At 40.1% G+C, this 111,631-nt stretch overlaps 1 protein-coding gene across 1 annotated transcript; it reads left to right on the top strand.

The window, feature by feature from the left end:
* The first annotated feature begins 7,303 nt into the window (after window positions 1–7,303).
* Window positions 7,304–103,480, top strand: SCN2A (sodium voltage-gated channel alpha subunit 2). Its single transcript, XM_059727326.1, has 27 exons — window positions 7,304–7,454; window positions 9,033–9,351; window positions 12,339–12,457; window positions 15,374–15,463; window positions 17,792–17,920; window positions 18,417–18,508; window positions 19,633–19,905; window positions 30,367–30,430; window positions 33,434–33,575; window positions 34,116–34,322; window positions 36,107–36,397; window positions 42,778–43,125; window positions 45,339–45,471; window positions 50,901–51,139; window positions 52,793–52,966; window positions 56,158–56,514; window positions 59,135–59,614; window positions 72,532–72,652; window positions 73,615–73,769; window positions 76,309–76,482; window positions 79,261–79,383; window positions 89,960–90,241; window positions 91,720–91,773; window positions 93,866–94,003; window positions 95,068–95,172; window positions 96,590–96,860; window positions 100,171–103,480. Exons 2-27 carry the CDS (start codon window positions 9,085–9,087, stop codon window positions 101,361–101,363), a joined length of 6,021 nt encoding a protein of 2,006 aa, XP_059583309.1. The 5' UTR covers window positions 7,304–7,454; window positions 9,033–9,084; the 3' UTR covers window positions 101,364–103,480.
* The last annotated feature ends 8,151 nt before the right edge of the window (window positions 103,481–111,631 follow it).

The following is a 111,631-nucleotide window of genomic DNA, read 5'->3' as shown; positions in this document are numbered from 1 at the left end:
TCCCCATTTATGTAAGATGCTAGGATAGTGCTATTTGGATGTCATGGAAGGGGGTTATATATGAACTATCTAACAAAAAGGAGGCTATGATTCATAGATTCATAGGTGTTAGGAACTGGAAGGGACCTTACAAGATCATTGGGTCCAGCACCCCTGCACTTGGGCAGGAAAGACTGCTGGGGTCAGATGACCCCAGCAAGGTGGGCATCAAAATGCTTTTTGAAGATCGCCAGCATAGGTGACTGTACCACCACTGAGGGAGTCTTTTCCAGACCCTTGGCATTCACATTGTAAAGACGTTTTTCCTTGTGTCCAATCTGAAGTAATTTAAGTCTTCTCTTCTCCAGGCTGAACAGTCCCATATCTTTCAGCCTCTCCTCGTATGACCTGCTCTCCAGAACTCCAACCCTGGACATGGCCCTCCTTTGGACTCTCTCAAGCTTCTCCACATCCTTCTTGAAGTGTGGCACCCAGAACTGGATGCAGTACTCCAGCTGTGGTCTCACCAAGGCTGAGTAGAGCGAGAGGATGACATCCTTAGTCTTGCTTGAGATGCATTGGTAGATGCATGCCAGTGTTTGATTTGCTCTGCTAGCTGCAGCATCGAATTGGTGGCTCATGTTCATTCTGTGGTTTCTCACAACCCTCAGGTGTCTTTCAGTTGTGGTGCTGGCAAGCGTAGCACTGCCGAGCCTGTAAGTACGTTGCGGATTATTTCTCCCCAAATAGAGCACTTTACATTTTTCCATGTTAAACATCATTAGGTTATGATGCAATCCTGTCCAAGTCAGCCTGGATCACCAGCCTGTCCTTGAGCATGACCACACTCTCCCATAATTTGGTGTCATCCACAAACTTTGCCAGTATGCTTTTAATACCCGAATCCAAATCATAGATGAACATATTGAAAAGCACTGGTCTGAGTACTGAACCCTGAGGGACGCTACTGGTCACCTTCCACCATGTTGACTCAGTTCCATCTATTAATACTCTCTGGGACCTACCTCAGAGTCAGTTACCTAGTCACCGGACCGTAAAGTAGTCGAGGCCACATTTTCCCAATTTTACTATGAGGACATCACTGGAGATGAAGTTGAAGGTTTTTTTGAAGTCCAAGTATATGACATCACCTCATTTCCTGTATCCAGGTGGTGAGTTACCTGATTGAGGAAGGAAATGAGGTTGGTTAGGCATGACCTGCCCGCAATTAAGCCATGTTGGCTGTCCTTTAAAATACTGCCTTCTGTTAGCCTATCAATAATGGATTTTTGATAATTTTTTCCAGGATTTTACCAAGGATTGAGGTCAAATTGATTGGCCTGTAATTCTCTGGGTCCTCCTTTCTCTCTTTCTTGAAGATAGGCACTGCATTGGCCCTTTTCCAGTCTTCTGGGACCTCTCTCAAGTGCCATGAGTCCTCAAATAGCTTTGCCATAGGTTGTGCAATGATATCGGCCAGTTCTTTTAGCACTCTTGGATGTAGTTCATCTGGTCCTTCTGACTTGTAGATATTCAGCCTCTCAAGGTATTTCCCCACAAGATCTTCGCCAACTATGGCAGGGTGATCACCCCTACCTTGATCATCTTGTATTCTGTCAAGCAGGCTAACACCCTTGGACTGGTGAAATACTGACACAAAGTATTCATTTAGGAGTTCAGTTTTCTCCTGAGTGTCGGTTATCAGCTGTCCCATTTCCTTCATTAGAGGCCCTAAGCTTCCCTTATTTTTTTTTCTAACTTCCTACATATCTAAAGAAGGACTTTTTGTTGTCCTTGATTCTGGTTGCCAATTTCTATTCAGTTTTTGCCTTTGCTTTCCTAATCTGCTCCCTACAGGTGTGGGCTATTGCTAATTACTCCTCTTTGGTGGTAATTTCTGACTGCCATCACTTATAAGATTCTGTTTTCAATATCAGGGGATCCATAACTTCCCTATTGAGCCAAGGGACTCTCCCAGCCCTTTTGCTGCCCTTCTTATGAAAAGGAATGCACTTCCTTTGTGCTCCTAGGATTGCTGCCTGATGGACTGACCTTTCCCTTTGGATCATGGTCCCTCAGGGCCTCATCAACCAATCTTCTCTCTGATGATCTCTACTCTGTGTTTACTACTGACTTTTAATTAAAGATAAATAGAATTCTTGGTAGCTAATTTGTTATGTAAGTGAAGGTGCCAGATGTGCAGAGTAAAGAATGTTTTCAGACACTGCTGCCTATAAATTACATTAAGTGTACTGCTGTTATATTATCTGATTTGATCCATTTATTTGACTTGCTCTGTCTTTCCACAAGTAGTTCAGTTGTTAATCTCATATAGATAGTAAATCGGTCCCTTAGTCTTCATTATTTGCTTAAGTGCATTGTTTTATGCACTTTTTTTTTCCAACTCCAATACTGAAATCGTCATTTTGTAGATGTAGAAAGCTTCGTAACAGACATTTATCTTTGCTAAATCAGGACACATCTTTAGTGATATAGTAAGAAGTCCCTGGAATATTTTTTGCATTGGGAAGTGAGAGGAGAAAATTATTTTAAAAGGACCAGAACATTCCCTTAAGAAGCAATTTCATACTAGAATATTCCACCTAATTTCAAGCTGACTGTTCTTGATGGAAGACATCATTCAAGCATAGATGTCAGAGAGTGATCCTTTATAGGTCACTTCATCCAGGAGAGCAGCTTAAGACACTGTCCTGCCATTGGTCACCCTACAGTTCGGGTGCTATAAAAGAAACTGTAAACCATCTTTACCTTCCCCATTATGGGCTCTGCACTGTTCATGACAATAAGACGTGAGGATCTGGCCTTGTGTTTTTTTCAAGTAGTTATTAGGTGTGAGCTTATGTTAATTTCCAATTTGAATACTTTTATAGTGTTTTGCTGTTTTGAGAGAATGAATCTTAAGAAGTATTTCATAGGGTGGCTAGATTTTTTTGTAAAGGACAACCTCTGTAAAAGTAGTGGGGTTGTAGTGGGTTGTCCCTCCTTTAGCCCAACCCAATAACCAGCTTTCTCATAATAGCCAGTTAGCTCTTAGTTCCAGTTTCTAGTCTTTTTATTTTACAAGCAGAAAGCTTGTTCTCACAGCAAGCAACAATATAAGCAAAAGTACAAATAAAAGTAAAACCTCTGATCTTTCCTCAGACCAAGAGAGAGGAAGGCAACCTGGGCACTGTACTTTCCCCTCAGCATACCAGCCACCTACGTCTCCCCTCCCTTGGAGCTTTTAACTTCCTGTAGGCCAGCCAATCATCCCTGTGGCCCTGTGCCATCCATTAACCCACTGCAGCTGGGCTTCAGTCCCCGAGGCATGCACCCTGTTACAGGGCTGAATTACTTCTTCCCCTTACTCATTACTCAGAGATTATTTTGCAGAAATAATCTGTTTTTGCCTTAGAACAACATGGCTACAACCTATATCCCCGAAGCATGGAAGATATCATAATTAGATTTTTTTAAATGAAAACTTCACTAAGCAAACACCCCTGCTCCAGCCCTTTGTTCGAGGCAAATTTGCTTACTTGCAGAGCAGCTTCTCCACAACTGAACTTCCCTACCCAGGACAACCATTCCATCAACCAATTCTCTTGTGCAGTATGAAACAACTTAACAAGAAAGAAGCAAAATTCAACACTCTGCTTGCCATCAGATACATTTGAGGTAAATAGACTGCTCCAACTTTTATTTAAGCCTAATTTGCATAAAATAAACTTTCCCATCCAGGAGAACTTATACCATCCTCCAGTTCTCCTGTTCAATGTGAAGTTTTGCTTCCACCTGGGAGAAATTTTACAATCTTTGCATTCTCCTTTGCCTGAGGAAGGGCACGTGAGCCCAAAAGCTTGCAAATAAAAAGTTTATTTTACAACTATCTAGTTGGTCTAATAAAAGGTATTGCCTCTACCACAAGAGTTCTGACTGCTTTTGCCTTAAGACCAACATGCCTATAACCTATAACCCTTTGTCACTGCACTCCAGATCTCTGTCTCCAATATGCTTGATAGCATGAGGAGAAAAGCACCCTCCTCAAAATTCAGCCCTGTTTATGTACTTTTAGCACAGGATGAACATTTTGACAAAAGAAATATGATGTTTTGGCAAAGCAGACCATGGGGCAAAGTGAGGCTTTTTCAGGTGTTAGTGCACACACACTCTTCAGGAAGTATGGATACCACCCATGAGACAGATATTAATGAAAAAAATGTCATTGGATTTTCCTTTAGTATGCTAATAGTAGCTCTTAATATACCATTTTATATTCTCCATTAACATTTTATTTGGTTTTAGATATTCTTGAGTCAATGTATTTTAAGCTTTTCTGCTTATTTGATGGAAGTCTAAATTTGACTGTTGCTGGTCTTATTTACACTATTATTAATTAAAGACTCAATGTATTTTTTTAAGTGACTGCTGGCTTTTCTCTGGAGAGAGATTTTGCAGTGGTTATCTAGATCTTTTTTGGCTAAAACTTTAGTATACTAAAACTCAAACATCTCACCTTTTATGTAACATTTGTAAATTAAATACCAGTATTGCATCATGCACTATTCCACGTAATAGGCACATAAGTGGACTTTGATGACTAAGTATGATTCTAACTCACCCTGCACAGGTCCCTGAACAATTATTAATACAAAAGGTAGGTGACTCCTCCTACTCTTCTCTGCTTTTTTGTCACTTGGTCATAAGAAAAATATGATGGTGTATTAATTGATTTTCAGGTATTTGAACAGGGTGGCATAGAGTCATACTTAGGTACTTAAGTCCATTTAGACAGCCAATATATGGAATGGTATCTGACCGACAATGTCCACATTTTTAATACCTGCTAGTTGATCCTGAAAACTAACATCAGAGAGTTCTGTTGACTGCTGAGGACCCCTCACTGTTTTTTCTATCATCTACAGGATTGAAGCCTTGTATTGTCTCCCTTCTAATAGTGTAACTGTATTTTTCTCATCTTTTTGCTTCTCTCTGTGTCCCGTTGGTTGTCCCTCACTATTTTCTTCTCCCGTGTGTGTCTCAGTTCTTTTGTCTTCATTGTTTATATACCTCTTATTTCTACACATCTAAGCTGTATTGTTCTCAAGGGTACAGACTGGCCTTACAGATGGAGAATAGCATCCCTGCTTCATTTTGTAGTGCCTTTTATCTTTAGTGAAACTACATTACAGTAATAATGGAATCAGACTTCTTATCCATATTGCATGGATTAGTTAAGCTTTTCAGATATTTGGTTTGGTTTAGTTAAGATTGTATATGCATGTATGCAGGTATAGACACGTATATATGCATAATCCTTATTAAACTAGACTCTGAAGTGTATGTCTCATGACTGAAAGTATTTAAATACTTATTTAAATGCTTCTTTTAAATATTTTAATGTGATACCTTTGAACTGAGCATATTAACTGCATTTATGGATAGTTACCACTAGTAAATATTTGCATTTCTTAAAGTATTAGTTTAAAAAATAATTAAAGGAAGATTGTTAAAAATAGCCAAGGGAGCCATGTATTTAGTTGGTGAAACTGAAAACAAACTAATTTGCTGCTGAAGGATACCCAGTTGTCCTAGGTTTTGGGTGTCATCCCTCTCTCACCAGTTCACATCAAGCTTGTGTAGTACTGCTCCTGCCTACGCTGCTTCTGGGCATTGACACACTGGACGAGTACAGTGACTTTACCCTTTGGAACTAATACTTGGAAGTTATAACTTTTTCATAGTGCATGACCTACAGTAATGGCTTTGCCCTACTGTACTGGTTCCCCCTGGGATTCTGGACTATACATTAACGCAATGAAAAATCACATCTATTTTTCTTCCTTTTCTCCTCTTATTCCTTCTCTTCAGGGCAGCTCTTCCTACGGCTTTGGGCAACCTTTTTTCCCCAGCTACTATTAGTAGTGACTCCTGATAGGGCCTCTGTAACTTCACCCTCTCAGAGTGGATACCTTCCTGACTCCGGGCCCATGGCTCAGAAGGTTTCCCCGTGACAGGCTGAGCAGTCTCTCTCCTAAGGAGAGTTGGGTGACATTTTTAAAATAAAAAATTTTTCAATAAAAAATGCAGATTGGATTACATTGAGATATCTTGGCTATTTGTGTCAGTGTTGAATATTGCTTGGAACTGAAGCTTTTTGTTCAGCTTTGGATGCCAAAACATTTCATTTGATCCCAAATTATTTTATTTTTACTTTTTAGTCTCTGTAAATTTTGAGAGAACACTTCATGAATTTGATCAAACTGACTTTTAAAACTTTTTTCAGAATTGCCAGTAAACCTTATAATCTATTATCCACTCATCTCTTTCCTGACTCACCCCTGCCAGCATCACAGGAATAGTTTTTTCTCTCAATTCACTCACTCCTCCCTTCTCCATCCCAGCCTTAGGCCATGTGTTCTTTGGTGTCTTCTTCATGGGCCAAGAAAAAGAAGATGCTGCTGGGTGAAGGACAGACATAACAGTCTGGATAAAGGAGGAGATATGTCGGTGAAGTAATTAATGAACGAATGACTGAAAGAGAATGCGTAAGGGAAAGAGTGGGAGTAGGAAGGGAGTGATAGGACATATGGGGGGTTGGGAAAGAGAGACAGAGAGAGATGAGGAGACATTAGTGATCAAAGTGTTGGGGGGAAAAAACAAACAGATAAGAACAGAAAACCCAAAGAAAGCTGGATAAAATAAAGAAGAGAGCATTTGAAGCAGAGTCCAAAGTCTCAGTGAGTGGCCTGCCACAGAACTAGGAGTTTAAGGGGCCTACTCTGTGTTTTGTGTGCCTGCAAACCTTGGATGCAATTCCCATCACAAGTTCAGTGCAGCTCTGAGCATTCATACCTGCCACACTCTCCTTTGCTGTACCTCATGTCTAGATTTTGCTGCTGCTTGGAAAGAACCAAATAAAATGAATCTGATTAGATTATACTAGAAAATAATACATCCTGTACTTTGAATCAATTCAACAACAGCCTCAGTTGCAACCTCTATTTTTCTAATCCTCTCTTCTGTTCAGTATTATTTTCACAGTTGCAACACCTGTTGTTGTGACACCAACAACTGGTTTGGAGATTTTTGGAGAGTCTTGAGGACATCAGAATCCCCATAAAATCCTGAATTTTAGGCCAAAATCCTGGAGTTAGGCTGGTACTTGAGCATGCAGCAATTCTTGTTAAAATCTGGATTCAGTTTATTATGGGAATATAATATGATTGCATGTATATGCCATCTAGTGGTGGTCATAATTACAGCAGCTAGTAGTCTTTTACACAGGAAATGCCACTTTTTACTTCAATAACCAGGATCCTTTAGCAGGAAGTTAGGTGTGGTCTGTTGAAGGAGAATTTAAAAAAAAAGAAAAAAAAAAAGGAAAAAAAAGAAAAGAAAAAGGCATGATGGAATTTTAGCTGCAATCTTCATGGTGTCTTTCCAAATCCACATAGGTGTGAGATTCTACATGGGTAATGCATGTTTAATTGTTACCTATAGTATTTAGATGGGATTCTATATTTTTTTCTGTCATTGGCAATAAAATTCATGAAGGTTTTGCAGTAGGATCACTTTCATATTCCTTCTTCTGCTACCAAATTGTGTATGTTCCAGCAGCAGGTTTTCTACAGAACATCCGTGCTGCAGGTGCATTTGCCTGTAATTGGTATGCTTCACAGATGTATCTGCATGAGCTAGTGGATATGTTTGCAGTCATGAGTGTACATGTGTGAGTGCGCCCGCATGTGGGTAGGGGGAGATGGTTAGCTATATGATGAAGAGCAAAGGAATGAAGGAGAAGACTTAGTATTACCTTATACTCTGAAGGCTCTATAACTATGAAGCCACTGCAGCTGTTCTGGAGTCAGACAAGGCTTTGAATATTTAAGGGAAAGTTTTATATATATATATATATATATATATATATATATATATATATATATAAAATTAAAGAATGCATTCAGGTTGTTTCGTATAATTTGAAGTTGCTAATTACTCCTATGGAATATTAATTAGCATAGAAGCTGTTGATTCGCTTTATTTTTATAATGCAGCGTGCTTATTTAGATAAAGAGTCCTGAGAAAAGTATTGAATAACATGGCAGTGATTACGTGAAGGATTTTAAGTATCTCTGCACTGGAAAATATTTTCTATTAGCGATTTTTGGCAGAAGCATAAGGTAGAATTGAAAGAAGATGGTACTGCTTTTGGTACTGAAGGTGGTGCAAACTATATACAGTTTCAATGGTAACAGATAATAATAACCCATCTAAAGATATAGCATTTAGTGATTTAGATCAATTTTGGTTATTACAGAAATGTTTTCAGTGCACAACATGTTGCCAGGCAGGGAATCTGAGTACAGGTGCCTCAGCCTGTTTCCGTGCTTCCTGAGCTGGCAGCTCTGCAAAGGCAGCATACTTGTCCCTGAACAGAAGGAGCACATCACATCACTATCAAGCAATCCTTTTGGCTGATGTTTTTAAGTGGCAGTGATGGGCTCCAGAAGGAGCCATTTCTGGGTGTCATCTCCAGAAGAAGGGTTGATTTGAGATAAGGTTTTTCAGGTGATAGTGTATTGGTTGGTTGTGATAAATGCCCCCACTCCTTGACACTTCACTGTAAACACGATTTAATTGTGAATTTATTTCAGTAAATGTGCTGTAAAACATCCACCATATCATTCATTTAAATGATCACAAAATTCCACTGGGAAAAGAAAAGGAAATGGGGATCCTTTGTATTTAAAATTGCCAATCTATTACTTCTTAGCAAGAAATTTATTCAAAACTATTTTTTCTAGAATTGCTGCTTTTCCAGATATATACAAGAGACCAGATGAAAAGGAAAAGGGTCTATCTTGGGAGTGGGAGACTGGCTGGGAGGGAAATGCATGAATGAATCAGCTTCATAGCATACTGCTCGTCAGTAATAATAATAATAATTTAAGAAGTTACTCTGCAAAAAATTCTATAAAATTATATCCCTTTAAATTGCTTGAGCAGTGCATTGTTCTAATATTTTTGTGCGTTTTTTTTTAATATTTTAGCAGTTTTTTATGTGAGAGGCTAAACAGAAATTAAGAGGTGCAGGATGAAAAGATGGCACAATCAGTGCTGGTACCACCAGGACCTGACAGCTTCCATTATTTCACAAGAGAGTCACTTGCAGCTATTGAACAACGTATTGCAGAAGAAAAAGCTAAGAAGTCCAAAGAAGAACGCAAAGATGATGATGATGAAAATGGACCAAAGCCAAATAGTGACTTGGAGGCAGGGAAGACACTGCCATTTATTTATGGTGACATACCTCCAGAAATGGTGTCCGAGCCCTTGGAGGACCTGGACCCATACTACATCAATAAAAAAGTGAGTAATTATTAAGTATGCATTGAGGATGTTACTGTTCAAATTTAAGTATTAAAATACGACAGATCCTTTAAAGGGCTCCCTCTCTCCATTACTTTGGACACAATCTTGCAAACACTTATTCTCTGGTTATAGCACTCCAACTGTTGACTCCCCATAGTGAGCACAGCATCTAGTAATAAGTGTTATAGGTGCATGCAGAACCAAGGCCCAGGTTTTGAAGAATGCTCCAGTAGCTTTAATACCATATACTCAGAGATTTACTCTAATTGTAGTTTCAGTATATTACACATGGGAGAATGGCTGAATAATTAGCATACAAGTTATTTTTAGAGTGTTGTTATTTTATTAATCACTCCATTATAAATGTGAAAGGAGCAAATCTTCAATTAGGAATGTCAGCCTTTTCATTTTGAAAACCATTTAGGGGCTGGCTTGATGGGTCTTTTGCTCATTTTCTTCAGTGTCATATAGAAAACAAGGGTTTTACTACTAAGCATTCTCTCATTGCCTGGGTTGTAAGGAGCAGGAAGTGCCTTCTTCCCTCACCCTACGCTCTATTGAGATAGTGTCTCTCTGCTTATTTGTTTTAATCCTATGATGCACCACAGGGGGACAAATGGAATAATAGATAAGTTCTAGGACTGTGGGGAGATGGCCCCACGGTTTTCTCTGGTGTTCTGTATTTCTGACTGAGTGCTGTACCGTTTGCAACAGGGGGGAAACTTCCAACAATTCAGAAGAAACTCCTTTAGCTCAAATGTATGGAATTTTCTATCATCATGTTTTTTTCTTATACAGGGAAAAATGTAGCCCCTACGATTTAGCTAGTTCTCTTTGAAAACATACAGAAAACTAAAAGCAGAACCTCCAAACCAACTATTGTTAGGAGTCATACATGAACTGAGAGACTCAGTAAGCGTAGGAGTTTCTGCCCTGTCATCAGTCATTTTCTCCTCTAAGACAACAAGAATATCTAGGTATATACCATGGTGAGCTGCTGACACACAGCAGATGCATTTTAAAAAATAAATAAAAAAACCCCAAAAGCCTTGACCTTATAATGCTGCTTAGTGCAGCATTCTGAAAGTTCACATGCTGTGATGGGTAAATGGGGATCTATATTTGAAAATGAAAGTATTTGATTAAGGAGTATATACTGCTTATCTTACTGAACTGACTAGTTCTGCTGAAGCTCAATAATGCTAACCATATAGGACCCAGTCTTGTCATCAAAATAATTATGTCTTAGAAATCAGAACAGTAATGGCTATGATTAACATTAAATTTATATAACCTCCTTTTGATTAATAACTCAGTTTTAAAATCATCTGTCTTAGTGAGTGACAATACAGTTGTCAGAGACCATATCATATTTTTGATGTATGGTAGTTTCTAGTACAAAATTAAAAGCTTTACATATGAAGAACTTTATCAAAATTTTTTCTTGCATTTCCTCTGAATCTCCAGAGTTTGTATATTTAGGTCAGGTTTTATTTTCATTGCATAAATATATCTCGGTGGGACAGGATCACAGAAAAGATTGCTTCAAGAGGGATTTGGTTTGAATAAGGGCAGTAGAAAATGAGTGAGGAACTCAGATTTGGGGGGCAGAAATCAAGGATAAAATGATGAGGTACCTAGAGAAACAAGGAGGAATATGAAGTCATATGCAAATTAAGACATTGCAGGTTCACTAAGGACAAAGTAAATTTAAAAAAAAAAATCATGAAGGGGTAAATATACAGCTCCCGGAGTCAGCAGGGAGCTGAGGGCAAGGCTTGGTGAAGGCAGTAAAAGCTGTGGCAGGTGAATTCTGGTGTAGGCATGGTTTGTGCTTCCAGGGTTTCAGCTACAGTGTTTCCTACACCTGTTCACAAAGCATAGCCTCCCCTCTGATCCTAACTGATGCAGAATGTGGCCACTGGCAATGCGCATGGTTCGCTTGGCTTGTATCCCCTTTGGGATCTCTAATGCTGCCAGCAGTGCTAGCTAGCTGGTCTCTCTTACAGCATAAGCTTTTACATTCTCCTGTTTCCTGCATCCTCTCTCCCACCTCTGAGCTTACCTGAGTAGAAGCACTGTAAGCTTGGCCGCAAGCCCATGTAGAATATAAATCTTTTAAAGACTTAGCTGTGCACAGCATATTGAGTAAAGGCTGAGCCTTCTTGGATAATTTGGATTTAAGAAAAGATTTAATTCAAATCCATTCCCTTTACAAATGCCATTTAGTATGTGTGTGTATGTATATGTATATGTAGCTGTATGTGAAAATATGCAACCAGTATAGATAAGTTGTGCTATACTGTACGTGAATTTGTAGACAGAGGGCAGAAATTGAAATATAATTTTTAGTGAATTGTGTGGTACTTAGCACAGATCATGCAAAATCATATCATATGAAAAATAGATAAATTTGCAGGCATAAAAGCCTCCCAATGCAGCCATTTTTAAAGGATTTTGCTATGTTCAAGGAAAAGATGGATCAGCTCCATTAGTGTTATATCCATAATTTGGGTGTTGAGCAACTATGTTTTCCTTTATTTTAATGGGAGACAGGCTTTGCAAACCACCTTTTAAAGTCAAACTATCAGTACTCCCCAGCAGCAGTATCTAGCATGGAGAATGCTGAGGTTCAAATGATTCTCGCAATTAAAATTATGTTCAGCAGGTGTGTTATATGCTATACTAAGTGACTAAAGAGTCAATATTACGCTTCATTAAAACTTTGTCCTAAGCCAACATAGATTATTTGTATTTTCTGTATAAAGTTGTTGAAAGGGTTTTGGAGAATACACTTGTGAAAGTTCAGTTGGCAGCTATGCCACGCATGAGGGGAACGAGGGAAAAGGTCAGTCAGTCTGTGAGGCTGTCAGTTAGTGTAGAATATGGCCAACTGTAATCAATGATAAAGTGCAATCAATGCAGGACTTAAGAATCCCAACTGTACATATGCTAAATGATGTTTTTCATTTTGTATTTTCTAGACTTTTATAGTATTGAATAAAGGGAAGGCAATCTTCCGATTCAGTGCCACCTCTGCCGTGTACATGTTAACTCCTTTCAATCCCCTTAGAAAAATAGCTATTAAGATTTTGGTACATTCATATCCTTTTCAAGTGGTTGGTTAAAATATTAGTGAATGAAATGCTGCTCTTTTGTTTCAGTATTTAAATCAGTAGCTGTTTGCATGTCCCAGGCTGGGTATGATACACAATGCTCTGTCCATCTTCTTGGTACTACTTTCCTCTGTTTCTCTCCCATCTCCTTCTCTCGTTTCTGCTCCTGTTTTAGAGCTTAGAAATGAATCATAACATGATGATATTAGAAACAAAGTAGCCTCTCCTATTTCTACCTGTTTCCTTTTTCTTTCCCTCCTTTTTTTCTCTCTCCTTTTCTCTTCCTCCTTCTCTCATGCTGTATCATTTCCATCTTTTCTCACCCTTTCCCTTTTTCCTATAACTTCTTTATATGCTACAGGTATGTTGTTTTAATTTCCACAAATTTCTTCAACAGCGTTTGTATTAAAACAATCTAAACTTTGATTTCAGATTTTCTCTTGCATGAATATTTACAGAAAATCTGATTACTATGTTTTCTCTCATTCTCTGATTCCAATCACAGCTGCAGAAGGGCAAATTAATAGGTTTCCTTGAATTCCTTAGTTTCATTTCAGATTGTGAGTCCACCATGTATTTTTATCAGTCTGTTTTTTCTGCTGGCCATAATAATTTTCCACACTTTTATTCTGGAAGTACACTTTAGTCACCAAGAATGCCTGTACACGAGTGTGGAGGCTGCTCCAATGCGCTATAATTACAGTGTGGTGGAGCAGAATCAATTAATTGAATCTGCTGTAGCATGCTCCAGCAAAATCCTGCATCTCAGAATCACTGTGCTTCAAACGAGGGGGGGGGGGCATCGAACAAGCTTTGGTTCAAGCACCCCTGCCACCATTTTAAAGTGTGGGGATGCTGATGCATGAGCTGTATCTCATGTATGGTGTATATTGTGGGAAAGACATATGTTGTTTATTTCTCCATTTATCTTTGGTGCTAAATAGGGCTGTGCAAAACTTCAGTTGCTGAGTCAGTTGGGTGGAGATTTGGTCCATTTTAGTGGCCAAATCTCTGAATCTGAATCAAATTAGGAGACCCTTTAATCGCTCTGAATCGAACTGGAACCCTCCAAATCGATTCAAAGGGATTTGAAAAGATTTGACAATTTGGACAGAGACACAGCTTTAAATGTTTTTTCTACATATCTCAAGGTACCAGGCGGCTCGTGAATGCTGAGATGGTGGGGTGGATAGAGCGTCTCACGGAGGGGGGTGGTCCACAGTGCACTTGGCAGCAGACCCAGAAGTGGATCACAAAGCACTTTCGGTCCACTTCCTCTTGGTCCCCTGGCTCGGCGACTGGTGCCTCCGTGGTCTGGAGGGGCACCCGGGGTCCCCCCATGGCCAATTGCCAAGCCAGGAGGGTGTGACGGGGGGGCCCATTGCGTGCTTGCGGTGGACCTTGAAGTGGACTGGAAGTACTTCCGGTCCACTTCTGTGTTTGCTGCTGAGCATGTGAGGAAGCCCCCTGCGCTCTTGTGTGACACTCCATCCGCCCCACCATCACAGCATTCACAAGCTCCACCTGGTACCTTGAGGTATGTAGAAAAAAACACATAAAGCTAGGTCTATGACTGAATTGCTGATTCTCTGAATCAGCATCAACTTTTCAGATTCAGATTCAGCCGAATGAAATCAGGACTGTGATCCGAATCAATGAATCAAATCACTGTCCCCAAGTCGGGTTGAATCCAAATCCGAATTGAATGTGGCCCGGTTTATATACTGCTAGTGCTAAGGCACTTCTAAAAAGCAACAATACAGTGGGAACCCACAGTATTGAGGAGGTATTTTTATAGAAGCCAATCATGACCCAATATGCAATGTGCTAATGTACAACATTCTCAAAAAAGATCATTTTGGATTTATAGAAATCCTCCTCCAGGTTGGTGCCCTTCCCATTCTGCTGTTTGCAAGTATAAATTTATGAAGTATTGTAGCAAATAGTATTCTGGGGAAAAAACATAATTACTTCAATTGAGCAAGATGATTTTGAAGAGGCACAATATGCTTTTTGTGCCTTCATGCCATGATATTTGTGAAGCCAGGGATAGTTAATGTTATAAAAATTAATCTCTTGACAATAAAAGACTGCACAGAAAACTCCAGGACCAGAGCCACATGGTATTTCCCACCTCTTCGGCTTCTATTCCTATGTAGGAGCACCATCTGTACTTACATTTTGAGTCAGAGAGGCATCAAGTTAAAGTAGCTCTCAAAAATTCTTTGTAAAATAAAACTCTCTGCATTTCCTTGGTTATACTGCCATCATGTGGCCATTATGTGCATCATGTATCTGTCTTGTATTTTTATCTTAAATGTTTTCATGACTTACGTAAATTTTGACTCCAGGTCATGAATGGTGCAAATCAAGAACAGCATCATCAAAGTGAACAGATATTGAAGTTATTCTGGAGTTTACTATGGATTAGTATTATGCAAGCAAAATTTGGGTCCCAAATGGATAACATTGTAACCAGTAACAGATGTAGCACAAGCAAGAGCAATTCAAGTTTCTCTTTCAATCAGAAGCATAATAGTGTTATGAAGAACATAACTTTTATCTGATTTGTGTCCAGATATGTAGATATGAAAGACTGGAGATTGTATTACAGTGGAGGCACCCCCTTTTTAAGTCACTCATTTTTTATTTAATAGAAAAGAAAATCTGTGATCATTTTTAAAAGAGTAGGGCATTCTTTATATCTTTCAGAGCTTTTGATTTTCAATGCTGTATTGTTCTCATTTGACTAAAGAGCAACAATTGAGGTCTTTACCTTGAGCATGAACAGAACAATGAAGAGATTAATAATGCTTCATACTGAAAGTTTGCCAAACTGTAATGTCAATTTAATATTATTGTAATCTGATTTGCTGATGTTAAGTTCCTTGACTATAACCTACATTATTCAGCATGCTTATTATGTGCACTATTTTGACCAACTGTGTATTTATGACCATGAGTAACCCTCCGGATTGGACAAAGAATGTAGAGTAAGTTAAATGCATTTTGTTTAAATATATTGAAAAATATGACATGAATTTTAGATCAGTGGCTTTATATTGCTCAAGCTGACATACTGATAGCAGGTAATCTGTGATATTGCTGCTGGTTTACTTTGCCTAATGTGACTAACCTGACTTTAAAACATCATTTTATTCCTTACTTCCATTTTCTATATTTTCACTTTATTTGAAACAATCACTGGTATGTGTAAAAAGGAATACATCAGCCTTTTCTACAAGTACTTCCCATTGAGTTCAGTAGAAGTTCTATGCTTGTAATTAAGATATAAAATAGTCCCTTTCCTCCCCATCAAGTATTCTCAAAGTTCATCCCTCTCCTCCTTCTCCCACCTCCAATGTGTGGTATATGTCATATCAATAATTAGACTGCCTTTAGGACTCTTATGTCTCCTGTTTACCATTGTATGGGCCTTACTTACCCTTAATCCAATAATATTCATGCAGTAATTAAGATATTTACTTATATGAAAATAATACATTTTTAGTTCAAGTATTTTATGGAATTGGTATTATTGGAGGAAATATGTGAGAGAGAAGGATTTTTGTGGGTGGTAACTTTTATTGGGCCAACTGTATAACTGGGGAGCTTTTACATACATACCAAGTACCCTTCCTCAGGTCTGGGAATGAAGCAGATAGGACAAAGTCCCGTGTGAAACTCTATATGTAAATAGGAGTTTTATACAGACCTTTGTTCTATCTGATATTCAGCACAAACTGTCTTTTTTTTTAAGTGAGGCTTGATACCCCAGAGGTTGTCTATATCCCTCCCAACTATACAGTTGGTCTAATTAAAGATGTCATCAACAAAAATCTTTGCCTGTGATGAACTTGTAATTATTTTCCTGCTATTTAACAGCTGAGGAGAAAAAGCAAGAAAAGGATTGAGTGCAATGTGAATAGCCACTAGCCAGCTCTCCACAATACAGCCATGTGGATGTTTGTAGTCTATAAGTCACAGATTGGGACATGCTACTTTCCCTCTGATTTTTTAATAATGTTATCTTGATTGTTTTTCTCTGCCATTACAATACATCCTATTTTGGACAATATCCAGCTATCTTTGATGTTAAAATCATAGAGGGAAATCCAGTTACTATTAAATTCAATAGCAAATCTCCCATTGAGATATTTTAGCATATTACAGCTAGAGGTCAGTGTGGCTGCAGAATTTGGCTCAGCTTTCATCCCTGCTGGCTCCCTGGAAGACCAGTGCTATTGAGGGTTCTTCCAAATGATTTGGAGTTACCAATGTGGAACAGTAGGTCCCTTTGTTCATTAGAAAAAGCATTTTGTAATATAAAAACAAGTAACTACATGGATTTTCATCAAGTTTTCCAAAATGCTTCTTTGTGGGCAGAAAACAAAAGGCTTCATCATCTTAGATGCTGCGTAGAGCTATGTGGATAATTGATTGTTTTGGTTCAGTGGCCAAACTGGAAAAATATAGGTAAAAATAAGTGTTTCAGATTTATTCAAAACAGAAATCCATTTTGAGTCAAAGTTTTATTCAAAATAAAACATCCTAGCCTTTTCAGATGTGCTTTATCCTTTTTTTAATAATCAGGTTAAATTTTAAGATATCATAATTTGAAAAATAAATGTCAGTATTTTATTTTTAAAAATGCCAAACTGAAACATTATCTCTTTTAATTTCTTCTCCTGCTTATTTTGGCACCATGACCTGCTAAATTTGACCTGAATTTGCAAATAGTTTATATCAACCTGAATTTTAAGTTTGATGAATAAATTATTCATTGGAAAAATATACCCAATTCTCAGCACTCATAAATTTAAGAAAAGTCAGTGAGGGTAGTCAGCCTATTGAAAGATCAGTTCACAAAACACAGACATTTCATGCTAAAAAAGATTTAAAAAACAAAACCAAAACAGAAATGTGATAATTTGAAACGCATTTTTGCAAGCTTAATTAAATAATTTGTTAACATATAAATATCATAACACAGATTCAGATTGGATTTGATTTGGTATGACTGAACCAATGGCAGTTTTACAACTGATTCAGTGGGTTTAGCAGCTGTACCTTAGTTATCCATATGTAATATAGTCTATAGTATTATGTATATACACTATATTTTATACATACATTTTGATGCTTTTTTCTCAAAAAAATATTCTGCAGATACTTAAAGTTAGTCATATCCCCCATTCAATTCTTAGATCATTTCTAAAGAAGAAAATGATGCAAACAGGAACTAGAAAAACTATCTTGTGTAGAAATATTATGTGAATAGTATTTGTTTCTATTAATCTTTGTTTGACTATTTTCCTCAGATACACGTTCACTGGAATTTATACCTTTGAATCGCTTATAAAAATTCTTGCAAGGGGATTCTGTTTAGAAAATTTTACTTTTCTCCGTGACCCATGGAATTGGCTGGATTTCACTGTTATTACATTTGCGTAAGTTTTTTTGCAAATTTTAGTATTTATGAGGGTATGAAATTAGTAGCTACAAACTGCATCCTGTTTTGGCAAGTAGAACTTTTGGAGCATGGATTTTCTGTTGTTTCAATATGCTTAACTTCCTTTACACATTTTAGTATTGCAAATTACACACATGCTTCAAAAGTCATAATGGTACATCAGCCCATTTGGACTGCAATTATCATTGGCCTACACTGTTAAGAAATGCTAATTTCATATCCTGTCTTCTTTCTGTTTACCAGAATGGAAGTGATCCCTTTGACTTCATGCCACAAACTTACCAAATTAGGTGTTCAAAACTAAAATCAGTGTGGTTTACTTCAGTGACATTTAAATTTAATTTCATGGTCAGGAAAGCATATTAATAATACAAGGCAAAATGCAGTGAAAGGTGAAGAGGTCTTGATGAAAGACCCAAGTAAGTAAAATAAAATCTGCCTCAATTCTGAATAATTGTGATTTAATTCTACAGGTATGTAACAGAATTTGTAAACCTAGGCAATGTTTCAGCTCTTCGAACTTTCAGAGTATTGAGAGCTTTGAAAACTATTTCTGTAATCCCAGGTAAGAAGTAAATGGTGTAAGGTGTTAGGCCCCTTGTATCTCCAACTGTTATTTGTGTGCTGTCATTGTGTTTGTGTGTGAACTCCCCTATTACAGATATCTAACAGAGTTTGTGGACCTGGGCAATGTCTCAGCGTTGAGAACATTCAGAGTTCTCCGAGCATTGAAAACAATATCAGTCATTCCAGGTGAGAGCTAGGTTAAACACTGAGGCTGATTTTAATTACACAGAGGCTGTAATCACATCCTTAAAGCATAAGCCTTGTTGCTGGCTGTTCACTGTAAACAAAGTAAAAAAGCAAGAATCAAGACCTTCAATTTTCTTTACATTTGATTTTTGTTTTTTTAGTATTAGCTTTATTTTTTTTACAAAATCAGCCTTTGAGTTTAACAAATACTTGCATGAGACATTTGCCGTAAACAGCCTATGTGATTTGCATCTAATTACATCAAGCATTATTTACACGTTTTTTAAAAAGTTACTCTTAAGGCTTTTGTTTTGATGCAAATTTTGTCATTTGTTGCAGGCACTTGGGATAGAAAGTTGCAGTCTGTTTTTTAAACTATATCTAATGAAATAATACCAGACAAGATAGCATGGGCCATGCATGGGAGATTTTTTTAAAGATGTCTGTCTTCTCCAAACCAAACGATTAACTGTACTTTAGTAAAAGATTTGTTGCCATATTATTAAACTTTACATGTATAATATGAACTTTTTATTTGATTTACTACTACAGAATGTTTTAAAGCCAGATAATATATTAAAAGGTTTGGGCAAGAGGCATCAGCAAAAAAAAACCAACAAAAAAAACAAGGAACTTTTTCTATGTAGATCTAAGATGTAGCATGAATAATAAATTCACTTTTTTGGCATAAACAATGTGTTTGGAAATATGTATTCTTTATTTCCACACACAGTCTCAAATTAACATAATTTTACAGCTTTTCATTCATCTTCACAAGCAATCAGGCTTTTCACATAATTTACTGTATCACAAACATTAGTATCATTTAGTTGTCATTCTGCATGAAAATCTTATCTTGTCAGGAAAAACCACATGGTACTTTATATGTTGAGTACCTGTTTAATATCATAATAAAAAAATCCTTTCTACTTGCAGGCTTGAAGACTATTGTGGGAGCCCTAATTCAGTCTGTGAAGAAGCTCTCGGATGTAATGATCCTGACTGTGTTTTGTCTGAGTGTGTTTGCACTAATAGGGCTACAGCTATTCATGGGCAACTTGAGGCATAAATGCTTGCAGTGGCCTCCAGACAACTCAACTTTTGAAATAAATGTTATTTCCTACTTTAACAGCACAATAGGTGAAAACGGTTCATTTGTTAATGCAACAGTGAGCACGTTTAACTGGGATGAGTACATTGAAGATACAAGTAAGAATTAATTATATTTACTCCATTTTTTGCCTGAAAGATACAATAGCATGGTCTTGTCTTTTGATTATGATTAAAGTTCTTTAATCAGACCTAGAGATGTAACCCCCCCCCCCTAAAATATTCGATAATTCAGATGCAACCAAACATCTACAAAAATATCAGGTAGCTTTGTGTACAGGGCACAGTGGCAGAGCAGTGAAAGTGTCCCCCCTACCTCTCAAGGTATTTATGCTCTGTTTTAGTCTGCCCTGGGCTCTTGCCAAAAGATGTTCCCCCTTGTCTTTCAGGCTGGGTTTTACCAGACTACCCCATGAGCTGTTAGGCTTGGATGAAGCTTCTTTCCTTTTTCTGCGGGCATGTCTACATGAGACCTTTACTGCAGAGCTGCCTAATTAGCTCTACAGTTAAACATTGCCATCTACACATACGACACTATCAGGATGGAGGGAACTGATTAACTCCTCTGCAGCAGAGTTCTTTACTCCTCAGTAATGCATGTGTAGATGCTGATGGGGCTGGTTCAGGCACGAGGGTGCTTTAGTGCATGGGGTGCCTGCTGGTTATCCCCTCAGTGGAGAACCATTGTGCTCCAGCACGCCCCTTCACAGCACATTGTACCAGGTCAGAGCAGCCGTGGGTTGGCAGGCTGACCCCTCCAGGCCTCCTGTCAGCTAGGGCTTCTCTGACCCAGCTCAACATGCTGTGGTCTCAGGCACACATTTAAACATGGCTCCCAGGAGTAATAAACTCCAGTGCAATGTGCTCCAGAGTGTATTACTTTGCCTGAATAGCACATGTAGATGTGTCCTGTACATAATATTGGAATTTCTCATAAAAAATCATCATCACCTCATGTCAAAATTTCCCTTTACAAATTTGTTCGAGGTAATTCTAGGGGGAGTGCTTGTAACCCCTCCTGGTACATGTTAATGTGGAGAAATAAGGAAATGTTTGTCTATTACACAAGTATTCATTTGTTACTGATTTGTAAATAAACAGAAGGCCTAACACATCAATGTCCTTAGTACTTTATCATTTGTAGAATGACTTACAGTGAAAATGATGTGACGTATTTTCCTTTATCAAGCCACTGGTCAAGGCCATTAACTGTTATGTTAAAAAGCTAAAGAAAAAAAATCAGTGTAGAACAACTCTGAAAATATTTGTCCCTTATTGCTGTTAGGAGCAGTACTCCTTTGGTCCTCATCAGTTTGTTTACTGTCAAGGTAGTAGCTCATTTTCATAATGTTATGTTAGATTTTACATTATGTTTAATGGTTTAATTTACTTAGTAATTAGATCTTACCTTAGGTATTTTACAGCCTCCATCAGTAAAATAACTGAGGCCCAGACTGAGAGGTATATTTTGGTACCTAACTCCCATAAGGTGCCTGTCTGCCACTGATTTTCGCTGGAAGTTAGACATCTAGGCAGGTGTGTAAGTGTCTTTGTGGAACTGGAACTGAGTGCTTCAAAGCCTTTTAATATATTTGTCTCCTGAACCGCAGTGTACCACAGAATAACCATGGAATAATAAACTCTTAGAGATATGGGTCTTGAAAGGACCTCAATAAACCATTTAGTCCAATCCCTTCTACTGAAGCAGCAGCATCCCTGGCAGAAATTTGTCCAATATCTTCTTAAAAAGCTCCAGTAAAGGAAAGTCTTGGAATCCTGATGTATGCTGCTCTCGTGTTTGTCCACCCTTTGAATTAGCAAGGTTTTCCTAATATCCAAGCTAACTATTCTTTGCTGCAAATTAAGCTGAATGCTTCTCCTAGCTGTAGTAGTCACGGAGAATAATTCATTATCATCCACTTCGCAGGATCCACTTTATAAACACTTAAAGATTTATCATGTTCCTCCCCTCCCTTGCTTAGTCTTCCTTTTTTTAACATTACCCAAACTCAATTCTTTTAATGTTTCCTTACGGGTCATGTTTTTTGAACTTCCATTTTGATTGCTTTTCTCTGGAGTCTTTCCAAGCATGGTGGCCTAAATTGGCATGGTACTCCAGCTGAGGTCTCACCAGTGCCAAGTAGAGCAGGAAAATTACTTCATATCTCTTACATACAGTATTTCTAGTGTGACATTTTCTTTTTTTTGGCAAGAGTGTCACCCCAGCATTCTTTATGCAGTATTGCTGACTAACTAGTTATCCTCCATTTATAATTGTGCCTCTGATTCGTCCTTCCTCAGGTTATTACTTTCAGTTTTCCTGTATTGAATTTTGTCTTGTTGATCTATACATATCTCTTCAATTTTTCAACATTATTTTGAATTCTGATATTGCTCTCTCCAGAATGTTCATAATCTTTCCCAGTGTAGTGTCATCTGCACATTTTGTAAATATGCTCTGCTTCATCTTCCAAGTCATTTGTGAAAATATTGAATAGAAGCAAGCCCAATACATTCCCACTTGAGATTCTATCCCATTTCGACATGGGTTTGAGCACTACTTCCTGAGAATGGTTTTTCAACCAGTTGTACATCCTGCTGATAGGAAATATGGCCTAAGGTATAATTATTAAGTTCCCTCATAAAAATGCCATGTTGGAGTATATCAAGATGGATCACATTACTCTTTCCTTTTGTTCCACTCGGTCAGTAACCCTGGCAAAGAAAGAATATTTATTTGGTGTGCTCTGTTTGTAAAAAACCTGTTAGCTGTTTTTTAATCACCTTATTATCTTCTAGGTTCTTACGTAGTGGTTGTTCACTAATTTGTTCCAGAGTGTACTCAAGGATCACAGTTAGGCTTACTGATCTACAGTTCCCTAAGTCCCGCTTTATCCCTTTTTTATCCCCATTTAATAGGTGAGGAACTCATCTACACTGAAATCAATAGGAGCTGGGAACCTACTGTTGGCTACAAATGTCCAACTCAGGATCCTTAAAATTCTAGTTTTTTAGGCGGATTGAAATCCTGTAATCATAAACCTTGGGGCTGGTCCCCCCCCCACACACACAGTAGCAGGCTACAGAGTCAGGTATACCTATCCTACAAGTGCTGGAGTCTGTCATTGAGGCTTCTTTCAGCGTGGTGTTATCTTCCAGAGGGGGGTCGCCGGCTGGTCCTTCTGGCTGGACAGGTCCGGTGGAGTTGGAGGTCAAGAGGGCGCCCCTGAGGGTCACTTTTCACGGCCTTTTATCTGTCCCTGGCAGACTTTGGTGACTCCCCAGTTTTCAGGTTTGCCCAATCCAGGGGTCATTGACCCTCGTGGGACTTCCCCCCCACTCGATGGCTACTGGACAGCATCTGTCAGCCCCAGGGTTCGTCTGCATATACGTGCAGGTTTGGGAGTCCGTTGATGAATTTAGAATAGGGCTCTGGGAGCGGTTGATCTGGAGATATTCAGCCCGAAAGTTGGTCTCTGGCATTGATTAACTCAGGCTAGGGCTTCTAGCCCTTGATCAGTGATGTTTAGAGATTTCCTGGTTGTTACATTGTCTTCTATTGAGTTCTTCCGTTGGCTGATCTGCAGCTTCCCAGGTGTTAATTGCTGTCTGCTGCTACTGTGTTACACATTGTTACACATTCAATCACTGATTCACTCGCTCTTTCAGGGGCTAGCCTGATACAAGGAAGGGCAGTTTGATTCCTACCCTTGTTAACATTGTTACTTACAATGAATGTATAACTTACTAAAACACATTCAGTTGAAAGTTGAAAGGTGAGGAGTATAAAATATAAGCTACAAATGCCATGGCACACAAATAGATAAAAATACCAAACTACAAGGGGAGATACAAAATGCACACATACAAATTTTAAAACACAATTCCTTATCTTAAAGTGAAAGAGAGAAGGAGGAAGAAAAGGTCGAAAAAGAGAAACATATCCAAAGAGGGGAGAGCAAATGCAGGCAAGAGAAAAAGGGGGCTTTCTGCTACACTACATGCTTTTGAAAGTATCACTAGGTTCCTATCTGTACATCTCAGTGGCTGTGTCTACATGAGTGGCAGACTGTGCAGTTATAACTGAGTACTAAATGACTGCGCAGTAACCAGCATTACTTCACAGTAGCATCTGCATACGGTTTTTTTTCACACACTACTTCACAGTAGTCATGAGACACTGTGCAGCAGCTCATTATTACTATGCGGTAGCGTTGCCTCATGCAGGTTAGTGCCTGCCAATGTGGGCTACCGTTTGTTCTTACTGCACAGTAACATCTCATGTAGACATTCCCAGTATGTATTAAAATTTGGCCCTGATTAACTTGTGTGAGGTCCCAGAGAAAATTTCCTTTGGAGCATGGAAGTGAATACAGGTCTTCAGAATCCTGAATTTGGCTAGGACCCATATCACTGTAGCCCATTCCTGTCTAAATATAGCTATTAGATGGTCTCTTACAGTGGATCGTAGGAACAGACATTCTGGTTATAGTCCCTCTTTTATACTGGGCCAGATTTTCTGCTGTGTTCAGCTTATGCTGGTTGTAGCAGTCTAGAAACACAGTCAAGGGCTGGCTGCAATTCCTTGATTCTCTGCTCAGCCCTGGCCCCTGGGTGACCAATCACATGCCAACTGGCAGTGGTCCCCAAGGGACCATCTGTTTTCTGGTGATAGCTAGAGCACATCTCACTCTAGCCACTTCCCCTACCTGCCTTGACACGCCATCTGTAGCAAGAGTTGTGCCAGTTCTACATTTGGTGGAGATTCCCCATTGCAGGAAGACTTTTGAACAAGAAAGTTAAGGTAAATAGTTCCACTTAAGGAAAAGACAGGAAACTGATCGGGGATAAGAATACACCTTTATTTTTTAAGATTGATCGTTAGCTAATCCTCATCCATAAAGAGCATGCCTGCAGTGCCTCTGACTATGCTAGGGAGTGCTGCCATGAAAATGTAAATGAAAGTGTACTTTCTTGACCACTCATGCCAAATTCTGAAAAAATGTAGTTGCTAGCACAATGACACTTGGAACATGCCCAGTAAGCATGCCTGAGCCTGAGAGAAGCATTGAGCACATCCTCAGTTCATACCACAAAGTGCCTATATTGCATTTTTTTGGCTGGTGAGGTGGGATCTTTTTTTTTTTTTTTTAACAACAGCACTCCTAGCATGTTCAGTAGTATTATTATGGTATTAAGCCAGAAGCTAAGCACTTCTGCAGTCATTCATCCAACATATGTTTACTGTCATTGGCATTTTAAGATGAGGCATACCCCCCTTATTCCACTATGTTGCTTAAGAGATGTTCTTCCCCTGCTGGCTGGTGAGAAACTAAACTGCCGCCTCCAGCTCTGACAGTGGGGCATTAAATGGCTACCCTCATTAGCACCTGTCCTGCCACATACATAGCCCCTTGTGTGGGCATGAGGCCTTCCAGGCTTCAGACAGAGTGGTGCAGGGGTTTCTATGAAACTACACCTCAAACTGTTGAAAGCAAAACTGTCAGTTGTGTGTGTTAAGGGGTGAAGGTTGTAGATGTGTTGGTCTAAGGACATAGCCCAGACAAGGTTCTTAGGGTCAATCTGATATCCTTTATTAGACCAACTGAATAGTTGAGAAATTCTTCTTTGTATGCTTTCGGGTTTAAAAACCCTTCATCAGGCTGAGGAAGCATCTGCAGTTGGTGTGTGTGCTCTTTCTGGATGGAAGGAATAGTAAAGAAGCCAGAGGTTGGCATGCAATGCAGGCAAGAAAGCCAGTCAGTGAAAATGTAAATTGAGGTGTCAGGGGGTGAGAGACAGGCTGGGGGGGAGGGGGTGGAAGGCATTGGCGATGTGTAGGGGGTGCTTGGTGGTGCACCCCCTGCAAAAAGTGCCATGACACTGACAGCAGTGCCTGTGGGTGATCACTGCTCACTGCCTGCCCCCTCGCTGCTGATACCACCAGCAGCATCTGTGGGCAGTCTCCGATTGCCACTTGTCACCACTGACTCTGCTGGCAGTGTCTGTGGGTGGTCACCAACCACTGGTTGGTGCTTGCCACCCCACACCCCTGCCGCGGGAGCTCCTCACTCACTGCCACCACACCCCCGCTGCCAACACCACCAGCACCACCTGCGGGTGGTCTCTGTGCCCCCCAGCCTTTGGGGGCACGTGGCATTCATGGTGGAAGGGGAATGTAGCAGGTAAAAGTGGGGAGGTACCTGCTACTTGGGGAGTCAGATGTCAGGCAGGTTGTAATGTGTCATAAATCCAATGTCTACATTGAGTCCATGAGTTTCTGTATCTAAGAGGTTGATGAAGTGAAGTTTATAGGCCTGTCTGTGAAAACTGGTTTGTAAATTCAAACAAGCACCGAACCTCAATAACCTCATCACCAGAAGCCAACTTCCTACAGCCCAAAACACACCCAATGGATCCAGACCATGCCATGACAAGAAATGCAAAACCTGTTAACATATCTCCAGTATCCCCACAGACTGCGCACCAGAATCTATTACAGACAAGAATACCCAACTACCTGTTGGGGCACATTTCTCACAAGAAAACCACTCTGTCTCCAGTCTCTCATTCCTGATCCTCAAAGGGAATTTACAAACCACTTTTCACAGACAGGCATATGAACTTCACTTCGTCTACCTCCTAGATACAGAAATGCATGGACTCAATATAGACATTGGATTTAGACTGTTCCAGGGTGGCCTGCCTCTGCTTCTTGCGGGTAGGGGCTTTGGAGCTAGAGGGGGGCTTCTTTTTGGGCATGCTTCTACTGGTGCCAGGATGAGGAGGAGCAAGGGGGTGGTGCCTCCTGAGATGCATCAGCATCCCCATGGTGCTGAAGTGTTTCCCCTCTTTGCCTCAGCTGGTCTTGCATTGGTAATGCAGGCAGATAGGATAAGTGGGATCATCTGCCACCTCAAAATGATCCCACACCATACTACCCCTCACTTCTTGGGTGCGAGTGTGGATCCTGCCTGATCCCCCTTCTTAGCAGGCAGAGGCACAAGAACAAGAGGAGCTGACTCAGCTGAGCCACTTGCTTCTACAACCTCAATGTCAAGCTCCTCCAAACTGCCTTCCGGGGAAGGAGATCTGGCTCTAGGGGAACATGGAGCAAGTGGAGCACAAACTCAGATTCTACCTTGGTCCCCAGAATTTCTTTTGCTAGGGCACTCAGGTCCCTTGCTCCCACATCCAGCTCCTCCTCTGGCACTGAAAGGCTCAGCCTGGGAACTGAAATGGGGGTGGAGGAGACTGTCATGCTGGTGCTGCTTGTCATGCTGGTGGTGCTGGGGGTTATTATTATGGCTGGTGTTATTGGAGCCAGTGCAGATGCAGGCACTGGTGCCACCTCCTTGCTGCCACTAGCACCAGAAGCCTTATGCCTGCTAGTGCTAGGAAAGAGGGTGCATCTAAGTTTGGGGGAGGGGGAACTCACAGCTCTCCCTATGCCTCCTCTGGGTCTTCCACCAGAAGACCTGGCACCTGCCTTTTCAGCACACTTCACATTTCATGTGCTGGAAAAAAATGTGTGTCTGTGTGAGTGTGTATGTAATGTATGTGTAGTGCTTTCCTGCAGTGCACAGAGATGAGACACTGCCAGGCAAAGCACTGCTTTCATTTTGTTTGGAGGGGTGGGGAAATAAGAAGAGCAAATAACAGGATTTTGGGGGAAGAAAGAATTGCAAGGGATAACAATAGGGAGGATAGATAAGGGTAAATAGGAAAGGATTGGCTACAACTTGGTAGGAAGGCACTACCAAGCTGCAAGCTTACAGGTGTGACTCTTTGCTGATGCTCTTGCTGCTACACAGACAGCTACAAAATGGCAGAGAGCAGTTCACAAACAGCTTTTTATGGTGCTTCTCTGTTCCTCCCCCAGAGCACTGGGATTGGAAAGGACCTCAGGGACAGATCGCTGTCAGTGGCCAGCTACAGATATCAATATTGGATCAGTCCTTCCCCCTGTCTCCCCGTCCCTCTTCTTTGTTTTTCCCTACAAGCCCACTTCTGAAACAGTCTGAACATCCTAAACATTTATGAAACATTTATGAAATGTTTCGGATGGATCTGTTCCATTTCGGAGCTGTTTCAGAGCCTTGCATTTCATTTCAGATTTGGTGTTTCAGCCGCCGAAATGTCCAAATCCAAAACTAAATGAAACAGCTGCTTAAATTTTGCACAGCCGTAGTGTCTACCCCTTGTGGCCAAAGCAGATGATTTCTTGGCATATCCTTATTCTGCAAAATGCAGATTCTGCGAGACAAAAGTGTCCAGTTTCTATTTCTCTGACATGAAGCACACAGGCAATGAAACTTTATACCTAAATGTCTACAAAGAACAGATACCTTGTTTTTCTTTACACATCTAGGTAATCACCCTTCTCCTTATACCTGGCAGCCCTAGGATAATATTGAAACTCTGCTGACTTCAAATAATGCATATCAATCTCCTTTGCTTCCATTAGAAATTTCAACATATATTTCTCCACCTTGATGAGAATTTCCTCTTAATCTAGACTAATCAATCCTTACTCATATTAACAAGCACTTATGTACCTAGTAATCCCATTGGTGACAAGGGCTAAGTACAGATAGTCAAAAAGCCTAAGGCTGAATCAATTCAATCTTTGCAGGTTTGTCTAAGATGCACAAGTAGAACCAAAAAGCAAGTGAACAAACATTCACTTTTGATTCTGGAAATGCGGCTACATGCCTGCAGTGTCCCAGGCCAGAAGCTGGGAGGTGCTAGAGCACACCTCCCTGCTCTGCTGGAGGAGACAGCTTGGGCCAAAGCTAACCTACCCACCTCATGGTGTGGGGGGGAGTGTGGGGGAGGTGCAAAGCATCCTAGGATGCTGGGGGACTATGAGTTAACTTGTATCTGGAGGGGATCTGGGAGAGAAGTTCAATAAAACAATTTAACCTAAATCAGTGAAGTCTGATACTACATCCATCCCAATTTATCTTAAACCAGTTCAGCCATTTTGAAAACAGTTTATGTGCACTGAACTTCTGGGCTAGGGACAGAAATTACACATACACTGGTATAAGTGATCAGAAACCAGTTCAAATCTGTAACACAACAGAAGTTCAGTGTACACAAACTGCTTTCAAAATAGCCTAAACCAGTTTAAGATAAACCTGGATGGATGTAGTATCAGATTTAATTGATTTAGGTAAAATCAATTTCTTGAACTTCTGTCCCAGATCCCCTCCAGATTTAAGTTGATTCAAAGTCCCCCAGAATCCCAGGATGCTTTGCACCTCCCTTGCAAGGTGGGATGGGTGAGCTAGCCTTGGCCCAAGCTGTCTGCTCCAGTTGAGCAGGGAGGTGTATTCTAGCACCCTCTGGCTTCTGACCTAAGCCACTACAGGCATGTGGCTGCATTTCTGGAAGCAAAAGTGAATATCTGTTTCCTTGCTTATGGGTGCAATCTACACAGCTTAGATTAACCTGTGATGATTGAATCGATTCACCCTCAGGATTTTTGGCTGTCTGTAGCCTTGTTGTGTTATCTGGTTTCCAATTATTTATACCAGTTCATATGTAATTTTTGCCCCTAGTGAAGAAGACCATTTGTACAAGTAAGTGCTTATCAGTATGAATAAAGGTTACACAACAAGCCGTTTGATAGTGGGTCATTTCACTAGTATGCATTTTAAAGGACTGAACACATTTTTAATTAAAAATAATCTGGAAATGTTATAGATGAGATGGCCACCATGCAGTTGTTACTGATCAGTCATTTAGTACTTGCATAACCAAGGACTAAATGACTGCACAGTAACCGATGCTACTACACAGTAGCGTCCCGGCACAATTGTCTAGTGATGCTTATTGTGTAGTAGCTCATTACTACTGTGCAGTAGTGTCACATCATGGTTTGTGCCCGGCAATGCTACACTGCAGTAGTAACGAGCTGCTGCACAGTAAGGATCTCATGTGTTAGTTATCCAGTATCAAAATTTTGTTAAATGCATTAAAATTTAGCCCAGTAATTCTGTCCTACACACATACACACATAGGAGTCTGATATTGGAGTTTTCATGTTGCTAAGATTCCCTTACCTTTATTTTGCTGTGGTATTTGAAGAAAATAGGTTGCTATGAAATATTTTAAATAAATAACATGAAATGCCATCAATGGAAATGTATGAAGACATTTCTTTATTGATTCAGCTTTCTTGTTTTTTCTCAGTGTTTATTTCATTATTTTCAAAATTGACAGATTTGGTAATCCTATTATCTCTTGATCATTTGTGTGACTTAATGAGGTTCTAATGTACTACTGCTTTTTTGTTTCTCTAAAGGAAAACTAGCTTTTAGACCTAATAGGAAATCTTTTGCTTGTAGTATATACATTCCTTTCCTTATTTCTAATTATTTTTTCCACGGTAATTATATTTGTGATTTTTGTTTTGTGGTTACATTTGTTTTCTTTAAAATACAAAAGGTTTTACTACTCTGTATATTTCATTTAGATTTAAATAATTTTTTTCTTTAAGGACACTTTTTCAGTGCATTCAGATAACTCTTTTCACTTTCTCTTCTTAAACAGGTCATTTTTACTTTTTGGAAGGGCAAAATGATGCTCTGCTGTGCGGCAATGGCTCAGATGCAGGGTAAGACAGTAAATTCTAATGGACCATTTTCCATCATAAAAATTGTTATATATAAATCTTCAACATAGAACAGCTCAAGTTCTTGAGTTGTTCTTGATATTTCAGTATCTAGCATATGTGCGGGCCGGGAGCGATCCGGGGCCCTTTTTTCACACCACGGGCTGTGGCCAGCAGCCCAGACACGCTGGGTCGGAGAAAGCAAGCGACACGCTAGAATTAGGCACAGACACTTAGTGGTTGATTTAAGATTGTTTACTTACACCGTAGATGGTCACGGTGCAGGCTCGAAAGTTTCCCAGGTAAAGCTCTGCTTAAATCCCTGTTTGAGGACTCAGACAAAACTCTCACTCTCACGGAGTTGTTGAGGCTCCGTGGATCCTTGTTTGCATGCAGGGAAGAGGGATACGTCAAGGATTGCGCTCGGCGACGGGGAGAAGAATCGATAGGTGATCAGTCTATCGATCAGCAGCCTCAGGTCAAATCTCCGTAGAGGCACTCTGCAGCGTGCTCAAAGTTCTCCGACTTGGGCAGAAACCACCCAAGCCTCTTATACGGCTAGCAAGCCAATCGCTAGCCGCCACGTGGGAATAATTTAAAAACAACCAATAATGGGGCTCAAATTTAAATACAAATGGTGGGAAATCCTTGCAACGTGCATTTCTATGCTGCAGAAGAAATGCACCCTGCAAAGAAAGTTTAAACAGTGGGAAAATAATTCAGCGGTGCCAAAGCACACACAAACAAAAATCACACCCTTGGGTTGTGACAGTATACTGTGTTGTTTCAAATCCCCATGGTTTGGAGTACGGAGGTCTTTTATCTGAATATTTAATGTATGAATATCAACATTCATTTGAATTTTCAGCGGTATTAGCTAAATATGTTATGCTTATTTATCAAGCTAAAGATTAGGGGGGTGTGAAATGGGTCATATTTGATTCAGATTTGGATTCAGTCCAAATTGGGGACAGTGATTCGATTTGTTGATGTGGATCACTGTCCCTGATTCGATTCGGCCAAATCCACATCTGAAGATTCAATGCTGATTCAGAGAATCAGCGATCAACCATAGACACAGCTTTAAATGTTTTTTCTACATACCTCAAGGTACCAGGCGTGGCTTGTGAATGCTGTGATACTGGATGGGATGAAGCTTCCCACAGGAGTGCGGGGGGGGGGATAGGGGGGGCTGCATGCTCAGCAGTGAACCCAGAAGTAGACCGGAAGTACTTCTGCCATTGGCTGCAGAAGTACTTCTGGTCCACTTCCAGGTCTGCCAGGAAGGTTGCTGGGGGGCTTTCCCCATGCCCCCCCCCGCTAAGCAATCAGCCACAGGGGGACACTGGGTGCCCCCCCAGACTCAGGGAGCACCAGTTGCCAAGCTGGGGGGCATGGGGGCGCCTCCCCGGCACGATCCCTGGTGGACCCAGAAGTGGACCGGAAGTGCTTCTGGTCCACTTCCGGGTCTGCTGCTGAGCACACTTAGGAGCCTCCCTGCACTCCTGTGGGATGCTCCATCTGCCTCACCATCTCAGCATTGACAAGCCACCTGGTAACGAGGTATGTAGAAAAAAGATTTAAAGCTGTGTCTATGTCCGAATCGACGAATCTTTCCAAATCTCTCTGAATTGATTCAAAGCGTCTGATTCAATTTGGAGAGGTTAAAGGGTCTCCTGATTTGATTCAGATTCGGAGATTCACCCACTGAATCGGGCCAAATCGCCACACTCTGGCACCCATGCCAGAGGTTGCCTACCCCGGGGATAGATTGTGTGCGGGCCGGGCCCTGAGCCCGCCCTCGTCGCCATGCACGGCGGTGATTCTGATCCCATTCTGGCTGCCGTGGGCAAGCCAGGGGTGAACCGGGGTCGTACCGGACCTGTCTCTGGTGCACGCGGGCTGTGGCCGTCAGCCCGGACAAGCGGGGTGGGAGAAACCGCGGGATGATCTTGTGCACACGAGTTAGAATTAGTCACGGAGGCGTAACAGTTGATTGAAAAGATTGTTTACTTACACCCAAAGATGGTATCGGTGTAGGCTGGATGAGTTTCCAGGCACAGCTCCTGCTTGAACCCTCATTGGAGGACTCTGACAAAACGATTGCTCCCACGGAGTTTGCTAGTCTCCGCGGATCTGGTTAAGTTGGGTTCGAAAAGCTTCCCCGGAGTTTGCTAGGCTCCGCGGTTCCGATAAGTTTCCCCCGGAGTTTGCTAGGCTCCTCAGGGTCTGAAATTATAGGGAAGAGATACGTCTAGGATTGCGCTCGGCAATGGGGAGAGGCGAGAAGCGAAAGCTCCGTAGGCTCGGTTCTATTGCCTCTCTCTGCCTGCCTAGGGGAGGCACGCCGGATCCGCGAGGGTCCACAGCGCTTGGAGATCTTCACACAGAACATCTCTCTCTCCTCCCTCCTCCAGCTTGGGCAGAAACTACCCAAGCCTTATGTATGGCTAGCAAGCCAATTGCTAGCTGCCACGTGTGCCTAAATTAGGAGTTGGCCAATAACATGGCGTGGTCCCTAATACAAATGGCGGGAACTTCTTTGCAGCGAGCATCACTATGACGCAAAAGAAATGCACACTGCAAAGAAGCTGTAATTTGGCGGGAAATCCCCCGTTGCACCAGAGTTCTCTCTAGCAGCGGAGAGCTCTACCATGCAAAGAAAGCGACAAAAATGGCGGGAAATAATTTAGCGGTGCCGAAGCGCACACACAAACAAAAAATCACAACTTTGGGTTGTGACAGATTGTAATTCATTTTATTATTTAGGTATTGAAATGCTGTTAAGTAAAGAAGGAAAATTTGAAAGTAAATAAACTGTATCATTATCTTAATCTATCAGCAGTCCTTCTTGAGTTGTTTTAAAGAGAAAAAATTTAGTTGATGTCATTATGTTTAAATGACCAAGTATTGGCAACCTTGACTCCTGAACTTTTTTATGACCTGCTAGCAATATATATTTATTTTAGGTAGCTGTTAAAAATAACATTTCTTCTTCTTTTGTAGTCAATGTCCAGAAGGATATATATGTGTGAAAGCTGGTAGAAACCCCAATTATGGCTATACAAGCTTCGATACATTCAGCTGGGCATTCTTATCACTGTTTCGACTGATGACTCAGGACTTTTGGGAGAATCTGTATCAGCTGGTGAGGTCCTATTCAAATAAATGTCATCAGCATCTCTACTACATAGACATAACACTTACACAGTGATTTCATCCATATCTCCCTAAGAACTTTGGAACAGGGGCCATCTTTTTGTTTCTTTTTGTACACTGCTTAGAACAATGGGGCTGTTGGCCATGACTGATGTTCCTCAAGGCTACAGAAATATTAATTTTTAATAATAATAAAATAAATCTGCTTCATAAAGATGGGCAAAAATTATTTTCTCCACTGTGCAGAGAAATAAATGAGCCCAGATTTGTGCACTTCATGACTCACACAGAGTAAGAATATACCAGAGTCAGGTCAGATGCCCAATCTCATATCCTATACATTTGACATGCTGCCTCCTCAAGGGTCAAATCCTGTCATTAACCTAACATGGATATGGATGATCCTAAGTGTGAAAGGGACAGGAGCTCTTACTGGAGTAGTTATTTTGATTTTTTTTTCAAAAGTGCTATAGAAATAGGTAATATAGAGTATCATTAAAAAGCTGCTAATGTCATTTTCCCCCCTTAGACATTACGAGCTGCTGGCAAAACATACATGATATTTTTTGTGCTGGTAATTTTCTTGGGCTCTTTCTACCTGATTAACCTAATCCTGGCTGTTGTTGCCATGGCCTATGAAGAACAGAACCAAGCAACCATGGAAGAAGCAGAACAGAAAGAGGCAGAATTTCAACAGATGCTTGAACAGCTGAAAAAGCAACAGGAAGAAGCTCAGGTAGTTTTGTAATGGAAAATTGCTCCTGTAATACAGGACTGTGTCCTGTTGTTATATAGCTGCATGTGAGAATAAGCCCGCCTTTCACAGTAGTAATTTACTCCCTTTGAACAAACACTCCCTTAGCTCAATGGTGAGCAATGGAGGAATCTTGTCCCCTCCTCCACCCCTTATACTACAGGCTCCACTGAAGCTGTTGATTAGTGACACATCTATTAAAGAATGACTCAGGTAGAGAGATGGAAACTGATGGTTCTGCTACATGAATGACATACAAATAAATGATTTCTCATTATTTACCCGTATGCAACTCAGAACAGGTATTTTGCTGTGAAAATGGGAACATTTGGCTCTCTTCCCCCCTTCATCTTTTCACCCATGCCATCTCCCAGTTGGGGCAGAAAACTAGATTAGAGTCCAAGACCTAAAAGAAATGTAATAACAAGTTAACTTATGGACAGTACTCCCCTCTGGCACAATGTTGTATCATGTTTGTTTCGTACATTGAAGCATCTTTCCCCCTTTTTTTTTTAAGTCCCTCTGGCTCTTTAGTGGGCTAGTTGATTGTCTGACACTGTTCACCTGGCCAGATGTTACCTAAAACTGAAGTTAAACTCTGTCTTCTAAGTATGTGGCCTGCTAAAGACAAAGCTGAACTATGCCTTTAAGTAACCATTGGTGATGACTGCACTCTATAAAAACCTAATGTTTTATCAAATGCTCCACAAACAGTTGAAAAGCACCAGGGTTGCTATGGAAAGCTATGGAAAGGTTAACTCAATCCTTGTAAGGCCCCGTATTGTGGTGATGATACCATCAGGTATTATACTAGTTCCCAAATGGGTTGGAGACTATCCAGAATTGCATATAGACCCTAACAAAACCTAATTTTGGAAATATTATTTCCTGTTACTAAGAATACCAATAAAAAGATTACTTTCTTGTTGCTTCAACAAGGGCAATTTTCTCTTGAACTGCCCTTCCAATTTTCTCTTGAAACCACCCTATTCCCTATCCATGTCCAGTTAAGGGATAGCATATCAGATTTTGTTTTGTATTATAATGTACTAAAGAGCTCTGATGGCAAAGTGATTAAGACTTCTTCCTGTTGCTCTATAGGCCTGACTTTAAACCTTACCCCAGACTTGTATCAAAGGGAGCCCCTGTCAAGCCCAATTAGAAATAGGAACCTGATCAGCTTCCCTGGAGTCAGAGGTAGCTGGATGTGAACACTAGTCGTAGCATTCCTTTATGTGCCATTGGCCAAAGAAACTGGACCAGTGGCCTTTCTGTGGCTCAGGTGAACCGTAAGTGACTATGGGCTGCTGGTAAATTACTGTTCTTGGCACTTTGTCTGAATGATACTTTCTTCAATTTGTTAGACCAATGGTTCTCAACCTTCTTAGCCTCCAGGCAATGATCTATAACTTTTGTGAACTGAGCAGCACCCTATTTAAAAAACGAATGTATTCATTAACAGTGCTTATCTCCTTACAAAGGGCTGGGGTAGTGGGAGGGAAGCAATGGGGGCAGAGGAACAATAAGGGAAGGACAAGCCTGGACTGGCACTTAACCCTCACACCTGTTTATGTCCTCACACCTCAAAGCAATTTTCAAAAGATCCTCAACACCCTGGTTAAGAATCACTACGCTAGACTCAGTGAGGCGGGATCAGTACTTTCTTTTTGAATCCACTACCAATAAAAAAGCAACTTGAAATAATAATACATTTAAAAAAGGTTAGTGGTGTAGATTTTAATTGCATGTAACCTTGTGACATACAGGCAGCAGCAGTGGCGGCAGCAGCCGATTCAAGAGAATTCAGTGGAGTAGGTGGCATAGCTGGATTTTCTGAAAGTTCTTCTGAAGCATCAAAGTTGAGTTCAAAGAGTGCTAAAGAGAGGAGGAACAGAAGAAAGAAAAAAAAGCAGAAGGAGCAATCTGAAGGAGAGGGAAAGGATGAGGAAGAATTTCACAAATCTGAATCAGAAGACAGTATCAGAAGGAAAGGCTTCCGATTTTCTATTGAAGGCAACAGATTGACATATGAAAAGAGGTTCTCTTCTCCTCACCAGGTACAGTGAAAGTATCAGTTACATTCAGTGAGTATTACATCATAAGCTGTTTGTCATGGAAACTGCTGTAAAGTAAGCTACTAAAATTAATATCCTTATTCTTGCAGAAGGTGCCACAGAAACAATTATAAATGGTTAGGAACCAATCTAGTTTAAATACTTGAATTGACAGATTATGTGGTTAGAATTTGAGGGATTTTGTTTTCATTAAAAATCAAAAAATGAACCCACATGGTAAAAAATATGTCATTTTTCATACATTTCTTCCTTGGATTTAGTTTTGCCCATCATATCCATTTAGAATGCTGCAACCAAGTTCTTTTATAGCCTGCAGCTTTTATCATATCAGTATTCTCTTTGTGTCTCCCCACCGATTCCCTTTTCCTTATTGCACCAATAGTAAGTTATTTATATTCACCTTCTAGCCCTTCATAATCTACATCACTGTACTTATCACATCTAATTCACAATTAGTACACAAGCAAATACCTTTAAGGCTAAGTATAGAGAATCAAAAAGCCCCAGGATAAATCGTTTTAATCTTTCCAGGTTTCTCTAAACTGCATAGATCGAACCAATAAGCAAGTGAACTCATTTTCACTTTTGAAACCAGAAAGGCAGCCAGACCCCTGCAGTGGCCCATACCAGTAGCCGTGGGGCAATAAAACATGCCTCCCAGCCTGCCGGCCTCTGCCAAAAGCACCCAAATACCGCTGAGCAGGGCTCATCCTTGATTGGCTTACCCAGCACACTCCCCCCAAACACTTGTGATCCCCACCCAGGGGGAAACAGCCCCTCCAGCTGGAGGCTGGCCAGGTTCCCTAGCCTCAAAGTGGGTTCCCTGTCCCTGGCAGGGTCCCCTCAGCCCTGCCCCTCGTACAGATAGGGGATTCCCCTGTCCTGTTTCCAGACTTAATATTAGACTTTAGGGTGGGGGGAAACCCACCTCCCACTCCTCCTTCAGCGCCAGACCCCATCTGGGTACTGCTCAGTTTTGGGGTAGGGAAGCCTGCAGTGGGGGCTTGAGTCCGCCCACCTAGAACCAGGCTGGAGTCCCCAAGGCAAGCCTCCTCCTCAGCCTCTGGGCCAGCCGAGGAGAGGGTGGGGGGAGAAACCCACCCCTCCAGTCTGGCACTGGACCCACAGCCAGGTGCCTCCCGGTGCAGTGTGGGGGAGGGGAAGTACACAATGGAAGCTTGACTTCCTCTGCCTGGAGCAGGGAGCTGGGAGGCAGGAACCAGGTTGGAGGCCCCGAGCCATGCTCCCTCCTCAGTCAGCCCAGGGGCTGAGAAGTGGGTGTAGTTGCGGGGACTCCAGCCTGGCTCCCGGCTCTGGGCAGTGGAGTCAAGCCCCTGCTGTGGGGTTCCCCCACCTTTCCCCTCCTCCCCCCACACTGGGCTGCAGCTGGCTGGGGGGTCTAGTGCCTGCTGGGCAGGGGGGGAGTGAATTTTCCCCCCATTCCGTCCTTAGTTGGCCTGGAGGCTGAGGAGGGGGCATGGCTCAGGGACTGCAGCCTGACTTCCGGCTCTCGACAGGCAGAATCAAGCCCCTGCTTCGGGCTTTCCCACCTTCATGCTGGGTAGCACCTGGCTGGGGGTCTGGTGCTGGGCAGGTGAGGGCTTCCCCCACCCTCTCAGCCAGCCAGAAGAGTGATAGTGCTCTGGCTAGGGAACAGAGGGGTGGAGCACACCCTGGTCCACTGGAGCAGGCAGCACAATCCAGGGCTGCCAAGAATCCTGGGATGCTTGGAAACTGTGAGTTAACTGGAACTGGGAGGGGATCTGGGACAGAAATTCAATAAACTGGTTTGACCTAAATCAGTGAAGTCTGATACTACATTCAACCAGGTTTATCTTAAACCAGTTTTGGCCATTCTGAAAGCTGTTTAAGTGCACTGAACTTCTGTTCTGTTACAGGTTTAAACCTACTCCTGATCATTTACACTGGTTTATGTGCAACTTCTGTCCCTAGCCTTAATGAGTAAAAGGTCATATAGAAACCAACCAGGCATCAATAAAAAGTACACATGCTTTTATACTAATGCTGGAAGTCTAACATCAAGGGTAAGGGAACTCGAATGCTTAGTAGTAAATAATGATATTGACATAATAAGTATCTCTGAAACATGGTAGAATGAGGAAAATCAATGTTAAGCTGTAATACTAGGTACAAATTAAACAGGAATGATAGAGCCAGCCATACTGGTGTAGTAGTGGCACTCTACATCAAAGAGTGCACTAAAACAAATAGGTTAGATTTTTCAACTGATAAGAGAGGTACTGTAGAATATCTTTGTGTATAGAAATCCTGGGTTTCAATAGAAAAAAAAAGTATGCCTAGGAATATACTGTCGACCCCAGACAGGGACAGCAGCAGTAAGTTAGAAATGTTAGGTGAGTGACAACAAATAGACTGGGTCAACCTAATGTCAGGCAGGATGCACAGACCAAATTTCTTGATTTCATAAAAGATTGCTTCCTGGAGTAGCTAGTCCTGGAACCTACAATAGGAAAGGTTATTCTTGACCTAGTCCTAAACAGTGCATAGGACTTGGTGCAAAGGGTAAGTGTTACTGACTGGTTCAGCAAGTGACCACAATGCAATTGGGTTTGACATCCATGTAGGAGGGGAGAAAATCTACCATACTAGCTTTTAACGTCAAATGAGAGACTATATCAAAATGAAGAGGCTAGTTAGACAGAAGTTAAAAGAGCCCCCCTGAAGAGGTGAGGAACTTTCAGGCAGCATGGGAACTGCTTAAGAACACCATATATGAGGCACAAAGCAAATGCATACTGCAAATCAAACAACAAAAAAACAAACAAAAAAAGGAAAGCAGACCAAAAGAAAGCCAGCATGATTTAATGGTAAAGTTGTAGAGGTAATGTGCAGAAAAAGGCTTCTTTCAAAAAGTGGAAGTCTAATCCTAATGAGGAAAATAAAAAAAGTATAAACACTGGGAAGGCAAATGCAAAACTGAAATAAGACAAGCTAAGAGAGACTTTGAGGAGAAACTAGCTAGAGACACAAAAGGTAACAATAAAAATTTCTTTAAGTACATTAGAAGGAAAAGATCTGCTGGAGTTAGCTGGGCCTTTAGAGAATCAAGGTGTAAAAGGGAGGCTAAAGGATGGCAGGGCCATTGCTGAAAAATTAAGTGTATTCTTTGCATCTGTATACACTGTGGAAGATGTTAGGGAAATTCCATCACCAGATCCACTCCTCTCTAGGGACAAGTCAGTGTAGCTGACCCAAACTGAAGTTTCACTAGATGAGGCTGTAGAGGAAATTGATAAACTAAACAGTAGCAAATCACCAGACATGATTGCATTCATACTAGGGTCCTGAAGGAGTTCAGTATGGAAATTGCTGAACTCCCAGACTATCACTAAAAGCAACCTTGGTATCAGAGGACTGGAGGGCTGCCAAGTGACTCCATATTTTAAAAAAGCCCTGAAGGGGACTCGGGTTGCTACAGACCAGTGAACCTAACTTCTGTGCCTGGAAAACTGGTAGAAACAATAAAAAAAGAATTATTCAGCGCATGGATAAACATGACTTTCTGGGGAGGAATCAACAGCTTTGACAAAGGGTAATCATGTCTCACCAACTTACTAGAGTTTTTTGGGGGTGTCAAGAAGCAGGTGTATTGGGGCAGTTTCTTTGACATAGTATACTTGGGCTTCCAAAAGTTCTTTGACAAGGTCCCTCATCAGAGGCTTTTAACTAAGGTAGTCATGAGATTATAGGGAACGTCCGCTTGTGGATTAGAAATTGGCTCAAAGATAGAAAGCAAAGTGTGAATATAAATGGTCAGTTTTCAGGATGGAAAGAAGTAAACAGTGGGGTCCCCAAAGGATCTGTGTTGGGACCAGTACTGTTTAACATATTCACAAATGATCTGGAAAAGGGGGTGAGTAACAAGGTAGTTGAATTTGCCAGTGACACAAAACTATTCAAAGTGGTAAAGACCAAGGCAGACTGTGAGGAACTACAGAAGGATCTGCCACGATTGAGTGAGTGGGCAACTAAATGGCAGATACAATTCAAAGTAGATAAGTGTAATGTGATGCACCTGGGCAAAATAACCAAACTGTACCTACACTATGATGTGCTTTGCATTAGGGAAAGAGATCTGGGCGTCATTGTGGACAATTTGCTAAAAACATTGGCTAAGTGCTCAGCAGCCATCAGAAAAGGCAAACAAAATGTTAGGGATTATTAAGGGAAAGCACAACAGAAAATATCATCATGCCCCTTTATAAATCAATGGTACATCCACACCTTGAATACTGTGCTGAGTTCTGGTCCCCACACCTAAAGAAGGATCTAGAAAAACTAAAGAAGGTGCAGAGAAAGGCAACAAGGAGATTAGTGTTATGGAGGGGCTGCCATATGAGGAGAGACTAAAGAGGCTAGGCCTATTCAATGTAGAAAAGGGATGCTTGAAGGGGGACATGATAAGGATGTACGAAATATTAAATGGCACAAAATTAAACTAGTAGATAGTAAGTTTGAAACTAACAGAAGGAAGTTATTTTTCACACAGTAGGCACATCTACACATGCACTCCACTGCACAGTGGGTACTGCAGAGTCATTTAGTACTTGCTTAGCAGTAACCCATCGGTACTGCTCAGTCGCAGTGATGCAAGGGTCATTTCCAACCCTACTGCGCAGTAGCGGTGGCATCACGGTTAGTGCCTGCCAACTACATCGCTGGAACTCGTTGCTACAGTGACATAGCAACTTCTGTAGATGAGCCCCATGTGTAATTAAAGTATGGAACTCATTGCTACCTGATGTTGTGGAAGATGACAGCTTATCTAGATTGAAAAAAGGGATTGTACAAATTCTTGGAGGAAAGGAGCATTCGTAGCTATTGAGTATGGGAGTTAGGAATAAACCCTCTGAATTAGAACTTCTTAGACCTTAAATGCTGCAGGCTGCAAGTAAGAGAGGAACAGTGGGGAAAAAACCCTGGTCATACCCAGTTCACTTTCCCTTTCAGCATCTAGTCTCTGCCACCATGTGACATAAAATACTGGGCAAAATAGACCTATGGTCTGACCCAGTAAATGGCAGTTCTTATGTTCTTAACCCCTACCTCTAATCGTTCCATGCCAGAATCCATAACTCACTTCTTAAAATTTCAAAATGGCACCTTTGGGTTGTCTCCCATGCTGCCTCTCCTGCTAGAAAGAACTCCTTGTAAAAATCCACAAAGCCACATCACTTTTCTTGAAATGTCTCCATAAATCTCTCTTTTGCAATGATTCCTAAAGAAAACTTGACAGTGGTGAGGCTGCTGGTGAAATGAGACCACTGCCTAGTATGCTGGCCAATAGGCCCCTGTTTACATGTTATATTTATTACACAATTATCAGGTTATTTGTGCAATAAAATTAGACTGGCTACATGTTCAAATTAACTATGATGCCTTAAAAAGGTTCAACCATACATAAAGTTTTTGCTGGAAAATGTGTAATAACTTATAGGTGATATCTATTCAGCTTTAATTTGAATGTATAGGCAGTGCCCCTGTGGCTGGGAAACCAGCTGCTGGGTGCCTCATGCACCTACTGCACCAACACTAAAATGTGATGGGACTTAATGCATAATCCCACAGTAACACCTCCTGCCATGTGTGGCATGGCAGGAAGTGCGAGTGTGTGGTTCGTGCATTACATCCTGTTGCACCTTTACCTGCACCCGTAGAGGGGCCTATATTGTTTCACTGTCCTTTTGTTGTCCTGGTACCCCATCAAAGTCAGGTTGTCCAGGTAGGTAAATTTACTCACAAACAGATGTGTGTTTTTACAAGTGTGGATCCTGGTTAGCACTTTCCTAAGGAAATGAAAATATTAAAAGGCACTGAGATTTGTAGGACTGGAGTCTGAATGAATACCATCCAGGAAAACATTAATATTCTTTAAACTAAGATGTAATTAGCAGTTGCCTATAGATACAAACTGGGGCCTAATAAAACTCTTTATTTGTTCAACCATGCAAACCAGCACAAAGTGAGTGTATTAAATTAAGTATATTCTGTAGTAAAGCATGCAGAGTGGTGGAGGAACAATTACATTAAACAGCAGCTTTTACTATAATTAAATTGATTTTATTTTTCTAAATGTTAAAATAATTCTGGTCTTTGTCAGTCACAAGTGTGTTCTCTGTTTAATCATATTCCTAAGACACCTACATGCATAATTCTAAGTCACCTACATGTGTGTTTTGAGGGAGAAGGTCAGGGAGGGAGTTAGAGTTTCCTTCCTTGTAGATGACCACAACCTTTACAACACTACTGCTCAATAAAATACATTATTTTATATTTCAAAGATTGTTGGCTAATGGTTGTATTCTTTTATTTGTCTACAGTCTTTGCTGAGCATTCGTGGCTCCCTTTTTTCCCCAAGACGTAACAGCAGAGCAAGTCTTTTCAGCTTCAGAGGTCGAGCAAAAGATGTAGGATCAGAAAATGACTTTGCTGATGATGAGCACAGCACTTTTGAAGACAATGAGAGCAGAAGGGATTCTCTCTTTGTTCCACACAGACATGGTGAACGACGCAACAGTAATATTAGCCAGGCCAGTAGGTCATCCAGGACCATACCAGCACTTCCAGCAAATGGGAAGATGCATAGTACTGTGGATTGTAATGGTGTAGTTTCTTTAGTTGGTGGACCTCCTGCTCTGACATCACCTACTGGACAACTACTGCCAGAGGTAATACCTGATAAAGCAGAGCTGTTGGCAATCTAAGGGTGTGTGTAGATGAAACGGGGGCCCTAAATTGAAGCAGTGGGTTTTTAAAACCACCGCTTCAATTTAGGGCCCTTTAAACCCCGACATTTGTGCACACAACTCACATTTATCTGCCTCTCCAGTGGTGGGGAGGGGACAACGAGCTGCCAATGGGTAGAGAGGTAACTGGGCTGTGTGAGGGGCTAATGCTTCCCTCCACAGCAACAGTGCCACCTCCCCCATCCCCCTAGGCACCCAACCACAGGCACCCGGCTTGGGCTGTCCCCAGCTCATGCAGGGAGGCAAGCTTTGGGGGGAGAGTGGGGAAATCAGGCTTGCCACTTTTCTTGGGCAGAGCCTGCCTTCCTGGGCTGCTGCAAGGCTGCCTGCAGGGCTTCCTGCAGAGCCCCTGAGCTGCACGGAGCCCGGTGCTTCACTCTGCAGCTGTAAGGGCAGCAAGCTAAAACTCCTCCTCGGAGTTCTGGTTTGCTGAGCCCCAAGACATTTAAGGCACATTACGCTGCCAAATTTGCTACAGCGGCTGAAATTAACGCGCAATATGCCACTGAGGCATGCAAAGACTGACACCATTAAAGTGGTGCAAAAGCATTTAGCCTACTTTAAAGTGTTGTGCACACATGCCCCTTGTTTCGTTTACACATGACATAAAAAGTTTGCAATAGTTCTGGTATGGTAGTTTTTTTTGGTGCACAAGCCAAGGTTTGTACAAAATTAAATCTCTTGGGAATGATCCCTGGTTGGCCACACTTAGAATGTTTCTGCATTTTGTAGTACTTTTAATGTAGTCTGTTAAATAAATAGGATAAAAACTGACGTTTTTTTCTAGCCATCTTAAACTATATATATGAGAATAAATGTTAATCCTTGTAATTACATATTATTACCTATAACAATGAGATAAAATGCTAAACTATTTAATAGATACAATATGCAAAATATATGACTTTATTATTCATCCAGGCTATCATTATACTAATTGAAGATTTAATTGGGAAGTGCTATACTCATATGTCAGATATAATGGCAAAAGTTACAAAAATAATAAATAAATTATATGAATCTAGTGGAACAAACTAAACTCAGGTGTAATTATCATTAACCATATGTAGCACTTTTGAAGAGACAGTATATCTTAGTTGGGTAGCATTACTCTTAATTCAGTATACTTACAGGAAATATACTTAGTTCAATATACTTACTTTTAGTTCAATTATATTTTATATAGATTTCAAGACTTTCAGATAATTCTTGTCCTTTTATGTTGGTTTCAAAATGTAGGTGTTAACAAAACTTTAGTAACTTAATCTATTCCAAGAAAACATGTATACCTCATGAACATACAAAGTTGTCTGTGTATCCTGTGCATAGGCATATTCATAAAAAGTATGTCCACTTAAATATAAATGGCAATTTAAATGATAAATTACAAAGCTCAATGTAAAATTTTTGTGGAACTTTTTCAAATTTTAATGATTAAATTTTGAATACAAATAAAAACATAAATTAAAATGTAATTAGCAAAATGTCATTAAAATAAAAAAATGGAGACAGACATGCAAAATCAATTTCTAAGTACCAATTCAGCAAAGTATTTAAGCACATACTCAGCAAATTATTTAAGAATATGAGTAATCCTTATGTGGTTCATGCATTTAAAGCTAATCATTCATACATATTCCTTTTAGAAGTAGGACTCACATGAAATCAGTGTGCAGAAGATAAGAACTTGTCTGACATTTATTTTCCTTGAAACAAACACTGTTTTATACGGCTGGTACAGAAGTACTTAACCCTCAGTACATGCGTCAAATTTGGCCCATGATGCTCCCCATGGGTCCATGGGGAGCCCTGCAGGACATGACCCTATGCATTAGATTGGGCATGTGGGACCAGATTGAGGCCCCAAGTGTGGGCCCCAGTATAAGGCCTCAGATTTGGCATCCAGGACTGGGAAGAGGCAATGCAGGGCCCCAGAGCCTGATCCTATTATGCAGGACCCTGGTGTCTAACCCCAGCATGCAGGGGCCAGCTGAGTCCATGTGGAACCTGGTCATGCAGCTCCTCTCATCTGGTCTGTGGAGCCAAAAGGTTGAGCACCTCTGGACCAATGCAATACTTACTTTTTAAGTCAACTCACATAATTATAACCCATTTTATCCTCACTTAATTTTCAGGGCACCTCTACAGAAACAGAATTAAGAAAGAGACGTTCAAGTTCTTACCATGTTCCTATGGACTACTTAACAGATCCCAGTGCAAGGCAAAGAGCAATGAGTATAGCCAGCATGCTCACAAATACAATGGAAGGTATGTGGCGTGGTTTGTTTGGTATAACTATGTATGTTTCCTTGTAACTGATTTTGTGAGGCAATAAATATAATCATTTCCATTAATAGCTGGATAGAGGAAGCTCCACAACACTTGAAGTGTCTCTATTAGAGTTTATAGGGAAAGAATAGTCTTATGGTTAAAATAAAATACAATCAGTTTTGAAATTAGGCTTTCATTCCAAAATCTCTCGTAGGCTTCCTGTTTGATTTTGGGGAAGAGTTTCATAGTTTTTACGGTTGGAAGGGACCTGAACAGATCATCAAGTCTGACCCCCTGCCCTGGGCAGGAACGAATGCTGGGATCATAATACCCCAGCCAGATATCTATCCAACCTCCTCCTGAAGACCCCCAAGGTAACCACCTCCGAGTCCATTCCAGAGCCTGGCAGCCCCAACCGTAAAGTAATGCCTCCTGATATCAAGTCTGAACCTGCTCTCAGTCAATTTGTGGCTGTTATTCCTTGTTATCCCGGGTGGTGCCCGGGGGAACAGACCCTCACCTATTTTCCGCTGGTCCCCCCTGGTGAGTTTATAGATGGCCACCAGATCCCCTCTCAGTCTTCTCTTGTGGAGGCTGAATAGATTCAGGCCCTTTAGTTTATTTTCATAGGGCCTGATCTGCTGCCCCCTGACCGTGCAAGTGGCCCTCCTCTGGACCCTCAATGCTAGCCACATCCCTCCTGAAGTGCGGCGCCCAGAACTGAATGCAGTACTCCAACTGCGGCCTGACCAGCACCGCATAGAGGGGAAGGATCACGTCCCTGGACCTCCCTTTCATATTATATCAATGCTGGACTTTTTCATAACATTTCTCACCCTGGTTGGTCCAGTTGTAGTTCCACAAGTCACAGTCATATTGGGAAGCTGGCTTGAAGAGCCACTGGTTTTCTAGCTACCAGTTCTCATCAAATCATCAAATTTGCAATATTTATGCTTGCATTGTTACCATTGCTACATCTGGGAGAGCTGTCTCAATAATAGCAAATGTGTGAACGTGTATAAAGAAAGTCTTAGTAGTACAGTACGTAATTTGACAAATTTTAAAGTTGACATACCATATTTACTTGAATATAAGATGAGGTTCCCCCTCCCCCCTAATCAGCATAAGGGAAAAAGCCCCTCATCTTATATTCACATATGAAGCAGGGCAGGGAGCAGGCAGCTACTGCAGCTCTGACACTGGCCCTGAGCCCAGGTCAGGGCCAGTGTCAGACCTACGGCAGCCTCCTGCTGCTCTTCCACTTCCCATCTGCAGCTTCCGCACCCCCCCTCTCTCTCCTCCTTACTGCCAGGCATAGCTTCTCTCTGGCTTAGGTTGCGATCTCTCCTGGGCATGAAGTACATGGAAATGCCTTCCCCTGCCCAGCCAGCAGCATTGCTGCATTGCTTGCCCAGCCACTCAGCAGCATATTACTGCATAGCTAGACAAGAGTGAGCTTCCACATGCTGTAAGGTGGGGGAGAAGGGCCAGAGACTGGGAGGACTTTCAGGGGAAAAGGAAGAGACTGGAGGAGGCAGGCAGGTGAAGAGACAGAGACTGGGGAGCAGGAGAGAAGAGGCAGAGATAGGGGGAGTTTGGGGGGGAAGAGGTGGAAACTGGGGTGAGTGGGGGCAGGGACAGAGGCTGAAGGGAGCCAGGGGTAGGTGGGTGCAGGGAGAAGAAGTGGGCATGGCAGAAGGCAAGGGGGCACCTGAATCCTTCCCCTCTCCCAGCCACTGCTTTCTCTGCTGTAGCAGGTGTGGGGTTGAAGACAACCCTCCAATACTTAGTCTATCCCTGGGAAATTATAACAAATTTATAATTTTTCCATATATTGAATCTAATTATTGGTGGGGGGTTCATATATTCAGGGCCACCTTATATTTGAGTAAGTACAGTAATACTAACTTCATACCAGCAGTAAAAAACTACTGTGGCATTTATAACATGAGTTAATATATTTCACCCCTGAAGTTCTAGTCAACCCAAGGATCTCAAACCAACAGTAAAACATTAATGCATTTGTGTAAGACTTACAGAAAAAATCAGTTAAGTTATAAATATTTCACCATAGAAAAAATTGAAGCACAAACTGAGGCTTGCTTAGTCTGTAACAGGGCCAAAAATTTAAATGAATCGTTATAAATCACTGAGCTATGTATTACATCCATAGAACCTATATGTGGGTCTTTTTCAGAGATGCTGAACAACAACTCTTTTTGAAGTTAGTGGGTCCCTTAGTGTCTTTGAATATCAGCTTGGATAGTAAATGTGAAGGCATAGCAGCTCTGACACATGGCCTTTGCTTCAAGATATGGCTGTATTTACGCTAAATCAATTACTTTCCTTAAACTGTGAATTAACTAAATTTAATTATAAGTAAATCAAGTAGTCAAAATATGAAAATAAAACTAAGCAGAAAATAAAAGTCTTAATGAGGCACAAGCACACATTATGAGCAAAAATTCCAGATGTTGATTATAGAAAGAAGAACAAAGAAAAGAAGGGAAAACATAAAAATAGTTAAAAAGCGAATATGCCCTTGGTGGAATAGAAGAATGGGGAAGATAAATCCTAAATTAAAATAAAATTTAACTGAAGGAGTGAAAAGGAAAAATGTTTTAAAGCTAGTATTTTCTCACTAAACCTATGCTCTTTATCAAGGAAGTAAAATTAATACTTCAAACAAGGAAAACATTTCTTCTCCCTCAGACAGCTACCTGGCAAACCTGTACACTTTGGCAGAGTTGGAGGTATTCAAAGCTGACATCCAGAAGGTGGCAGTAGGACCTGTTCATCAGTTCAACCGATTAGAGTTTTCTTGATTTGTTTCTGTCATACTGTGAATCTGCTTCCAAATAAGTTTTTAATATATATTCTTTGCCAAATAGATAACTTGGAGATCTTTTATACTCTTGTTTAAATTGGTTTTGCTATCCATGCACTTAAGTCTTCTGTCAAATGCTCTTGCTGTCCTTAGGTAGCAGAACAAATAACACCAAATAGCATGGATCTCATGTGCTTCAAGACCCTTAGGGCAAAGGAAAATTTTAATGTGTTAAAAGGACAAAGCTAAAGACATGTCCATTTTTTTCTATTCTTGTTAGCTTGGATGTCAAACTTGATCTGCCCCTGCAGGCCAAATCTGGACCTTAGGGGTCCTTGCAGGTCAGATCTGGACCCAAAGATAGTGGCTGAGCAAGCAGGAGCAGCAGTGGCAGTACAGGGGTTAAGACAGAGGTCTCTCAAGCCCCTCTTCCCCTCCCCTTCCTCTGCTGCTTTGCTCCGCAACTAACATGTGTGCCCATCAGTACTCTGCTGCTGAGAATTTGATGGCAGGTCCCACCCCCAGATTCCTGGCCCATGTACCAGCCGTGTGATCTGGTTTCAATGGCTCCATAGGCCATATAAACAGATGATAGATAGCAACAGGGTCTCCTGACTCTCCTCAAGGGAATACTGGCAGAACAGTAGACCACTCATTCTGGTAGTAGTTCTAGTTCTCTTCTAGCCACAAGAACACTGCTAAAAACAGATAGGTAAATCCATACTCTTAGACACAGAAGCTACTGGATAAGAAATCAAAGACCAACCATGGCTAAATGAGCCTGTCTCTTATTCTGAGGGGCAAAAAACAATTAATCCAAACTTAAAATTTCATTCGTTTAGGATCAAACAGTTATGAATCCTGCTCATGTTTCCACCCTAACCTTTCTTCTGGGATAAGTGGTAGGCAATATGGCTTCTCATAATCTGTCATTATTAACATTGACAGCACCAGCCTAGATACATTAAATGATAAATGAAACTGCCTCATAAACATGTGAAAAGACACCCCTACTCACAATAGAATAGCATGTGCTGCAAACCGATCTCCAGATAGTTGTTATACTGTATAAGAAGTTGATTGACTAGGTAATCATAAGAAATAATGTGTAAATGCAGTGTTTACCCTTAAAGTTACAGAAAGAATGGGACTGATGAATATGGACCACTCCCTTCTATGTTTTCCAGGGACAAGAAAGTGACAAGAATGCTACAGTACCCCTAGCCAAAGATGATATTGAGCAGCTAATATTGCTCACTGGAAAAACTCTTCCATTCTTTAGAACCCATCATGTCTAAGAAAATCCATGGCATACAATAGATACACGAAAAGCAGTGAAAACATACATCTGCAGGACAAATACATTAGGATATGCACACTACATTTCATAATTAATTATTGATTAACATTAAAATTGAGTATAATTATTCATTGTTTATAACGCATTGTTAATTGTTAAATATTAGCACTAGTTAATCTTAATGAAGGCTAACCTTCCTTATAATTAGGACCTGCTAACTCTAATGTCTAATCTTGCCCTAAAAAGCACGGTAAAATAAGAGCATAAAAACTGCCATAAAGGTCAAGCTAGTGGTTCATTTGGTGCCATGTCCTGTGATTTTTAGAATCTCACTAAACACCCGCATTAAATAGTAATTTGTCAAAGAGACTTCCTGAATGTACTCTTAGTTGTGTCATGTATGCATGGGACTATCCCCCATGCTTTTCAGAGAGAAATAATATTTTTTTAACATAGCACCTGAAAATCCTGAGCCATTCTGGAAGCAAGGTCTAAAATCACACTTTTAAGAAGGCAATGTTTTTTGGGGGGGCCTAGAACACAAAATGGATGCCACTCAAATAATTAACTAGTTCTTTTCCAGTTTCTACAGCTAAAGTAAGTCATGTTCAGCAGTAGTTGATCGGTAGATTCTGGCACCACTATAAGGCTGAGGGGTCTGCCTTATAGCATGCCTATCACATGCAGGTTGTAGACATAATGTTTCTGAAAAAATAAATCTAAAGTAAGGACCAGATTGTTCTTTCTCCAAAAATAAGTTATAGTAAATCCCAACCAATGGTTCTAAGGCTGAGGTGTTTAGCAAGGTGCAAAACAAGAGCATGAGGCTGCCGTGAACAAGGCCAAGATGGACAAAGCCCAGAGTTTTGTGCCCTTTGATAGCATCGTGGTAAGACAGTATCTGGCACTTTGCAAGGCATAAGAATATCACATTATTAGTCCTTTGTGGGCAAGGTGCAACTTGAAATATGCTACCTCTACATATAATTCAGGTTGCTGCTGTCATTTTCTTATTCAAGCTCTGTTTTACTATTTCAAATGCAGTTTTTGAGTAGTGATTTTATTTATTGAATATTTATTACTCCTTTAGCACCAGTATTAGAATGTATTGGGTCAAATAACCTTTCTTAATTACTAACTTTTCTCTGACTGGACATTGCCTTGGTCTCCAGTGGTCTTACTGCTTTTACACAATATGATGGATAAATTTGGACAATGTTTAGATATTAAAACAATACCCACTTGATAAAGACAATAAAGAATTAGACATTAAAATGTCCTTTACACTTTTCTCTCTAGAACTTGAAGAATCCAGACAGAAATGTCCACCATGCTGGTATAAATTTGCTAATACGTGCTTGATCTGGGACTGCTGCGCTCCATGGTTAAAAGTAAAACATATTGTAAATCTGATTGTGATGGATCCATTTGTTGATCTTGCTATAACTATATGCATTGTTTTAAATACTCTGTTTATGGCTATGGAGCATTATCCAATGACAGAGCAGTTCAGCAGTGTGCTTTCAGTAGGAAACCTGGTAAGTTTTCATAACTTATGATGTGATATATGAATATATTTTTCTTATAAAGAAATATTGAGTGGCCTTCTTAATTTTGAAGGAAACTTTGAACAGATTTAAAGAAACATGGGACTAATATGTCTTAAGTATAAGTAGTTAAGCTGTTCTGTATATCTCTTTTTTAATGCTGTGGTTGTAAAACTCCGAAACAACTCTTCTCCAATTTTTTCTCTACAGCCTGTTGGAAAAGAGTTTAACTCAGTCCTTTTCATAAAAAAGACTACTAAATTAATGATCCAATAAAAAGCAGATACTAGGAAATACCTAATATGGTATAATATTTAGGATTGTTATTGATTTCACTGGAAGTTTGGTAATCAACATATTAAAGTTCAGATAATCACTCTTGTGGACACATAATCATTTGGATACAAAATCCCACTATAATATAATTCATGGATTATAAGGCCAGAAGGGACTATACTGATGATCTAGATCAGTGATTCTCAACTAGCATGATACAAGATCCTTTTAAGGATGCTGCAGGATGCAATGCAATTTTAACACTGTTAGGTGGGCAAACACCTACACTTGATTCACAAGAAACCCAGAGATTTCAAATAGGAATCTATAGTGCCGTATTCTGACTCATTGTGGGTTTTCTGAGTTCTTTGCAAAATAAGAATTGCTCTATTATTTTTCTGTAGTCTAAAATAAGTGAAAGCTAAGAGCTAGCATTTTCTGAGGGGTACCTTGAGTCTAATGAGGGGTACTTTGAGTCTAAAAAGGTTGAGAACCACTGATCTAAACTGACTTTTGGCATAGCGCAAGCCGTTTAATATCCAGTGATTCCTCCTTCAAGTGTAATAACTTGGAGTGGAATTAAAGTATATCCATTAGAAAACTGGTCGAACAGTTAATTACTCATACTGTTTAAAATGTGGGTCTTACATCCATTTTGAGTATTTCTGCCTTCAAATTCTAGCCATTGGTTTCAGTCTACTATGCAAAAGAGGCTGTTAGTATCAGACATCTTTTGAGTAGATCAGCATCAAATTTCACTACAGTCCTCTCACTCTGATATGCTAACTGGTGCAGAGAATGGTAGAAAAGATGGCACACTTGCCTTATTGTAACATTGAACATTAGACCCCAAACAAACATGCTATATACCATGAAGGAAAATGGAGTAGTAGTAGTAGTAACTTCTGGAGACCAGGCTTCAAAAGGGTGTCTGCACAATGTCTGGGTATTAGTTTGTGACTTAAGGAAACAACCTCTTTTCTGATAATGTTAATCTCACCTCTAGCAACAGAGTAAAGGTGGCTTTTGAACACAAATTAGCAGGAACATTAAGAGTAGGTTCTATATGGCAGGCTTCATGCTTATTAGCAGGTTGAAATGAAGACAAATTTCCCTACTTTGCCTTTTTTCCATTTGTCATTAAAATGTTGAAAGGTATATTTAAGCTTCCCTTCTAAATATAACTGTTAAATCCAGGGTATGGAAATACTTGGAAGTCTACGCATTTGTAAAAGAAACTTTTTCCAAATGATAAGAATCGCTGGCAACATACAGCTTGACAAAAAGTGCCGCTGAGATAAAAACATTATCTATAATGTAAAAAATTTTTCAGTGTTGCTAGGGTAACAAAACCTACTTTGTATTTAGGTATTTACTGGGATCTTCACAGCAGAAATGTTTCTTAAGATAGTTGCCATGGATCCTTACTATTATTTCCAAGAAGGATGGAATATTTTTGATGGTTTTATTGTGAGCCTTAGTTTGATGGAACTTGGTCTTGCAAATGTGGAAGGCTTATCTGTTCTCAGATCTTTCAGACTGGTAAATATTCGAATAACAATTCTCAGTTTTATATTTCTTTTACTTTTACATTTTGCATTATATTTTATAAGCATGCCTATACTAATTATGTTTTAAAATTTTTGTTTGTATTTTATAAACCTGGTGTATGTAAATTTTGTCACAGTTACTATAGGTTACAATGCAGTTGCTTGTTACACTTTATACACATGGACGTTCTAACCCACTGAGTTTTACTATCAGTAGAAAGCAACTCTGAAAAAGTAAACTGCCAAAGTAATCTTACTTTAAAATCTCTTTTCTGTATCTTGATATTCATCTCTGTTTAGTGAGTACCAGGTGTTATCTGACTCTCTAAAATAAGGTTTAAGTAGGTCTTTAATAATAAATTCAATCATCAATTCCACAGAGTTAGAGAAATGAAAAACTACAATCTGTCACAGAGTCAGATTTTTCAGTAATAGAAGTCTATTTTTGTGCATTTATTCAGTGCAATTTATATATTTCATTTCTTGAAATAATCTATTAGATTTTTCTTCATCGGCTTCTCCTGGAATGATCTCTTTGATTAATTGGACATTTAGCATGTTTGCTAACATGACAAAAACAAAATAATTATTTCTGTCTGACAGCTGTATAAATTGTCCTTAAAAGATTTTTCCCTCCCCATCCAGACTCCTAAGAAATGACTCTTAGGTCCTTGGGAGATATTAAGCTTACAGATTTCCTGGTGCATGGGTTGACAAGGGCTAGGTGGAGGGAATCACTGGGGTTCCCCAAGGAAATTTAAAACTGTTCCATGCAGCACATGCTGATCTGTCCAGTTGTGCAGGTTTAAATTTCCTGGGTGGGGAGATTCTATTAGCTCCCTCTCCTGGCACCTGCCAACCCACGCACTGGGCAGCCTAAGCAGGTGTGCCTGGCATATTGGTTTTCATTTCCACAAAGGAAACCCATTGGCTGCATGGTGAATGGGTATAAACTTCCCAGTGCACATGAAGCCTGGGATCATGATCCTGGGCTCCACACACACTTGTAAGTTGAAAGGGCACCAGCAGAAGTAAGGCATCAGGTGCCGGTTCCCAGTGCTGGTGTCCCTGCAGCAGTTATGCAATTGTGATCCAGCCTTGATCCCAAAAGTCACATGTCTTGTAATGTCCATGTGTCATAGCAGGAAGTGTGATTGTTGGGATCTGGGATCATATCCCATCACACTATTAAATTAATGCCTGCCAGTGCTCTTAATAGTCAGAGAAAGCTCAGGTTACAATTTCTATGATTTTATCCAATCATAGACAATATGTCAATGAGTGCTTTTGTGCAGGTAAACATAATCTTTGGTAACTTGCCAGGTTCTGGAATGGAGTCATTCCTACCAGCTGTTTAAAATCAAGAATATTTTGACCCCAATTCAGATAATTTCATACTGAAAAATTAAAGCAGGTATGATTTTTACCTTAATTTTAGCATCATGGTTTGCAAAGATCCAAAATATATAAGTAGAGATTGCTGGTCGATACAATGGGCCATCCCTGAGTGGGATTTCTCAAAATTTTCCCCCAGAATTTGCTTTTGAGGACATAGAGTCAATAATCAGACACAATGCATAATTAGGTGTCATTCCTAGATCATATCCAAATATTCCCCTGTGGCTAAATAAGTACAAGCAATATGCTGAAAATTGACCCCAGTTTTCACTCTAGATCTGTGTGTGCATACTATGCAAACCAGCCTCACAGACCATTCCTGAAAGACAAATTTCTAAACGATCAAATTGCACATCATTTTCGGTCCTTTAAAATATCCATCAGCGCTATGCAAAGCCAAGAAATAACTTTTTTTGAAAGAAATGGAGTTTCCTCTTTGGCAAAGAAAGAAGAAAAGAATCTTCTTCCTGGGCAAAAGAAAATGTATTTTTTAAATCATTTAACATAAAGGATACAGAAAAAATGAAGAAAGGAGAATTGAAGTCCTCTTCTAGTTACTTATTACAGTAGGAGGCACTTTAGACTTGATGGACAGCCAAGAAATGTCCATTGCACCTGCAAAAAAAGCATTAGATCTCCTTCAGCAGGGGTCCCTCTTTCCTCCAGACTCGGGCAGTTCAGCAATCATTTTTATTTTGCCCCATTGATACTTTCTGGCATTGAGAATATGTAACCAGGAAATGTCATTGATTAAGCTGGTCAAATAATATATATCTGATGTGAGAGGAAATAGGAAGCTTTGTGTTCAGGACTTTATTTGGAAAGTGCCCAGGATAATGGTCCCTTTGTCCTCTAGATGCTCCAGGAATGCAAACAATAATAGCCACAAAATTCTAGTTATCTCAGCAGCACTAGAATTTCTCTAGATGGTTAAATGATGTTTATGGAAAAATGGATAAGAGCCTTATTAGTGCTCTTTAGCCCAGCATAACAGACTCCTCATCTGAATTTCTTCAGGTGTCAGAACGTTAGTCAGAATGACAAAATAGATAAGTCTATGGAAGGCCTTTGTCATTTCCATTACCTTCCAAAGACAGGCTTTTCATTTGGTTCCATACAAGAAAAACAAGTTACTTCTTGTCATGAGGGATGCTATTGTCATAACTCCTAGCCTGACCTGGAAGAAATCACATGGTGTGGGGTGGAGGGAGTGTGGAAGAGACTGCATGGTGCTTAGTGGGAGGGAAAGCAGGGGAGAGCCTGTGGTGCAGGGTGGAGGGAGTGCAGGGGAGACCGTGAAGTGTGCAGCCTGGGGGGACTGCAGGTACTGGGGAGAGTAAGTAGCAAGGCGTCAGGCATCAGAATGCACAAATCTTGGTTGGCAGGGCAAGGGGCAACAACAGAGTTTCAACAAAGAAGTGGATAATAAAAGAAATGGTTGGTGGCTGGTTTATTTGAAACCAAGAAGGATTGTCACGCAGGTGGAATAAGCATCAAACTGTATCAACTTTATAAGAGGAGAATGATCACACTGAAGTATTTAAGCATTAATCACATTTAGTGTTTCTGTGCCAAGACTTCAATTTGTAGGTGCCTAATTGTAGAAGCCTGCTAAGCCTGTATGGCCAGGTTCTTTGAAAACCATATAATTCATGACTAAGGCTTGTAACAAATAAGACGTTTCACCATCATGTGTTTTGGGTTGCTTAAAATCTGAAATGCTCTACAATGACTTCATTATAATTAGCAACATGAATAACCAGGCATCTTTCTCTTGTTTTTCAGCTTCGAGTTTTCAAGTTAGCAAAATCTTGGCCAACGCTAAATATGTTGATAAAGATTATTGGTAACTCAGTGGGGGCTTTAGGAAATTTAACCTTGGTGCTGGCCATCATTGTCTTCATTTTTGCGGTGGTTGGCATGCAGCTCTTTGGTAAAAGCTACAAGGAATGTGTCTGCAAGATCTCTAATGACTGTGAACTTCCACGCTGGCACATGCATGACTTTTTCCACTCTTTCTTGATTGTATTCCGAGTGCTGTGTGGAGAATGGATAGAGACTATGTGGGACTGTATGGAGGTTGCAGGTCAAACCATGTGCCTTACTGTCTTCATGATGGTCATGGTGATTGGAAACCTAGTGGTATGTAATTAATGGTTTTCAGATATTTGAGACAAACAATATTTATTGGAGTAAAATATGCCTGAACCCCCATCATACATGGGAGCATTTTGTCTAATTTTCCCTTAAACTCTGACAGGCATCCTACTACCCTCCTAAGTAACCTGTTCAAGGGCTTAAAAATCTCAGCAGTTAGAATTTTTTTAATATATAGCCATCATTGTCTTTATAAAAAAACATAAATATTTGAAGGTTATTATCATGTCCCCCTTCTCCAGTCTTCTCTTATCTATCAAATAAAAACTCAGTTTTTTAAACCTTCCTCATAGAAGGAAAGTTAAAAGCTCCTATAATTTTTATTGCTCTTCTTTGGACTCTTTCCAATTTGCCTTCTTCAATTGTGATGGCAAAACCTGGAAAAAGTACTCCAGCTAAGAACTCGCTAGTGCCAGTGTCTTGCGTACATTGCTCCTGAGTAGACAAAGGTTAGTCTGCCTGAAGTCAGGCAGAAGGCATGGTAGGATGGCACCTTAGAGACTACCTTGCTCAGAGGCACAAGCTTTTGTTAACATTTGATGAAGTAGTCTGTCTCTTATGAAAGCTTATGCCTCTCTGAACATGTAGTCTCTAAGGCACTACTTTACCCTGCCTTCTATACTAACACCTAACTAACTAATACAACCAGAACAACAATTGTGGGTTTTTTTCAACAGCATTACACTTGACTATTACACTTGTGTAATAGCAAAATTTGTGATCCACTTTAAGTCTCATCCTTTTCCTTAGTACTTCTGTTTAGCCAGCAGAGGTGTAACTGGTCAGGACTTCCCCTGGGGCAGTCCCCCACTCCTCTTCCCCCTCTACCTTCTTTGCAGGCCTCAAAGTCCAGAGGCTTGAATAACAGCACAGGAGCAGAAGTTGGAGTTTGCTGCTCTGAGGAGAAATGTCACCATAGTTTTTTTGCTGTAGCCACACATGTCAAGCAGGCAAAAAAGAATGGGGTTTTGGAAGAAGAAAAACGGGGTGACATCTCCTGCCAGCAACTGTAGTTACTACTACCCACTGCCACTTGACAGAGCTACATCTCCATGCTTACTGCTGGAGATGGAGCCAGAAAGCACAGAAATGTGGGGAGCAGGTGCTGGGAGGCTGAGGTACCATCTACTCCATTCTCCTTCCCCCTAATTTAGGCAATGGCCAGGGCTCATGCTCTGTCTGTCCACCCATCACTACACTATTTCTATCCAGTTAATCTGTTACTGAATTTAATCCTAGGGATTTTGAGCAGTTGCTCCAATCATATGAATGACTGGAGTTTCTTAGGATCGTATGAATTTTATTCTTGTGTGCTAAGTGCTATAAAATCTCCTAGCCTTGTGTCTCCTGCGATTTTTATAAGTGTATCCCTTGGTCCATCATCCAAGTAATTAATTAAAATATTAATTCAAACTGGGCCCAGGAAAAATTTTTGTGGGAACCCAAATCATATGTCCTCCCCAAGTGATGGTAAACTATTGATAACCATTCTCTGAACCTGTTTTTTCAACCACTTTACATTCACTTTATCATAATTACACTACATTAAATGAACCATTTTGCTTAGTTTGTTTATGATAATTTTATATGGGCCTGCATCAAAAGGCTACCTAAGGTCAAGAGATACTATATCTACTGGTTCCATTATCTACTAGGACACATATCTTATCTAGAAATTAAATTAGTTTGATATGATGTGTTCTTGACAGAACCATGCTGCTATCCTCTTACTATCTTCTTGATACTGATATATTCATTGTTTAGTAATATATTCTAATAGTTTAATCCAAACAAGGACACTAGGGATGCTACCTTTATATGGTGCATTGGTATGTTGGACTAGTATTTATTTCTACAGCATTTATTGCATATTGTATTTATGATTGCCAATTTTTTTAACCAGCAAAAGCAAAACATTGCTAAGCGACCATCTTTAGGGTATAGCAAGGCATTCATCTGAAGTGCTAAGAATTTTCAGGAAATTGGCAGTACCATGAAAGTGGAATATGAAGTAAGTTTGAATTGTGTTGCAATACTGCTGTTTTTCCACGACAAACCACTTGAACACCTGAAACTTGCTTTTTTAAAGCACCAAAAGGGTGTATTTCTCACTATACATATAATGCATGTCCATGGCCTTTGACATTTCACAAATGGATAGTAGAGGAAGAGATGGAAGATTTTTCCCATCTTCAAGTTCCAGAGCTGCTGCAGTGTGCCCCACAAATGATTCCCCAGTGTAATATCCCTATCCAGGCTGTTTTGCAGCATATGATGGGTCTGCTCTAGCAATTCTTTCCGCACCCCTACATCTACCGACCCTTTTTACTCTGTGCAGTAGAACTGAAGTGGTTCTGATGCCAAGGACTTCTCACTGGCTGTGGAGGCAGTGGCTAGTTTTTATGGGATGTCCAACCTGGAAAATAGTTTTGGCAGGATGTATTGTAGTAAGTAATGTAGCAAGGAAGAGCAGCAGTCAGGTAATTTGATACTAGTACTAATCATAAAATAAAAATTCTATCATATTGAATAATCCATAAAGAAATTAATGTAATCATTAAAAAAATTAGAGATCCACATATCTTTTATCTTTACTGTTTTTTAGGTACTCAACCTCTTTCTGGCCTTGCTTCTGAGCTCATTTAGTTCAGACAACCTTGCTGCTACAGATGATGATAATGAAATGAACAATTTGCAGATTGCTGTGTCAAGGATTCAGAAAGGAATTGATTTTGTGAAAAGAAAAGCACGTGAATTCATCCAAAAAGCTTTTGTAAGAAAGCAAAAAGCGTTAGATGAAATCAAACCTCTTGAAGATCTCAACAACAAAAAAGACAGTTGCATTTCCAACCATACCATAGTAGAAATAGGTAAAAACCTTAACTACCTTAAAGAAGGGAATGGAACTACCAGCGGCATAGGCAGCAGTGTGGAAAAATATGTCGTCGATGAAAGTGATTACATGTCATTCATAAACAATCCAAGCCTCACTGTGACAGTACCAATTGCTGTTGGGGAATCTGATTTTGAAAATTTAAATACAGAGGAATTTAGCAGTGAGTCAGATCTGGAGGAAAGCAAAGAGGTAGGACGATTTTATGAGATGCCTTCTTTTTCTTTCTAAAATAATGAAGTGTCCAACATTTGTTTTTGAATCTAACATTGATTCCTGCGTAGCATAACCTTGTAGTTGTATGTAACACATCTTGATACATAACGTTGCAAGCGTCAAATATGAAAGTAGAATTTTGTGATAATCAGGACACATACGATGATTTTAAAAATCAAGACTAATTTTGTATTTTATTTTTGGTATTTCCAAAAGGTGACAATCAGATAGACCTAGGAATACTGCAAAATATATACTAATACACATGTTCCTTACTTGTTCCACCAATGCACCTTGCCATTTCAATTGGTTTCTGGAGGGGGCACCTGTCGAAAAAGTCAGTGCTTGCTAAAAGTGACTTGTTTTTTGTGGGGGCTTTTGTCCACACCACAGATACCTGAATAATGGTCCAAAGCCATGAACCCATTTTATGCAGACCACTGGTACACCATCAGGTGTAGCAACTGGCTAGAGCTATGAACTAGTACCCTAGAGGCTGAAAAGTAGAGCGGTGTAGAAAAATTTATCCCAATATCAATCCCTCTCATAGCCATGGGTTCTCATTTTGTCAGCAGTGGGGTATTTGAACCAAATAGTTTTTGCAACAATAGATAAAAGTGTATAAGAATGTCTGTATGAGATAATGTAGTACCATTTATCTGACTCTAAATCAGAAGGACTGATGAACTTAGGCACACCTCTGCACTAACATAATTTTAGCACTTCCAGTACCCAAGATAGCTCATTCCGATGTAGCTCAAGCATCCTTCTATCTAGCAATGTTTTATGCCACATAGACAAACCGAAGGCAGTGGCGCTTATCCTCTGGCTTGTGAGATGGGTCCAGTCCACCTGTGGAGTTCCCCATGGGCCTGGGAATTTGATGGTAGGGAAGCAATGGCAGCATCCATTGCCTCTCCCCTGCTGCTAAATTTCTGTACCCATGAGGAGTCCTACAGGCTAGATAATGTCATGGCCTTGAGTGCTATAGATCAAGCTAGTACACAATTGAATCCAGCACAGGGGATCAGGCTGGTGCACAGAACTGGGCTGGTATGTGGCTGGATCTGATGTGTGGAATTGCACCTGTGAAATGACCTCAAATGCCAACCCTGCATGGGATCCAGCCTGCAAACTTAATCTGGGCCACTTATCTGGCTCATGGAGCTGAAAAGTTGGGCATCACTGCCCTAAGACACAAACTTTCAATCTGAGCTAAAAGTCCACGTAAGATTTTAAATCTCACTCTAAGATCCTTTTCCCTACTGGCTAACTCAGACTTAGAGCCACTTAACCTGATTTTCCTTGAGACTTCTTTATTGGCACTTTTAAGAAAAAGATTTTGTTTAAAAATTGTTAATGTGAGTACTTAGTTCATATCTTGAAATGAATGGTTCTATATAGATCAGTACAGGAAAACTGATTGAAATTAATCCTTTAACAGACCTTTTCATTGGCACTGAAGTGCTTCTCCTTCAAGCACCTTGCAATATGTTTGATTGTTGCATCATTTCACAGTTATTGTCCCCAGATGTTCATTGCTACCAAAGTGCAGCCAAGGTTGCTGTGCTGCTTGCCAGAGTTTTTCTAGCACTGTGGTCATCAACTAATATTACATGAATTAATGCAGGTCTTTTCCCACCTCTACTTTAAAGAGATAATTTTTTTCATAAAAGCCTACCCCCTAGGCCTTCTGGGTTTTTTTTCTGCCCAACCATTCTCCTGGAAATACAATGACCAGTCATCTTCCTCTTTCGCTAATACAATATTCTACTATATCCTTATATACTGTTTTGGAACTCTAGTGTGGAAGAATCGTAGATTAAAGCCTATGACTGTAAAATCAGGACGATTATATAAGATGCAGTGATGCTGTCAGACTATATTCATTTTTGTGAAACACTGAATGTCTCAAATTGAAGATTCTCTATGAAGTAGAAAATACTATCACATTCAACTACTGTTGTACATATTGACTGGGATTGGCAGTGATATTCTAGATACTGTATGAATTATACTAAAAGAAAATCCTATGAACATCAATATATATCAATAGAACATCTTAGGCTCTATAAAGATCAGGAGCAGGTACTCAGAAAGCATTTAAAAAAGAGTCCTCTGTCTCTCTGCTTCCAATACTGAGTTCCTCCTGAAATAAAATTCATTCTGATGACTGTAAATATCACAGTGGGATCCAGATATTATATGAAGGATTTTCCCTTCTTTTGCATTGTGTTAGCTTTTGTTTCCAAGATCCGTGCTATGTTCCTAAAGTGGATCAAGCAGCACAGGACCCTTAAGACCCCTGAAGCTCCCACCAGATTCTCCTTTTTTTTAATCTTTATTTTTAATTTATTCTGCTATATATAAATCTGACTTCAACATGATATGAATGCCAGCTTCCCATTGGCAATTACTACCTGTGAGAAATTCTACATATTTTTTTTTTAATCTAATCCAGCCCCTGCACAAGACAGGATCATCCCTGATTTAACCATCCCATCCAAATGTCTTTTCTAACCTGCTCTTGAAAATTTCCAAGGATAGAGATTCCACAATTTCTCTAGGTAGCCTTTTCCAATGGTTGACTATCCTTATAGTCAGAAAGTTCCTTCTAATTTCTAACCTAATTTTCCTCTGCTGCAGTTTGAGGCCATTTCTCCTAGTCCTATCCCCTACAGTCACAGAGAAAAGCCCATCTCCGTCTTCTTTATAACCTCCCTCCAGGTATTTGAAGATAATTATCAAATATCCCCCAGGTTTCTCTTCTCTAAACTAAAAAAAATAGCTCCATAATCCCACTACATCATAGAGCTAACCCTATGCTTTCATTTAAGTACTTTTGTTGAGATCCTTTGTATGCCCAAACATTCCAATGTTTTGCAACATTTGCAAGTAAACATGTGATACCCATGAACATTTACTAATTAAATACCTCCAAATATTCTACTGCTTTGCTACTGTTCCCAATGAAAGTATGACCTCACCCTATGTGTTATCTTAAGATAGTCTGTAGCAAATAGTTTGCTTCTGCCTTAATGCACTTTATACTGGGAGGGGGAGGGGGACAGGGAAGGAGCACCTCCCTGATGATTCATAGATTCATAGATGTTAGGGTCGGAAGGGACCTCGATAGATCATCGAGTCCCACCCCCTGCATAGGCAAAAGAGTGCTGGGTCTAGATGACCCCAGCTAGATGCTTATCTAACCTCCTCTTGAAAACCCCCAGGGTAGGGGAGAGCACCACCTCCCTTGGGAGCCTGTTGCAGACCGTGGCCACTCAAACTGTGAAGAAGTTCTTCCTAATGTCCAATCTAAATCTGCTTTCTGCTAGCTTGTGGCCATTATTTCTTGTAACCCCCAGGGGCGCTTTGGTGAATAAAACCTCACCAATTCCCTTCTGTGCCCCTGTGATGAACTTATAGGCAGCCACAAGGTCGCCTCTCAACCTTCTCTTGCGGAGGCTGAAAAAGTCCAGTTTCTCTAGTCTCTCCTTGTAGGGCTTGGTCTGCAGGCCCTTAACCATACGAGTGGCCCTTCTCTGGACTCTCTCCAGGTTATCCGCATCCCTCTTGAAGTGCGGCGCCCAGAATTGCACGCAGTACTCCAACTGCGGTCTGACCAGTGCCCGATAGAGGGGAAGTATCACCTCCTTGGATCTATTCGTCATGCATCTGCTGATGCACAATAAAGTGCCATTGGCTTTTCTGATGGCTTCGTCACACTGCCGACTCATGTTCATCTTGGAGTCTACTAGGACTCCAAGATCCCTTTCCAATTCCGTGCCACCCAGCAGGTCATTCCCTAGGTTGTAGGTGTGCTGGACATTTTTCCTCCCCAGGTACAGCACTTTGCATTTCTCCTTGTTGAACTGCAATGACTCAGTCATTGATATTACTGTTGATAGGAGATTGGTGAACTTCCAGTTCTCATTACATACTAGTGATAATGCTCATGTCTTAAAACATGGTCAGTTTGTTGTATTATTCCAGGCAGGAGCATCCTCAAGGGGTTATGTTTTTGGGCAGGTAGTAGAGGCAGTTGATATGCAGAAATTCTAGAGTCTGTTCACAACTTTTCCAGTAAGTTATGCTGTGCTTTAATAACTATGGGTGCCTATCTACATTCTGGTTTGCGTTCTAATTAGGAAGCATCAGAGCAGACTCAATCGTGTTCTAATTAGAATGCTCCAGCGTGGCCTCATCATCCTATACATAAGCCCCTGCAGGTTTAAAAGTGGCTGCTGGGGTGCCTTATCTAAACCTCACCAAATGAGATGGGGATTAAGGTACTCCAGGAAAGCATCTACACAAGAGACATTTACTGTGGAGCTGCCTAATCAGTAAAGTCTCAACTTGTACAGGTGCAGCCTTATTAGGCTGCAGGAAACTAATTAACTCAACCTCAGGTTAGTACTTGTAAATACAGCACTGCAAACCTACATACTGATAGGGCTGCCTGGCGCATGAGGGTGTTTCAATGTGGGGCCTGCCTGCTGGCTAGCCCTGCACTGAAGCACTCTTGTGCCCTGACCAGTCTCTCCAGAGCACAACGAGCTGGGTCAGAGCAGCCCTTGGCTGGCAGGCTGATGCTTTGAGCCACTTGCCAGCCTGCCACCTACCAGGACTTCTCCAAACTGGCTCAGTGTTTTGTGGTCTCGGATACACATATAAGTGCAGCACCTGGGAGCAATAAACTCTGGCACATCTAGGTCTCTCATAGGACTACAAGGCCTATAATATGAAAGGGGTTTCCTCATCCAGAGCCTCTGTTTTAAAATGGAAAAATAGCTGTCACTGGACTCAGGGATGTAATCTCATACATGTGTGTATGATTTAAGAATTCTTCCCAAAATCAAGAATTGTTGGAATTTGGTGAAAGAGTGCATAGTTACAGGATCCAGAATGGGCTCAGGGATAAGCTAAGTGTAAGTGTGAATAATTTTGGGGTATACACTTAAGGAAAACTTGTAAATACCTTGGAAACAGAAAATTAAGAAGTGAGGCATCTATGGCATTTAAGCATCTCCAAGCTTTGGTTGCAGGTGGAAGGATTTTCAAAATGGTGATTTGGGATTTATGTAGTCAAATTCCACTTAAGTACTACTTTAGGGACTTAAATTCTGGGGGGTTTTGAGTCATGGCCCCTAGGTCCTTCACTTCGCTGGATGATTATGTTGTATTGTTGACTCTGATATAAGAAGGCATGAGGACATTTCTGGAAGACCCATACTGAGCGCTTGTGAAAAAATGAACCTTGGAAAAGAAAGGAGTTCAAGATGAGTTTGTGATGAGTTTGTGATCAGAAAAGTGACTGAAATACCTTCTTGGCTCAATGCTTCCTTACAGTTTTCATGCCATGATGTTACAACTTTTGTTTAATTAGTATTTAGAAGTCTAAAAATGTTTATTACCTTATGCTCTTATATTTTAACATATTATTGTGACTGAACTTAAGTATCTAATCAGTAAACATAATTGTATAAGAATTTCCAGAGCATAAAAGCAGAAGTACTGTATCTTGAACTTCACTTCCTACCATTCTTACTTCTCACAGGAGTAAAATCAAGCTGGATCAGTCAAGAATGCAGCTCTGGTGCTTTTTAACCAGACAGAGCAACGTGTCACCAATTTTACACAGGTTACCTAAGCAAGTTATACATGTATATTATCACTTTTCCAATGGATATTGACTGGCCTGCATGTTACTCAGCTATGTTCCTGCCCCATTCATTGCAATACAGTAGAAACATTCACAGCTGCTCTTTGCTGAGTCATGTGACTCACATCACAGCATGGTCAGGCAAGATTGGCAAGCCCAACATTTTTATGATTCAGCTGCTGATTTATATATGTAATTTTTAGTGATACTCTGATGCATTTAAGTGCATGCTGTGTAAGTTTTCTAGCTTTGACAAAAGTTTTCAGGATTCTAGTTTTGAAGAAACTAAGAGATAAGAGGGATTATGTAAGGTATTGTTTCTCATTAACATAAAAAGAACTTATCTTAAGCACTCAATGAGTATAATATACTGGTAATGAAAAATTGATAGATATTTTAGAATTACTAACATTTTGGTTTTTAATGAAGATATTTTGCAAATTCAAATTGTTTTTCAATTGTGTTTAAATGTTTAGTTTTTATTGTATAGCTTGTGAAGTGATTTTCTTTAAATTCATATTAGCAATTTTATTATTACTGCAATAACTGAAGTATCATAAAGCATGAGATTCATTTAAGTTACACAATCAAAACATGACATGAGCATTTGGTAAAACAGCATACAGAAAACATATTCTGAAAATAAAACCTTCAGAGATCAATTCTGTTCTTAACTATACCTATGTATATATATTTTGGGGGTGCAAAGAGAAAGCTGAGAACAAAATCTGGCCTATTTTGATAATATTTGATCTCTTTAAGTTATACAAGAAAACTGACTACCCCCCACTCCAAATCTAAAAATGGTAAACCTGCCTGAGGTGAGGAAGATTATTTTATTCTTTTACTTTGAAAAATAAAAGAAAAGATAGATTAGGATCTTAGTATTGATTTTGTACCCAGTGTACCACACTCTTCTTCTATCTTCCATTTCACTTACTCAACATTACTGTGCTATTTACAGCATCATAATGAAGTATGATTGTTGCATTCAGTTGGAAACATTACAAAACACAATGTAAATCAGATGAGTAAAGTCTGGACATTTGACAGCAGCATGTAGGAACAAGCTGAGTACCTGGGGCAAAATGGAAGTGTCAAATGCTAGTGGCTGCTGAGATCATGACCATGTGGCTGCATGCAGCAGCCACTTTTCTTCTTGCATATCTATCTCCCCTTCCTCCAAGTCAGTGCCCAGGGAAGTTGCCCCTATCGCCTTGCCTAGTAATGCCACTGTTTGACCCTCATGCCCCAGGCAGCCCTATCAGCATATAGGTTTGCATTATAGCTGGTGGGATTTTGTGCAGTCAATAACTTTCCTGATAGGAGTTGGTGATTTGTAAGTATTCAATATTCAGAATTGTTTTATTAAATATCTGTGAAAAATTCAACCAGTGAAAAATGAACTGGTTACGGAAATTGGTGCATTGTCATTCCTACAAACTGACCTGCCAACTAATTCACAGGGTATTATTTCTGCTTCTATTTAGATTAGCTAATCTGTATTAACAGGAATTCTTTTGTGCAAGTCTACACGTGCGCTTTAATATGCAGTAGCCTATATTACTGCACATTAAAGCATCACAGCAAAAACCGTGCTAATAAGCTAATGTGCATTAAAGTGAGGCTACTGCACATTAAGTGTCACTAAAAAAGTGTCCACTTCTGCTACTGAGCATTAGGGCAGCCTAATGTGCATTTAGGTAGTACCTCACATTAGAGGTACTAAACTTAATGTGCAGTAGCAAAAGTGAATTAATGAGCATGTAGATGCACCCAGCATGAACTTAGATGAGTGTTTGTGCAAATATGGACAAACAAGGTTCTTTGGGTAGATGTGATATCTTTTATTAAACCGACTAAATAGTTGGAAAAATTATTCTCTGCAAGCTTTTGGGCACAAACGCTTATGCAAATATGGAATATTTTAATACATAGCTCTAAGAACACTTCCAGTATGGGTGCTTTTTCAAATACTTGCACTGATATTTCTTATGTTTTTGCTTTTATTGAACATTTTTAAAAATACACCGCCCATACCAAGATGTTAACAAATCAGATGTGAATAGCAGCAAAGCATAGCAGTAGCTTTTAATCCAAGAATTCTCATAAATTTCTTTTTGCAGTTTCTGTCCAACTATAGTCAGTGCTTACTATTTTGCCTTTAATTATAAGGTTCCATTTCCTTGGATTAACAAAATTGTTATGCCCTGATCTGTAAGGGCTATAAATTGAGTGACATCTAAATGTTGTTTTCAGTTGAAATTGCAATAATGCTTGACCATTTCACCTTTGTGTGCAATATAGCTGTATTAATTTTTTTACATATAATTTTGGATATACCATGTCCGTTTTTATTACAAATCATCTCATTTCCACATTGGTATCTATACTCTTACATAAAAAGAAATAAAAATAAGATATTCCTGATAATAAGGTTCTGTTAGTTTTAATATTTTTGCTACAATTATTGGCAATGCAAAACTTTAAAAAATCCAGTGTCAGTCTGTACCATCTTTCCGCTTCCTCCAGTTCTGCTTTTTGTTTCCTCTGTCTCTTTCACCAGGAGTTGACCAGCTGTCTAGTGGCATTCTGGCTGATCATGTAATGTCAAGCTTTTATTAAAAAATGTTAAACTAAGAGCTATTTAGCACTCACAGATTAGCATTTTTAAAAATAAATAAGCAAACACTAAAAATTTAAAGGAGCCTATATATAAGTATGCAAAATTATACCTATCTGTAAAAGATGTGTGTAAAGTGTCAAGGATATACCATGTGTAAAATTTCCTGGGATAAATGTTGTCACTGCTTTTAATAAGGTGCACCCATTTCTGGTGCACAGGCTGCTTTAAACTTTTAGCATCTCTTTAAGGAGCTAAACTGAGAACCATTTCCCTGGTTATATTATATTGCTGTCTGAAGCATGACTTTGTAGTGCTTTTGGTAAATGTAATATTGATAAGATACATATTTATGATAATCAGGATAATAATGCTTTAAAAGCTCTCTAAATAATTTTGCACCTTTCAAGTATTATTTACTTAAGTATTATATGAAAAGTTGGAGGTAGACTATGTGCATCATAAATCCAAGTAGCACCTTTTAGTCAGAATTATTTCCTTAGCATACTATGCAGAAAAAATTATATTTGCGAAGTTTACAGTCCAGCAGCTTGGCTCATGACCTTTGACTGTAAGGATGACTGATACATTTTTTATAACCTGAGTATTTGAATACTTTTGAAAACTAGAAACTCATTAACTGATAACGGCAAGGGCTGTTGGGTAGGGGGGAGTTTATTGGAACAACTGTCTAGCTGGAAGAAAAGTTTGACAAGCTTTTGTGCAGAAAGTACCCTTCTTCAGGTCATACAACAAATCCTACTAATCAGGTAAAGATCAGAAAGGGCTTGCTAACATAGCGAAGGTAATTTGTCTTTGATAATTAATCTGTTTGGATTAAAAACTGCTTTGCTTCAGGATGGCATCACTTATGTGCATTATATAATATGGTCTAAAACCTGCTACAGGTGTGCAGAAGAAGATGTTTGTGGGTGCCCTGAGGTATGCCTAGAATACAAATCAGTGTTCACCATATCCCCAAAAGAGCATGGTTTGAAGTACAGAGGGGTGTCTAGCTTCCCAGCTGGCTTGTATTATGGTAATTACAGTAACTGGTATATTAGCAAAATATTTCTACATGTGAAAACACACAATAGTAGGTGTCCATGGCCTGTCCTATTCAAGGATGCTTTTTGTGCTGGATTTAGAAAGAGTAGTGTAAGATTCTTATCCATTGTATCAGCAGCTAAAGCAGGGTGGTTATTACAGAAGTTGATTTTATATCTTTGATCTTAGGTCTTAATTACTGAGGATATTACATCTTAAGCAACTTTTCAATGTACACTTAGTTTTGTTAATACTACTTAATATAATTGTTGGTGTAATCATTCTGTTTGAGTTCATCTGAGACAAGCAGGAGGAGCATGCTAAGGGAATGCATTTTCTGTTACTTCAGCACAGGAAGAGTAACCAAGTCCTCAGTGGGACATGACACTTTTAACTTTTCTTTCCCCCTTTTTTCCAAATATCAACTGGTATTGATTACCCAGGATTTTGGTACAAAGCCTGTAAATCTGCCCAGCTTAACTCATGTGATTATTATTGCAACATTTTACAAGTAGTTTACCAGATTTTCACTGGAAAGAAACTTGTAAGACCCAATTTACCATCTGTAAGTTTCAGATGCTGAATCCTATTAGGAAAGACTGATTGCTAATGTTCTTCATAACTGGCTGTCATACTATAGAGTATGTTGGACTGACCATTTTGTTCTCACCTTGTATTGGATATCTCTAATCTTTTGTCTTGAATTATCTATCAATGTAATGTCAGTAATAGAAGCCTATTACTTTTCTTTTAATTATTTATTGCTCGACTAACACATTGTAAAATGACTACATTACTAAAGCTCTTTTCTTCCCTTGTACAAGAACAGTGGGCTTTTCAAACTCTAGTTTATTGTTTTTTTGAGTAGTTCATATTTTTATTTGCTCTGCTAGTACCAGGTTGGAATGATGCAAGCAAAATCTTACTATAATTCTATAATATATAAAGAAGAAGTAATTTCCTATTCTTAAAGTGATTTATTGTATTATTAGCAGGTCATTTTAATGCTCAGGCATAAATATGCTTAGTTGTAAGGTACCTTGGTATTTATGGCTTTTCCTGAAAAAGATGATTGATATTATTTGGCCAAATGTTGTGGTCCACCTAAGGCCTATAGAATTTGACTCTTTCCTTATCAGTTATACCATTTTAGAGGCAGTATTCCATGATAGCTAAACTGCTCTGCCAAAAATGTGTCTTCTGTCATTTTGCCTGTACAATGTTAGGAAATGAATTGCATTTGTGTAATTACTGAGTTCTATTACTATAATAATTTGCATTCCACAATATTTATCTGTAGCAAAGTATAATATTTGTACTCCTAACAGGATACATTGGGCCATTTCTGACCTCATGTCTGTGGGTGGAGTTTTCTCTGACTTAATATGAAAGTCATGAAACCAGAATATAATCTTACACATGTAGGCTAGGAATTTCTAAGGAGCATGAAGTGCTAAGAAGCTGGCAACCCAAATATCATTGAAATTGTATGCATACTAGAGCCTGGATAATTTTTCAGATTGGTATGGCATCCTTCCAATTTGTGTCCCTGAGACTGGTGTGATGCCAGAAAGTAAAAAAAATTATGACAATGTCAAGATATAACCATTACCATATTTACTCAAATATAAAATGACTCCCAATAATTTGATTCTGTATATGGAAAATCTATAAATTTGTTATAATTTTCCAGGTATAGAATAATAGAAAATTAGGGTAGGAAGGGACCTCCAGAGGTCATCTAGTCCAACCCCTGCTCAAAGCAGGACCATCCCCAACTATATCATTCCAGCCAAGGCTTTGTCTAGCTCAGTCTTAAAAGCCTCCAAGGATGGAGATTCCACAACCTCTCTGGGTCTGTGTTCCAGTGCTTAACTATCCTTCTTGTGAGTACCAAGGGAAGGGTGTCAGGGATGGCTCTGGCCTCATATTGAAGTACCTATAGGCCTGGTGACAGTTCCCTGTGCAGGGAACACCTGCCTGTCTTTTTTAAGGACCAAAAGGAAAAAAGGTTCCCATCAGCATGTTTGCCCAGCATGTGTTTTATAGTCACGCTGAGTCTTGGCTGCATTTAATCAACTTCATAGCTGCTTTCCCTTACTACGCATGTGCTGCTTTTGGCAGCAATTTAAGGATAAACAGTGAATTTAATGAGATTTCCTTGTATTCAAATGTAGGATGAGGAGCTTTTTCCTCCATGCTGATTAGGGAGAAAAATCTTGTCTTATATTTGAGTAAATATGATATATAATTTCCTTAAGGCAGAGACTGAAGACCATAGTGCATTTTGCATTCAGGTTTTAAATCTATTAAAATCTAATGATCGTTTTCCATGTACACTAATTTAGACTAACAGACAATTAAATCAATTTTTTTTATACCTAAATCTCCTACTTTATCAGAACTAAATAACTTAAAGCTTCATAAGGTCATTAATGAAGATAAAAGGAATAATGCCTCTAACTTAACCTTCAACATAGTGAGTGAGGTTTCTTTGATCTTGCTATGGAGCATCCATGTCTCTAACCCTACATTAATATGTATTTTCAATCTGCTTACATCATTCCCCTTATATAATTAGCCATTTATCAATGCAGCCATTTTACTGATGTTATACTCTCCATGGTAATAACATTGTAATAAGTCATAGAATGCTGTGATCAAACTACTTTTATTTATTATAGTACTCGTATTTGTCCATTGTTCATCACAAATACCTCAGTGTAAAGGAACCAAATGGAAAATTTGGATGATATCACTCTTTTTTTCATTGATACAATAAAACATATCTTATTTCATCCCAGCTCCCCTAAAATTAGGAATATGTCTGCTTAGCTTTGTATATTCTGGACATATATGTGTACTGTATCAAGTAACAAGTAGTTCCAAAATGTACAATAAATGACATGAGTGCATTGGCAAATGAGAATGCAAAATAATAGCTATTGCTCTAAAATTAATATGCTGCTCTTCCTTTCTGAAATTAAAGAAATTTAAATATATATATATAACTTGTAACTTGTATTTTCATGTCAATGAGAATAAAAAGTTTAAATATAAACTTTTTAACATTAGCAGATTTGATAGAATGCTATTAACATTAGACATGAAAATACTTCTTTGCAGCTTTCAGTTGGTTTGGTCATAATGTTGGAAAATGATGTTTTGACTCCATGTGCTGTCCACAGTATTGGAGTATTGGAATAACTTATTGGAATAACTCGATAATGCAATGTATGAAGGCACCCACTTTTAAACTTATCAAAATTTCATTTCATAATTCTCATACGTGGCTTGGTGTAATAGCAAAATTATTTTTGAGGTTTCCTGTATGAAGCTATTAGAATATTTTCACTAGGGGAAAAGTCCACATGATATAGTTTCTAATCTTGTGACCTCGCCTGTAGTAAAGCAATTTGGCATTACTTGTTTACATAAGGAATTATTTTAATTTAAGAGCATGGAAATATATGTACTTTAATCTACATTACAATGATTAATATATATTCAAAATAAATGTACTGGTAAAAACAATCCATTTATGTGGGGTTAAATTTACAGAAGCTAAATGCATCCAGCTCATCTGAAGGGAGCACAGTTGATATTGGACTTCCTCCAGAAGGAGAACAACCAGAAGTAGAACCTGAAGATTCTCTTGAACCAGAGGCCTGTTTTACAGAAGGTTAGTGAAGCAAAATATTGTTGTTTACAGTTACATGTTTTACTTCCATGGACAGTCCCACAACGTGCTGCCAACAGGGCTATGAATCTCAAGAAAGGAGTTAGTGATTGTGTTCTCACCACCTTTTGGTATTAGTATCCCTTTAGAGGAGTTACAGCAGATGTACTCTTCTGGAGAGTCCTCTGTACCTAGCAGATTTCATGGAGTATGTTCTATGAATATTAATTTTCCTGCTAAAAATGAGGCTGAAGAGCTGAAGAATTGAAGGAGATACATATTTATAGGCATCATTAGCATAACTAGGGTTAATCAAGGGCCCTCTACATGTGCAGGTAAAGGTGTGATGACATATAATGTGTGATCCACACAATCACACCTCCTGCTATGCCAACCACATATGACAGGAGACATGATTCTGGGATTGTGCAATAGATCCCGTTGTGCCTTATTGCCAGTGCACGGGGAACCCAAGTGCATGAAATGCCCAGGGCTGGGGATTGCAGCAGCCATGACCTTCTGCCCTTGGAGGTTTCATGCACCCCTGGGCAAGCATCTCACTCAGATGTGTCCTGGCATTTGCTGGGGCTGAGAGTCCCCCCAGCTGTGGATCTCCCAGCCCCAGCTGGGCATGGTGCACCCCTGCAGTTGAGAACCTTGTCAGCTGACAGGGACCCCAGCTTCAGGGGAAGACCCTGCTACATGTGACCCTAGCTGCAGGGGAAGATCCTGCTACATGTGCAAATTAAAACTTGATAGCAGCCAGCTATAAAGTTAATACAGAGTTTTGAGGTCTAACTTTATAGCTGGTTGGAGCTTTTTATGGCATGATCGCTACTTTGCACATGTAGCTGGTCTCAAGGTAATGTGTAGAGGGGGCCTCAACGGACTGATGACTAAGTAATGATTCAGAGTATGTATTTACCTTATTTTGATTCATAAAAATTTATTATCTCATTTATCAGGCTGCATACGGAGGTTCAAGTGCTGTCAAGTCAGCGTCGAAGATGGGAAAGGAAAACTCTGGTGGAACCTTAGGAAAACCTGCTACAGAATAGTTGAACACAACTGGTTTGAGACTTTCATTGTCTTCATGATTCTTCTCAGCAGTGGTGCTCTGGTAATTGTGATGTGAAAGAATTGGTTTATTAAAGCAGCAAGTATTTATAACTGTACTTAATCATATAAATATTCTTAATATATAAGAATTGTACTAGTGCCAAATTCAGAAATGCCCTAGTTTCATTATAAAAGGTGTCTCAAACATTTGACATTAACTATTGAACTTCTTGAAGGCTATAAGTATAATATGCATAATCATTTAAAGATCATTTAAGAATTTAGTTACAGAGATCTCAGTCTAGCATGAAAATGCCTTCACATTTTCTTTACATATTAATGACTTATTTATTTATTCTCCTTATTCAGAAATAGAACGTGATTTGTTAGTTTCCTTATGATTCTAGAGTATTACTACTTAGTTATGTATTACCATTTGAGTGAAATACCATAGAATTATAGAATAGCAGGGTCAGAAGGGGCCACAGGAGGTTACCTATTCCTACTTCCTGTTCCAAGAAGGATAATCCCTGACTTACTTATCCCAATCTGTCTAACCTGCTCTTAAAATCTTCCAAGGATGGCAATTCCACAACCTGGGTAGCCTGTTCTAATGCTTAATAGGGCTGTGCGAAATTTTGCCAGCTGTTTCATTTTGACGCTGTTTTGACTTGTTTTGAGCTCAAAACAGCGAAATCAAAGTGAAACAGAGGGCTTGGAAACAGCCTTAAAATGAAATGAGGCGTGTCGAAATGTTTCAAAAATTTTGAAACATTTGGAGTTTTAAAGCAGCAGCCAGGTGGCGGGAGGCAGAGGAGAGCCAGGTTTGCACTCTGAGTGGCTCTGCGCAGCCCTATGTGGCTCAGGCCAGTGGGGAGCACAGCCCTGGCTATCCCTGCCTCCCACCGCTGGGCTGCACTCCCGGGGGCTGGCGGAGCTGATTAGAGCACAGTGCCAGCTCTGCCAGCCTACCACCACTGGGCTGAGCTCTGGTCAGCTCCACCAGCCCCATGGAGCTCAGCCCGGTGGCAGGAGGCAGGCAGAGCCAGGGCTGTGCTCCACCTCCCACCACTGGGCTGAGTTCCACAAGGCTGTGAGCTGCTGGGGAGGGAGGCAGAGTATATCCCCGGGGCTGCACCCCGCCTCCCTCCGCTGGACTGCAAACACCTGGGAACAAAGCCCAGTGGAGGTGGACTGAGGGTTCCCAGTGTCTTGCAGCCAAGTGGAGGGAGGCGGGGCACAGCCTGTAGGCTGCGCTCCACCCAGGGGCTGCACTCTGCCCATCTCCACCAGGCTGGGTTCCCAGGTGCTTGCAGCCCAGTGGAGGGAGGAGGGGCTCATCCCCAAGGCTGTGCCCCACCTCCCTCCACTGGGCTCAGCTCCCAGAGGCTCTAAGCCCTGTGGAACCCAGCCTGATGGAGGCAGGCAGAGGGTTCCCAATGTCTTACAGCCCGATGGAGGGAGTTGGGGTGCATGCTGGGGTCTGCGCTTCACCCACCGCCACCGGGCTTGGTTCCCAGCTGCTTAAAGCCTTGTGGAACTGAGCCGGGTGGGGAGCGGAGCACAGCGCCAGGGCTGAGCTCTGCCTCCCTTCACCGGCTCAGCTCCCAGCACTAGTCGAAGGTGGCAGTGGCAGACTCCCACCTGCACCCCTGGGATGGCTGCAGGGCTCTGCTGGACTCCTCCCCAGGGTGCAGGCTCCAATCTGCCTGCGATCAAGGGAGGCTGTTCATCCTCCAGTTAAATGCTTCCCCATTTTAACCTGGGCAAAATGTCAAAACAGCATCAAAACAAAACTGTTTCAACAAAATGAAACAGAACAATGCTTTCAAAATGACACTAAACTCGAAACAAAACACTGACGAAACGTCAAAACAGAAGTCAAAGCAAAACGTTACTGTTTTGCACATCCCTAATGCTTAACCATGCTCATAGTGACTGGCATGGAGATATAAATTATAAAGCCAAAGATTTCAGATTTTTATTTCCAGGTTCATGTTAAACCAGGTTCATTGCATAAGTAGAACAGTACTTAGTACTTCGTATTATTGTACTAGTTACAGTCATGTGTTGTTAGCAGGGCTGTGGCACAGTCTCCTTGACCAAGGTGGAAATGGTCTTTTGAATAAGTTATTAACTTGTGCTCAAGGCTTCTTTGCCAGATATTTTATCTAGATTGTTTTTTTCTAGTTATGCTCTTATAAAATTGTTCTCTATCTCTGGAACAGTTATTAGGAATTCACAGCTAGCACCTACAATTATTGTATGTAATTTTACCTGGACAATTCAGATGCTAATGTCAACAAGACATTATCATGTATTAGAGAGGGAAAAAGGAATAGAAAGAGGCTATATTGGAGCCACCTCATAAATTATTGTTCATTTGTCCAAGATGAGAGGATGTCAGTGGGATGAAAGCAGGGAATGTGGTACATAAAATAAATGATGTCCTGAAGAGAAAGTAAGGGGAAAACACCTATGGTTTGTTATGTATATACAAGTAACCACCCCCCACCTAAAACTTTATTTTTTTTTTAGTTCCTGTAATCTATGCTGCAAACTGTGAAGTAGGATGGCACTTGACAATATTTCATTTACAGGCTTTCGAGGACATATATATTGAACAGCGCAAGACTATCAAGACCATGCTAGAATATGCTGACAAGGTCTTCACTTACATCTTCATTCTGGAAATGCTTCTGAAATGGGTGGCCTATGGTTTTCAAACATATTTCACTAATGCCTGGTGCTGGCTGGATTTCTTGATTGTCGATGTATGTATTTACTTTTATATGCTGTTTTACAAGTCAGTCACTTGGAATAAATCAACAGAATCTCATGTGTTGGTCAAATTATGTAATTGATTTTAAAATTAAACTCCTGATTCATTCTGATGAGGAACTCTGTTTTAACACATTTAGTACAATGTGGGTAGTAAATTTAATTCTAAGGGCAAAAATTAATGAAAACTACACAGAAGTTTTGCACACTGATAATATTCTGTAGTTATTTTACAATACTTTAATGATACATTTCTTTCTTGGTTAGTCTTCACTTATTATTTTTATGCAGTGTGTAAGGGACTCCATTCCTCATCTTGATTTGTATTGTATATAGACTTTGAATACTTTAACATGATTTTTTTTTTTACTTTATCTTAATTTCTAGTCACAATTGCTGTGATATTATATTTCTATCTCAGTTTAACCTAAAAGTAAAATGTGGGGTGGTATTCTCAATCCCACTACAGCGCTCAGCACAGCAATTTGGTGTAGTAGGATATAGATTTATAAAAGGCTTTCAGAGTGCTGAGGCAGATTTCCTTGGCATAGATATTGCACAGATCACCCAACAGTTGGCCTTCATGTGTCTTTCACAAGGCCCTATGTGCCAGGAGCAGGTCTAGAAAGGTCAGGAATCACTTGTTTTATGAATCCTCATAGTACAGGCAGCTATGGAAATTTTCAGCTGCTGCTGGCAATGGTCTACTTCAGGGATGTAAAACGCACCCTGCTTGCCCAGGTTGCATCCGGACTATGGTGCTCCTTACAGGCCAGATCTGGACATGGTGAGGCAGGCATTGGCAGATGCATGAGAAGTGGCTGTGTCGGGGCTTAATGTACTGGATGCCAACACACAACTCCAGTGAGGCTCCCTGCCCTGGATTTTAGTGGCAGGCTCTGCACCCCTTGCCCTGCCCCTGAATTCCTGTTCCCTCTACTAGCTCCATGGGCCACACAACCAAAGGCAACCTGGTGTAATCTGAAGCTGCCTGAGAACAGAGAAGGTGCAAAAGTGGCTCCATGAGCCCTTCCCTTAGTCTGTGCCTTAAATGTATAGTCTTCGTGAATTTGTTATCCTGTTCTGGAAGCCTGTGATAGTATGTCAAACATTACAAAAGACAGTTTTTCATAAAACTTAAGCCAAATTAGAACAAAAACCATTTTCATGAACTAACCAATAATTAATTGGAAACCAAATCCTGTAAACATCCAAATTTGGATGCTCATATTCATACTTATGAAAAAAATATTTAGATAAAGTCCAAAATTATTTGAAGTCCTGTTAGCAGGCTTCTGCAGTCCTAATGGATGTAGCAGGGTGAGCAACAGATAAGAATTACTACACAACTCTACTACTGGTCACTAGAGTGAGTAATCAGGTGTTTCAGAGCAAATTCTGATCTTGAGCACTGCATGCATCAAGCTGAAAGCAGACTTTGGCTTGCAGAGAGCACCTTTCCCTCTCAGACACCAAAAGCATCAGGTCCCCCCTGCTATTGCATACTGCTTTACTAGATCAGGCATCCCAAAAACTTCATTACTCACTTTGCCTTTATTAGGTTCTCTCCAGAACAATTTGCCATCTATGTCACAGAATTTTACAGGCACCAAAATTATTGCCTTATTTCTCACTTAGCAAGTAAGATTATTCCTCCCAAAGTTATAAAAATGTGGATTCATGGATAAACACTTGTTCCTGATCTTCTGAGTTTACATAGTTGCTTGTTTGCAAAATTAATTTTTCTATGAACAGTTGGTAAATTAGCCAGTGTAAATTTATAATTTTGTCAATTTATAAAAGTCAAAGATTTGGCCTTATGAATTCTCTCTATTCTCTGTATTGTAAAATAAGCCCTATTTTATCAACAAACCTTCCATTCTAATCGTTAGATATTTTGAGGAAACTCAAACTCATGGCTTTCACCACAGCCTTACTGATGTATCCTTTGGTAAGAATTTAATCCCTGAAATGATTTATCAGAGTGGAGGCACACAGTGAAGCTGTCCAAGCAGAAAGAAGGGGGTACCTTTCCATTTGGAATGACAGAAATAAGAGCAAGCTTGTTCGTCATGCTGGGTGAGTGGGAGGAAGGAAGCATTGAACAATGAACAGTTACAGGGATGGTACAGTATCTCTCTTTTTTGTGGCTACTTTTGTCCAAAATATTTTTGAATAATTGGATTCCTGTGAGATACTGATGAGAATAATTCTATTGTTTATTGATAACTGTTCTAGTTTATTAACTTCTATACCTACAGGCCAAGTCAAATTTGTGCAAAGCAGAACTGATTAAGAAATCAATCTGGTTAAAAGAACCCAAAAGGAATTTAATGATGTAGTAGTTGGACTAGTTGTTACATTTGTGTAGTCAAGTTTTGAAGATATGGAAACTGACTGTTCAAATTCAGCTTAATTTTTGGAGGTTTCCGTGTGTGTGTGTGTGTGTGTGTGTGTGTGTGTGTGTGTGTGTGTGTGTGAGGCTTCATTTTTTCTGAAAATAACACTACATATTGACTGATATTTATGAACAAATAAAGCAATTTATTTACTCTTGTGCCAACATGATTTCATCAACAGGCAGCCTATAACACACTTTTGTTGTACTTTGACTAACTTAAAAGACCATTCCTGCATTACAGAGGGATTCCTGGAGAAAGAGATTGAACATTGATTCATCTTTAGAAGTTTGTGGCCTCTACTACTTTAACTGTATGTACAGAAGTATATACAAGATTAATGAACATTACTGCTTTTCTGTTTTTGTGTAGGTCTCTTTGGTTAGCTTAACAGCTAATGCCTTGGGCTACTCAGAACTTGGTGCGATTAAATCCCTTAGGACACTAAGAGCTTTGAGACCTCTAAGAGCCTTGTCACGATTTGAAGGGATGAGGGTAAGACAGCATGGAAGAACCTAATATAATGCATGCAGAATAAATAATGACAATTTCATGTAGAAATTCTATGTTAACCATCTTATTAATTGAACATTTATCACTAATAGGTAAGCAAAGCACTTCAACTGCTTACATAGAATCACATGTCATAGCACGTGTTAATATATTTATTCAAGTCACTTTATCTCCCAGTCTATTTGGAATTTTCAAGTAGGCCCTTTATTTATCAACTGCATGGATATATTGTCAATTTCTAAAATTTTTGTACTAAATTAAAGTTGAACTGATCAAATATAATTCACTTATAGAACACATTTAAAACATATATAGGGCAAGGATATATGCCACATCATGCATATCTACAAACATTTTATTCTTTTCATAGAATATTGTTTATTTAAATAGAAATTTTAATTTTTTTATTTTTGGTATATGCGCTTATCACATTTTCATTAAATAAATTAATAGTGTTCAAGTGGTTTTGTCACCTTGAGATCAGATCATTGCAATGTGCTAGATGGTGTTTCTTTTTTTGAGCATATTACTCTTTTGTGAGAAGGTCTTACCCTGTGACCTACACTGGCTTGCAAGCTGATTTGCATATAGATTGATTTGAAGATGTTGATTTTAACCCATAAAACCTGAAGTGGCCTGCAACCTATTGACAGTCCTTCTCTCTTACTGTGAGACATTGCCATAGGTCCAGTCAGCAAAGGCACCTTGATAGTGAAACCCAATCAGTATTAGTGAAATGGAACAGCTGATGAGGTGTACTCTGCTAGAACTGTGGCCCTTTAAAACTTTCTTCACAATACTAAAAGAACACATGCAGGCCAGAAAATAGGAAAGGAAGGGTTTTTTCAGAAAATAATGATTTTTGGCAAGACAAAAAAAACAAAAAAACCACAACACAACCCCCCCCCCCCCAAAAAAAAAAAAGAAAAAAAAAACACTCTCTGGAGAAATTCAACCAAAACCCAAATACTTTTGGCTTAAAAGAAAAAAATGTAGTTGAAAACCATATTTTAATGACTCCTGGCAATTCTAGTTTGAGTGTTTTATGCCCTCTTCTCTTACATGGCGTCTGTTCCCAGTTAGCGGCATCTCCAGTGATACACCGTAATCTCCCCTCTAGTTAATCAATGTTAATGGGTTATATAGTCCCACACAGCATGTTCAGATGAGTGCATGCATGCGCTTTGCAGTGCCCCAAAGGCTTTTGAGACAACATAAAACACATGCAGCGCATGTGAAAAGGTTCTCCACACTGCATATTTGCAGTGCAGAGCCAAAATTACATACTGGGAAATCCTGGTATCTTAAAAAAAAAAAGTTTTCTAAAAAGCAGGCAGCGCACACAACTGCATTGTGTGCTGCTTGAAACCAGAGCCTAGCTGGCCAGAGCCATGCTCCAGCTGTCGGCCAGGCTCTGTGTGCCAGGATCACCACTGCTGCAGCCCTGGGAGGCCCCCAGGACCCCAGATAAGGTTTCTACCTTACCCAGGGCAGAATGTGCCTGTGAGATGAACCGTGCCTGTGGGGCTGTCATCTGTTCTGCAGATCTCAACGTGGGTTTAAAAAAATTGGCATCAGGGGAACAGTGGCAGTATTAGTTGACATGACTTTTAGAGTGGTAGCCATTAATGCTGGCACTGCTCTGCTGCTACCAAAGTTTTGGACCCATGGGGAGCCCTGTGGGCAGAATGATGTGGTCCTGCACACTGGTGCCTGGGGTTCCTCTGTGGACAGATCCAGTGTGCAGGGTCAGGCTGGCTGATGCATGGGGTTGGGCAACATGCAGGGTCAGGATGATTTGCAGGGGGTCACTCTGTGGTGGGATCCAGCACGTGAGGTTGGGCTGGCATGTGGGCTCACACCTGTAGACTGACCACATGCCCTGATGCTGTACTGGAGCAGACCCAAGGGCTGACCCTGCCCATGGAATGTGGCATGCAGGTGGCCACCAAACCACTCAACTGGCCTGTCAGACCACTGATATAATCTGAATAACAAAGACCATAAAAACCACTCTGTTGTTTCTGTATCACATCCATAATTTGAATTTGAGCTCTACTATAACTTTTTAGAAAAGCATTCAAATCCTGATTTAATTATTTTGAGTGAGGTTATTGCTCTGCAGTTTATTTATGCGCAGCATGTGTGACTGGGTTGGAGCAGCCTCAGCTAGCAGGGGTCAGCCTGCCAGCCAGGGGCTGCTCCCTGCAGCTCAGCATGCAGTGGAGGGGCTGGCTAGGACATGAGAGAGCCTCAATGTGAGGCTATCCAGCAGGCAGCCCCCTCACTGAAGGACCCTCGTGCTTCAGCCAGCCCTTCCAGTGTCTACACAGGTGGGGCTGCAAAGTTTTTTACTCCACAGCTGTATAGTACCTGTATTCACAAGTATCATAGAGGACAGTAGATGCTGAGATGTCTACTGCACAGCTAATTAATCAACTGTGTAGTAGGGCTGTGCAAAGCTTCGGTAGCTGATTTGATTCAGAGATTCGGCCTGATTTGGGGACTGAATCTCTGAATCTGAATTGAATTGGTAAACAAAGTAAAAGCTCCAAATTGATATGAAGTATTTGAATCAATTCGGAAAAGATTCGGAAAAGATTTGGCCACTTCGGCGATTCAGCCATAGATTATACAGGCAGCTGATACAGCTGCCTCCAGCTGGTAAGTCTGTTGGGGTTGGGGGAGGGAGGGAGGGAAAGGGCAAAAGAGGGATTGTGGCTGGGACAAGCTGCCCAGCCGGGGCAGGGAGGTGCATTACTCGGGGTTGGGGGCGGAGGGATGCGGGATGTGGTTGCGGCAGTGTTGGGAGTGGAGGCTCTGTCCTGTAGCCGCTTGCCCAGCCAGGGTGGGGGGTGGGATATGGGTGCGGTTTGCTCCAAGTGGAAGGGAGCGAGTGGCCACAGGGCATAGCCCCTGCTCCCAGTGCTGCCATGGCCGTATCCTGCACCTCTCCTGTGCCGGCTGGCAAGCAGCGGCAGGGCATAGCCCCCGCTCCTAATGCTAATATGGGCACGGCAGTGCTGGGAGAAGAAGCTATGCCCTGCTGCCACCCAGAGTGAGCTGTGCCTGCATCGCACCTTCCCCTGTGCCAGCTGGGCAACCAGCTCCCTCTGCCAGGGCAAAGGCAGGCACAGCTGGAGGAGCTGTGGGAGAAGCCCTCATGGTTGCCCCGCCCAGCCCTGCCTCGTGGCACATAAAAAAAAAGCCCCACACTCACTGGATCTGGCAGCAGAGATCAGGGCCTCTGAGGGCTCATGGTAGAGCCCCTCCCTGCACTGTGTGGGGCAGTGGGGGGCAGTGGGGATTGCCCCCCCTGCTTGGCACCCAAGTGGCAGCTGCCCCATGGCACAGGTGCAGCATGGCTCAGCAGGGCTCCACACGCAGTCTGGGAACTGGGGCAGCTCCACCTGTCATCCGGAGCCTGGCATCGCTCAACCTCAGTGGCCTCAGCTCCTAGACAGTATGCAGTGCCCTGCCGAGCCATGCTGCACCTGCGCCATGTGACAGCTGGAGCTGCCCGGCTGTTCCTGCCTCTCCCCGGCCAATTAGAATCATTGAATCTCTCCAAATCAGCACCAAATCTTCTAAAGCCGATTCAGCTGAATTGATTCAGGACAGTGATCCGAATATCCAAATTGAATCACCGAATCAGCTGAATCCGAATCCGAATCGAATACTTCCCTATTCACACAGGCCTACTGCGCAGTAAATATCTCAAGTAGATGCACCTATTTTATTTTCATTTACAGTACTGCTCTTTAGTAAATATATAATAAAGTACCCGTTTCAGTAGATTAGTTTGATTTTTAAACTGTCTGTTTAAAAATCACAAATTTTTCTGATAAAGATAGCAAATTCTCTGATTAAAAAACTCTAAATCCATGATTAAAATGAAACATATTTATATATAGGGATCAATTGAACTAAATGTTTTATTGATATATTTACAATTTTAAAGCAATCTGGAAACCTATCAGTGCCTTAATCACTATAATAAAATAAATTCTAAATATCTATACATTTTAGTATTTGATTTTGGTTTATCATGGAAAATCAGAGCTCCCCCTCCCCCCTTCACTCAACCGGATGTGGGTCCAGCTGCCTCTGTCCCCACTGCTTTGTAGCGCTGAGCAGCCCTGATATGCTAGTGCCCTGCCCATGCCATTGCCACTCACACAAGCCACAGCCCGAGCCCTGTTGGTGCCCCTCACTCCCCACCCACAGCGCCCTGGCCCTGCTGGTACACATGGCTGCGCTCGTCCAGATGCAGCCATACTGTTCTTTTCCATGATCTTTTTCTGCTGTCTGTTCTCTTTCTTGGCCTGTGTGTTGCTGCCACAGTCCCTCACCCCTCCCACTTATTTTCTTGCAGCAATGGAAGCTAGCTTATAACTAGCTCTAGCTTGAAGCTTCACACTACATTATTAGCTCCATCAAAAGATTTATGATATAAGCTGGTGCTGTAGCTTCAGGACTCAGACTGAAAAGGGAAAAAAGTAGGTCAGCTGTGGAAAATGTGGCAATTATAGAAAGAATAATACATGACTAAGCATGCAGCAGTAAGAGAAAAAAACAGACACCTCGAGTGTGTTGAGACTCAATTCCTGAGGACAGATGTTTTCAATCCATGAAAAACCTTTAAATATTTGTATTAAAATTATTCTCCTTCATAAGTAGCCTTATTACACTCATGAAATTCAGTAACATTATTTGGGTTGGGATGTTTTGTTTGGTTGCCCTGAGCGCTGATTGTGGGAAGCAGAAAAAAAGCAGCTGTCCCTGCAGCTGCACAATCACACCAATGGCACAGCAGCTACCAGAAGTGCTGCTTCCATCTATGTGTTGTGTCTGTGCTGGACTTGTGGCTGCACTGTTATACCACTATATGAAAGGATAATTCATAACTGTGTTTAAGTAAAATATATTTTAAAATAGAAATAGCAGTAGTCATGAGAACCTAGAAGTCTAGTTAAGAATAAGTTTAATTTTACCAATAGTGCTTAAATATCATGTAAAATATTGAAAGGTTTTCCACATTTTCTATAAAAGGCAAAATTCTGTAGTCATTTGTTTTTACAGTCCCACTGAATTCAGTTGGATTGCAGAGTTTAGATATTCAAGTATTTCAGTGTTATTATTAAATAGTTCATTTCTGTTACACCTAATCGTTCTCTACTTGCAGTGGTGGGGCACCAGCCTCAGGTTCTGATTTAGAGGGGGCACCAAAAGGATGGCCCCGGGGAGCCTGCAACATGGTGGCAGCGGCCCATGTGCAGGGAGGTACGATTCTCCATTACTTGTCCCCCTACGTATCCCAACTCTCTTGCCTGGACTGGGACTGGGGAAGCTCCTCACAGAATCCATTTTGTATTGTGGTTTGATGGTAGAATTCCTTGTTATTTTCAGGTAGTAATTTATCACAGCTATTGCCAAAAAAATGTAGGTTTCCCCCCCCCCCCTTTTAACATACAATCTTGAGGTTTAAATTCTGTTAGAAAAATCTCTTTTAGTTAGAAAATGTAATTTTTATTGTCATAAGCTTATGAGAGCTGGTGCTATCAAAAAAAAAAAACAAATTAGGACTAGAAAGGGAGAGGGCTCCAGGATCCTCTATCCATTTAACTTAACACTAGATGCATGCAATGGGTATGTGCATTCTACTATCAGAATCATGTAGCACCTAAAAAAGGAATATTTAGAATTGGTAGAAGTGGGGCTAAGAAAGTACAGCAAAATCCACAGCCCAGAATACTTTCCTTCCACACACAGAGATACTATGTCCTGTATGGGCATAATACTGCAGTGGTGATGGGTTACTCTTCACCCAATGCTCAAGGACTGTAGTTTGGATTTAGTATTACAAGGCCAAATTACAAGGTCAGATTAGTTGCAAAACCAGGTCATTTTTCATTTGTTGTTCTTTTCAACAGATGAAATAAAATTCACACAAGAATACTTTCCTGCCTGTGTTTCAAACATAACCAAATAGTATACTGTATTAAAAGAAACAGTTTTCATAGTTACTGCTATAGACATAATTTCAGGTTTTAAATTTTTCATATTTTAGTTATAGATATTTTTTATTTTGGTAAATGATATGAATGATATTTTGGTAAAGCAATATCCCATTAATGATATTTTTACAAATGAACTAAAACCAAAATTTCATTGACACAGAGAATAAGAAATTTGCATTATTTGCATAAATAACCAAGGTGATTTTAATAGTGATGCATGTGTGACAATAAATTAAGAATATTGTTATTAATATCAGTAAATAGTCCATAGTATGTGAAATCTATAGTTATACTTTATCATAATCATAGTAACTTTAGCAATTTGCACTGTGAATTCTGGAATGGGCATATTTTTTTAATTAATACTTCACAATTCATTTTGCCTCTGGGACTTTGAAATCACATTATTACAGTTGAATCTGATTCTTTTCTTCTAGTGAAAGTTTACAAGAGTGTAGTTGAATGTAAGGATCGTGACAGTACAAAATAAATCTCTTTAGCAGAAGTCAATATGCTTCAATGACCAAAAAAATTGACTTAACACAATAATTGCTTAGGCCATCCAGATATGCATTGATTGAGCAGCACTTCAGCTTTATGAGGGCCAGAGAGCTGAGAACTTCCATATGTAATTTGATATATACAATTTTCTGTTCAATATTGTATCACATATGTAATACATGTACTAATGTATCACATGGTCCCTCAGATGTATTTAGGAAGCCAACTGCAGTACCAAATAAATGCCTTTCAGGTTTAGACTTCTTAGCTTTAAATATACTGACTTAGAGAGACTACCTTAACCTACAACTGGAACAAATACATCTGTAAAGGAATCTTCTGGAAAATTAAGGGTATGATTAGGAAAAAAATACAAAGATTAAGTTGATGCTGATAGTAAGAAGTAATCAGAAGAATTAGTGCAGACTGGGGCATCTTTTCAGAATGTGAAGTCAATAATCAAGAGGCTATGCTTTATATATCCGGCACTTGAAAAGTTAAAAGTATTTATTTGTGTGAGTGGGGAAATTACACAGCACTCCATGGGCCATAATTGAGACTTTCAGTCACTGTGGTATATATTACCATGATGCAAAACTTTGGGAGTTCCCAGATGGAATGTCCCAAAAGGGCACAGAACTTGTTAGATCTCTATTTACTTAGAGTAATCCCTGACTCACATATTGAAATACGACATTTCCCTTGGGCTAGAACTCCTGATAGAAAAGGCAGCTGCTTAAGAGTCTAAGGCTCTGACAGATGTAAATGTGAAGTGCCTCAAATACATATGAAGAATGTCAAAGGGCAAGTGGATGGATATGCATGCCTTATGAACCACTCCAAGAATGTCTGAAGCAATCCAAAAATAAACTTGGTGAAATAGAAGTTATTTGGAAGTGCTTCCTTTTGAAGCGCTTCCAGTTATATATGTGCAATTATATCTGGAATCCCATATGGCTCTGTTGTCCCCCTACCTCCATAGGATAAGTTTGGGGAGAGCAGGGTGGACAGCCAGTGAATGTATTCCTGTAAATTCAACTGTCCTCAGGGCTGGAGAACAGAAATCCCTGCATGACTCTCCACCTCCATTCTGGTTCCAGCAGGAAGGGCGTGGGGCCTCTAGTCTTCCAGTTCCATCAAGGGACACTTGGTTGTCATTGACAATATCCTACACCTGACAAACATGGAACAAATAGTTCTCTCCTTAAAAACCTTGTCTTAATCAGTATTTTTGCCCTTTCTGTAAAGGGTCTTAATTTCTGGGTTCAAACAGAGCCAGTAGTTCTTAGAGTGTCATGATTTAGCACAAACAAAACCCTTCCATAGAAAAAGAAATATGAGGAGGCTTGCATATTATTATACACCATTCCTACAATCTTTCTTGCATTTAAGCAAATGCATGTTTTTCACCAGAAAACTAGAAGTGGCTACAAATGCTAGAGATGCTATTAGTAAATGCTAACAGGTTTTCTGACAGAATTTTCTAGGAAACTATTGTGATTTTTCTTTTTATCAAAAAGCATCCACATTGTGAAATGTCCTTTTACATTTATATAGACTCTCAAAAGCTCTAGAAAGGGTAACTAAACTCTGGAAGGCAGCACTATCAATTTGTCAGGACGCCATTAGCTACATTACAAATGGGGCTAATAACTGCATATCCAACTTTAAAATTTAAGGGGGTCAACAGAATCTACAGGGTTTTGTATACAGTATACCATTTTGACTTATGTCACTATGATTAAGCATATACAGCCTTTGGCCATATACAGATGTTCAATTTCTACTGGGAAAGTCACTGCTCTCTCAGTACTAACCATAAGTGTATAGACATTCAAGATTTTTCTCCCAGTGAAAAAATGGATACTCTGAGAAAAAAATAGCCCAGGAACAACAAATGTTAAATTACTCCCAGGAGTGTTTCTCTTGGGAGACTGAACATCTGTATACTTGCTCTTCCAAGAGAAGCTGCAGAACAGTCCTCCAGCATTCCAGTGTACAATGTAGAGCAAATTACTGTGCAGTAAAGGTCTGTACATGTAAATGGTGCAGTATGCTTACTATGCAGTAATTTGCTCTACTGCTCAGTAAAGTGTCTCGTGTAGATGTGCCAGTGTGTTCTTTGGGCTGAAATCTACTGTTCCCGTTGAATAGAGAGCAGAACATGGATTTTCATCATACCCACACTGTACTCCAGGGCCCCAGGGAGTCATGGACTGCCGAAGCTGCTATGACCCCTGCACATGATCCTGAGCAGCCTGGGTCAGGCAGTCAGGGTTTCCCTGTGCATGCTACTGCCATCTGTCCCCAGGAAGATAGGGGATCCTGTATAGTACAGTGGGATGCATGCACAGGGCCCCTTAGCTGGGAATCCTCAGCATTACAGGCTGTTTTCTCCTCAGCAGCTTGACTTTTCTTATGTCTGTCCAGGGCTCTCAGGATAAGTTTTTCGATTGGGAGGGGGGGACAGGGAACATTTTCCTGGATCATCTGAATGTATTTACACAGCTTTCGTATTGTACATTGGAAAACATTACAGGTGCAGATTTTTCAGGGTGCAGTGATGTGTCATACCTCCCTCTGCTGCTACTGCAACTGTCTCCAGGTGATGCAGGCACAGGGGTAGCCCCAGAACTGCTCCTGCCCTACTGTAGCTGCAGGGAGAAGCTGTGAGGGGCACTGGGATAGGTCAGGAAGAGCAGTGGTGGTGCTCATGCCCCTCCTGCCAGCGCCTGTGTCCAACCTACACCTGGGGGGAGGGGTGGGCAAGGAATTGGTGCTGGGAAGAAGAACCTGTGCTCTGCCACTGCTGTCCACTGCCAAGCCCAGTGCATAGGGAGATCCATAATTACAGTGATGGGGATGCAGCCACACCTCCTTTGGCAGCATGCTGCATGCACAATGAAGAGGGCTAATTGTACATATGCTACACAGCCAAACAGGCCTTTGCTGTGATCCTGGATGCCAATGAACTCCATGAGCTCAGCAGCTGGTTGGTGCAAGGTCTGCCTGGAGTTTCTGGTTGAAAGCAGCTCCCGAGCCTGCTGCCCTCCCCCACCCCTGATTTCAGCAGCAGGGAAAATGAGAGGACTAGGAAGCAGCAGTGGTGTAGAGCTTCCAGAGCTGTATGAAAGCAAGGCCTGCTACTTTCCCCTGCTGCTGAATTCAGGAGGGGGAGGCAGAGAGGGAGAAGAAAAGCAAACAGCAGCAGAAAGGTAGATGCTTGAAAGTAGGGACTCCAGGCTGACCATACACCAACCAGCCAGTCAGCTCAGAGCTCACAGCACGTGTGGAGCTCCGCTGAAATGTCCATAAACCCTGGGACCTTAGCGGGTGTGCAGCACACAATTTAAAGGGAGTGCAGCCACACCACTGTACCCCCTCTGGATCCACCCTAGATCTGTGCCTCATATACAAATAACACTGATTCAAGGGTCTTGCAAGGCTTGGTGTCTGTTAAGTACATTGAGTAATTTCATAACTATAATTTCATGCTTTTAAACACTGGTTCATGTATAAGCTCTTTGCTTAATTCATGATGATATGTCTACTTAATACATTGTTAACCCACATATTTATATCTCAAAGTCATTTTCCATTATTTTACTAATATTTGAAGTTATTCCCTATTAAGTATCACTTGTGGCTAAATTTACCATGTTACTCTCAAGATTATTATTGAATCATTTAATGAAACTGTACTTAACACCAACCATTGGGCCTACGAGCCTTTCAAATGGTCTATTATTGTTGGCTCTGGATTTAGGATCTATTTTCTTCTTACAGTATTCAAATTATAAGGCAATTAACCATTAACAGGTCTTTGCTTATTTATTTTACATGCTCTTGTTTCCAAGTTCTGATTTTATTCAGCTGTTGTTTGTTCTATCAATTGTATGAGTTACTTTCAGCAACTGGAAAATAGAACACATTATAAGTAATATGACTTTTGAGAAAGATTGATTAAAGATAAAATACTTCTTTTATTACCATACATATTCTAACCTTATTTTCCTTATATTTTATTTGTACACTAGGTGGTTGTGAATGCCCTCTTAGGAGCAATTCCATCCATTATGAATGTGCTTCTTGTTTGTCTCATTTTTTGGCTAATCTTCAGCATCATGGGAGTAAATCTATTTGCTGGCAAATTCTACTACTGTGTTAACACCACAAATGATGAAAGGTTTGATGTCAGCCAAATCAATAATTACAGTCAATGTGAGGACCTTATAGCAAACAATAAAACTGCCCGATGGAAAAATGTGAAAGTGAACTTTGATAATGTAGGACTTGGTTATCTTTCTCTTCTTCAAGTTGTAAGTCACTACTCTTTAATGTCTCTTATTATTTACTTGTAGTACTGAAGAGTAATTTCTCATTGCTTTTTGTCATTAAGTAATGCTGTTCCACCTTTAAAAATATTCCTGGTTTACCATTGTGTTCATGAAACTCCTTACATATGTGTTAAGTTGCCTGGAGAAGAAATCTCAAGCAAACAGAAATGGGCACTCACCATAAATAATGGTGTGTTTTAACTCTGTAGCCATTTCTGTATGTAGGACTTTCTTTTGACTTGAAGAAGGGCAACTTTAGTAAGTGCCAGGAAATTGGTATGCTGCTTGAGTTCCTAAGTTTGTCTGACCAGAACTTGTGGGACACCTGACAAGATGTGATATTTCCAGCAATGCACTATGAGTATTTTAGGCATGACATTGATTCTGCCTTCTAAGTTTTAACTTCTGACTGTCCCATTGTTTCATCTTCTATTGATTCCCTTTCTCTAAGAAAATATTTAAAGCAAAAAGAGGTTTTTTTAATGTAAACTCACAAATATTAGACAAATACTTTCCATAATTCCACAAGACATGGAATCACACCATTTCTTTCAAATATGATTATTCTGGGCATCTTTTGATGTTCTTTACTTTAGCTGATGATTCTGAAAAGCACTAAGAAATGTATCAGTTCCAAACTAGAATATTTTCCTCAACTTTCTGACCTTTTTAGGCCCAGAGTGTATTTCCAGCTTGAAAATTCTAGTTTTTTTCTCAGGGTTTGGCTAGGTATTATGCCATCATTTTTAAACTAATTATTCCATATTTTCCTGTTGTAATTATAGCAGAAATCCAGCTGTAGCAAACATAGAACAAGTTAATTACCCATGGTCTAGGGTAAAGTAATTCCCGTGTACCTGAGTGGTTGCAAAATGAAGTGTTTAATATGTTGAGGAACAGACGCACACTCCATCTATGGCACCTTTCATGGCTAGGAGAACATGTGGTAGATTTGCCTAAGGAGACAAAAGCATGCTCTGAGCTATGCAGTGAGCCATGTGGAGTATCCACTGTAATGTTTAAATGAATAGTATGTTTGAGCAGCAGAACAAGTGATGAGCCCAGAGTATGTATGAAGCCATATATATACAGAGTAATACAAAGAACAACACGTTAAGTTTTAAGTGGAAAATCTAATTAACTTTTAACTGTGGTCAAAAGCAGTCCTCTACATCTTAGACATCATAATACACTCCCACACTTTTATTTAGGATATTTTTTAAATTAGTCAAGACTTTTAACTGGATACAGTATCTCTTGTAGTTAAATATTAGGACTCAGGAATTAGGAATTTAGCTGACTGTATATTGATAATTATTTGGCTGACAGCTAAAGGTTATCTAGCATGTTACCAGTGTTTAAAATGTGGAATGGACATAGTAGCCTTGCATTCTTAAACAATTTCTCTAGCTAACAACCTCATAGAAACAACAGAAGTTAAATACATGTTCTTTTTATAGGCCACATTTAAAGGATGGATGGATATCATGTATGCAGCAGTGGATTCTCGCAATGTAAGTATATTCTGAGTCATGTGTTTGAGTCAAGGATCCAAGTAATGTAATTTGATATCATACATGAATGACAATGGAAATAAAATAACTCTGGATTCTATAAAGTTCTGTCAAGCAGAAACTGGAGTGCAATAGAAGAGAAAAGGAGAGCAAAGGAAGAACTCTGAGGGATCCTGTATACTAGACATGGGAAAGATTCATAGCAACAAAATGCCACAAAATACCTTGTACTCCTATGCCAACTTTCAAAAACACCTATAAGTGAACACACCCATTAATATACAATTTGTGGATGTTTATTTGCAACACTGTTTTCCATGATGAGCTTTTCACTGGGCTCTCAGGTTCATTAGGTTTTCAGTTCTCTGTTCCTGTACTGTTCTCCGCTCTGAGCACCTTACAGTTCTCTCTCCCTGGATTCCATGGCTGCAAGTTGTGTTCTGGCCCTTAGCAGAAGGGTGAAATAAACTGGTAAAATCCCAGATTTACTGATGTTAGGTGTCTTCATGCTAGGAGACCTTTCTAGGATGTGATACTGTGTAACAAGTGGTCATCCTGGAGCTGGTCTAGTCATTGGCCTGCCCACTTGTCCCAGGGATAACTGCCTGCCTGCCTCACCTGCCACTCCTTTGATGAAACTAAATGGAGGATGTAAATGAGGCAGGAAGCTGCCCATTTAATTGCCCTGATGCCAAAGGGCCTATACATGGCTCCCAACATCACCTTATACCATGTCCCATGCCTCACAGCTCGCATCCATAGCTTCACACCATTGCCCTCACACCGGGACCCTCACTCCCATGCCCTCACACTGGGGCCCGCAATCCCTGTGCCTCACATCAGGACTCTCAATCCCTGCACCCCACACTGGGCTCTCAATCCCACCCTCAAACTCATGCCCCCACACTGGGGCTTCTCAACCCCAAACTCATCCCACCCCCTCATTTGAGCCTCAGGCCTCACTGTTGGACCTGGACCCCATCTCAGGCCCTCTTCTCCAGCCTGGACCCCGCCTCAGGCCTCACTTCATGACCCTGGGCCCTGTGCTTTTATTTTGGGGTGTGCTCCCCTAGCCTTTCCCCTGAATGGGGTAACCCACAAGGCAGCGGGGGTTGAGGTTTTCTGGAGCCCCATACTCTCCCTTCACTGGGGAGGCGCAGGTGTGGCATTTCCTGAGAACTGCTGCGCCACCAGCAGTCTCACCACAGCATCCAAACCCAGCAGGGTGTAGTTTTAGGTCAGACCTCAGGAAAAGAAACCTCCAATCAACCCCATAATTCCTGTCCTGTACCTCCCAGAAGTTGTGTGAGCAACAGCTCCAGCCGGGTGGTGTTCTTCTCCCAGCTGCTTGCAGCAAACAGCTGGCTCCATGGCTCAGGGCCTGTTCTTAACACAGATAGCTGGGCCATTCCCAATCAGGCAGTCTCCTGCTTCCATGTGAGCCCTGTTTCCAATCAGGCTGCTCTGCTGCTTGCCCACATCCCATTTAGTGACAAGCATAGTGTGTGATTTGGCACATACTGGTAAACCTATCCCAATAAAACATTTCTCATGCAGACATGGCCCTGGATCTCCCACCCTATCCTGCATTGCTCCATAAAACTATGCTTGGAGCATATACTCAACTACAATTAATTCCCTCTTGGAGTAAAATTTGGTAAACATGGGGTCAGCTTCAGAGGAGCCCTGGCAGTGAAGAAAAATAGAAAACAAAATGTCATACCCTGTGGCAAAAATGCTGAACTCCATGGCCTCTTTGAAAAATCCCAAACTACAATTTAGTGGAATTGATGAGTCCCCAAGTCCTTGATGGAAATGAAAGTGACAGTTCACACATCTTATAGCTGTGGTTTCAAGCTGCCTACAGAGTCAGGCATATTATACACTATTGATTAACACTCGTGTCATGTTTTTAGAATTTCTTTCTACAGTTGTTAATAGCACAGTCCAGTGGAGACAACGTTGTAGAGTATGTGGAGTCTTGTTCACAAGATGCATGAGCCAGTATAACAGAGCCTGACATTTTATAAAACAAATAAGATTCTTGGTGTCCACACTGTTACTATAGTTTAACATTTGCCCATTTCTGTAGGTATTGGATCAGCCTATGTATGAGGAAAACCTGTATATGTATCTTTACTTTGTCATCTTTATAATCTTTGGATCATTCTTTACCTTGAACCTGTTCATTGGTGTCATTATTGATAACTTCAACCAGCAGAAAAAGAAGATAAGTATTTTATCACTCCTCTTTAAACAAGCTAAATACAACTGTGATGCTTTTTTGGCCTAATGCACAGTGAACTATCATCATGACTAAATAAAAAAATACCATTTTACTCTTTAGAAAGGGTTAACAAACTGAACATATAAAACTGAACATATAGTAAATGTACTTAATTATTAATGGTTTGTAATTTAGCAAGCTGAGTACACAGACAAATGAACAAAACTATAAACATGCATATTTATTCAAGCTAAATAAAGAAAAAAAGATAATCTTTGAAAAAAAATTCTGTAAATACACCAAATAATAAATAGTCTAGCCATTTATAATTGCCATGTCAAAGAAGAAAAGAAATGTGGGCTTCTACATCTGAAAGCTGACTCATGTGGATTTACAAAATATAGTGAAAGCTGTCAAGTAGTTTTTCTTTATACAGTACTGTGTTTAGACTTACTACTTTATAAGCACTAATGCAAATGTTGTTGTTACTTGAGCTACAAATATAATCACATTATCTTACAGCAGGAAAAGGCAGTGGAAGGAGAGTGGGCTCTAGATGTTGTTTGACATGGGGAAACCCAGCATAACTTGAGTCTTTCTAATAATCTCCATCTGGCAGTTTTGGGATATCCACATGCTTTCCCAGTGCAGTGAGAGGAATGAGCTGTGGGTGCCATGTGCTAGGGAGGGAAGAGAGTTTAGCCTGTCCATCCTAATCCCTCAAGCCTACTAACACTTATTTTTGTGGCTCCCAGGGTCACCTGAATTTTGGAATGTCACCAACATTTTTCTTAGGATAAAAATAAGGGGAAAGAACTGGAGAGTGGTAATGGTTTTTATCTCAGTACAGGTTGAAAGAAATTAAGTGAAAAAGGCATATCTATCATCTATGAGACTTCAAAGGTTTACTGGAAGTGTAAGAGCTTCTCATAGAAAAGCTTGCAGAAACTTTAAGAAAGGAAGGTCTTTAAGAAGGGAATCTTTAATAAGGGTGAGAGAGCCAGCTTGTCTCTGTCCATTCAGTTGGAGGTACATGATTGTAACCAATTCTGATTTCATGTATTTACTTTGGAGGGCAAGACATCTTCATGACAGAAGAACAGAAGAAATATTACAATGCAATGAAAAAGTTGGGTTCAAAGAAACCACAAAAACCTATACCTAGACCAGCGGTAAGAAGGAAAATTCCTTTCTTATCTCTCCATTTAACCTTTAATTTTTGTTAAACTATTTAAATAATGCATATGGTTAGATTGTAAGGAGAAAATATAACTGATATAAAGGAAACCCTAATCTGTTTTAATCAAAAATAACTATCAGTATCCAGTAACTATCTTTCATGTACAGGAGTCTCCCTTGCTTTCCATTCTCACTTTCCAGCTGTTGAAAGGCATGAGGGACTGTAGACATTACCCTTCAGACCAGTGGTCTGATGAAAGCAAATAACTATAGATCAAGAATTGAACCAAAAGTATGGGTGCCTCATGAGGGAATATTTTTCTCAAGCCACAAATGGCCCCACAGCCATTCTGTGGAGATTATTGTAGCCCACTGACTTAGTGAGGCTCCCATTCCTTAATGTGTCTGTCTGAGATATGGAAGGTTAGATTATCCAGGCAATGGGAAATCCCTGATCCTTCAATTACCCAGCCTAAGTCCAGCACAATGTCATTCGGGGAGTTCCCACAAAACGGGGGTGCATACTCCTCAGAGAGTGCACATCCCTAAGGGTCTTTCAAATCATATGCTGCCCTTCTGCACAAGAACCAGGTTGATTGCACAGGCAGGAAATCTTCTCCAGATGCAGAGATGGAAACAAAATTTTCTCCACTGAGTGTTTTTCATAGTTATTTGAGGCTAATGATAGTATCAATACTTGTTGGGGGAGGGTTGGATTTTCTTTGGTCCTAAATCTTTATAGGTTTTCAGGCAAGGGAAGTCATGGCATGGGCAAACAGTAAGACTTTTCTGTCAGCTTCTCCAAAGGTGAATACTGGGTTTTTTTAGTTCATTGTATCACTATCACTTGGAAGATATATGATAAGATATAAGATGACCAAATCTCCTTTGAAAAAGAAAACATGCATTTTAAAATACATTCTTTAATAGGTATAAATACAATTATTAAATGCCTATATATTCAGTTTGCATGCAAGAGTCTTTGCTCAGACAAATAAGTGAATATATAAAAATAGTTTTAAACAAAATATGATTATAATGTGTAATCAATTCAGTTAATTTCTAGTAACTTGGAAAGGGGAATTATAAAGAAAATGCCAGTTTCTAGTCCACCTAAGTGGTCTATTCCATTCTGTTCAAGTCCTGAAAATCCATGAAATCCATTACACTGGTAGCACACTATTGTCTTACTCTTAAGACTGAGTCACAAAAATAAGTGAGGTGGAAGAGGGAGAGGAGGGGGACTCACTCACATTTCGCATTAACTGTTCATCTGAGACTCAAGCAAGGAGGAGCAGAATTGCACTTAGGCTCCTAAGTCCATTTATGTGCTTAATGGAAGAGAATCTGGCCCAAGGTGTGTGCATAATGTATTGATTCTCTCTCTCTGTCTCTCTTTTTTACCCATAGAACAAGTTTCAAGGCATGGTCTTCGACTTTGTTACAAAACAAGCATTTGATATCAGTATTATGATTCTTATCTGTCTTAACATGGTCACCATGATGGTAGAAACAGATGATCAGAGTAAAGAAATGGAAACTATTTTATCTCGGATTAACCTAGTGTTTATTGTCCTTTTCACCGGAGAATGTGTCCTGAAACTGATCTCACTCCGCCATTACTACTTCACCATAGGCTGGAACATTTTTGATTTTGTGGTTGTTATTCTCTCCATAGTAGGTAAGAACAATTCACTTTCAAGAAGGGACCGTTGGAATCTTGGGGCCATTAACATTTGACTTCAGTACTATCACCATACAGCTTGATTTTTTGTGTGCTATTTTTCTAATTTTATACTGTTCATGAAATAAATGAACAGTATTATACATTTATCTTATTTATTAAACCCATTAGGTGTGATACATTTTCAGAAATTAGATATTGCACAGATAGTGCACTCCACTATAGATACAAACCAATACATGAAAGTGTTGTTTTGAAGCAAATTGACACAGATTGACAGGCATTCTTTCATGCAATGATGATCCTGTTAGTACTTGGAAAGTCCAGAGGTTACTGGCTAGAGCATTCAGTCAGGGTCATATTGATTGCCAAATCTGGGAATAGGAAGGATTTTTTTGCCCTAGGTCAGATTGAGGTAGAATCGAGAGGGTTTTGTATTCCTATGTAGCTAGGGGTATAGCACTTTCCTAGAATCTTCTGAGCATATATTAACCAATTCCTTCCCTGCTACTGCATTGGCAGGCCATTGGTGTTTACTTATGACATGTTATAGAGTGTTGGTGTTTTGGGTACTATGTCTTGTATTTTTGTGTGAAGTTCTGAGGTCGTGATTCTGGGGTTCTTGGGTCAGAGGCGTACATTGTGAATAACATGTCCAGAGCAAACCTCTATCACCCTTCCGCACAAGGCAGCACACAGAGCATCATCAAGCAGCAGGCATTGGCAGTACATGTCACAGAGCTCAAGGCATTCCGGGAACTGGAGTGCTCTAGAATGACAATAGGAAGACAAAGTTCTTTGGGTAAATGTGATAGCTTTGATTAGACCAACTAAATAGTTGGAAAAATTGTTCTTTGCAAACTTTCAGGCACAAACACCCTTCTTCAGGCATAGGGAGAGTCTGCTGATGTTTTATGTTCTCCTGGGTGGAACAGAAGTCAATGTACAAAATGCAGGTCTGTGAAAATCCAAATGCATGGCAGTGAGGATCAGAGGCCATGGGAGTCAGTAGCTGTGAGACAAATAGGTGGTGGGGAAAAGAGGGAAATTTTGACCTGGTGACAGAATGTAGTTAGTAAAATGTAGAGGCTACCTCGGGCTGTTGGGTGGCAGGCAGATTAGAACGTGCTATAAATTCAATGTCTATATTTAGTCCATGATTTTTTGTATCCAGTAGATTTATGAAGTAAAGCTCATAGGCTTGTCTATGAAAGATGTTTTGTAAATTCCCACTGGGCACGTCTACACATGCACCCCAGTGCGCAGTTCAGTAAAGTACTAAATGACTGTGCAGTACCCGCCAGTATTGCAGTCCCAGCAGCACACGGGTCATTTCCAACCCTACTTCTCAGTAACAACGAACTACTGTGCAGTAGCTTATTGCTACTACACAGTGGCAATGGCATCACAGTTAGTGCCCGCTGATGCTACATCACTGTAGCAATGGCTACATCACCGTAGCTCATCACTATGGTGACATGGCATCTCGTGTAGATGCACCCTTTGAGGATTAGAACTGAGAGACTGGAGGAGAGAGTGGCTCTTTTGTGAGAAGTGTGCACCCACAGGTAATTGGGTATTTTTGTCTTTGATAGATTTTCAATATGCGTTCATTCTGGTACACAGTTGTTTTTTTGGTTTCTCATATGTATTTTCCATCAGGGCACTTAGTGCACTGCATGAGATTATATTACATTTTTGGAGGTGTAGGTGTAAGATCCAGGAATGGGGATGGTTCTGTTGTGGGGTGTAGTTACTATGGGTGTGGTGGAGATGTGTTGGCAGGTTTTCTATTTGTCCCAGCATGGTCTGGATCCATTCTATGTGCTTTGGGCCATAGGAAGTTTGCTTCTGATAATGAGATTGGTGAGGTCTGGTGCTAGGATGGGTGGTTCTGGGAAGGTCTCTTTAAGAATTGGGTCCCCTTCTAGAATGGGTTGCAATTGTTTGAGTATTTTCTGTTTAGGCTCCAGGGAAGGATGATATGTCATAAGTAATGGTATGTGATTTCTGGGGGATTTTCTTTTTGTACTGCAGCAATTCTTCACATGGTATCCAGGTGGCTTTCAAAAGTGCGATCTATGTCTGAAGGAGTGTCCTTGTTGAGTGAAAGCCCTTTTGAGATTTGCGAGGTGACTATAACCAACACCCCCTAGTGGCAATGGAGTTTGTTTTTCCTGGGGGGGACTTCACCCCGTTGTTTTGGGTTTATGGGTACCTATAGTAAGTTTATGGGTACTCATAGTAATTTGTCTTTATTTCGAGCTCAGTTTTTTCAAATTTTCTCCTTATTTCCATGTGCTCAGGGAGAGCAGGGTCTGACAGTAAAAGGGTTGAGAAGGAGATGCAGGGGAAAGATATTGGAGGTAGGGAGGCACATGGCAACATGGCAACCTGACCTATGCAGATATATTTTTCATCCTTAAACAGTGGGAGAGGGACAAACTCAAGGTAAACCTCCAATAATTAATTTTTATACTTGGAAAATTATAACAAATTTATAAATTTTTCATATATAGAATCTAATTATTGGGGGGGTCATTTTATATTCAAGTAAATATGGCATTTCTGGTTGCTGTGGGATTACCATTGAATTTGTGGTCACATTATTCCAGATATGACTAAAAAGCTAATTTTCTGTATAAATTTATATGTTTCATATAAGTAGTTTGATTTGCTTACATTGTAATTTATTGCCAACAACTATAAACAGGGCTCTTCCTTCCAATTAATCTATATTACTTTTATTATAACTAAAACAGAACAATATTCCTCAGACCTCAATATTTATGATATTGAGATAATACAAATAGGTTGGCCAAGAGCATTTTATAATACTCCTGTTCAGGAGTTTTCTGTCCTAGAAAACGCACGCACGCACGCACGCACGCATGCACGAACGCATATGTATAATGATAGCAGCTAAAATATCAGGTGATTGCACCCAAAAGCTTGCTAAGAGCATTTTTCAACTACTCAGTTGGTCTAATAAAAGATGTCACAATCTACTCAAAGAACCTTGCCAGCTAAAACATATGCATTTCTTTGGCTCAGTTTGCATGGTCTTGCAGAGTACTGTAAAACTTTTGGGTTTGTTTGTTTTTTTGCCGATTTTCATACTGTGAATGTTTTGTTCAATTAACTGACTGGTGACAATACAAACTACTGCAATTTTGTATACTTTGCTATAGTGTACTACAAATTTGCTATATTCTTCTATGGTCAGCCTGAATATGCTAGGATAAATATCCAGTAGTTGTTTTTAAATTAATGGCCTATTTGACTAACTTAATTTATTTTTTAACAGGAATGTTTCTAGCTGAGTTGATCGAAAAATATTTTGTGTCCCCCACCTTGTTCAGAGTCATCCGACTCGCCAGAATTGGTCGAATCCTGCGACTCATTAAGGGAGCTAAAGGGATTCGCACTTTGCTCTTTGCTTTGATGATGTCTCTTCCTGCTTTGTTTAACATTGGCCTCCTGCTCTTCCTAGTCATGTTTATCTATGCCATATTTGGAATGTCCAACTTTGCCTATGTTAAGAGGGAAGTTGGGATCGATGACATGTTCAACTTTGAAACTTTTGGCAACAGCATGATCTGCCTATTTCAGATTACCACATCTGCTGGTTGGGATGGCTTGTTAGCACCAATTCTTAACAGTGGGGAACCAGACTGTGACCCACATAAAGATCACCCTGGAAGCTCTGTTAAAGGAGACTGTGGTAACCCTTCAGTTGGGATTTTCTTTTTTGTCAGTTACATTATCATATCATTTCTAGTTGTAGTAAACATGTATATTGCTGTGATTTTGGAGAACTTCAGTGTTGCAACTGAAGAAAGTGCTGAACCCTTAAGTGAGGATGACTTTGAGATGTTCTATGAGGTTTGGGAAAAGTTTGATCCAGATGCAACCCAGTTCATAGAATTCAGCAAACTGTCTGATTTTGCAGCTTCACTGGATCCTCCTCTTCTTATAGCAAAACCCAACAAAGTCCAGCTTATTGCAATGGATATGCCCATGGTAAGTGGTGACAGAATTCACTGCCTGGACATCTTGTTTGCTTTTACAAAGCGTGTTTTGGGTGAAAGTGGGGAGATGGATGCACTTCGAATACAAATGGAAGATCGGTTTATGGCAGCCAATCCTTCTAAGGTCTCCTATGAACCAATTACAACCACATTAAAAAGGAAACAAGAAGAGGTATCTGCTGTCATCATTCAGCGTGCTTACAGACGACACCTTTTAAGGCAAAAAGTTAAAAAAGTTTCATGTATGTTTAAAAAAGAAGACAAAGATGAGGATGACCTGCCTATCAAAGAAGATATGATTATGGATAAGCTGAATGAGAACTCCACTCCAGAAAAAACAGATATGACTCCTTCCACAACCTCTCCACCTTCCTACGATAGTGTAACAAAGCCTGACAAAGAGAAATATGAAAAAGACAAATCAGAGAAGGAAGATAAAGGTAAAGACATCAGGGAAAGTAAAAAGTAAGAAAGAATTCTATTTATGAAATAGTGTTTACAGCTTGAGAAAGTGATGTATTTCCGTCAACGGGACTCCTGTAGGAGGTCTATGCCAAACTGACAGATTTTACATATATAAATATATATATAAATATTGATATATATACTAAAGGTCAGTGCCTATAACAAGACAGTGACCCCTCGTCATCAAACTGTAACTCTGTAAAACAGAGTAACAACCTTGACAGGAGGTTATTGTTTTCATTACCAGCTGACACTGCTGAAGAGGAGACAAAATGGCTACTCAGACTGTAGGGACCAATTTAAAAAAGGTGCAAACCTACAAATCTACATGTTTAACATACTACACTTGAGTACAATAACTGTATCCACCGTTTGCATTTCAACTGCCACAATTGCCATATTTTTACAAAAATCAGTGTTGGTGAATTTATCATTTTTTTAATCCACAGGTTGTTTACTATTATATGTGACTATTTTTGTAAATGGGTTTTATGTTGGGGAAGGGGGGATGGGGATCAGGTATTATATTCTCTGATTCTCTATAATGTACAGATGGAAGTGATTTGCATGAAGGCATGCTGCACCTGTAGATCATGCATGGAAAAACATGACATCGCACAAAGCAATGGAGTCTAACTACTTCCATGTTTCAGGGTGGCTCTATATTTTGAGGTGCTTAAAACAGTATTCATGTGGTGTCTCATCAAGACAAATCTTAATGTGCCTGTAAAGTCCCATAGAATTATTGAACAGATGTTTTATTTTTTCACAAACCATTAAACTGTAGTTGAGACAAACTCTATTAAAAATTATGTGGATTTAAATTCCATTTTTAAGTGTTCTTCTGTGGAAAAGAAATATCCATTGAATCTAACCTGACAAATTTAATTGACCAAAAAACCAACCTTCATAAAGTTATTCTGCTTCACTCTGCAGTACTTCACCCTGCAGTATCGTTTAGCCATCATCTGCTCTCAGCAAGGTTGACATTGTATGTGTCAAAAATCTAACACCGTTGATGTAAATAGTTATTTTACCCTGTGGTGCATGTTTGAGCAAACAAATAATGACCAGTGCACAATATTTATTGCATCAAATATGTACCACAAAAAGTGTAGTTTGCAAGTTTTCAGCAGATAATATGATGTATTCTGCACCAATATAGATAGTTTGGAGGCTATCACTGATGCATGTTTATCTTGCCTTTGCTGCTGTACTTTATTCCTTCCACTGTTCAAGAGTTTAATATGGGAAACCATATGTCAGTGGTAAAGTGAAACAAATTGTTGAAATGGACATCATTCTTTCATGTCATCGAGCAATAGTTTGCAGCTATTTAAGAGCTTCTTGCTTTGCATTCTTAAATTTTAAGTGAAAACTATATGGAGTATAGCCCAACTGTACAGGACATGTTGCCAACTGCTTAATTTGTTGAAAATACATGGATAGAATTTTCTAAGAAAATATAAATATTGTAAAAATATCATTTTATTTTATTTTTCAGCATTTTGTACATAAAATAAGAAAAGAAAATTATCTTCAGGTTGATGTCACAGTCACTTTTGTTACTTTCTGTCCATAGCACTTTTTAATTCAAGAACTTCACAAAATAAGAAATAAAGGAGAGAATGAGGTAGTTCTAGGTTTCTGCTTTTTATTAGTACTGTATTTTTGCACACATTTTAATGTGAAATAAGTTTCAAACTGAGTCCAAAATGCACTTGCTTCCAAATAGATATAACTTGTAATTGAAATGTGGTGGGGAAGATTTGTTTGAAGTCCTAACACTGCCTGCATCAGAAGTTTCAAGGTAGTCTTTTTATTCATTGAATCCTTGATCTTTACCAGTGTTTGTTTACATAGATTATTCTTATCTTGTTGATTCATGCTGCACTAGAACTGTTCTAGATATAATATGGGATCCACAATGATTTTTTTTCACAAGAACTAAGTAGCGAACTTGTATAATTGATCACATCAGGACATTTTTCTGTTTCTTACACAAGCAAAAATTAAATGTTGATTCCTCTTTTTACTAAAATTATTGACTTGTGTGTTGGTGAACTGCATGCAGGAAAATGCTATTACCATACAAGAACAGTAAACCACATTACAGTTGAGCCAAAAGAATAAAGACTTCATTTTTTTTTATTGTATTTAATTGGTCTGTCTTCGTTTTTATGTCTAAGAAGCAATAAATGTCAAAACTTCCTGTAAAGCTAAAATGGATAAGCATATATAAAATATTTATATAAATACACGTACACACACACACACACACACACACACACATAGATATATTTGCAAACAGGAATTTAAGATATTTCCAAATTTTTAAAGGTACAGTTAAATTAAGTTGCTACTGTAGAGAGATATAGTCTAAAAATATTTATATCTTTTGTAGTACCTGCTACTGCTTGATATTCCCTGAACTTGATTTGCATTTCCATTTTTAAGTGGGTTTTCCAGGCTGATTAACCCTGTGGATAATGATTATACATAAGAGAATGTTCACATGAAAGATGCTTAAAACCCCTTTACATTTGAGTCAGTTTTAAACTACTAAAAATCCTAATGCTATAGAGTTTTTACTACTTCCTGATGCTATGAGCAAGCATTATAGTGATGTTTTAGAATCAAAGTCCAATAATTATTTTTGTTGCTGTAAAGAAGCCTGGTTGTCTAGATGGTTTGTTTATTATTTTACATTAAGGCAAATAAAGAAGAACTTAAGTCAATGGGAGCTTCATTGTTAATTTCAATAAAGTATTGGATGCACCCAACTATTTACACTATTAACATGTAAAAACAGTATACATATAACATTTAAACATTTACAATATATTTATACACAGAGTTTGTTTGTGCTCAATTGCTCCACATGCTTACATGCAAACAGCCCCAAGGAAACATGGCCTCCTGTGCTGCAAAGGACATTACAAGACTTCCTTTCCCCAGAGGGAAAAGAAAAAAAGGAAAATTTGGCTGTGGGCACTAAGGCAAAACCCAATATTTACTAAAAATGTTTGAGGCCTGTTACATAGAAGCACAACAGATGGGCCTTCTAATTATAAGTAGGTAATTTATCCCGATTTTATTTTATTGAGTGGCTTTGATTAGTTAAAAAATGCAGTAGCTTCACTCTAAAGAAATTCGTTAGGGAAACTCAAGTATTCTTATATTTATGTGCACCAGCCTTTTCATATGGATACTTTATTATATTTCCAAATTACAGAATTTCTTATGAGGTGGTTAGGCAGCTATCTTGGAAAAATACCTTACCTCAAAGTAGATCTCCTTGGTTCACTCTCTGCATGAGCTTTACAAACTTTTGTGAACTGGAGAGCAAGAACCAGAAAACAGAGGCATTGCCATATTTAAGGAACATGTAGCCATCTGATTAACTTATTAAAATGAAATTGCTAATTCACATTAATGCAGAGTGAACTGTGATCCTGCCAAAAAATGCTAAGGCCAGCAATTGGAAAAGGAAAGCATCTAGGGAACAAGAGCGAAGCATACTTAAAGCCAGATGTAGAGAAAAATAAGAGCTCTGAAATACCTGTGCAAACTCTTGTTTCTAAGCCTTCTGTGTTGGATGAGCAGCACTACATGCCTTACAAATGTGTTTGTACAAATTTACACAGTTGCAGAATTACAAGGTATCCAAGGATGGGCAATTGTGTGTTTGAAATCTGAATCAGAACTTTGGATGTAACCCTGTGGACCTTGAAAAAAAATCCCAGTATTGTTTTCTGAAGTTTTGCCTGAATTAAGACTATCAGACTTGTCCCTTTCTGTTGAAAATATCCAAAATAAAGGGCTTGTTTACACTGTTTCTTTAGGATTTTTATAAATCAGAATTACTACTAGGTCACACTCCTGCAACCAAATCCCCTGTCTCTCCCCACACAGCACCACTTACCAAATCCAGGCCTAAGAAAGCAAGACATCAAAGACCTGACACACCATAATTTAAGTATAAAGCTTATTTTTAATAAACAAAAAGATTTTTTGCGCTATCTGAGCTGAATTAGACCCTTCAGAAAATTGTCAATGTTTTTCTGAATGCAGAGAGAGAAGTTTTACTCCCTTTACTTATATACAATAAAAAAAATAGAAGCCACAAAGAAAATTATACCAAGGATTTAAAATAAAAACACTGGCCACTGGAAATGTGTTTGGGATTTTGGAGGGGGCGGGTGGTTGTTTTGTTATTTGAGAACTGCAGGGATTTAAAAAAAAATCTAACTTATTAAAACACTACATGAAATTACTAATAAAATTATTAATAAATCATTGGTATTTACCCATTCATTTAAAATAAAACTGAGACCTATTTTGATCAGTCCTTTTTAAGGAAAATCTGAGGTAACCTTCATCATAACCTTCTGTTTCTCACTGAACATCTCCACCCCTTTCCCAAGTCATTCTAATTTCTCTAGATTCTGAGTGTTCTGTAGAGATCAATTCTATCAGGGATAGACTGAGTGATTCAATGTATTACTATATTAAATTAAAAATTATATTAAATTATATTAATTTCTAACATTTGTGATCATATGCTCTTGTATTAATCCTTCCCTTCCTCCCTACAGAATCCTACCCTTAGAAGATAATAAATACTTGATTGAGCATTCCAATTTTCTGTCCAGGCTTCTAACCACCTGTCTGTGGACTGCCCTTTCAGATGAATCCATACCCTGGGTGCTTCAGGTGACCAGCATTTGAAGAGTTGATCCTGTTAAATTCATTTCACTAGGTATTCCTAAATTTCAATATTCTAGTGAAATGAACAGATCATTCACATCCCAGTATTAGTGGCTGGACATGTCTTGTTAGACTAGTGGAAACATCCCTACACTGGTTCACATTTGGAAAGATAGCTTCATAATCAGAAATTGTGCTAGTTCCTGCAGTTGAAATTGGACTGTTCCTCTTCCATTTTTCACTTCTTGCAATCTGTAGACTGACTCCCTGTTCTTCTTGCTTCATTGGCATTACCTAGCTAAAGAGCTGCTGCACTCCCAGGCACACAAACATGGACTAGTGGCTGTGCAAAAGCAGCCCATTCTGGCTGGTGGTGCCCAGTGCAGTGGGGCTGCCAGCCAAGGTGCACCCCACCACCAGCAGAGAGTTTCCTGCAGCCCAGTATGGAAGACAGCCCACAGCATAGAGTCCATTCTTCTTCACTCAGCAGTTGGTGAGGACAAAAGGAGCCCTCTCCCAGCACAACAGTAGTTTGCTCCCAGCAGTGCAGCTCCACATTTTTCAGCCAAGGTAAGAGGAATTTGGGAAGATGTGAAAAAATGACTTCAGGTTAGGGTAGAAAGATAAGTTTGGGAAGATACCTGGGAAAGTGGGAGAGGAGGGGGAGTTAAAGGCAGATTTGAGTAAACTGAGGGGAACAGAATAAAGGCAAGCACTGGTGTTTTTCATCCCAACCCTGTTTCTCTTTTGTGATTTTGGGGCAGAGAAGGGTAGGGAACGGATAAAACCCTGAGTGATGGAGATTACCTCAAGGTAATAGGGAAATGGGGAAAGCCTTCCAGAGTGCCTCAGGAGGAGGACAGCATCCACGGGTGAGTCTCAAGCCTAGTGCGATAAAACCCACATAGAGTTGAGCCAGGCAGAGCTGAAGAATAGTTATGGCAAAAACAAGTCCCTCAGCAAAACTAAGAGGGCTGATATTAAGTGGTAGGTTGGCAAATGAAGGAAGTCCCAGAGCCACTAGAAAGAGCATTCTCATATGGGCAAAGAGCAAGTAAATGCTCTGCCCCCATGGAAGCAGCATTTCCCAGGTAGATGCAGTGGGAAGGAGGGGCTAAATGATGTGGGAGAAGCAAGGCTAGTTACAGACCTATTATGCTTTAAGGATGCAGAAAAATGCTCTAAAACTGAACTGAATGGACATCCATGGCTCAGCCTCTGATCTCAGCCCTGCCTCCTCCTGTGAGCCACAGCTGGCTGGAGGGGGAAGAGGATTCCCTCTTTCCACAGTAGCCCTGGACCCATGGTTTGCTGCTGCCTAGCTAGGGGGGGCTGTGGAAACCCAGAACCCAGACCCCTTTTGCCTGCAGGCCCCCCTGGGCTGGCCGGGCAGGCTGCCCAGCTGGAGGGGGGGAGTCTGCAGGGTAACTGGTCCAGGGTCTCTCTCTCCATAGTAGCCTTGGCCCCATGGTGTCTCACTGCCTGGATGAAGGGTTGCAGGGACACAGAGCCCTGACCCCTTTTGCTTGCAGCCCCTGCCCCAGACTGTCCAGGAGGGCCTTCTAGTTGGGGGGGGGGGGGTACAGGATGACTGCAGGATAAGAGATCTAGAGTCTATTTCTCTCCAAAGCAGCTCTGGCCCCACACCATACTTGTCTGGGGGAGGGACTGGGCTCTTTCTCCCCTCCTCCTACACAGGGTCATCTATGTCACGAGTTTTGCCTGTCAGCATCTTGAAGTGAAGTTCCCTCCAAACCCCTGCACCTATCACCTTGAAACTTAGCAGGCTTTGTGGCGTCACCAGGGGCTATCATCCCTGCAGTTTTGACCCCACTGTGATGTAACACATACACATGACATGAGTTTTGCTTTCAAGAATTTGGGGTATAGTTCCCCCAAAATCCCTGCACTGAACTTCTTGAAACTTGGCAGAATTTGTGCTCTCAGCAGAGGCTACCACCCTTGCAAGTTTCATTCAAATCAGATGAAAAACAACAAAATTATAGCTATTTCATTGATTTCCCATTATACCCTATGGCTGGATCTCCGAGGCAGCTCCGAAGCTTCAGAGCCACTTTGGCCTGATCGAAGTGGGAAACTGATCCGGAGCTCCAGATTGGATCCCTGGCAGCTGAAGTGGCTGGATCTGAAGCCAGATCAAATAGCTGCCTACTAGCACAGGCCTAATAGCTGGTGGGAGGCGGGGCTGGGCAGCCTCCTGGGAGGCATGTGGGAGTGCCCCCAGTGGCGAGTGCAGGTAGTCTTAACCCCAACCAACTAGCAAATTTCTGTTCAGTTGCCTTGTGCTCAAACTTCTAGCACTTTAAGTAAAGTGCAATAGAGCACTTCTGCTAAGGGCTTTTCCAATGTCTGTACTTGGCTGAATTATCCAAGATAGTTCTGGTTCTCTCAGCAACCACAGGGGAGTGAGCAGAGGGGTGAGCACCCATTTTTTTTAACCATGTAGCAACTAAATCCATGCAATAATCTAGCATTTCCATGGTACATATCTGCTGTGGCCCTACTCAACTACATTGGTAGACTCCCAAGTAAAGGTTGCAAGAATCTAAAACTGTTTATAATAAAACTGCAACCTAACAAAGCCAGTGTTTCCTTCACAGCAAAAATATGGTCTGAACCCTCCTAGTCCTGATCATGTTAACCAGGAAAAAAACCCACCCTAAAAACTGTTTTACTAAGATATGGTTGGGATCTATCACTCCTATTTTTACTGTGCTCTTCTTACTCTGCCAGGAGCTCCATTAGCTTCAAGTAGATCTAATAGTGGAATAAATACCACTCAACATGAGTGAAACTATCAATAACCCAATGCCTCCATACATCTTTTCCCAAGTAGTGCAAACATATTTAGCACAGTTCTTGAGAAGGGAGTGAAGTAGTCAGAAGCCAACTTTTCCTGTACCACAAAGTTGCATTTTGAAAATGAAAAAAGCAACGCAGTTTTAAAATTCCTTTTACGAGGCTTAATGCCAGAAAAAATGGGCAGGAAAATAAAAGGCTACAAAAAGAGTTCATAATGCAATGCAATATGTTACTTACTGCTGATCCTGTGACAAACTGCAACATTAATTTCCTCATTTCCTGCAACATTTCACATATAAATTAATTGTTATATAATTAAACACTCACTACATTCTGCTCATTAAAACCAAATACTACTCTGTACCTTATCGCAGTCTTGTAGGTCTTTACTGAGGCTACATCATAAATGAAGTTGTGAAAAAGTAAAAGGAAAACTAATTGATGGATTCTTTATAGATTTCATGGTGTATGGTTTTTCAGCAGGGTAAATTAGCCCTTATCTAGCACCTAAGCTAAATAAATAAAAGCTAGTTCAGGTTGCTCTACATTGCATTGCACTTTTATGACAGCAGTGTAAATGTGCCCCTAGTTTTCAAGAATGTGTTTCTCAAAGAATGTAATTTCAGAGCATGCTTGAATGCACTGGGTCATATTTGTCTTGGAGATAATTTACAAGAAATCAGTGGAGTGACACCAGGGATTGATTTGAGCAGTAGCTTAAAAGCACTCTGAACTCAGAATGTGGTGCAAAGTGAACTATGGCACATTTTCATCTCTCAAGAGGAGAGATTGCATACAGAAGCTCACTCAAATTCTGTTGCAAAAGAATCCTTGAGACAAACAGGGAAAGGCATTTCATAAACAATTTATAGCAGCCAGGTAGAAAGAATGTGTGGTACGCATATCCTATTTCTCTGCATATTTTCTAATTCAACTGATGTCTTTCAAAAGCCTCCAAAGTACAGCTACTGAATTTCTACATAATTTGCAAATCCTTATCCAGAATATAAAAGATTTAAACATGGAAAAATACAAGCATCCAGGAAGGTTTTCAAAATAGTTGAGGAATTGGATGGAAGGATATGTGAACCAAAATAAATTATTCCTAATGCTAATGGAAAAACTGAATAAAATCAATGGTGGTTAGAGTAAACTGTTTCAATTTACTCAGTGGTTAGAGTAAACTGAAACAGAAGGTGGAGCTCTTACTGCACCAGCCAAGGAAAGGGGTGTTACAGAGCAGTACTGGTTTCCCAACACACAGAAAAGATGGGAAGCACATTTCTTTTATGTTAGAGGAAAGGAACTTACATTTCTGTCTCCACTCACTCCCCAATTCTTTGAACCCTATCTTTAACTCATATACCATATAAGAGGTTTACAGTTCAACTTTGTTATGTGATTATACACTCTTTAATACAGTAACACTTGCAACTCAAGGTATATATTGTATAGCAGTGTCAATATAGTATGGGCATAAAGGGAAAAAAGCTGTAATAATCACTTATAAAAAACTTAACATAGAGACACTGGACAACTCCCCTCATTCCAGTGCAAATGGTCTTTACCACCTTAATGGTTTATTAAACATATTTATTAGAGTAGTGTCTTGGACCTTATAAACAATAAAGCCTCATTTTGCAGCATATAGTACAAAACAGAAAATAAGAAATCACCTTTTCCCCAAGAGCTTACAATCTATTAGACAAGACATGGGAAAAGGACAGCATGTAAACAAAGGAAAAACATACAATGGTGGTAAAAATTAGGATGGTGCAAAGCTTTGGTCTCTGATTCGATTCAGTGGAGATTTGTCCCGATTCAGTGGCTGAATCTTCAAATCTGAATCAAACAAGAGGACCATTTAATCTCTCTGAATCAAGTCGAAGCCCTCCAAATTGATTCATAGAGTTTTGTAGAGATTCGGATGTAGATACAGCTTTATATGTTTTTTTCTACATACCTCTAGGTAACAGGGGCTCTGAACACTGCAGTGCTAGGCCACATGCAGGATCCCACAGAAGCATGGGGAGCTCCCCAGTGCTCTTGGCAGCAGACCCAGAAGTGGACCAGAGCACTTTAGGTCCACTTCTTGGTCCCTTGGGGAGTGCGATGGGGGCCCCCATGGCCCCCCAGCTTGGCAACTGGTGCCTCCTGGGTCGAGGGGGCACCCAAGGTCCCCCCCGTGGTTGACTGCCGAGCCAAGGAGGCACAGGGGACCCCCCACATGCTCCCCGACAGACCTGGAAGTGAACTGGAAGAACTTCTGGGTCCACTTCCAGGCTCACTGCTAAGCATGCTGGAGAGTCCCCCTTGCTCCTGTGGGATGCTCCATCCACCCCAGCACCACAGTGATCATGAGCCACGCTGCTACCTCAAGGTACGTAGAAAAATTTTTTTAAGGCTGTGCCTGAGTCTGAATCACTGATTCACTGAATCAGCATCGAATCTTCAGATTCAGATTCGGCTGGATCGAATTAGGGAGAGTGATCCGAATCAACGGATTGAATTACTGTCCCCTGAATAAGGCTGAATCCCAATCAGATAGAGCCTGTTTCACATAGGTCTAGTAAAAATCATATTTTTTAGGATGAAGAGGGTGTTCTGTTTTCCACATTGTTGTTCTGTTTTCCACATTGTATTCAAAGGCATCTTTGATCTTATTATATCAATGTAGTTGTTCCATTTAGGTTTTGGAAGAAGACTGTCTTATCCTGTGAACTTCCAGTGGGAGGGTGA

This window comes from Alligator mississippiensis, chromosome 4 (genome assembly GCF_030867095.1).
Source record: "Alligator mississippiensis isolate rAllMis1 chromosome 4, rAllMis1, whole genome shotgun sequence".
Lineage (NCBI taxonomy): Eukaryota > Metazoa > Chordata > Crocodylia > Alligatoridae > Alligator > Alligator mississippiensis.
This window is presented reverse-complemented; position numbering and strand designations above follow the sequence as displayed.

Excerpts from the sequence above, each read along its gene's own strand:
- SCN2A (XM_059727326.1), top strand. The coding sequence starts at position 9,085 with ATGGCACAATCAGTGCTGGTACCACCAGGACCTGACAGCTTCCATTAT. Across the intron at positions 19,906-30,366 it reads TGAGTACATTGAAGATACAA|GTCATTTTTACTTTTTGGAA; the intron begins GTAAGAATTAAT and ends CTTCTTAAACAG. Across the intron at positions 95,173-96,589 it reads AACCTATACCTAGACCAGCG|AACAAGTTTCAAGGCATGGT; the intron begins GTAAGAAGGAAA and ends TTTTACCCATAG.